Consider the following 142,404-nt stretch of genomic DNA (forward strand, 5'->3'; position numbering starts at 1 on the left):
TCATTGAGAACCATGAGGACACGGAGGATGTTGCCAACGAAAGATATCATGTTCTCATTGATAAGCTTAATAGCTTTAAGCAACTTGATGATGAGAATGCCGAATCTATGTACTCACGTTTGAACACTCTTTTGAATGAGATTAATTCCTTAGGTGTGAAGCAAATTGAAGATTTGGAACTCATTCGCAAGATCCTTCACTCACTCCGAAGGCCGGACTATGATTTGGTGACCACAATTCTATATGAGAAAGAGCTCGACACAATGACACCAAATCAAGTCCTCAACAAGGTGATCGCCCATGAGCTAGGTAATGATATCAAGACAAAAGCGCCACCTTCTTCACCAACACATAGTGCACTTGCATGCAAGCAACTCAAGAAGTTGAAGAAGATGGCCATCAAAGGTAGCTCAAGTGATGAGGAAGAAGAGGATGCAAGAAACTCCTCAAGTGATGACAAAGAGCCAATGCACCCCAACCTCTACAAGCAAGTAAAGAAGATGAACAAATGCTTGAAGGAAATCAACTCAATGGGGTATATAGTCTTCCTCAAAGATGGGCCTCACCATCAACTTATGAAGGTTGAGAAGAAGTTCAAGAAGAACAAGCAAAAGAAGGAAAAGAAGCCCAAGCAAGAATTATTTGCCATATTTGGTGAATGGGTAAGCGGTGGTGAAGAGTCATGTGCAAGTTCAAGTGATGAATCAAACAAGAAATTCACCACTCGCATGGGATCACCATCCAACACTTGCTTCATGGCCAAAGGCATGGATAGTGATGTAAGTGATGATGACTCCGACTCTCCTTCAATTGATGAACTTCTTGATCTTGTTCATGAGCACCAAAAAGTCATTAAGAAGTAATCAAAAGAAATTAAAAACCTTAATGCTCTCAATGATCTAAATGCTTCTCTTGCTTCAAAGTTTGAAGATTTGATGTGCAAATTTAATTTGCTTAGCAAGGAGCATGAAGAGCTCAAATTAAAATTTGAGAGTATTAATGATACTAATGACTTTTTGGAAATGAAGCAAACTATCCCTTGTGCAATTCCAATCTCTAGGGTAGATGCTTCAACTTCTTGCATTGATTTAATTGATGAATCTTACTCTAACCCTTGCAATGAGAATGTTGTTGTAGAATCATGTGATGATCTCATTGCCAAGGAAAATGATGAGCTCAAGCAATAAGTAGAAAGGCTCATGAAGGACTTGTATATATTGAAGGGCAAAAGCATAGAGAGCAATGTCCAACATTCTCAAGATAACCATGAAGACATGGTGAAGAAGCTTGAGAAGGGGTCCACCGTGACTTGCTCAAAGTGCTACAAAGAAGGCCACAAGTCCAACAAGTGTCCTCAACCAAGGAAGAAGCTTCCGGATGAGAAGAACAAGAGGAAACTCACAATCAAGAGTTCTCTCATCTACACCAAACCCAACCGGAGGAACAAAAGCAATAGCACCTCCTATGTGATCAAAAAGAAGACCAATGGCAAGGTGGTTGCTCACAAGGTTGGGAAGAAGGAAAGGAGTTGGAACCGCCCCATTTGAGTGTCCAAGGAAATCATCACTAACATGAAGGGGCCTCAAATGGTGTGGGTTCCAAAGGAGACTTGAAGCCCAAGAATGGCTTCGGGGATTTGGAGGCTTAGCTTATAAGTTAAAGTGAAGGTTCAAGCCAAAACAAGGTAAGCTCACAACTTGGACATTCGATGCCCAAGTCCCCCATAAGGTAATGGTAGCTAGAATTCAATGCAAGCATCATATAGCTCCATTGTTTTTGCTAGGTTGTTTGTATGTTTTGCATCTCCTAGTGTTATATATGGTGGGTTGCTTGTGTCATGATTCTAAACCATGAGCAACCTACATGGTTTGATAAGTGTGTAGAAAGCTACACAAAGTCACTCTTCATGGTAACGAACTTCATGAGGTATGTATTTCATATGTACCATGAACACAAGCTATAGGGTAAACTTTCTAATTGTGTCAAAATCAATGTGCATATATATGCTTAGTGATTCAAACACTAAATGCACACATTTAGGGGGAGTTCATCCTATGGTTTGTGATTTTGAGACTAATATGTTTCTAAGTTTATCTTTTGTAGTCTCACGATGGAGTTAACACTCTAAGAGAATGTTATTCATGATTAATGTGAACAAACAACTCTATAAGAGTGATTAGATAAATTATGCTTTCATGCATATTGAGTCATGCTCTATTGAACTTAAATGCTCATATATAAGTTCATAGGCTATGTGCTCATATATTTGCTTAATCTTGGTGTACCAAGTGCTCATCTTCTAAAGACTTTCAATTGATTGCAAGTCACCTTCAATTGGTACAAAGTGTTCCCCTGGAGGTATGCAAGGTTCTAAATTCATTCAATTGATATCTTTGTCATTCCTTATTATTTTAGAGCTACCTCCGTGCATGATATGATCTAAGCTTTCTAGTTATAATATCTAGTTGTGCACTTGATTTTCACATTATCTTTTTGTGCACATACTTATGGAAAGCTTAGCTCATGTCATGCTAGTTTCGTGATTTTGTAATCCACCGTAGTAAATTTTCAATTGGTATCTTAATTGATATCATACAATTGGATCATGAGTCATGAAACAAACTCTCGAGGCTACTAATCTTCTCTTGAGCTATATTGTTTTGCAAGACCTTTTAGGTACAAGACCTTTTAGGTGATTTGGTTCCAAAGAGGGAGAGATGTGGATTAAAGCAAGGCATGTTCCCAACAAAGGGGGAGAAATATTCCCAAGAAGGAAAAGTATATTCTAAAGGAGGCGAAATGCCAAGTGAATCAAGTCATGAGGGAGAAGTAGCGAGATAGGGGGAGGAACAAAAAGGGGAATCATGGTTTTAGGGGGAGGCCAAACTAGCAAGTGTAAGTGTTCAATTTGTAAATTCTTGCAAATTTTATGCTTGCTTTGATTGTGTTGTCATCAATCACCAAAATGGGGGAGATTGTAACGAACATGGTACCATTCATGCCATTTCGAGTGATTTTAGTGATTGAATGACAACGCAATCAATGGGACTAATGGTTTTGTTAAGTGAACATTTCTAGATCCTAGGGATGAAGTAAAAAGGCCATGCAAAGCAAAACACGAAGAAAGAACTCAAAGAAATGCTGAATTGGACGAGTTCTACTGAAATCAGTAGCACCGGAAGAACTGATGCCTACAGCATCGGTGCATCCGATGGTTGTCGGATTTTCTGACGTCCTGACTTTGGCACAAGCCTGTGCGCCTCTAGAGATCAAGTGAAGAAAGAATGAAGCACCAGATGAACCGACGGTGTCAAGAGAAGCGTCGGTGCAATCAACGTACTATGTTCTAGAGACGATGTCAAGCGCAAGGGAGCCATGCTTTCAGCACCGGTTGAACCGGTGGAGTGTCGGAGCAAGGCGTCGGTGCAATGACGTCAGCAAGGGCGACGGCTACATGGAGATCAAGAGGCACCGGTTGAACCGACACTAAGTCATCGGTTAAACCGGTGGTTGCCAACTCAATTGCAGAAGCATCAGAGAAGCCAACAGCTAGTTTCAGCTTGTGAGTGACCAGAAGAACCGATGCAGAAGCACCGGAAGTTCCGATGCCCATGCAGAAAAGCTACTAACGGCTACAAACGGCTAGTTCGACTTGGAGGCCTATATATATGAGCTCCCCCAGCCATTTGAAGTTTGCTGGAGTCCCAAGACATCTCATACACACCCAAGAACACCTCCAAGCCATACAAGAGCTCATTGATCATATCCTTAGGTTTTAGCACTAGCTTTGTAAAGTGTGAGTGCTAGGTTAGCTCTTGAGTGAGTGAACAAGCAAGGTTGAGATCCTTGTGGCTGGTTCTAGAGTGAACCACACTTGTATTATGGTGCTCCGACCCCTTGGAGCAATTGGTGGCTCACCGGCAAGTCAACGACCCTCCGGCTTGGTGTGGAACAGCATCGACGACATTGTGCGGGGGACGGAGACCCCTCCTTCGTGGGCAATCTCACTTAGTGAAGATCGGGATCAAGGTGACCGTGATTGTGTTTACGGAAGAGACTTGATTGCCGGGAAGCGATACTCTTCGTAAGTGCTTCAACAACGTGGACGTAGGGGCGCCTTTGTTGCAATCCAAACCACGGGATAAATTCTCGTGTCGAGAGTTCGCTTTCTCTCATCCCTCTCTTTTAGCTTCCGCATTTCATATTGCAACTTGTGTGCCTTTACTTCCTTAGCGTAGTATCTTTCTAGGAATGGCTATAGGTTGCAAAACTCTTTTGGGATGAGGGTTTCACACTAAGGTGAACCGTAGTTGCACATCTAGATAGCTTGATTTAGTTTAAGTTTTGTGCAAAACTAGTTGGAGCCATAGGTTAAGGTTTTTAGAGTGCCTAATTCACCCCCTCCCCCTCTTAGGCTAGAGCAGCCGATCGCTTTCATTCAGCCATCTCTACACATGTATGTAAAATTGGAGGAAATGTGGGTTGCCTATCTTGGCTAACACCATACTGCTTGTTTATATATCGCCAAAGGCGGGTTATTGCAGCTCGTGATCATGTAGGACTCGGCTTATTCTAGTTTGTGTACAATGTGACAAGTAACCTACTATCTATCTCTAGCTAAACCGAGTCTTGATCTACAAGTATAAGTAACGTAACAATACAAGAAATGTAGATATATTCTAACAGCCTCCCTCAATATAAACTTCTCTTGCACTTGAGATTTAGATTGCTCTTGAATTCTTCTAGCTTTGCCAACCGGCAGTGCTTTTGTAAATCCATCTGCAATCTGATCTTTGGATGGAACCAGTTTGACTTGCAACTGTTTCTTAATCACTCGTTCTCTGACAAAATGAAAATCAATTTCTATATGCTTTTCCCGAGCATGAAAAATAGGATTGGCCGAGAGATAAGTAGCTCCCAAATTGTCACACCATAAAGTAGGCGACTACTCCAATTTAACTCCAAGTTCCAACAATAGAGACTCGAGCCAAATCAATTATGCTGTACCATTGTCCATAGACTTGTACTCTACTTGTGTGCTTGATCTTGAAACTATAGCTTGCTTTCTAGCACTCCAGGATATTAAGTTTAACCAAAAGAAAACAGCAAAACCCATAGATCTTCTATCATCTACACTGCCAGCCCAATCGGCATCTGAAAAGGCACTCAGACCTATAGCATTAGATTTCTCAATACTGAACCCAACATCAATAGTGTGTTGTATGTATCTGAGAATTCTCTTAACTGCAATCCAATGAACCATATGGTCAGCGCATGTAAAAAATTGACAAACTTTGTTCACCAAAAATGCCAAATCTGGTCTAGTCAAAGTAAGGTATTGTAGTGCTCCAAGTACAATCCTGTACCATGTACCATCTTGAGCATTGAGCGCTTCCCCTTCGTGACGAGACAGTTTTTTAGAGGTGGACAATGTTGTAGGAGAAGCCTTACAGTTGTTCATGCCTACCCGGTTAAGATCTCTTGAGCATACTTCTGTTGAGATAGCAACAACCCATGATCCTTTCTTTGAATTTCAATGAAGAGAAAATAATGTAGGTCTCCAAGGTCCTTGAGCGCAAAGTCTGCTCTTATGTCAGACAATAGAGGCTTTACTGCACCACTAGACCAGCTTGTCACGATAATATCATCAACATAAATAGAAACTCCTAATTTCTGAAATAAATAGGGAATTATCTGATCCAGATGCTTTGAATCCCAACGTAACAAGCTTTGGACTTAACCTTGCATAGCACGCCCTCGGAGCTTGTTTCAAGCCATAGATTGCTTTATCAAATCGACACAAGATGTGGAGCTTTATCATTCTCGAACCCTGGTGGCTGCTTCGTATAAACCTCCTCATCTAGAACACCATGAACAAACACATTTTGAACATCCAATTGTTTGAGACACCAACCTCTTGACACAGCAACTGAGAGTACAAATATGCACTATAGCAATTTTAACGACTGGACTGAAAGTATCTTCATAATCAATACCAGCCATGCCAAAATAATTAGAGTTGAGCTCCTCGATCTGATGGAAGAAACTGTGTTCCATAGCAAGTAGTTGTCCTGAGTCAGCTTCTGGGCGACAGACCCAAGTTGCACCAGCGTGGATGAAGAAGATGACATCATAATCATGCATGGAACACTCGACGAGATCGAGGTTGTGGATATATTGTGTGGAAGAGGTTGCTCTGATTTTTACCATGTAAATTTGGAGGAAACGTGGGTTGCCTCTGCCTGTCTCGGCTAACCCCGTACAGCTTGTTTATATATCCCCAAAGGCAGGTTATTACAGCTCGTGATCATGTAGGACTCGGCTTATTCTAGTTCGTACAATAATCTGACAGCGAAAGGCCGGGCGGTTGAGATGGCTAGCCCAGCCCGGTAGCGTCGCGCTCCCAGCAGGTTCTGAGTTTGAATCTCATCAGAAGCGAATTTCAGACTTCTGGGAAAAAAAAACCCCTCGCTGTGCTCGCCACAAGGCTTAGCCCTCTCGGGCATGGGCCAGGATTCGGAGGGTTTCTCTACCCGGTTAGCCGGTTAGGCTTCCTCTTAATGAAAAAACGGTGGGGTCCGTTTCACACCCCGGGTAGAGTTTTTTTTACAATAATCTGACAAGTAACCTGCTCTATCTCTAGCTAATCCAAGTCCTTGATCTACAAGTAACTAACGTAACAATACAAGAGATATCGATATATTCTAGAATGTACACACAGAGTGTGTGACTGACCCAAAACACTTGTTTTGCCGTAGTAAAACACTCAATGCAGCCATCTCTGCAAATGTACACACAGAGGGTGTGATCGTCTGGAGACCATGATTTCCCGGAGTAAAACTCTCGATCATGCCATCTCTCTCTCTATATATACAGAGCTAGCTAGCAGCTCGAGCGGCTGCACACCAGAAGTCCACCATGCATCATCATATGCACGCATTTCTGCTTCCTGCACTGGCAGCACTGTCCCTGGCTGCCCAGAGCGCCGGCGGCCAAGCCCAAGCCGTGCGTATAAGACATGTGTACTTCAACCTGGCCACACTACTACAGAAATGCTAATTTGTCCCGGTTGAGAAATCTTTGTTGTCTCGATTTTCCAACTAGGAACGCCAGGCCGGGACAAAAGGGGGTCCTTTTGTCCCGGGTTTGTCAACCGGGACAAAAGGCTATTTTTTGTCCCGGTTGGTAACACCAACCGGGACAAAAGGTGCTGCCAGCGCCACGTGGCTGGCGCACCCTTTTGTCTCGGTTGGTGTTACCAACCGAGACAAAAGGTCCTTTTTTTCCTGTTTTTCTTTTCTCAATTCTTTTTCTATTTCAATTATACTTTTGCATTTCAATTAAACTTATGTATTGGAATTCAGTGTGTATGATCTCCACTAATATATACATATATATATATATAGTTACTTATATAATATTTGTCATAGATAGTTTTCATATATAAATTAATTCACTTATATATATATGTATACACATATCTATACATGTGAATTCCTTTACATATGAAAATGTCTAGGACCAATATTATATATATATATACACACACATATATATTATTGGAGTGCTTATATATATAATACATACATACTCATAAATAGAAATTTAATACATACACACATATATATTTACATAGGTATATTCGTTCTTAATTATATATATACGCGTATATTATCATATTTGCTGCGATTGTCAATATTAGATAGTCCATCATATTAGAATTCGCCTTTTGGATCGAGGACTTGCTCAACAATAAATCCGGACAATTGTTCTTGAATCACCATAATCTTTTCCTCCGGTATGAGTTTATCGCGCATCTCCTCGACCTATGGAAAAAGGGGATAATTACTTTCGACTAATTAAAATACGAGTTCAAATATTAACAAGTTTTTTACTTACTTCCTCCTCCCAACCTGTCCAGCCATTTGGAGGACCTACCAGACCATGGATGTTCTCGTATACATAGTATGCGCATAATACAGTGCCTTGTTTCTGCCTCATACACTTTAAGTGAGAAGAAATTATCAGGTATTTACATGAATATATAATAAAACTAATGAATCGTGCAACGAATCATTCAAGTGCGTACCGCAAAATCTGTCTTGATCTTCAATTCCTTGTCAAATTTGCCTGGATGATTTTTAGCAATTTCTTTCCAAATCCTGTGCATGATTAGAACAATTATAGTCAAGTAACAAAGTGATTCAAATTATCGGTCATCGACGGAGTAGTGGTAGAATTACTTTTTCATCATGTTAAGAAGATTTCCGTATTGTTCTGGAGGTCTCCTCAATGAGTCCATAACCACGAGTAGGCTCTTCTCGGGAATTATGACAATTAGGACCCAGTGTTCACTGCAAGATTATACGAAGGTAGTTATTGGTAGTTAAGGTTTAAACAATTCGATTACAGAATAGAAAGAGTTAGATGAAAGGAATCACTCACGCAAAGTTGTAAGGAAACAATATCATTTGCTTGTTGTGATGAACGCTTATGTACTTGAACAAGTTTTGGTATAGCTCATCGGCAGTGTCGCGTAGAATCCTCCAATTACAAGTAATTGGGTCGATGAAGCCGAGGTGAGAGTATCCCTTTCTCCTGAAAGTTTGTATCTCCATTCTACATGGTACCGAATAAATCAAGGGATCAGTATGTTGAGATCATGCAAAACAATACGTAAGAAGAGTAAAATACTTACAGAACCCACAAGCCGACCATAGAGATGTCGAGGGCCTCCTGATGGAATAGTTGGTAAATTTCTTCCCAGTTTATCCATATAATGGCCTCCCCCCCTAAGAAATCGTCATCTTTAATCTTTGCGCCCTGCATGAAGATGCAATCGTCCATCGCACGCATGTAGTGCTGGTGCAGCTTATACATTTGCGTTGGAAGCACGGACACTACTTCGGGGGGTACAAGAGTTTTGCCGATCTCATACGTCCATTTGACGACCACATCAGCCTTTGGAATATCTTCTCCCCCTGCAATCTGAGCCGCCGTCAGGTTTGATTCTTTCAAAAATGTACCAAAGTCTTATTCTTGCGTCGTCTGTCCCACTACGAGAGGCTCTATTGATTGTTTCTTTTGGGCTCCGAGCTATGGAATGTCGGACGACGACGACTTTGATTGTCTCTTCTTTTTCTCAGTAGTTTTGATTGGAAGCTTTCCAGAGCCTGAAGCTGATCGGGATGTGGTCCCTGACAATACATCCGGATTGTCTTATGAATTTTTTGGCGGCAGCTTCTGTAGCGATCGGTTCACCATCTGGACCAACTTCTGTTATAATGAACCGCCCTTCCAGTTTTTTGTTGGGCCTCGCTTTGTCTTTTTCTGCTGCGACAATGATCCAGACGGCTATAAAAAACATTCATAGTATTCATATAGATTCAGATGAAAATATGATTGTCACTACAAATAAGTATAGTTGTGATATGTACATTAGCACTTTGTTCAGCAGCAGCGTCATCCTGAATAGATGGTGGCTCAATTCCATCACCGGACATATTCAAATATATGTCGGTATTGCTGCCATCATCAGCTTGTTCAGGGACATCTCCTTGACCTTCGCCAATCATATTCAACAGGAACTGTTCGTCTTCCGCGTCTGTGTCGCGGGTCCACATATTTAGATCGGTAACGATCGGAAACTATCGGAAACGATTCGGTCGGTATCGGTAACAATCGGAAACTATCTGAAACGATTCGGTCAGTATCGGTAACGATCGGAAACTATCTGAAACGATTCGGTCGGGATCGGTAACGATCGGAAACTATGGAAAACGATTCGGTCGGGATCGGTAACGATCGGAAACTATCGGAAACGATTCGGTCGAGAAGTAATATAAATGACATAATTAAATAATAAATACATGATAAATTAAAGGCTTCGAATGATATAATTAAACAATAAAAACATGATAAATTAAAGGCTTCGAAGGACATAATTAAATAATAAATACAAGATAAATTAAAGTCTTTGAATGACATAATTAAATAATGAATATATGATAATTAAAGTCTTTGAATGACATAATTAAATAATAAATACATGATAAATTAAAGTCTATGAATGACATATGTAAATAATGAATACAAGATAATTAATGTCTTTGAATGACATAATTAAATAATAAATACATTATACACTCTCTATTTAAATAATTAAAAGCATTTCCTTCTCTATTTCTCTCTAAATTCTCCATAATTCTCACTATATCTAATAACTAAATTCTAGATAATATCAAATAATGGAAACCTTATACCTTAATTAAATTCAACAAAAAATATCTCTATAATTAAATTGTAGTTAATATTTACTAATAGAAACAAATAATATATATATAATTCTATAGTAAAAGAAAAAAAGAAATGGCCGGCGGCCGGCCCATACCACGTCGGGGACAAGGACGACGGCGCGGCGTCGGCGTCGAGGCGTGCCGGCGGGTGGAGTAGCGGCGAGGCGGCGGCGCGGCGACGTCGGGGCGTAGCCGCCGGCGCGCAGGGGCGGGGGCGGCGGCGTCGAGGCACACGACGGCCGGCGCGACGGAGGCGGGGCCGGAGCGGGTCAGGGGAGGCACGCACAGGGTGGAGGACACGGCGGCGAACCTCACCGGCGACTCCTAATGGGCGGAACGGCGGCGTGGAGGCGGCCCGACGGCACTCGGGCGGCGGATCGAGATTGGGCGCGCGGCGCTCATGGGGGACAATGGGGACGTCGACGGCACTCGTGGACGGCGGAGCTCGGCACCGACGGTGCGATGGGGCGGCAGAGCTCGAGCGGCGGAGGTCAGCGGCGCTCGGGGACGGCGGCGGCGGCGAGCAGGAGGAGCGCTGGGAGCAGGGGACGACGGCGGCGCGACGCATATCAAGAAAACCACCAAGTGTTGGGGAAGGGGGAGGAAGAAGGGGGATATAGGGGTGGGGGCCTTTTGTCTCGGGTGGAGCCACGACCCGCGGTAGCTCGTTGGCAATGCGCACACCGCCCGACAGCGAGTGACCCAGCTCTTGTGTTAGCTTAGCCTCCCGAGGGAGCTCGACCGCCGCCTTGCTCACCCGCGGGAGCTCGCCCGCCGCCGATAGAGCCGCTGCTGACCTCTCCTTGAACCCCGACCGGCTGCGCACTGCTCCGCCCTCCCTCGCTCCAGCTGCCGCCCGAGCCCTGCTCGCCCGCGGGAGCTCGCCCGTCGCCGATGGAGCCGCACACCCGCCACTGCCTCCTCTGCCGGCGCGATCGCGGCAAGCGGTAAGCAGGAGAAGAGGACAGGGGAAGGGGAATCGAGCCGTCGTCACCCAAGGGCTGCGAGCGAGCTCTGTCAAAAAACGTGAGCCAGCCTCTTGCAGGGAGCAGCGCGCGAGCCATCTGGGAGCGAGGCGTTGGATTGCTGCTGGACGGTGGATCACGGCGACTGTAGAGGAAAGTCAGCATCCATCGACTGCAGAGGATCTCATTCCGATTTTTGCTGTGGTCGCAGCCTTCCGCGTCTGGCAGGCCGACCTGTTTGAACAGTCCCCGGGCCCACCATGCCTCCTCCCCAGCGCCGGCGAGCGCCGCGGCGGCGGAGGTGGCTGGGATGCTGGAGGCGTGTCCCGACGAGAATGGACGAATCGTCGAGAAACCTCACGCGCCGGTGCTGCGCAAGAGGCAGCGGCAGCGCCACCACCCGACGGGCTTCGCAGCCGCTTGCAGTCCCGCGCCAGGTGCCGGAAACCATGGCAGCGGAGACAGCGCCGCGGCAGGCGACAGGTCACCACCCGGTGGCCGGTGGACTGGCAGTTGAGGCACTTGCCCCACAGCTCTGGCAAAAAATGCCCCGGAGCACGGTCAGGCACCGCACCACCCAACGGCGGCGAAGGCCGGCGCAACTGGCGCAAGCTGGCCTTGGAGACGACCTCCTGGAAATCATCAGCATCAACCCGCGGCACCCTGAAGGTGTGGGTGTGGCCGCGTCCCTGCTGCCCGGCGGTGCTAGCCAAGCGTTGTCGAGGCAGCGTACCTGACGCCTGCTCCAGGCGCGGACCTAGGCGGGCCCGAAGCTGGTTGGAGATATGCTCCCGGTGTGGAGCCCGGCGCGCCGCCGAAGGTGGCGACCGGCGGAAGGGAGGCCAGTCACCAGATCCGGGGCACGGCGGTGGCGGGAGCGCCAGGCGGGGCGGCGTCGCACGAGTTGGGGAGGAGCGGTCGGGGTAGGAGCCAGCGGAGGCGATTGCAACGGCACCTGAGACGAGTTCGCTGCAGGCGGCGGCACGGCCGCTGCAGGGGTAGGTGAAGCCGCCGGCTCGAAGACGACATCCCGGTAGGAAAGGGGGCGGCGCTCGTCCTCCTCACCCTCCGAGGAGAGGAACAGCAAGTCGTCGTCTTCCAAGTCCGGCTCCATCCAACGCAAGGCCTTGGGGCGCCCTCCCCTCCCGAGGTCGGGTAGAAGGGGCTCGCGAGGGGAGAGAGGGTGGACGCCGGTGCCGGAGCGGCGGCCGGCGTGGGGGCTTGGAGGTTGGGGTGGCCGCCGGCGCTGGAGCGGACACCGGCGTGGGGGCGCGTTCCCCCATCTCCTTCGACTAGTCAGTATTGTTTGCCAGCGACGGTCGTCGTCGTCTGCTGCGATGCATTTGCTCTCCTCTGAATTTTCTCAATGTGATCCTCTGAATTCTTTTTTTTTGCGAAGGGAAAGTATATTAAAAAATTGCACAGTACATTCCCGAATTCTTATAAAGGACCCCCTGGAAACAAAGCAAATTACATCAATGACCCCCAACCTTCCAGAGAGGCTCCTGCAAAGCCGAACATCCCAAATGCCGGCGAAGGCCGCCGTCGCCGAGCAGGAGCCACCTCCCATCTCCTTGCTTGACTCCAACGCATGGATCTGCCGCAAGAGTCGTCGCCCAGAGCTCCCTCCAGCACGAATCGCAGTCGATGAATGCCCATCGACCACCAAGACAAGAAGAAAAGGAGGAGCAGAGAGATTGGCCCAAGGACCGGCGATCGGAACAAGCATCCGCCGTCGCCAACAAGATCGGCAACCTGGACAGACGCGCCATCACCAGGGATGACGAGAGATCCCACCCCTCCGCAAAAGGATAGGAACACGCACCTCACGGGAACCACGCCGGATTTGATGGTCACACCACCGCCGCCGCCTCCCCGGAGTAGCAAAAGCTTCGCACCTCCAACGGAACAGCTGACGCCGCCACCGGAGTGGAAGAAGACCGACCTCACGAGACAACCGGAGAAGACATCGCCGGATCCGCCTCGGAGGAACCAAAACTCGTCCCCATCAGCGCCGCTAGAAGCCACGCCGACAAGGAGGAGAAGCAAGATCCCCTGAGGCAAACGCCGGAGAAAGCGCCGTCGAGCCGCCGCCAGGGAGACCTAACCCTAGACGGGGACCACCTTCGCCGCCGGGAACTACAGCTAGACAACCTAGATCGACAGCTATACACAGTCCACACGCCGAGGAGCCGGGCACCCCTCTCGACTCCGGCACCCTGAGGGTCGCCGGAGGAGAGGGGGCCGGCGGATCGACCGAGGAAGGGGATTCGCCCTCGAAATCGTCCGGCCTACTTTAGCGTGGGGAAAGAGGTCGAGGGGGAATGCAGCAGCCTTGATGGATGGATGGATGCGATCCTCTGAATTCTGTTTATGCTTCCGCACAATATCATACGGATTCCCAAAAATAGGTCGTCTTTTATGAGTAGATTTCCTCTTCATGAAATGTTTCATTCAAAAAAAATTAAATTCATGAAATGCATGTGGCTTAGTGCAAAGATAGCCAAAACATGTGGTTTATTAATATTATATATATGCTCAAGTACTAGTAATTACTTGAAATATACTCTAGTTGTTTTCCTTTATTTGATAACATAAATGGACTATACATTCGCAGTTCCACAGCTTGGATACAAACTTCCCCACATTCATACAAGCAGCTCCTGACTGATAAGTGATAAGTTAGCACTTCGAGCTATCCATGAATTCTCCCAACAAACCTCAGGTACCTTTGCATGATTCTGCAACAACTCCATCTACACACCTCAATTTCAAACGCAATCACTAGCTTTTAGCTCTTAATTGCTCCCAATTTCAACAGGATTATTGGAACTTGCCCCGTCTCCAGGCCCAGCCACCGGCAGAGATCACATCGCATTTTGTCTCATCAGCCAGCAAGCTGATTGGGGTCACGGCGAGCGCTTTGATGGGGGTGCTCGAACCCCTCATTGGCAACCTCTCTTCTGTGTTGTTGCTCGAGTCGTTTGACAAGATAAAAAATGTGCATAGTCAGATTGAGTTTCTGCGAGATGAGCTTAGCAGCATGAGAACCACCCTCGAAACCATGTCTCAGTCTGACGAACAAAGCCCTCAAACACAAGTTTGGATGAACCAGTTGAGAGAGTTATGTTATGACATCGAGGATCGTATGGAGGAGAACTTCATGCACCTCGGCCAAGATAGCACCAGTGAAGATGGGTTCATTCAATAAATTGTTAAATATGGTCACCGGCCTGAAAAAGCGCTATGACATCGGTAATCAGCTTAAAGAAATCAAACAACGCGCACTGGAGGTCAGCGATCGGCGAAAACGGTATAAGATGGATACCTCCTCTGCAAAGTCTGTTGTAATTGATCCCAGGTTGCCTGGGCTGTTTCAAGAGGCTGAGAAACTCGTGGGCATCAACACCCAAAGAGACAAGATTGTTAAGCTGCTCACTAGCGGCACCAACTTGTACCAGCAGAAGGTTCTGTCCATTGTTGGCTCTGGAGGATTAGGCAAGACTACGCTTGCTAAGCAGGTTTTTGACAAGATCAAAAATCAATTTCAGTGCACAGCCTTTGTTTATGCCTCCCAAAATTATATTGTCGAGAAGATTCCACCGATGTACTCTTGCAATTTTCTGAAAGTGATAGCTTCTTTGAACAAGATCAGAATGAAAAGACTGCAAGGATGCAGAAGGCTTCTCATAACAGAAAATTAGAGTATATGCAACTTGTGCAAATAACAAGAGATCATCTTGAAAATAAAAGGTACGCAATGATGTTACTAAGATTGACCTTTTGTTGAAGGTCTGGCACAAACTTTTGCCCAAACTTAGAACTTCCTGATGATCATTTTGAACAAGTGGGAACGTGGTTCTTGAGATGTGCAATCGAAAGTTTGCAGCCAGTCCATAGGTGCAAGTTTCAATTAAGTTGATTAGATCTTAGTAAATATCAAATCCATAAACAAACAATGGATCAAGACTATGTCACTTTATCTCATCTTTCCCTATGATCCGATCTTAATTGCGAAGGCATAAGTTCACAAAAGAGGTGTGGCATGCACTAAAAATCATGAGAACTGCATCGATGCACACCGAAGAAAGGTCTAAATTAGCTACTCTGGGTATATTTCATCAATTAAACATTGAGATATCACATTGCATTGTTTAGATCATACTATCGAATTTTCGTATTGCACTGAAAAATAATTGAGATATCACAATTGTAAGATCAGATTCACTTAACCCCACCTAGAACTAATTAATATTTTAATTCTATGGACTAATCCTCCTTGCCTGCCATTATAAGTGACACCCCAACCAGGGAATCAAAACTATTGATCTTTATCAAATGTCATTTGAATATCTCCTCACTAATTCAATTTTTCCTGTTGTCTATACAGATACCTTGTCATAATTGATGACATATGGTCCAAACAAGCATGGAGAGAGAGATACAATGTGCATTTCCCCGAAACAGATTAGCAAGCAGAGTGATCACCACTACTAGAAAAGAAGATGTCGCTGCATCATGTAGCTTTCCAGACGATGACTTTGTTTATTCTATGAAGCCACTTGATGCTAATGACTTGCAAGATTTGTTCTTGTCAAGGATTTTTAAGGATGAAGTTGATTTTCCCCAAGAGTTGAAGCAAGTTACCACCGACATACTGAGAAAATGTGATGGTTTGCCACTGGCAATAGTAAGCATAGCCAGCATGTTAGCAACCAAGCCAGCATCAAGGCAGGAGTGGGAAAGAGTGAGAGATTCTATTTGTTCTGCCAGTCAACCAAATCATGAACACGAAATTATTGAACAAATATTATTCATGAGCTACTATGATCTACCACACCAATTAAAGACATGTTTCTTGTACCTAAGTCAATTTCCAGAAGATTGCGAGATCAATCGATTGCTGCTGATAAGGAGATGGGTGGCTGAAGGGTTTATTACTGAACAACGAGGACAGTCGTTGGAAGACACTGCACATAGCTATTTTACGGAGCTCGTCAATAGAAATATGATCCAACCAGTGCACATTGACTATTATGGTATGCCAGGAGCCTGCCGGGCACACGATATCATGCTCGATCTCATCAAATCATTAGCAGCAAAAGAAAATTTCTCTATTGTAATGAATGATGTCAAGGCGGTATTTTTGCCCAACAAAATCAGGCGTCTCTCTGTTCAAGGGAACTTCTGGCAGGGGACCAACATTTCAAATACTCGATCACTAAGCTGTTTTGGTCCTGTCAAGAATTTGCCCCCTCTATTTCAGTTTAAAATTTTACGTGTCCTTGATATTGAGGGTTGTTCTTCTGCTCAGAACAGTGGTTACCCTGAGAGTATTTGTACCTTAGTTCACCTGAGGTATTTAAGACTCGTTGATAGCAGCATTAAAAGGTTAGAAGGAGATATTGGAAGGATGAAGTCATTGAAAACTTTGGACCTCAGCTTAACCCTAATAGAACAGTTGCCAGCTGGAGTTACTAAACTAAAACAATTGGTGCACCTATTTGTCCCTTTTACTGTCACATTGCCAAAAGGCATTGGTAAGATGGAAGCTCTTGAGGAGCTATCAGTATTGAATGCAATCAAAACCTCTCCAGAAGCTCTGGAAGAACTTGAGAAGTTGGAAAAATTGAAGGTTCTTAATATCATGTGGAATCCTGCTGACGGAATCAGTGACCAAGAAACCATGAAGCGATCTTTGATCAAGTCGTTCTGCAGATTGGGAGAAAACAACCTCAGATCTATATATATTGAGGGTAGTGATCGCTGTTGTATGAACTTTATGGCTGAATCTTGGTGCCCCCCTCCAAAACATGTCCGCAGATTTTGCATGGAAGGATTGGTTCCCTTATTCTCTAAGTTCCCAAGCTGAATTTCCAGCATGTCAGAACTTGTCTCATTAACAATTCAGGTGGAGACATTAAAAGTTGAAGACGTGCACTTGCTTGAGCGACTCCCATCATTAATTTACCTTAACCTTGACACAGAAGAGCCAATTTCAGAAACTGTGAGCATAAGTTGCAATGGATTCCAGCGTCTAAAGATCCTCTTATTTTGTCTGTGGCACTCGTGTGGTAGCCTAGGCATGAAATTTGAAGCAGGATCAGCACCAAGGATTGAGGAAATCTATTTCTCATTAAGCTGTCATGACACCATATGTGCACATGGCGTTGGCTTCAACACTGGCATCAGCCACCTTGCCACACTCAAGCACCTCTCAATATACATTTATTGTCAGAATGCCACTAGTTGGGAGTTGGAGGTTGCTGAGTCCACCATCAGAAGTGCAGCAGAACTCCTTCCCAACCATCCAAGACTTAATATCTATAGACGGAGGGAAGATGAGATGGTAAATGCGGATGGGCAAAGGGAGGGGCCGTTGACCGTTGTCTAGTAAGAGTGACTAGAGGACACATGTGCCTTATTGACTGGTATATTCTTAAGGTACTAGTTCTTCTTTTAAGCTGTGATTTCCTCTTTAAGAAGAAACGCTTGCTGATCTTGGCTTTTCTTATGTCTATACCCCAATTGTTACAACTAAAGCATATATATCCACAACAAATAAGTGAAAACAATTAGTCCTGACCCAAACTGCACAGATACACGATGTAACTGCATACATACATACATACATACATACATACATACATACATACATACATACATACATACATACATACATACATACATACTAATTCACGTGATGATGGAAAATGTGCAGTGTGTAGACACTAACAAGAAACACTGGAGATTCACTTTTGACTCAGTAACTGCCAGCTGCACTCTACTGGTGCCATGCGGTGTGTGCGCTCATTTTAGAATCTGGTTCTGAACAATGAAGCACAAATTCAAAAGGATTGCATGATTTATAAATTGAGAGCTGCAGCTAAATTTTTCCCATCTGGTGCATTAAGATGTCTATATACCTTATTCAGTTCAATCTCTGTCGATGCATGCATACAGATGCTGTCCATGTAATTCTCTTATTTCTTCTTTGTGCTGTTAACTTGAAATTTTGTTGTTGAAATTTCAGTTTGAGGACGTGTGGCATCTTTCTGGATCAGAAGAGCTTTGAATTGCCTTCAATGTCTACAAAATGTTGATTGCTACAAGTAATTGGGAGTTATAGGACTAGATGCTACACGCACTTTCCCTCACTACCCTATTGATGAATTACAAGGTTATACATTATTTATCGTGTCAAATAGTATATATGCCGCAGTACCCCCCGTTTCAGTTAAGAGAAAACAACTTCTGGATGCAATATAGGCTCTTCGGAGTGTATTTTTGTCAGATGCTATGTTGTTACTATTTTAAAATTACTTATATATAAAATTTTATCACTTATCCTCATAGTCCTTCCGTCCAAATTGTGCTTAACCTTTGCAGCTGATAGCCCTTGCATTCCTGCTATTCTGCAAAACATAGTTGTTGTAACACACACTACTACAGAAATTGTAACCGAGGTGGACAAAAATGATTAACCGAGGAGTTTTTAACAACCGCCTCGGAGCGAAGGTCACAATAAATAACTTATTTTCCGAGGCGGTTTTAGTGCCCGCCTCGATTAATCAAATAAAAAAGAAAAAATTCCCTATCTAGCATAAAAAAACTTGCTCTTCTTTATATAACACTCAAACTTCGAAACTTCCCTATCTGTGCACAACTGAAAATTTTGTTCCCTATCTACCTTCAACGTGGTTCCACGATAGAAAGACCAAATACCCCTTCGGCCAGTCGAAAAAAATCCCGAGCGCCTCTTTCTTTCCCTCACTCGGGAAGCCATGGCCGGTACTAGTGGCGCGGGCAAGCAGAGCCCCTGCCGCGCGCGGTCAGCGAGGCCAACGGTGACCGCGCTGACACACACTCCCTGCACCGCGCGGGTGGCCAGGCACCCGGCGGTGAGGGCGAGCAGCCCCTGGCCGGCGAGGGCGGCGATGCCCCTGAGAGCCGCGCGGATGGGCACGCCAGCAGCGTGGGCGCGCACCCTCCACCCGGCACGGGCGGGCAGTGGCCGGCGCGGGCGGCCAGGACCCTGGCGGCACGGGCGGGCAGGCCTGCCTGGAGGCGCCCAGAGGAAGGTCGCCGGCATGGCTGTGTCGGTAATGCACAAATAGGGAAATTTTGAAATTTGAGTGCTATAGGGAAGAGCAAATTTTTTTAATGCTATATAGAGAATTTTCTCAATAGAAAAATAGAAAAGAAAAAACCTATCGATGAGTACGCTAAGCCATCCATGGGCCCACCAAGCCCATCGATGGGCTAGCTGCTGCGCCGGCAGCCCGCCCCGGCTGCACGTCGGGCTGGCCTCCTGCCGCCGCCCCCACACGCGCCATGAGGGCTGCCGCTACCGCTCGCACACGGCCGCCCCCGCACGCGCACCGCCACCACATGTTGCCACGCAAGCCCTGCCGCACGCACGCGGCCGCCCTCGCATGCGCGCCGCGCCGCCCCGAGGGCCACCGCTGGACATATACCGCGAGGACTGCCACCGTACTCCGCCACGAGGTCTGCCTGCCCTGAACACGTGCAAATGGAACATGGCTGCCCCTGCACGCGTGCCACGAGGGCCGCCGCTGCTCCCAGGCGGCCACCCCCGCACGCGGGCCACGCCACTGCGAGGGCCGCCCGCCGCCACCGACGTCGTAAGGAAGGGGACGAGCGACGGGATTTGAGGGTGCGGTGTTGGGAGATAGAAGGGAGAGAGAGGAGAGTGATGGGGTGAGAAACCCTAACTCAGTTATATATATGGAAGCCTGTAAACGGGCCTTCTGGATGAGTTTTGACCTTATATTTTCCGAGGCGGACCCTATAGGATGCCCACCTTAGTTAATAGATTAACCAAAGCGTTAGATTTAGAACAACCACCTTAATCTATATTAACCGACTGAGGCGGTCATTCTAAGGGTGCTCGCTTCGGTTAATTGACCGCCTCAGCTAATAAGAAATGGCCACCTCGATTAATGCCATGACAGGCATTAACTGAGGTGATTGAAACACCTCAGAGTGTTTTTCAAAAGGTCGCAATTAATGCTTTTTTATAGTAGTGACATTTATCATTGTGTTACAAAGATCTACCCCTAAAGCACCTATTAATCTTTGTTATGTCCACCCAACAAAACGCCCCCCTAGAAGCCAAACTGTTGTGCATCTAGAAAAGTGTACCCACGATTACAACTTCATCAAAATCTACGTCTAGTATTCATCCCTTGGAGCTTCAACGCACAACAAGGGCCAGAATCGGTCAGGTCATGCGCTTCAACATGGACGCCCGCTCCCAGGGGCAAGCCCAGGATTTGAGATTTGGGTATTCGAAATTTTCAATGGGCGAAAAAAATTTTAGCAGTCTAAAGTATATATACGTATCAAATAATCAAGTATCAAAATCATAGCATTTATCATAGCATATTTGAAATTGTTTGACAAATATGTAAAATAAATAGAGGATAAAACAACAAATGATAAGAAAACTTACAAATTTCAGCCTACAGTTTAACTTTTCGATCCTTAATGGCTTGAAAATAAGAGATGATGTCCTGAACGCAAATTAGTAACAGCACTACTACCCTTCTTTCTCTGCATGTTTGAACCTAAAAATTGCAGTCAGTAGAGTCACTACATTGCTCTACAATTGTCACAAATTAACAAGTAAATGGTAATCATCACTCATCGGTGCTCACCTTTTTTCAGAACTTGTGCTGCTCGCCTGCTCCAGTTCTCCATCCTGCCTTAGTGCCTCTGCCCGCAGCCGCAGCTAGGCCCAGGCGCCCATCCCACCACGCCAAACGCTGCCGCTGCCTGCTGGGCGCTGGCCCCTGCCTGCCCGTCATGCCCAGGGCCTAGCCGTCAGGCCTGCTAGCCATGCCCGGCCGCCGCCGCTGGCCCCTGCCCTACCCGGCCGCCCGGCCACCGTGCCCGTGCGCGCAGCGCGCTAGGCCACCGCCGCCGCCCCTGCCGGTGCCACGCCGCCGGCGGCCTAGACGGGGGTCGGGGGCTCTGCTAGGGTTACGAGGGAATGGAGGATTGGAAGTGGATGAGGAAGCAGGTCGGGTCGGGCTGGGTTGAGGCCTGAGGTGAGGGGAGGTGGGAGTGGGAGGAGTTTGGGCCGGCTCAGAAGGGTTGGACAGTGGCTAATTGAGCCCAAGTTGTTAAGTAGAGCCGAAAAGCCTATTTTAAGTTTTTTTTATTTTATGATACATATACATAGTATATACTATATGTATAAAAAAGTTTGCCAAAAATTTTGGATATTCAACTGAATACACGTGAGGCCCGCCCCTGCCTGTTCCCCCGCCTCCCTCTCCCGCGCAGCCGCTCTCCAGCTTCCCTCTCCCATCGCCCGCGGTTTGAACCCAAACACGATTTCTTTTTGCTTTTTTCCTCCCATCACTTCTCTTTTTTTAAGCCCACAATATCGCGCACGGGCGCTAGGGCTGCCCCTTCGCCTTCCTGCCGATCACCGGACGACAACACCCGCTGCCACCGCCACCCTCTCTCCCTGAAACCGTGGAACCAACGCTCGCTGCTGCCGCCGTCTCCCCTTGCAACTGCGTCCCCAACACCAGCCGTTGCCGTCTCCCCAAGCACCCACGGCCCTTGTCAAAGCTGTTCCTATTGCTTAACATACAACATCATGATTAATGCTTAGTAAAATACCTTTGCCACCACCATCTTTTGGGAAAAATATAAATAACGATACCCTTACTCTCCGGGTGAAATGCTACAACGGTATATCCTATCCGTGCGCTTGCTGATCCTTTCTGCAATAGTAAAGTTATACCATGAGAGTGGCATTTCCTAGCGCCGCTGCTGGGGGTATTAACACGCCCCTGGTGATGACGTTAAGAAATGTCAACATTGACGCTTGTTATAGACCAATTTCGATCGTCAAATCCTGCATAAAGTGAAATATTAGCAATGGCCAACACTAGTATAGGGTGTTTATCTAACGAATTCCACAAGTGCTGGTCTAAATTTGTATTTTGAACCTAAGGGAATACATCATTTACACAAACCTGGCAAGTGTTGACGCTTGCTAGAGACCGTTTTTAGGCATCAAGTGTTGGAAATTGAGCTGAAATGCAGGCTCCCATGGATCTAAGGTAAAAACACGTCGACCAATCAAAACACAAAATTTAGGCTCCCGTGGATTAAAAGGCTCACCTATATGTCAACTGACGTAGGACAGAGGCCGACTCACCTGTATTTGGCACGAGGGCCACAGGGCAGCCTCCCAGCCAAAGCTGGGGCGGTTGGTGCCGAGTTGTGCTCGGCTGACAGGCCCAAGACGTCACCGTATTACAGCTTCAATGGAGCGCCGCCCCATTGGTCCTCCATGGCGGTTCCCAGTGAATCCATAGCTGCAACTCGCCCTGCATTCCCCTAGCTCCCTAATATAAATATGAGAGGGGGTGTCAAATGGAGATACACCACAAGTTGCTCAAAGCTCATTCCTCTCTTGCTTAGTCCATAGGCGGATCATGAATAAAACTATGTTCTTGCTTTTCTATCATACGTTCGACACAATTCATTTTATTTGGTTCACAAAGTATTACTTCATACATGCAACAAAAAGGTATACAAAGATCCAATTTAGGCTTGATCACCTTGTGTTGTGTATCCATGCCTGTATTAAATAACTTGTAGACAGACTCACAGACACTCCGCTGTATAGGTTATCTTTTTTGTTGTCCGTATGCGATGTTCTAGACATTTACAGACGGCAGCCGTCTACACCATTGTGCATGCCCTTATACCATATGAATCCTTTTTTATGAACCAAATGTAATCCATGGAAATTCGGCGTATCCTATTCATAATATCCCTAGGGAGAAGTGTTTAATATATGGCATCCATAGCATGAGGCAAGATATAGGAATCCAAAGGAGAGATGCATTGTATTTTGGATACGGTCATAAATGGAGGAAGTCCTACAAAAGCTAGGCGTTCTTTCGTTGTGCTGTGCAAAAATTCAGTAAAAAAAACTGCGAACAAACATGAATAGTAGAGCGACGATGATGCTTGCCCTTGTGTCGATCCTGGCAGCTGCCTTGCTCTTCACCGTCGGCGATGCGTGCGAGGGTGTTCCATCGATGTCCATCGACGGCATGCCACTCAGCGGCGAGCATGGATGAAGCCATGCACAACCTCTGCTTGAGGACGCTGCACTCTAGCTCGCCGCCCGATAACAAGATCTCAACCTAGGCCCATGCTGCAGCTGGAGCTGCTGCGCTATCATGCGATGATACTGCAGGCTCGATCCAGGTGATGCTAAACGATGGATTAATTGAAAGGCGTCATAGGATAATGTGGTCCGGCTGTGTGGGTGACCTTCGCCGGGCACAACGGGCCTTGGTTACCGTGCAAGACCAGCTTCACCGCTGCTTGTTCACGCACATTAGGCAGTCGTACGAGGATGCTAATGTCGCGATCCGGCACTGCACTGATAAGTTGGCCTTTGTAGGCGGGACACCAGTGCTGTTGCACCACTATGTCATAAACTCCAGGGACAGGACGGTGCTTGCTTTCCGGTTGGCAGCATCTTTGTTGGCCTGACTCTATCCATATTTTTATATAATAATGTGTATCTTGGCTATAATTTTTGTTACTTACGAGTAATTCTTACACGTCGTCCCTTCACTGAGGATGAGGATCTGACCTGTTGGTTTCCCTATTAAAACTTTTTCCTATATACTATTTGGGAATCGTGATGACCGAAGACTAACCTCGAAATCGAAGCCGAACTGTCCAAAACCAAAAATTTTGATCCTCAAATTTTGTTCGTGGTTCTTATTAACTGAATTAAACTTGTTTTTTCGGTTCTTAGCCGCGGGTAACCAATTTAACCGTGAGAAACCGAATTAGTCCCAATAACTCATACAGCCCAGTGGGTCCAATAACCAATCCTATGTATACATAGGATTTTCATCTTCCAGCACAGTTCATTCCCCACCCAAACCAATATTCACATGTCGACCCCTTGTACCTTACCCACAAGATCTAGCACCGGCGCCTCCTCTGCTCCCTCAAACACTCAGCTGCGTCATTACCTCCTCTACCTCCATGGTCACGTTGAGCGTGGGACATTCTTGGCCACTCTGTTGACTCTCGTTATAGACCAATTTCGATCCTCAAACCCTGCATAAAAGTGGAAAATTAGCAATGGCCAACACTAGTATAGGGTGTTTATCTAACGAATTCCACAAGTGCTGGTCTAATGTATTTTGAACCTCAGGGAATACATCATTTACGCAAACCTGGCAAGTGTTGATGCTTGCTAGAGACCATTTTCAGGTATCAATTTGATCAGAAAATCATGAAAATTTCTATTTCTTACATGCACACTTATCCAAAATAATGCCAAAATCCAATATGCCTTTTGAAAATATGCAAGAGTGGAAATTGAGCTGAAATGGAGACTACAAGCACCTATTGATCCAAGATAAAAACACGTCGACCAAAGGGCCCACCTATCGGTCAACTTACATAGAACAGAGCCCGACTCACTTGTATTTGGCACGAGGGCCCATAGGGCAACCTCCCAGCCATATCTGGGGCGGTTGGTGCCGAATTGTGCTATGCTGACGGGCCCAAGATGCCACTGTCTTACAGCTTCAATGGGGCACCTCCCCATTGGTCCTCCATGGCGGTTCCAAGTGAATCCACAGCTGCAACTTGCCCTGCACTCCCCTAGCTCCCTATTATAAATATGAGAGGGGGTGTCAAATGGAGATACACCACAAGTTGCTCAAAGCTCATTCCTCTCTTGCTTAGTCCATAGGCTAGTGGAGTTTATACTAAATTAGCTAGTCTTCAGGTCCGCGAGGTGGCTTAGTAGTTTCGGTGTTGGTCCAGCTCCTACTTTTCCTCTGTAAATCTCGGATATCTTTAATAGACATATCTTATAGTTATTTATATTGGCATGACTTATATTATGCAATGTCAAATATATATTACATGATTAGTTTGTATCCTTGCTTTATGCTTTGCATGATTAGACAATTGGCTTTAGTACACCGGTGCCCATTCCAGTATTCAAATGTCTGCCCTAGTATGATGTCAGTCCACGTTGACGATCTATTTTGACCCATTTTGACCGTCAACTATCATGCAAAAGTTGAGCATCGAAAGGAATAAATGTTAGCATAGGATGAATTATTAATGAATTCCACAGATGCTGGTATGAAGATGTGTGCAGGTGAATTTGGGCAAAAATGCAAGAGATTAGCAAGAACGATCCAAGGTACAAATGCTCAACTACTCATAAGCAAACACAAGGATCAAACGGCCCACCTGATAGCCTCACATGTGAAGGAATGCGGCCCATGAGCAAGGTGACACATCATCAATCCAAGTGAACTCCCTCTCAGCGAATCAGACGAGAGCGCGAGGATCCATGGGCCCACTAGAGTGGTGAAACCGACTTATCAGAAGCTATGCCACATGCCAAAGTGATAAGGACCCACATGGAAGTCTCCTGGCCAAAGGGGAGCCACCGCCCTACCCCTTCCACGTGGAGGCTCTCCATTGGTCATAGATGTCGGTTCCGCCAAGCTTCAGCTCATCCTCGCAGCATAAGACCCATGGCTCCCTCCTATATAAATAGTAGAGGACGGGGTAAGAATAGGACATCCTCACACTTCACTCTTCCCTCACTTTTAGAGTTGAGAGTTGCCTTGCAAAGGTTAGGGGTAAAGGTACTCAGGAGGGGCGCCAGTCTACGGCGCTCTTTTCCAAATTGTACCTTTACAAGAGTGAAGGAGAGTTGGAGAAGTGTCGGGTCTGGCGGCACTCTTCTTCGCTTGTACCTCGACGGATGCTTATCAATCATAGTAAGTATTCGTGTCTTCCTTATGTTTCTCAGAAATAGAGTTTAAGTTCAAGTACTAGTCTATCATTTACGGGATCGAGCGTCCACTTAAGGGTAGCGGATGACTTTAGAGTAGGACTCCTGATAGAGACGGATAATCCTGATTGTCTCTAGAATTAGTACGAGGTAGCGTAGACATAGTGTCTAGGCTAGCTTTTACTGTTTGGTTGTTTTATACCCCATGGTTTGTAGAGGTAGCTGGCAGGTGGTGACAGCCTTGTCCGTTGCCTAGTAATCCTCCACGTTTGGGTACATAACAGTGCGCAGTTTTTGAAATGTCTAGCTTTTAGCCAGGGGAAATCGTTAGCCCAAAGTAAATGATGACTCTAGATCTTGTCTTATCCGAAGTTCTGAGCCTTAGAAAAACTTCTCAACCCCTTACCTCTTCAGTAGTGTGGTGTCCTTGACGAGTTAGAGCCTTAGATAGTATACTGTTGGCAGTTGTTTTCACTGGAATTTACCGCCAACATTCCTTCGGATTTCATACTTTCAGAACTGTAATCGTACTAAATTCACTAACATTGACAAGTTTCACAAGTTTCGGTGAATATTTGAATTCAGGGACAACATATCCAAAAATGAGTCAAATTGGGAGAATTCCCAGGCTGGACGGCCTAGGCTAGGTCGGCCGGCCTCCCTCCCATGGAATTTCGTTGGGCAACTTCGTATCTATGGTCCTGAGCTCAAGATCAAGCCATTCCAAGGGTGTCACGAACACGAATCACAAGTTGAGACTGGAAGGCTTGAACCAAGTCAAGTTGGGTCCATTTGCAGCGAGACAAACCAATGAACCAAGACCCAAACCGACTTGAGCAGCAACACACAACCATTGATCAACATGACAGAGCAACAGAGGATCGAGATGTGCAGAGCTAGGCTGGCCTATCAACCATGTGGAAAATTCCTGAGCAACTATCAACCGTCTCCAAGAAAGAATCCAAGCCATCCAGAGGATGGTCGGTGCCAGATGGCACGATCCCTAGGCCGGGCTTCGCGTGATGGTTAAGCACACCAACTACATTTGCTTCCAAGTGATGCCAACTGGATTACCGGCCAAATACCGACCTTGGGAGCACTATAAATAGATCACTACCCCTCACTTGTAACACACACCATCCACTTGAGAGAAGTGTTCCTTTTTTACTATCTTTGTATTGGAATAGGGAGAGTGTGAGGTGAGAGCTTTGGTGAAAACCAAGCTAAAGGAGCGGAATCGAGTTCTCTCGGTCTTACTCCATGTTTTGTATCCACCTCGGACCAATATATCTTTAAGTAAGTTCCTCGTCTCAACTTCAATTTCTTGCTAGCTTTACTTTCTGCTTTAGTTACTTGTTTAGTTACTTCCTTTGATATGCGGGATCTTGAGTCTGTGTAAGTAGCAAGTTCTACTTATTTGAGGTTGCTTTCTATCTAAGTACATGGTAGGAGCAAGTAGCTCGATAGCTGTGGGCGAGATGCCCAGGCTTGGTTAGCTATCTCAGATTGTGTTCCACCCCACGACACCATTGTGGTAGGTGGCAGGTGGTGACAGCCCTATCTGTCCTTTGTAGTCTACCACGTTCGGGTGTTTTTATAGTAGTAGTTGCCGACTGCCATTGGACTCCCTTCTCACCACAGTCTGAATCCTTCCGTGAGGCCGCCGAAGTAGATCAAGTTAGTGATTGGCTCGTAGCTAGGTAGAGTAGTAGGTTATCTGGAGTTAGACCCTCTACCCTTCTTACCTTTTCTCTCTTAGTGTGTCCAGTTGAATAGTTCTAGGTGTGGTCGAAGCTTTACCATTCCATTCGATATCCCAGGTATACTCCCTGTGCAAGATAGTGAGTGGGTAAGCCTAGTTCAAGTGGCCCCGAAGAAGGGAGGCATGATAGTTGTCTGAAATGAGAGAAATGAGCTCATACCTCAATGGACAGTTACCGAATGGATGATGTGTGTCGACTACCGGATGCTGAACAAGGCTACCCAGAAAGATCACTTCCCTCTCCCCTTCATTGATGAGATGCTTGAATGGTTGACAAAACACTCATTCTTTTTCTACCTCGATGGATACTCTGGTTATCATCAAATTCCGATTCATCCATATGACTAGAGTAAGACTACCTTCACCTGCCCCTATGGTACATTTGCCTATCAGCGAATGTCGTTTGGTCTATGCAATGCACTAGTTTCATTTCAAAGGTGCATGATGGCGATCTTCTCGGGCCTGATTGAGAACATCATGGAAGTATTCATGGATGACTTCTCAGTCTACGGCAAGGATTTCGATCAATGCCTTGAGAATTTGGAAAACTTCAAGAGGTGTCAAGAGACACACTTAGTCCTTAATTGGGAGAAGTGTCATTTCATGGTCATAGAAGGAATTGTCCTCGGACATAGAGTGTCCGAAAGAGGGATACAAGTAGATCAGGCAAAGATCAATTTTATCGAACAATTGCCACCCTCGACAAATGTTAAGGGAGTCAGAAGTTTCTTGGGCCATGCTGGCTTCTACAGGAGGTTCATCAAGGACTTCTCTCATATAGCCTGGCCCTTGACAAACTTACTCGCACAAGATGCCCCATTCAACTTCGACGAGGAATGCCTCGCGGCCTTCTATACCCTTAAGAAGGCACTTGTTACCTCACCCATCATTCAGCCTCCCAATTGGAAACTTCCTTTTGAGATCATGTGCGATGCAAGCGACTATGCTGTCGGTGCAATGCTGGGTCAGTGCAGAGATAAGCAGCATTATGCCATATCTTATGCTAGTAAGACGCTGACCGGACCACAACTCAACAACGCCACAACGAAGAAGGAACTTTAGACGGTAGTATTCGCCATGGATAAGTTCAGATCCTACTTGGTTGGTGCTAAAGTGATTATGTACATAGATCACGCGGCACTAAAGTACCTCCTAACCAAGAAGGACGCTAAGTCACGACTCATCCGTTGGATTCTGCTCCTCCAAGAATTTGACTTGGAAATAAGAGATAAGAAAGAAGCAGATAATTGTGTGGCAGATTATCTCTCAAGAATGCAAGTACAAGGATTGGACTTGCCGATCAACGATTATTTGAGAGATGACACTCTTCTGAAGGTCACTACATCTAGTCCATGGTATGCAAACTTAGTAAACTTCATGGTGACTAGATATATACCTCTAGGAGAAGACAAGAAAAAGTTGATACACCTCAGCCGATTTCACCTTTGGGATGACCCATACTTATTTAAAATCCGTGCTGATGGTTTACTCTGTCGTTGTATCCCGATATGTGAGACCCGCAAGATTCTGGAGCGTTGTCACTCCTCACCCTATAGAGGACATTATGGATCTTTCCGGACCCATGCAAAAGTTTGGCAAAGTGGATTCTTCTGGCCAAACATTGTGCAGGGGAGGTTCAGTGCTGGGGTGGTACTAGCCTCGACATACCTCGAATGGTAATTGAGGGGGCCTCAAAACCCGGGGCAGCCTCTTGCGGGAGGAAGCATCCCAGACCGAGGGAACATGATGGTGCCATAGCTGTTAGTTTCATGATAGTAAACCGGTGCCTCGGGGTCATTCGGAGTTGTTGTCGGCTGGCGTTGGGACGAGTGGGTACAGGTATACAATCCCTGTAGGGTGAAACTATACGTATAGCCGCGTACTCATTCATGTACAACTCTTGATCCGGCTTCACTTTCATAGAGTGGTGTTACCTAATTTCTGCCTCCCTCTAGTCTACTCTCCAGCTTGGATAGCAGCTGAGGTGCGGAAGAGGGAGTTCTCGCACCGACCCGAGGGTATCACTTTCTTTTAGGGAAGTTAGTTGGCCGGGAGTCTGGGATGCCGGAATAGCCCGTGTCAAGGTGATTTGGATGATATACTTGCTTGCTGCTTGCATAGGAAGCCCCAGCCTATCCATTGGCTAGTTTCATACCTTTTTGCATCCACTTAAAGCTTGCATATGGATGGTGACGTGAACCTATCCCATCCTTGAGGATAGTTTGGCAAGATGTAGGATCCGATCAGGAGTTTGACGCCAACAACGATGGATGGTATAACTGAAGCTTAGAAGGTCGTGCTACGCTCGAGTTCTGCCTGTGGAGAGAAAGTTCAAGATGAAGGATGGCCTGAAGACTTGCTACCGCTACCGCTTTCTGTCTGTTACGATTCAGCCCAATGGGCTTGTAAAAAAAGTTCCGTTCTACAAATCCTTTGGATATTCTAATAATTAAACCCGTGTGTTTACTCTGTTAAGTAAGTATCAACTGATCTGCTGCCTGAAATGAGTCCAAGTGCCTACTGTTGACGGTGCTTAAGTGCCAAATTCGACCGTCAACTATACTCAATAATAAAGGAAAACCATATGCCTTATCCACATATTTGTATCACTAACCTTTCTCCACAGTTGTTTTCGAGTTTTGTACATTTCAGATGAGCAAGAGCGGAATAAGACAAAAACACGCAGCAGACGCCACATAACTACGCAGAAGATCGCATCCGGCGTCACCCACTTACAAAGACGGCCCATCTGGCAGAGCAAACGGGCGCGCCACGCATAATGCATACAAGGAAAGATACAAGGGCCCACTTGTCAGCCTGCCAGAGGAGGATAGGGACGAGGGCCTGCCAGGTGGGGTCGGCCGACCCCTGGGGTTGGCCGAACCTGGCCTGGCTCCCGTCCAGGTGCACTTCGAGGAGGAGTAGCTACCAAGGCACCTGATCACTTTCCATATGTGCATTTGGCGGGAACCGACCTCTAGAGCTATAAATAGGGCCTCCCTCCCCCTCAACACACACACACACACTCATTCCATCATTCCAAGAAGGCTCACCTCTCTCTTGCTCTCTTAGCTAGGTAGTGGAGCTAGGCTAGTTCTCTTTAGCGAAGCAAGTCATCCTCGGGGTCGTTGAGCAATCCTCAGCTCCCGGTATGGCTTTGTATTCATCTTGTCAGACTTCTATTCATAATATAGAGATATGTCATGGTTGCTTTACTATCTTGATAGTTTATCAATCTATGCTTAGTTCGTTCATGAGTTATGCAAAGGTCTTGGTTAGGCCAGATGATCCAGGTACGGATAGAGGTTCGTTGTGCACTCGGGCTTGCTCTAGTGTTTTACTTGTCCATCCGAATGGTGGGAGACCTGGGGACACTAGAGTAGTGACTTCATACACGAGCGTGGTGCTCGGGTATGCGGGATCCTTCGGATATGACCGTGCTCCACGGTGTGACTGGGGTAGACAGCAGGTGGTGACAGCCCTGTCCGTCCGGCGTAACAGCGGTGTTGCATTTAGCGTACTCCCCGACGTTCAGGTTCGGTGTAGGAGTTCATGCAAAGAGGTAACAGGACTGGATGTACTCCGGTGCGGGACCTTCTCCCTGCTATCCCATTTTCCTGGCACCTGTAGTCCTAACCATGTCCTAGCATAACCCCAGCTTTGGATAGAAGCACTAGGACACCTAACCTAGCCTAAGCTCCAGCTGACTTAACGTAGGATAGAGTAGTCTTTTTCTTTTGTCGATTCTCTCTTTTATTCCTTCCTCTTGGAGTGTGGTTGTGTGCTGTGTCATATTACCCTTGCTTACCTAGACTTAGCCCTGTTAGAGTTCTGCCTATTGCTTGAGGCACAATGTCATGGTTAATGTTAAGTACAATACCTTTGCCGCTGCTGTCCTTTGGGACACAAAAAAATGGTGATACCCTTACTCTCCGGGTGAAATGCTACAACGGTATATCCGTGCGCTTGCGGATGCATCTGTAATCGTATTGATTATACCACGAGAGTGGCACCCCTTGGGTGCAGTTGCTAGGATGGGTTCGGCGCCCTCATTTCTAGTGATTGCACTAAAGACCGCCAACAGGCAATTCTGAGGTTGTTACTAAGGTCATCGTAAACCTGGCATCGACTTAAGAAATGCCAACACCTACCCTGAGTTCAGGCACCTACCCTGCTCGACTACCCTGCTCAAACTACCCGGCAAATAGGCACTCGGCTGGATGACGGAAGGGTCCTCCGCGGATCAGGATGAAGGCTTGACATAGATGCATGGATATCTAGGGATCTTAACCGACCAGCTTCCTTGTAAACAATCCGAGTAGATCTTTTCCCTTGTAACCCACGGCTCCTAGACTATAAAGGGGACGTGGGGGATCCAGAGAAAACACACGGCAGCACAATCTAGCTCATTCATTCATCCCGCAAACCCAATTATAGTAACCAACAGGACGTAAGGTATTACGCTACTCTAGCGGCCTAAACATGTCTAACCTTTTGCGTCATCATGTAACCATCGACCTCTTGGCTCTGAAATCCTTCAACTGAAATCTACCGCCGAGCATACCCTTGGAGGACTTACTGGATAAGCAATCCGACATCCTGGGACGATCTAATGGTAGAGACTTTTGAAGGTGACTTGGGCCAATATTTGCTTGAGTTTTTGTCCAGGATTCGTCTTAAGAAGATATTTTGTGCAGACCGGCTGCAAACCTCTCCCGGTGCAGCCCCACCCCGGATGGCCGACGTGTGGCATCTTTGTTGGATTGCTCATGACGAGGAGGGGCATCCGAGGTTCACGCGCTCGCTCAGGCTCGGAGCCATCACGAGGAGTCAGTCCAGCCATCAAATCACATGGGCTCGTCCGCTTGATCAAGCACTACCACTGAATTTTTTTTCTGGTCGGTGTCTCTGTGCGGCCGAGGTTGGCAGATCTGAGGGGGGCGAGGCGCGAGGGAGAGAAACATAAGTGGAGAGATGGACGCGAACCAATACCAAAGGATTGATAGCACCGGCACACGACAAGAAAGAAATGCACTATTCAACACGTCGCCATGGATCGTGCAATATTCGTAAGTTATATTTGTGAGTTTGCATCTATATATATATATATATATACTATAAGGATCCATGATAATTGAAACAATCCTCACCAAAGCTAACCCCCATACCCACCTCACATACCCCCAATTTTGGACCCACCTAGAAGCACCAAATGTTTGACAGGGGAGGATAACAGACTGAAATGGTCGCGCATCTCCGTGGAGCCGCGATACCGCGCCCCTACGCCGGTTTTTTTCACCAATGGGTTTTCTACCCTCCTCTCGTACCCGCCCACTCATCACGCCCCAATCACCATCGAGATCGCGTGGGGGTCGCGGCGCCCTCGTGACACTGCTGCCTCGCGGCGCCCTCGCGGCGCCGTGAATCATGCTCTCTCCCCATTTTCTTCCTTCTCTGCCGCACCCATCCCCGCCCCTTCCACGCGCCTCTATCGCCCTCTTTTTCCCATCGCTGTCACCGTCACCCTCCCCCGCGCTCGACTCCTCTGCCCCCACCACCCACCCCCGTGATACACCGCCGCCGCCACCGCCACCGCACCCCTGACCCCTGCCCCATGACCCAAGCCCGACCCCGGCATCGAGCCCGCCCTCGCTGCGGTGCCCTGCCGCCGCCGCTCTCGCCTCCCCCTCTAGCCTCACCAGAAGCAGGCGGCCGCGGCGTTGGTCGCGCTCTCCGTGGCGGCCGCGGGTCACGCTCTGGCTGGGCGCGGGGCCACCGGCACGCGCCGCCTGTGGTCGCCGCCGCCGTGCGCGCTCCAGCGCTGCAGCCCCAGCCGCGGCTACGCATCACTCCCTGGTGCGGAGGCGGCGACGTGGGACGGGGAGGAGGAGGTGACACCGGCGGAGGCGCGGTGGCTGATGCGGCTAGCCAACGTCGACGCGCTCAAGCGGCAACTCGGGGATGGGGAGGTGATCCCGTATGCGGACCTGCTGCGCGTGTGCCAGGAGGCCGGCGCGGCCAGGACGCGCGCCGAGGCCGCCGCGCTCACGGGCACGCTCGACGAGGTCGGTGTCATGCTGCTCTTCTGCGACAGGGTCTACCTCCAGCCCGATAAGGTCAGCTCGCATCGCATTGCCGCCCTATCCTACCCCTCCCCTCCCTCCTCGCCGCCTCGGTTCACTGGGTCCCCTCCTTCGCGGCTTGGCTTACCCGTGCTCCTTGCCGCCAGTTATCCTTGTTTGTTTTGTTCGCTGTTTGAATAGTCGTATGACCCACCAGCCAATCCCATGCGGCACAGGCCTCCCAGTCAGGTCGGGGGAGTCGACGGGCCGAGACGCTGCGGGTCTTCGCTCACGGATCTCCGAACTCTCTCTGCCCCGGCCGGCCCCCCGTGGAACCGTCGCCCTCCAATCACGCAGAGCCGACGGCGGCAGGAAGAAACCGCACCATGCCCGGTTAGTGCTGACCCCCTCCCATGTCGTCATTGCCGCATAGCTGTCGTCCATCTTTGTGCCCCCACTATAGAAATACATGTGCTTGCCTGCTGGCGAGGGCAACTCTGCATGTGTGAATTGCATTGCTTGTTTTCTTTGGTGCATTTTTTAAGAATCTGATTGGTGTACATGTGCATTCTTCACGACATGAGTTCTTAACTTGTTGTGCAGGTGCTAAGCGAAGATATTATTATGTGTTTTTTGCAGGGAAGGATCGTGATTTACCCAAGATATTTTGGAGGTGAAAGATGAACCAATTTTCTTATTCTACATGGAAGCATAGCACATAAGTGGAATAAGCAATATTTTCTTTCTTGTTGTTTAGGGCAATCACTGTGTCCTGGGTAGCAACCATTTTGTTTAAACATTGGTCTAGGTTCAGTGCTAAAAGGTAATGTGCCACGGAGCTATTCAGTTCAAATTGAAGCGTAATCACTTTGTCTGCTATCTTCGCATGCTTTATATGGTTTATGATTTAACAAGGGCTCAATTATCTAACCATTTTGATTGCCTACAGACTCATATATTGTGCCGTCCAAGGATGCCTTTACTCATTTGTTGCATTGATTAATTTGGATTTAGACACATAATAGTTAGCTTCATTTGTTCTATGCTTCCTGTTTGATGAATTGTTAGTGTCATCGGTGTATTCAGTGATACTTGCTAAAGGCCGGCCTAATATGGTGGTGGTCAGATTGATTCATTGACTTGCAGTTAACTCCGTGCTTGCTGATAGTCAAGGAGTTGCTCAAGCATAGTGTAGTATGGGTGTAAATTTTAATGGTATGTAATTTTTAAAGTGAGCCTCACTCTCTTTAACTCTGAAGTATTCTTGCAGGACCATGCAGACTGCAGTGGGTGTTTTTGGTGGTAAAAATTATACTAATGGAACATTTCATTACGTGCACCTTCACTAACTGTGGGCTCAGGTGAGTAGAAGCATGAGTGAGTAGCCTTTACTATAGAAAAAGGCCTGGCTGAAGTCAGTTAAAAAAGAACAGTACAAGAGAAAAGAAAAGGTTACACAAAATTATTTGCATTCTATATTGGTTCAGCTATAATCGAGTAGCACTTATGAAAAAGAACTAGCTGAAAGGTTCAGCTATAAAATAACAGTACAATAGAAAAGAATCAGACAAATCTATTTGCATTCTATATTGGTGAGTTTCTAATTGTTTTTCATGTAGATGCATTATCATTTTCTTAAGAATATTTCAAGTAATATTGAGAGCTGTTCATCGCATCTTAATTTCTAATCATTTATTTTGGGCTTCCTTTAAGTTCTATTCTATCTAGGATTAGTATTGGATCATATTTTGCACCAATAAATCCCCACTCTTATTTACTTACATCCTTTCTTGTTCCTTGCAGGGTGTACAATCTGAACCATCAATTTGCTATTTTTCCTCCATAAACTGAATTTCAAAATATTTTATTATGGATATATTTAATTGGGATAATACAAGCATGTCTGAAATCTGAGCAACTGAATCTCTAGCTCTTCTGAAAAGCTGCTGCTATTCAGTAAGTATAAGCTATAACCCTTACATTGTACTGGCAAATTTACTACATTTGGAGGGTTAACATCTTGACTTATCATTCTTTTTAATGAATGGTTGCCTATTCGTGCTCATAACCTTTATTCAATGTATGGCATTTGCAGCTCTTTGGGATGGTTTGACAAGGCACATCACAAGCAAATATTGGAGGAGCTACTACTGTAAGTCATTCCCTGGTTCTTTTGGATAAATTTTTTTATGTCTTGACTTCAACACCTTCACTTGAGCATGCCAGCATCAGTCTGTATGGATCCAGTTTAAACAAATTAATTTAACTGTGCACTCTCATGGTTATTTGCAGCCAAATGTATGAAACCAACATGCTCAGTTTTTCTTAAATGCTTTCATTTTATTCATGCAGAAAATTTTGAAGTCAGATTCGTAGTGCAGAATTTTGGAAATCAGAACAACTAAACTACCCAAGGTAGTAGGAGCTGACACCAAACAGTAATCTCAGTAGATGAGCTCAATCATGCCTTGTCAGCAGTTTTTGGCTATTAAAAGTGCAAGATTGGTTTTCAATTTTTAATTCTATAGATGCACTATCTTGATTGTAGATACAATAGGCCGCGCAATGGTTATCTCCAATCCTTTGTATATACAAAAGACAGCACAATCAATATTGACAACAGCTAGACCTCCTACATTTTCAGTGCTTTCTTGACGCCTCAACACCTACAGTTACACCTTGTGCTCTTGGTTCAGTTTTGGTGGAATTTACAACGAACTGTCCAAAACATAGTTTAAAAATGGTAACGGTTATATCTCATAGCCGCGCTACATTCTTTCTGGTGGTAGATTATACTCTTAGATGCTCTGCAATTTAAGTATTTTAGTTGCCTCCATTAGTTATGAGTGTAGTGTATCATGTGTATGTATGCATCCATATCTTAGGTACTATGCAACTGCGCTAAAGGTGTTTGTTTGGTGCTCGAATCGGGTTCATATGATTGTGGTGAGTTTTTGTTGATAGGGTAAGGATGTTTGGCTCGTGCGTTGGAGATTGGGTCCAGATGGAAGTAGGCAGGGAGCGCTGCCCGTGGGGGTAGGGAAAGGCACGGCTCATGCATGGATGGAAGGAGGCAGGGAGCGCCCGGCCACCATTGCCGGTGAGCCATCGTATGGCTACTTTCGCGCCGTGCCGACCCCTTCGAGAAGATCGACAAGGTACTTAGGTTGTGTCCTCCCTGCTCTCCCTATTCATGCATCTTCATAGTGTAACAGTTTACCATTGATTGAATAATTTATTGTGACTTAGATTGCTTCATTGATTAAAGTTGGACTGCTCGTTTGCAGGATGTTGCCAACTGCGTCCGCCCTCTCCGGTTCCACCACAAGTGTGTATCTATAGCAACATGTGTTCTATTTAATTCTTTGGCACTGATCATCTTGGTGTTAAACTGGTAATTCAGGATCCCTACCTGAATTCTGGGGCATGAGATGCGGAACACAGGCAGATCGAGGAAGCTTTTGAATTGCATGCTCATGAATAGGCCAATAATTATTTGGCTTTGTTGTAGGACAAGTGCCTGATTGTCCTGCTGTACAGGCATACAGCTTGATGGTCTGGTCTTTGAAAGCCCTATGTATTCTTCTTGTGTGCTAAACTCTTAGAATAAGCTTTGTGTCCCATTTTGCTTTTAGAGAATGCTGGAGAGAGGCAAAGCTCTGCAATCTTATCCCTATTACTTTGGGTTTTAGGTATTTTCCTTCATGATTATGAATGTGATGGCTTATTACGTATTTTTCATGCATTCATGTCTTGCGGATCAGAAATGGGGATTATGAATGCGATGGCTTATTACGAATTTTTCATGCATTCATGTCTTGCAGATCAGAAATGGGGGATGCATGTTTCTCTACATAGCTCATTGACGGTGATGGGGTTTTCAATGTCTCTGAATTGGAGAACTTCATGAAGGAAGCTAGATTGGGTGAATGCAGGCTCTCATATGCTGTTGTATCAATAATGGGCCCGCAAAGTAGTGGTATGTGGCCCTTTTTTCCATTGTTTCGATCTGTTTACTTGGTATTTCCGTTTGTTTAATTTCACCATCTTCCTCTTTTTCTTGCAGGGAAAAGTACACTTCTGAATCATCTTTTTGGCACCAATTTTAGAATGACGGATGCTTTCAAAGGAAGGTGAAGGAAGGTGTGCTACTATTTCTTTATATTTGTCACTAAACTTACACGGGGCCCGATGTGGGGGCCGATGGCCGGCCTCGCCACCGTCGACGCGCGGCCCCACGGAGGCTCCCCTCACACTCCTTACGCGGTCACGGGAATTGCCATTGGAGTCTTGCCTCTGGGAGTGGGGCTCCTGTTCTAGGTGCACAGTAGATGTATGAGGTAATGCCCCATTCGACACTCTTCTTTCTTTTTTTCTTCAATTCGTGTGCCACTTTATTCAGTACCACTGCATTTTTGGGTTAGATATTTACAATCATTTGCTTACCATATGACTTGATGCATACAGCAATTTGGTAAACCTGAGCTCCTGAAGGTTGTGAGATGTAGGTTTAAGAAAAAAAATATAAAGATTAGGCACATGCAGTGGGAAATTGGAGCACGGCTCCATACTTTTGATGTATATGTTATTCTTTAAACCAATCTATTATGTTTGCGGTTTTGCAGTAAGCCTCGAGGATTCAGAAGACACGGTTATCACTTTAATAGAACCTGGTACATACCCCTCTATTTGCACCACTTGAAGGTGCATACCACAACATGTGCCCTACTGTATTCTGAAGACTAGTAGAATTGTAATCGTAACGCTATCATGCGCAATTTAGTTTGGATTAGACGCCGTTCCCAGCGAACATGGTGAGGCCCCAGCCATTTGAGAATTGTCTTCATTTTTTGTATGCAATATTTAGTTTAATCAGTGGATGTTGGGATGTCGTGGGGATGTTATTTGGGCTATTTTGTGCTGTAAATTCTGTGCCTGGCTGCAGTGGAACCCGGTGAGATTGGGTTTGAGTTGGCAATGCAAGCAGGGTTTAAGCGATTTATTTTTGTCGAGTTGGGAACTTGGGATTCTAAGCACATGTTCAGTCTTCTCGGATAATTTCATTGACTGGCTCCTACTGAACAATATATTTGCCCTATTTTAGTGTTCCTTTTTCCGGTTTGGGTTAATATAGTTCATATATAGTTTCTTAAATGTGTTTTCTGGGTGTTTATATCAGAAAAAGAGTTCACAGAAGGATGGAGGTGTGACAGTTCCAGAGAGAGAGTCTGCTTTGGAGGAGGCTGGTGCAATGGATGCGGTCTTGGTGAATACACATCAGGTTTTCATTCTTCTGTTCCTTAACCTTTTGCTTCATGGTTGTAGTGCTACTTGTAACTATCACTGAAAATGCAATGTTCAAATTATAATTTTCTTTCATGTAGTTCTACAGGTGGTTTGCAAAACTAGAGTCGGCTGTGAAATCTGAGTTTTGTTTAATGTCACTATTTCTCTTGGCGACAGAAAGATTATGATAACATTGTTTGCTCACTCTGGAGACATTGTTTATTGACAGACAGAGGAGAAGTATCGCCTCTATGAGAATACATTAGAGGAGCGTGTCAACACATGTGACAGCATCTTGAAGCAATTAAGGCTGCAATTTTTTTTTGTTTCTTTATGTTTAAAAAAATCTGTACAGACGTATACACCTTTGCCCTTTCAGTTTTAACCTTTTAAAGTGCATCTCTACAGGTTGATGATACATTGAACTTGTTTGAAGAACTACAGTCCTTGCACTCAAGTGTTGCCACGAAGACTAAAACTTTGCATGATGCTTGCGGCCAACTGGTATGTCCATTTTGCACCACTTGTGTTAATACTATCCTTATAGTTGTGTTTGTGCACTTTGACTCTTAATAGTGAAATATCCATCTACCAGAGAGAACCATCAGTTCTACACAACTTGTGCACATAAGACATCTTGAAGCATTAAAAAAAGAGAGCAGCACTATGCATCTAACTTTGCTCACAATTTTCCACTTCCAACCAATAATGGTGCTCTGTTTCTCATCAAAGTCAGCCCAAGAAAGTACATAAACTGAAAAAAAAACTCACATCTCTTTTAGTGTGTAGCAAGTGCATTCTGATCCATGATTCTGTTTAAGTTGTTTTTTTATCAACTACCAATGGGTGAAATGAGCAAATCAAATTCCATTGAGATTTGAGAGTGTTTTTCTCATGTGCAACTTGTGGAATCTATTATTAAATTATGTTGCTTTGATACAAATGGGGAGTGCCCACCTTCGATACAAATGGCTACAAACTTTCATGGTTAATAAAAGGTTTTCACTATTTCCATTAGGTTTCTTGGAATCTGTTTGCTGCAAAATTAATCAAGAAAATATGTGTGCTGCCAAGTTAATTTGTTTTGTTTAGTCACTTCTTCTGATATGAACTATTTATATTGCAGGGAGCATGTTTATGTAGCCATTCTGATCATTTCATTATGTTTGTGGAGAAATAGGGGGCTACTTTTGTGCAAAGCTGAGCAAATTCGTAGGAGAATCTGATGGAGCTGATGATCTTGGTCCCGTTGCAAATATTATGGGATCCTCAATGAAGCGAACTAATATCAAAATTTAATTTGGAGGCATTTATGGAATCAGAGTTTTAGTTTGGTATTATCTGATTTAATCTCGGCGCATTCGATGATGCTACCAATATTGTTTGCATATCACTATGACAGTATCGAGTTTGCACCATATCCTGATTTGGCATCATAAGGATGCTGTTAGAAGTGAGGTATATGTTAATATTTTCTGGATGTGCTACATTATTAGCAATGGTCTGCAAGTTAATCATGTGTGAGTTTAAACATCCGCTCTGAAGGAATCTTTTTTTTTCGAAAAACACGTGCTTGCAGCGCTCTTTAGATGGCCGTTTCATGACAAGATGCTGGTGTCATTTTGCTTTATATTAAACAATTATGTTAATTCCTCATAGATATTGAATGGAATATTTGGTGGCAAAAATAATTGAGGTGTGGCGACCTGCTCACCCTTCCGGCCCAGTTCCGCGCTGCGGTACCGAATGGACAACGCCATTTGGTGAAGATGACCCTTGGTATGGAACCTCTCATATTTAACGGTCATGTATGTTAACTCACATGCGGTGCTAATTTTTATTTACTGGCGAAGTGGCTAATTTGTAAAATTATGATTGTGATTTCACTATTTCACAACTGTTCATGTTGGACTCATGGTATCTTGAAAAAGTAGCATAGCTGCTGGCGAAAATCAAGTTTTAATTGTGATTTTGGTTGTCTCATTAACTGAATGGAATATTTCATTTTCATATTTTGGTACGTTACATTTTAATAGTACTAGATTTCTATCTCAAACTTTAAAAAGATGACGAAAATTGCCTTTACATCAGTGTTACAAACAAAAAGAGGTATTATCAGCCTCAAGGGTATAATGGTCATTTTATACACAGGACAAATAATCTATCAGTAATAATCAAAACAGCCCTAGTTTATTTTGGACAGCAGATTCTCCAGACCGCGGCTTATCAGATATAAGCCTGCTCAGCTTATAAGCGAGTTTCATAAAAGCTCTCTGAAACATAGCTTAAACATATAGATGGATTGGCATTGGCGAAACATATAGATGGAGGGAAACATATATATGGATTGGCATTGGCGAAACATATAGATGGATTGGCATTGGACTCCCTAGAGATTCGAACAACATATTTTTAAGACTACATGCTCATGCGTGAAATGATGTTGGCTAATCATGGGTATGGTGACAAGTAGATGAACCAACTGATTGCTCAATTCACACCATTAATAAAGATGTAATTTCCATAGTGTTCAGCTTGGTATTTTTGATATTTGGAATAATATATTTTGTTTATTTATTTTTTTGCAGCATTGGTCTTCAAAACACGTGCGTGCCGCACGTGCACCCTACTAGTTATTTTAAAAATCCATAAAATTTGATTTGAAACCTGTGAATGATTTCCTTAGAAAAGAATATGCCGTATAATAATTCATAAGGGTTGCTGAAAATTTACATAATTTTAAATGTGTTCCTCTCCGTCGGCCTTATCCTTTTGCTACAGTCGCCGGCGAAACCAAGGCGACACCGAGGTGGAGCCTTCTTCCCGCGGTAATTCCGCTGGCCCCTTTCCTCTCCAGCGGCTGGTCCAGCGCCAGAGAGGAAGGAGGGCCAGGAATCGCTGCGCAGACCTGTATAGGGTAGTTAGGTTTCTTTCTACGCGTAGGTTTTCCTTGTCGGCGGCGGTGGCGGCGGAGGTAGTCTTTCCCGGAGTGGCGGCGGCGTTGCTGAGGCTTCTCCGGCGAATTAAGTTCTTCTCCAGTTTGGAAGATGGACCATCTTCTCCTGTGAAGTTTGGAGGAGGTTTGTTTGCCCTTTCCTTGGGTTGGCCTCGATTTGGTTGGAGTTTCCTCAGCTTCATTTTGGTCGGGGGACCATGGTGAATTTGGGGCGGCTCTTCCTGTTATCCCCGAGGTGGGGTGGGGTTTCCGGCCGCCGGTCGTCTTCCCGGTGGCGGTGGATGCTACTGGTGGCCCTCGGCAAAGATGTCGATGTTCTTCCAACATTTTAGATGCGGCTTGGCGGGTTCCGGGTCATTGGCTCTTGCGTCTTCACATGCGTGTGGTTCTTCTTCGTTGAGGTCTGCTAGAGAAGGGACACGGATCCGGTGCAGTACTGCACGTGCAGTTACTGCCGCTGACACGTGGGCCCCACGGCGCATGGGCCCACACGTCAGCGGCAGTAACTGCACGTGCAGTACGTCACTGAATCTCAATCCCTAGAGAAGACGGTGTTGAGGTCTGCTAGAGAAGACGGTGGCCGGCGACAAGCAGCAGCAGTGACGAGCCATCAGTCAGGGAGAAGAACCTGGAAGAAGAGTAGTTTTGCAAAGAAGTACTTGGTTGTAATTTGCTTTTCTTTCCAGGTTTCGTTTGAGTTCAGAATGTACTGTTACAGCTTAATGTAATATAGTCCTTCGCAAAAAAAAAGAAAAAATCATAAGGGTTGCTACCAAAGCAAAAAAAGAAAAAATCAAGGGTTGCTACCAAAGCAGCAGAGTGTTGATGCATCGAAGACGCAATATGATGTGATGTCCTAGAAGAAATTCATCAACAATAACAAACAAACAAACAAAGGGTTGTGCAGGAGAGGGGTTCTCTATTTCAGCAGGTTTGGCAGCAGAACACAGGTAGATCAAGCATCACTGCCTACAACTGCAATGCATCTTCCTTCGTTTTCAGTACTTGGTTCTGGAAGAAACTGGCAACACACCAGCAAAGTTCTTCCAGTATCCATACTTGAGGTGCAAACCTCCCTCACCTTGCATTATTCATTTATCCCTTGATTTTCCTTTTTGTTCCCTTTTAATCCAACAGTATACTTTACTCAGCTAACAAATCACAACAGCAAAGAGTACCCTTGCAAGTTCACTTATCAGCCATCATCCCCTATCAAACAGAACAAGATAGACAGAATCATTTCAAGCTTACCATATCCAACCCAAAGGACCAAGATAACCAAGTTTGTGCAAGCCAACACAGCACAGCACGAATATGCTAGGTTGCATTGAACAAGTCTGTGCTCCAGTTCCACATGACAGTTTTCACTTCAGTTCAACACAAATTAACTGATATCGCAACAGTGTCCTTATTAGGTAATTAGGGAACACGATCTTCCTTCACTGGAGCGGTGGAGCCACACCCATGGACCTCGAATCTAGAAGGTGGAGCCATTCCAACCAAAGTCTGAGCGCTGCATCATCACATAATACTCACAATTACCATGGTGCTAAGACATCGCTAGAATAAAGACACAAACACCATCTACATTAGCAAGCAGAAAAGGAAACATATGCAGAGCTAGGGATATGGCATGAAAGGTAAAACAACAGATGTTTATTTACATGTTCTATTCTTGATGCAAAGCATGCAAACATCGAGCATGTTCTTGTGCAGGATGAGCCTAGAAATAACAAAATTGAAATGAGAACTAGGTGATGTAAGGGACCCATGAATGGTAAGTCGAATCAACAAGAAATAGTGTCCGCTTGCCTTTGAGTCGTGGAACTTGAGGTAGAAGCGGGACTTGGGAATGGACAGCTTTGACTCCAGAATAGAAGCAATGCCAGCACTCAGCTTCTTGTTGACATCAGGGTTCAGCCCTCCAATGGAAACCAGCTCACCATAAGCTGCAGGCTCCTGGGTACCTCCAAATGCCATAGGCACTGAACCCTTGAGAACAACCATCACGTACTGTGGGAGGATAAGCATTCCAGTTAATTCCTCAAGATTTTAGTAACCAAGAGAAATGGCTTTGATTAAACAAATCAAGCACAGAGAAACAATAAAAGCTAAATTTCAGCAATTTGAGACTAGCACCACAGGTCACCACCAGAAATCCAAAGTGTGACAGTATGAGAATAACCCTAGCTTGGTAAGGTTTTGGAAACAAAATATTTAGACAGGTCATTTTTGTCCATTATAGTTAGCAAAGCAGCTGCCCGACTAACACTAACTAGACCATATGGCTAACATATGGTAACCTCTAGTATGGTCAGGTCACTGGAACATAAAAATTTGGGTAACACTAACATCAATGACTGATAAACAGTAACATTCAACATTAATCTATATAAGATTGATGGCTGCTGTGTTAGGGATAACGTTAAGGAAAATCACATGCAGCCCATGTTCTACAAATTTAACAGTACTTGTGATTAGTGCTGGAGAATGGTACACTACGGGTTGCCGGTTGCTAGAAATCTGGTCCAAAAAACTGTGAGCATAGACTTTCATTAGCCATCTGTTCTTGGCAGCCTGATGCCAAATTTATATTCAGTAGTCAGATTGATAGTGAAATTGCTAGACCAATGGCTTGACATTTCTTGACTGAGTGATCACAATGGTCATTAAATCAATCCTTGATAGACATTAGAGATGCCGCCTCAGTTTATTTAGTTATCTGGTTTTATCCCACAATGCTAGAACGGTCAAAATCACAGGTTCAATTATATAAGCAAGAGATTGCGGCCCCTTTCTTGAAGTTTTAGGTTGTGTCATGTGAATATCATCAAAGATTTCGAGTGAGCTCAGTGAGTATCAACATCGGGGTATCCATGCTAAACCTAGAGAGTATTCCCCCAAAATAAAAGCCTAGAGCTCAAAATCCCCATTGTGTCAAGGGGGAATATTGGGAGATTTGCTGATTGACACGAAATCTCTTTAAACTACCATCAGTATACACGATTAATTGATTGATAGCCTACAGAAAAGTGCCATGCGGTGATGCACATCCTGCTCAAAACCCTAACAGGATGCAGGAGGCAATTACATAATGGAAGCACAACCTCCACCAACCAAATAGATGCAGTAGGAGAGACATCCTACACAGGCAATGAATCGCGAGGGGAAGAGAGAGGAAGGGGCAAAGGGAGAGGGAGAGGCGAGAAAGGCTTACGGCCTCCGGCTTGCCGATGATGTTGGCGACGGCCGTGGAGGCTTCGCCGAGGATGGCAGAGGTGTCCACCCCCTCCAGGTTGACGTTCGTCGACACGTTCAGGCACGGCATCCTCGGAGGCTCCGACCCTCGCTTCGCCTTCCTCTTCCTCCTCCTGGCTGGGTGCTCTGCTCTCTGCTCCTCCCGTCCTCCGTCCGGCCAGCCGCCTTTATCCGCCCTCTGCTCCGCTGCCTCTGCTAATGACTGGTGGAAAGAATCTCCACCCGACTGGACCAAAATTGGGGGTCTGGGGCCTCTGGGCTCTCGAGTCTTTTCTGCACCATGGGCCTAGCCCAGTGGCTTTCTTGCATCCTCTAAAAAAAAACAAGAAAAAAATATCAAACCCTTGGCTGCAACTGGGTTCAACTTCAATCAAATCTTAGCAAATTTGCGATGTCCGAAGATGCTGCACTTGCAAAGCACAGAACTGGAAAAGGCAACTCAGATTATTCTATTTCAGAGGATAGCCGAGTATGCCAAAAATGTTTACCAGATCCATATCCCAGAATGTTAGGCAATTCATTTACATGGAGGATTTCCAGAAAAAGAAATTTACAGGAAGGGCTGGCCTTCTATTGGAACACAGTTTTGTTGTACATGGTAAACACGTGAATGGCTGTTAAGGCCTTCTACATTCACCATGCATAACACGAGTGCCCAGCAAGCCAACACCAAATACATGTCTACTGTGTACATGCTTCGACAGAGCTACATCAGCTACCTTGCTAAATGTTACAAAAGGTCTTCTATTACCCAGGCGCCAGGGCTATATGGCCTGCCGGCTATAGCCAGCTTCAGTTCCCCTTTGACTTGACAGTATGAGATCAATTGAATATACATGGTCAAATCTGTGCTTTACTCACTCTCTGACCAGATTATTTCCCAAGGTCCACCTTTGCTCCCTAACCTGAAAATCAGAAAATCGCCCACAAGCCACAATTCATTCATGCTGCTACTGCTACTGTTCCAGTAAGAAGACTATTTCCTTTTCCCCAAGTCTGAAACTTGATCCTTGAAAAAGAAAGTCCTAATTGAAAGATTTCTACAAATGAATAATCCATTACTACCTCCAGAAACCAGCAATTGCTCGCAAACTCATAAATAGAGTAAGACCAGCCCAGATACCACCAAGACCAAAATTAGAAGCAGCGATAATTAGGAATACTGATGAGAAGGCCCCCGCAAAAATCTGAAACAACCAAGAGTCTATAGGTTAGAATGACAAAGCTGTGCTAAGTGATAACTGATAACTAATGACATGATAACGTGGTAGTATTAGATAAAATAATGAGATAGAGTAGGAGTATAAATCAGGACCGTGGAGTATGCAGCATAGGCAAAGTCAGAAACACCATAGTAGAGTCCATCGGCCACAAATGCAATAGCATTTACTGGCTGACAAATAGTGACAAACTGCAACAATCCAATCTTCACAACGTGAACAAAAGAATCATGGTGCACACCACTTGAGAAACTAAGAATCAATGTCTCAAAATTATCAGTACCCAAACTCCAGATCGGGCAACGTCCAAAACTGCAGGATCATCTGTAAACAGCAAGGACAAAGATTCAAACCCCACTAATAAGGTAGCAGCAAGCACAACACCAGTCACACCTCCAACCTACACAAACAAGGAACATTATCAGCTCCTTCAGGAAAAGAAGAAACTTGGTGTCATTTCTGAGCTTTCACAAGAAATGACTTCTTAACCTGCAGGATTCTGTATACAACCATGCGGGCTTGCTTGTAGTTCCCTTTCGCATATTCGCTTGCAAGTAGAGCCTGCGCAAATTAGGGATACCTCACAAGCAAATACATAGATAAGAGATTCGATGAAAGAACTACTACAGTAATTTCACATACCTGACCAGCAAGGGCTAGGGCATCATTCAGCAGAGAAATTGTTAACCACACTTGCAAGCATATCTCATAGCCAGCCATTGGAACAGGCCCTTCCCTTGTAGCTAGGGACGTAGATAGTGTCAATGTCAGGAATACTGCAATTGTTCTGCCAATTAGCAGTCCACCTGAAAAACGTTCAAGTTCAAGTGGTTGTCATAAAGGTCTCTTGCACTAAGATGTAACAGAGGATGCTAAATGCAACAGCTATCAAACAGAAATGAATCATGGATAGTTTTCTGTCTGTTTGAACCAGTGCTTGCTCCAACTAAAGCAAAATCATGAAATGTAACATCCTGGGATATGAGCATGAGGGATATTGACCAACCAGATTTCAGGTAACGAATTACTCCATCTCCAATGATATTCCATGAAGACAGGTCTACTTCATTATTCAGCTTCCAAAGGAGGATGAATGCAGTCAAGTACCTGAATACATGTAGGAGTTGTAGACAATTGGTCCAAATAGTTTATGGGCTTATAATTGTATTAGTATAGATGATAATAATAGTAAGAAAACTTTATGCTAAAAGTATCATGATGGCACCAACATACTCAGAGGACACTGTGGCCAAGGCAGCGCCGCTTACTCCTAGACCAAGTGGGAAAATAAGTACAGCATCCAGTATTGCATTTAATAGGTTGCCAGCACCTGTATGCATCATGACATTAGTTCCTTGCTTAAGCATTTTAGACATAGAGCATCTTAATGAAGAAAAAGAAGCTGTCACAACAAAAGTCACGCATTTAAATGCCAAGGTCCTAGAAATTCCATATGGACAAAAATTACGAGTTACATAATTTGTGATAATGAGCTGGCATACACGTACCCACAGCATACAATGGTGTCTTTGTATCCAGGAATCCACGAAATGCACCCTGAGCTGCAAGTGCCACTATAATTGGTGGAGCACCATATGCCCTCAACGTAAGAAATTGTTCTGCTGGTGCTCGCATTGGTGAATCCTGTGTAGACAGTAAACAAAAGAACTTAATTTCAGCAACAGTGTTTTAACAGCAAACTGCATTGGGAATTAGTCAAAGCAGCGACCATCAAGTATAAATTAAAAGCAGTTGCAACCATTACGGAACCTTAAGGTCGGAAAAATTCAAGTAAATAGACCACACAACTACCAGGATGAACATATGTCCTAGTGGCATAATTTGCTTGACATTGTAAAATGTCCACTGTTTCCTGGATGACGAAAAGGAAATTTTCTTAGTGCCGCAACTACCAGCAAGCATGTGATTGGACAGCCCAAAAATGTACTTTCAGGGATTCAAGTATAAATTAGGAATAGTGGGTTCAAAATGAAGCATCAAAAGTGGCACCATAGACTCTGGAGTTGCATAGACATTATATTATTCAGACCAAGAGAAGACACATGAAACATCATAAAGAACACCCAGAGCTGACATCAAGTTACAGAGAAGAAATAGATCCTAGAAATGTGAGTATGCGAATAAATTAGTCTCACGTACGACGGGTATACCAATGATGTTCATCAGTGTCCCAGATCCAACAATCAGTGCCAGCATCTCCAATAATCCAATGCCAGCAGCTAGAGCCAAGGATGTTGAAACCGCCGGAAGAACCTTCCTTTGTTGGCTTCCCTTCTTTTGTGGCGTCAAAGGTTCATCTCCTAGGCGAGAATTAAAAACTAATCAACGTAATGCGAACGACAGAGATGGTTTTTGGACAGCAAAAGGAACTCTTGTTTTGCTTACTTTGTCCTGTTGTATTAGAACTATTGGCATCGACTGCCTGCTGCTCAGCAACAAAAGATGTGGTGACATTAAGCAATGGCACATTGAACAGCTTGGATACCAAATTGAATATGGAAGCAGATGCACCAACAGCCGCAAGTTCAGCCGAGCCTGACAGATACATGCACATCAAGTGATTGATCCCCTCTCAGAGCAGACGTAAATTTGAATGGCATGATTCTAGTTGTCAAATGAAGGAGCGCACTGGACGACATGGTGAACCTTAGCAACGTTACCATTACGACTTACCAATATGGCCGACAAAGGCGGTGTCGACGAGCGCCGTGATTGGGTCGGCGGCGAGCGCGAGCACGGCGGGCGCGGCGATGCTGATGATGTCCGCCGCAACCCCGTCAAGCCTGAGCCACCCCAGCGCCCCACGCAGCGAGCCGGCCTCCGCCTCTTGGTCATCCTCCCTCCGAGTCCCGGGGCCCCTTGGTGCCTCCTCCTCGACGACGTCCGTGACGACCGGCTTCCCTTTACGGCTGCACCGCGGGCGAGTCCACCAAGGGGTTGCGCGGCGGGGGCGGGGGCGGCTATGGCAGCATGGTGAGGAGACGCGATTCATCCCTGGATGCGGGACTCGTATGAGTGCGGCGGCTACCGGCCTCGCGGCCGTCGGCGAGGTCGCCGCCATGGGCGGCGCGCGAGCGTGTGGTCGCAGTGGTGTGGCAGTGGAGATGCCAGAGAGAGGATTGGATCCGAAGCGGGCCTGCTTTTCAAGCTGGGTGGGCCGGGCCCCCATTTTGTTGGAACGGGGGGGAAGCGGCGTCCATTATTGGGCTTGAGCGGACACGATTCGTCGTCCGTGCCCTGTGGGCGTCGAGCCGTCGACCCGCCACCTGTCTGCTCGCCGCCACCGTCGCCGCCGCCGGCACCTCAGCTCGCTCCGGTCACCCCTTCCCTCGAGGATTCACTGGGGGTGGATCATAGCATGAGGTTCGCTGGCTGGTACCTGAAGATCGCGGCGGTCGGGGCCTCCATAGGCGCCGCCATGGAGCTCTTCATGATCCACACCGGCTTCTGTACGCTTCTCGCACCCCCTCTGCCCAGCATTCAACCCTTCCCTCTTGTAGTTTCTTTGAAGCTTTTAATTCAGTATCAGACTATCGGGAACGAATTATCTACAGTCCAGCCACAGTCCCCGGTTTTGGCTGTTGGTAGCTTTTCGGCAGATTGAAAGACTTCCAAGTGCAGCTTTGCTACTCTCCAGATCCTACCGCCACTCGAATTTTGCTTTCGTCCAAAATCAGACTAGCAGGTGGTTTACCACGAAACCAACGGGCTTGTTTAAATCACCGGGAAGTTGCCAAGGTTCACCAAAATACCACAAATAACTAACAGCTATCTAAACTGGACGGTTCAGTGCATCCTCCTACCAGCAACAATCTTAACTCGATATTTTGGTGGCCGCATAACTGGTTCAGAACCTAGCACCATTCATTCTGTCAAGTTCATTGGGTTTCTCTGTTGTACACTGCTACATGGGAATGCCTCTTATACTCCCTTTTTTCTGCATGGTTATATGCTACAGATGAGAAGGTAACTGTCTTGGAGTCAGAAAAACGAGCTTGGGAAAGCAGTCCAGAGGCCCAAGCTATGAGAGAAGCCCTGAATCCGTGGCGCAAGCATGATGAGCAACAGAAGAAATAGTCACACGTTATGTGTCCTGTCAAGTGTTTGCATCCTCCATTTGTAGACCCCTTGAATAAGGTAAAATGTGTGTAAATGATTTGCATTTGGTGAATAATTTGTCCTAGATCTCTGAAATTTCTGGATGCCTGGATATGATACCTTCCAGCAAAGTTTAAGGGGCTGTAGGCAGTTACGATAAACTTATTCCAAGGAGCAAAAAAAGTTTGAGGGAACAACTGAGCTAAGCTGTACTGTACATGTTCAGACTGGATTGCACTTGTTATATTTTTTTTAATAGTGTATCAGTGAAGTTATAGGTTTAGAAAAAGGTGAAAGTTTGTTTCTTGGTATGATAATTGAATGCTCTGTGAATTGCTCACTGAAGTATATTTCCTTTTAGTTATTATCGCTGGAATAGTCCATCTAGACCATTCTTGCAAAATTTAAAGACTTTGCATTGCATGTGATTTTGTGTATTTGAAGAACTCATAAAACCCCTTGTTTGCTGTATAAGTAGCACCTTGACAAATATTGAAAGACAAGTCATTTGGTTATCATTTTTGGCAGAAAGCTGGCATGGTAGTTAGATTCAATCTCAAGAGTCCTGCATACTTTTGAGTCACTATGTTTTACATAAGAACAGTAAATATGTAGGATTTGGACACAGCTCCATTTGACTGTGCAGACTGATTTCATGCTATGTTGAGCCAACTTTCTAATATGAATGCCTGTAAATGGAATGCTGGTTCTGTACTTTACAAATCAGATGCTAAGCTGTTAATTTCCGACCATGTTGGTCCCTTTCAAGTATTTGTTCTGTCAAGTGTTTGCATTCACATCCTCCAGTTGCAACCCCCTTGAATGAAGTAATATTAACATGATTTTAAGCATTGGTGAATAATTTCGCCTACTTCTCTGGAAAGTTTAAAGGTTTATGGTCAAGCTAAATATAGGTTCAGAAAGGCAACATAGCACCATTTCTTTGCAGTTTGCACGATAATTGAATGCTCCGTGGATTGCTTACTGAAGTTGTTCTTTTAATACTACAGCTCACTGGACTGATCCATCTAGGTCATTCCTCCAAAATTTAATAACTCCGTGTCATTTTCCCGCTGTTTAGAGAACCCATTGTTCTCCTTATTTAATGCAAACAGTATCACCCTGACAAAGATTGAAAGATAAGTTGTTTGCTCTAAACTCTAGTTTTGTGATGAGTCGTTAAGTAGATAAATGTTAATAGATTCACCATGAGAAGTACTTATCAAATATTCAATTACCTTACTTTGAAATGTCATATTTCCACTGGCCAAAGTTTCACCTTGTAGATCATGTAATCCTAAAAGGCATGTGTTTTGCATAGAAGGGAGAACACTAGATATGGAGGATTTTGCACATATCTCAATTCAACCAGCAACAAACATTCCAAACTGATTTCATGCAACCTTTAGGTTGACTTGTTAGTATTAATGCCCACTTGCCCAGTAAATGCAATGTCAGTTCTGTACTTTCCATGCCAGCTGCTAAGCTGATAATTTCTTATCCCCTTGATGTCTCCTATGATGGTATTCATTTCATGTATCTATATCTAACCCATCTCAGCTAAAACTAAACCAAAATTTTGTACAAGCTAACAGTGATTTCTCTGTTAACTGTAAACTTGGTGAAGGTGCTTAAAACTTTATCAACATGCAGTGCTGGCATTTGTTCTTATGAATAGAACTATGCTCGATGCTAATCCCACACGAAGAACCTGGTTGAGTAGCACTTCACCCCCATGCAAACAATCATGGTATCAATCATGCCAGTGCGATATCCACTACTCTCATCCTTTGGCCATTTGCGTCATATACCAGGGCAGCAATCTGGCCTTAGAGCAGTGAGCCCAGCGGGATATTGGTGATTGGGATGTTGTGATTCACACCAATGCTATTTGGTCCAAAGAGCTCGGAGGTCACTGACACTGCATAGGCCAATTAGTGCTGTTCCTACTGCCAGAGTGCTTCCATCCTGCTGTTTCCGCATAAGGAAAAAGGCCATTGGCATGGGCACCAATGCGGCAGCAAGCCACCCTGTCCGAGCAAGTGACACCTTCCTGTATACAGATTGTATATACATTTAGTTACTAGGAAGCCATCTGATGATAATTGATATACTAGAGTAAGACAGATACCTGTGAAGGAAGTCAGGGAGTGCAGAGAGAAGACAACCAAAGGAGAAGGATGAGTAGACAGCAAGTAGCATGGTGAGCTGTGATTGCTGGTGCAATGACTGTGCAATCTGCCCCAAGTTGTTGCTGTATACCAGAACAACAGTTGCTCCACAGAAGTAAGCTGTGTAGTAGAGCCAGAAGTCTACACACCCAATGAGCTTCTTTGCACTATGTTCTTCACCGAGTACCACCAGGTGGCCCTTATCCAGTATTGTTCTGCCACTACTTCCCTGCAAGTGCTGCTCCATTGCTTTTTCCATGACGGCATTGGATTCATTCTGAAGATTGTTACCGACTAGGAGGGGCTTATGTGGGTCATCATGGTGAGATGCAGAATCAATGATGTGTGTATCTACATATGAGCAGCTGGAGCAGGCAGGGATGATGAAAGGAAGGGCGAGGAGGACCATGGCGCCTGTGACGATGACCCACGCTGAAGATCTGGTTGTGTTTGAAGATCCAAAGACCACGAGATATATGCCAGTGATGAATGCAAGGATGTAGGGGCCGAGGAAGGCGCGCCTGTCATACTTGGGCACGCTTTGGAGGTGGCTGTCGTGTGTGGCAGAGGAGTATGGCTGGGAGCGCAAGAATAGAGGCGGCAATAGGGAGGATGGCATTGAGGAGGAGGTAGACAGATGGGGAGGTTGGGGGTGGGGGTGGGGTGGGGGGGGAGAGGGGGCACTGAGCCCATTGAAGCTTATTGAGAGGGAGAGGGCCAGGGGGCGGTTGCTTGCAGAGAACAAAGCAGACTGTGTTGAACCAGCAGATGCTGCACCCTGCTACCAAGCAGACCAAGAACACCTGCAGTGCAACATATGAATCAGAATTTGGTAGATTAATTAAAAAATTCGCTATAAATCGCATGTTGTGGCATGTTGACAATTTAGCCTATGTTGTGTCTACATCTTGGCGGTGGCGGAGGGTGAATCATAATCAAGGAGGGGCCAATTTTAGAAGGTGTTACTGTAGCTATGACAGTGGCAGTGGCAGGCATGCACGGCTTCCATTGCCAGCCTTTTCCTACTTCTCTGCGGTCAGTCAAGTTGTAGTATGCGGCTAGTATGTACTAGTACTGCTATGCCAGTCCTGTCTTCTCTGCTTTCCATTGCAAATACGAGGCTTAATACTCGGCTTTTGTCAGAAGCAAGGGGGGCCAACGTCCAGTTTCGCCTCTACGAGGCTCCGCCACTGCATCTTGGGTTCATAATCTGTGGAATGTGTTTGCAATCACTGTTCCTCTTAAGACAATTTGCGGGGTAGCATAGGTTATCTACTGAAAACTGCGGGAGTGATTTGTATACTGGGAGATGCTCTTTTTTTTTTTTGCTCTTGGAGATATCATTGATAAATGGTTAAAGAATGTGTTTGGAAGGGGACATGTTATATCAATAGCAACAACAATTCCCAGTAGCCAGAAATATGGTTAGCAGGGAAAATGGGAAATGAGCACCAACTTTGTTTGATTGCGCATCAGTGGCTTGGGACTGTGGAAGTTTGTGGTTCCATTTGTGTGCATGGCACTGCTTTTTTTTTTGTGGTGCTCATGAATATAAAATATCGAAGGAAGGAAGTTGTGCAGCAGGTGGATGAGAATGGTGTGCCGCAGGTGTGAGTGATATGCTGCGGGTATCTAGGTGATGCGCGATTGCGATGTTTTATGCATAAGAACCTGTTGTGTTCCAGGTTCAGTTCTATAGCTTCTTACAGCTTCTCACTCTATTTGCTGCAACCAGACAATAGTGTTTTTCTCTCACACCAAATCAGCACCAGCCACCAGCCAGTCAGCAGTACTTTTCTCTCACAATAAATCAGCACCAGCCACTAGCCACAGTGTTGATTAGACTTGTCTGACTGTGGTTGAGAACCTACATACCTGCCCACCTATCAGTCATCAAGATTTACCAGAAAGCTAGGTTTGGAGTGTGGCATACTGTATGGTTTTGAGTCTTGAGGAGGTTAGTTATGAAGCAGGAGAGGGGTGTGTGTGTGTCTTTCCTGCAAAAACTAGGGGCTTGTTCGTAAGACTTAAACTTTGTAATGTGGTTTGAATATGTGAACTTGTAAAATCCATATAAAATATTGAAAAATTAAAAAAATACAAACTGAAATTTGTTGGGTTCCTTGTTCTAAAATCTACAACTTTCATTGCAGGTTCATCTTGAGTTTCTAAATAATTTTTGCTCTAATTTAAATATTAGTTTAAATAGCTACAAATTTTGAAATTTCATAGTAAATCCTAGAAAAATCATAAAAAGGAAAGCAAAGATGTTTTGGAACCCTTGTGAGTAGATCTATGGAGTAGATATATAATCTTGTATCTTTCCTAGGAAATATTACTCTAGATGTTTACCTAGGCTTTTTAGGGATAAATTCATATCTGTAGTTATGTTGCTCCTTTTGCTATGAAATTTTTATGGTAGGCTATTCATGAGATGCATTTGCTTTGATCAAGGTTTCAAATTTATTGGTGTATGTATGGCTGAATTAATGATCGAACTTATTTATTGCTTAGTAAATAATTTATAAATAAATAGGATTGTGCGCTCCCCATTGCTGACCTCGGGATCCCCCGCATTCGCCGAGTAATTCTCTGTATTTTTATTTATTTTATTTATATGCATATCTTAAATCTATGCACGCCTTATGTTTCTTTAAATCTAAGGTTATTAATTTTTGCATATTTTAAGAGTAAAAAAGGATTTTTTACTATATTAAAATTTTAGTTATTATATTATATAAAAATAGCATGCGTGCCGCATGGACGTTGTTACTAGTGTTAGTAATGGTAATTCACGTTGTGCAATTTTATAGAGACAAATTACAAAAGCAATAAACTGGCCCACTTCATGCAGGACGCAGCAAGGCCGCGCCGAGTTTCAAGTCTAAGACACGAAAGAACTTTTTTCTTTTTTATATTTAAAAAAAATTAAAATTTCAAAAATATATTTCCGTTTTCAAAAATTTTAAAAATATACCCCGGTCGCCCTCCCATAGGGCGACAGGCCCAATGTGTAATTTTTTTTTTTCAAATTTGCAACGAAGTCCCTGGAGAAAAAAAAAACAAGCCCTGTCGCCCATTGGGGGGCGACAGGGGCCTGTCGCCCGGCCCACGGGCGACCGCCGCTGGACCCGGCCCACAGTCGCGGCAGGGGGCCTGTTGCCCCCCCCCCCCCCCGCGGGCGACCGGGGGGCCTGTCGCCCCCCCCCCCCCCCCCGGGCGACCGGGGTCTCCCCCCTTATAAAAGCCCCAGCCCTCCCCTTCCCTCCTCATTTGAGCCTGAAAATTCCACCAAAAATTCAGAAAAAAAAGAGAGGAGTGAGGAGAAGGAAAGCGGCGAAACCCTGCCGGATTCAGTACTTGTGATCTGCAGGTTAGTACATTTAGTTTAAATATTGTTATATTTAAGTACTACGTATTTAAATATGAGTAATTTAATTTAATTAGTGCTATAGTAGATCCATTTAAGTAGGAGTTCAATGATACTTTAGTTTGTAGTTACGTAGTAGTAAATTAGTTTAGAAAATTAGTTCTACGCATTTATTATTACAATTGCAGTGCTATTAGAGACATGTTTATAAATTAATTATGATTTAGAATAGAATTTGGCATATGCAGTATAGAATTCGAGAGTCATCACGTAGTTATGAATACTTATACGTTATAGTTGAATTCCATACTTAGTTTTTACGGATTATTGAATAAGGTAGTGAAGTAAAGAGTATAACTCGATAAGTATTATGTGATATACAGATATGTCGAGCAAAATGCAGTTTCAAGTATTTTATGGTGAATACAATGTTATGTATGGGCCAAATGGAGTAGATCTTTCTGTCTTTAAGCGCACATCTAGCGGCATAGATAAACCTCTGGAAAGGAGTTTTGGTTCCATATGTAAGTGGCTGCAGCGTGGGTTCCATGTTGATCCGTTGACACATGTGATCACTGTCCAGTCTCTTGTTAATTGGGAGGTAGAAAGTGAATTATGGGAATTAATGATGATACACAGCACTCATGACTGGCAGAAGTACATGCAAGCAGCTCTAGATCGTGGGTGGCCTCTGGCCATTCTTGTTCAAATCCGGGATAAGACACAAAATGAAATCCAACATTGTGCAGATCAAGGAACTCCGAGTATTCGAAGAGAGACCAATTATGTTGAGCAAGATGAGTCAGAAGAGACAGAGAACCAAAACATGGGACCACAGGGCCTTGCTGATGAGGGAGAGAGGATACATAGCATTGTGGACGAGATGGAGGCAGAAGACCAAACCGCAATAGAGATGGAAGAATATGAGGACTCATCTGATGACGAGCAGTACTCATTGCCAAAAGAGTGGAAAGAGCATGGTTTTGGCAGTCATATCGCAGAAGATGTACGAAATCAGGAGTGGGAGTACAGAGGGAATGAGGTAGTGCAAGGTGCAACATATCCAAACATTGAAGCCGTAAAAGATGCTGTGAGACTATGTGCAATCTCATTGAAATGAGAATTCAGAGTCGTGAAGTCTGGCAGTAAAGAATATGAGGTGAAGTGTGTGAATGCTGGATGTCCATGGCGAGTACATGCATTCAAGGGAAAATGGAAGTCAAACTGGAAATGTTCCATTGTCACAGAGCACACTTGTTTGCTGTCAGAATTTATTCCCTCGCATCGCAATATATCATGCGACTTTGTTGCAAAGCAAATGTATGGGTTTATTATGGACAACCTAAATTATGAGCCAAAAATAATTATTCGACACATTGAGCAGACTTACCAGTACACCATCAGTTATTTGAAGGCATGGCGGGCTAAACAAAGGGTGTTCGAGATGCGGTTCGGCACCTACGAGGCATCATATGATAACCTACCTCGTATGTTATCCCAGGTTGCAGCTAGAAATTCTGGAAGCTTTTATGACACATACCTTTTATCAGCCGTGACTAGGGGACAAAGAATTATGCAACGAGCCTTCTTTTGCATAGGTGCTTCTGTTAGAGCATTTCAGTTTTGTCTTCCGGTGATCTGCATTGATGGCACATTTTTTACTGGAAGGTATAAAGGTAAGATACTCACCGCAATCGGTGTAGATTGTAACAACCAAATTGTTCCGCTCGCATTTGCATTTGTTGAGAATGAGAATATAGACAGTTGGTATTGGTTCCTTGAACGAGTGAAGAATCATGTTGTTGCTGCACGTCCAGATGTGTGCCTTATTAGTGATAGGCATGCAGGTATCCTGCAATCAATACTGAAATTGCAATGTGGAACTGCGACAACGCCTCTATTATGGCCTGATGTCCAAAACAGGTGGTGCATTAGGCATATGGGTGCAAACTTCTATGAACACTTCAAGAACAAGGATTAAGAACCTGTTTAAGAGGTTGTGCACCCAAAATCAACAGAGAAAATTCAATGCATTATGGCAGATGCTTGATCAGTTGACTGCAGAGCTAGTGAAGGTAAGGGCATCAGGAGCAGGCACGAGTCAGGCTGCAGAGGCTAGGGATTCAATTGAGAAGCCATTTTCACACTGGATTCGAGGTGCACCTAAGGAGAAATGGTCATTCCTTTATGATACCAACGGAATACGGTATGGTATTCAGACAACGAACCATGCAGAGTGTTTCAATATGGTTATGCGTTCTTGTCGTGCCTTTCCACTTGTGGGAATTGTTGAGTTCATCATGTATGGGTGCATGAAGTATTTCAGAGAGCGTTACACGGCTGCAAGCATAAACATCAGCAACCCCCAAATTCAGTTTTGCAAAAGAGTGACACAATATATGCAAGAGAAGATTGAAAAGGCAAAACTGCACCGCGTCATATCCACAGGTACAATGGAGCATAGATTTGAGGTTCTATGTAAGGATAGAAGTGGTCGTGGTATCCGTAGAGATAGAGTGGTACAGGAGAGTTTGATTACAGTTGATGGCAAAGCATTCTGCTCCTGCATGAAGCCTAAGTTATTGCATATGCCATGCTCCCATCTCATTGCGGCATGTGCAGAGTCTGCGTTACAGCCAGGATTATTTGTTTCACCGTACTTCAGCAAGGAAGTAGTTGTATCCACATGGGGACATGAGGTATACGGAATTGGAATTGTGGGGCCTTTCACTCAGGATAATGAGAATAAGATGTTTATTCCTGATCCAGCCACTAAGAAAGGCAAAGGCCGCCGTCAGACACGTCGTATTCGGAATGGTATGGACGAGTCGGAAGCAAGCAAGGCACAAAAACATTGCAGCCAATGTGGATCATTGAGTCACAACTACAAGAAGTGTCCTCAGAATGCACTTCACGATGCTGCTGACGTCGGTCCTTCCGGAAATCCCAGAGATGGAGCACCTCCTACATTCAGACGAGCATCGGCGAGAATTGCTCGTGGAAGGCATTCGGTGTCATGATCCACAATTGTATTTCATTATTTGTAATATGTAGTAATGAAATATGGCAGGTATGTAATGAAGTATTATTGTATTTATGTGTCTAGTTTGTATGAAATATATATTTAGCTATGTGTTCTCATATATTTTTGAATGCAGGTATGGAGATGGACTCCTTGCTAGACCCAGTGATCGACTCGAGCCACAGGTCTTACTTTGCAGCTGTTGAGCACCGAGCCCTAGAGGTGCTACGTCCTCGTCCACCCGGCGAGGCGATCTCTATACACAACGATTGGTGTGACCGGTATGTAATGAAATATTATTGTTTATGACTTATGTATTCGCCGGTATTCCTTTGTTTCGACATTTTTTGTTTTTTTCCAGGTTACGTGAGGCCGGCCAACTGACTCTGAGTCGTCTTGTCGAGGTTGGGCCTATTCAGCTCGACCGATCCCTCCTGACGGCGCTCGTTGACAGATGGAGGCCGGAGACACACACGTTCCACCTCCCGTGTGGGGAGATGACTCCTACGCTGCAGGACGTGGCCTACCTCCTCGGCCTCCCTATCGTCGGGGAGGCTGTAGGTCCGCGTGTGGTGGCGGCCTCATGGAAGGATGAGCTGGAGGCCCGTTTTGCCCTGGTTGACCGCGTGGATGAAGCAGGTCCGATCAACCCGCACCCGCGAGCAGCAGGTCCTTCGAAGACCTGGTTCCTACAGTTTACAGTACGTATTCATTCCAAATATAAATTTAATTGTTACAATTCACATGTTCCATTGATAGTTGAAACTATTTATCTTAATTGTTTATGCAGCCTGCCCTTTTGGCTGCGGATGCCGACGAGTACAGTGTGACCAGATCGCTGGAGGCGTACCTACTTTGGTTGTTTGGTTACATCATGTTCAACAACACTCATGGCAACTCGGTCGATAGGATTCTCCTTCCGTATGCACGGGAGATTGCGGATGGGGACGAGGACGTACCGCCCTACAGCTGGGGTGAGGCGGTACTTGCAGCCACTTACCGTGGACTCTGCGATGGGTGCATGAAGACACATGGGAACGCTATCCTGTCAGGGTGCCCACTACTGCTACAGCTTTGGTCGTACGAGAGGCTAGCCGTTGGTCGCCCCTTGGTCAGCCACGAGCCTTACCACGGGGGCATGTACGGCGACGAGGAGGACGAGAGGCCCACTATGGGAACTATCTGGATCTGGCGTCAGGTATGTTCGCAACAAACCTAATTTTGTTATTCATTGTTACATGATGTATTAGCGCACTTTTAATTTTACTTATTCGGAATGCAGAGGTCCTGGGCACATGCGCGGGTTAAACGCGCATATCCTGAGTTTGTTTCGGAGCTCGACATGCTGACGCCCGAGGACGTTGTCTGGGAGCCTTACAGCCCAGAGGCTGTGGCTACCCGTGCACCAGCAGGCCTGTCTTCGCACTGCTCCGCGAATGCGAGCCTGTGGCTTACTTCCGCCGTCCTGGTTTATGACATCGCGGTTGAGGCATACTGCTCCGCGAATGCGAGGGTACGTGCCGGATCCCCAATGACCCAGTTTGAGCAGATAGAGGCATGGTCGAGGCAGCGTGATCAGTTGCGTCAGGTAACGCACAACTTCGGAAGCCGTGTGCAGTACGAAGACAGCCACGGGTCGTCTCAGGCATCGTCGTCGTTCCCGTGTCCGTCGACCATACACGGGCCGACGTCGCAGTTCTTCCCAAGTACAGGTAACGTACATATCTCTTTAAAATTACATCAAGTGTTCCTACATATTTACTAATATCACATACAGGATACGATCCAGCTACTGCGTTCGGCCATACTGGAATGTTTAGAGGGACAGCACCAGTTGGCGGACCGTATCCAGGGATGGTACCGGGGCCACAGATACCGGCGTGCACAGGTTAATTTATGTTTCGTATTTCGGTTTCTACATGTCATTACGAAATATACGAGCGTACGCTAACATCCATATTTTTTGCATAGGATTCTACTCCGATGCGGGCGCCGGACCTTCTTCTTCCTCCTTTCGACCAGATAACGAGACATTCACCTTAGACGACTTCGACAGCTTGAGTCCAGAAGAGCCTGCCGCGCAAGGTGACCCCGATGTCTTGGGGTATTCATAGCTAGGAGGAGTACCACTTGGGATCTCTCAGCAGCAGACACCGCAGCCCCTTGCGCGTCCTGAGCGACAGGTGAGGTCTCCGGATGTTCTCACCTACTCCGAGGGACATGTCCGTGCCCAGCAGAGGGCTAAGAGGGTCCGACGCCCTAGGGGTGGTTAGATGTATATGATGTTTATTTGTAATGAGATAGCTGTGGACCGCTTATTTGTATCCAATGTTTATGATTGTGGTAGGTTACTTGTCATCTGTTTTTATAGATATTATTTATGTGAACTTATTATGTTTGTGGGTTCCATAATGTTCGTGAAATAAGGGAAGTTCTTGCGATTTTTTTCCGTGATTTAATGAAGGACAAGTAACGTGCGGTAGGAGTTAGCGGCCGAGATCTTGCCGACGATGATGACGAATACACGCTCGAATAGCTCAAAATAGGTCCCTGTAAAAATAAAAGTCCGAGAAAAAAAAGGGGGGCCTGTCGCCCCCCAATGGGCGACAGGGGCCTGTCGCCCGAGGGGAGGGCGACAGGCCCCTGTCGCCCGTTGGGGGGGGGGGGGCGACAGGTCCCCCGCCTTTTTTTTTCTCTCCAGGGACTTCGTTGCAAATTTGAAAAAAAAATTACACATTGGGCCTGTCGCCCTATGGGAGGGCGACCGGGATATATTTTTGAAATATTTAAAAACGGACATATATTTTTGAAATTTTAATTTTTAAAAAATATAAAAAAGAAAAAACTGCGACACGAAAGCTACTGATTAAAAAAAACTAGACATTAGAGATAGAAGAAGGCCTCATAACGTTCAATAGAGAATGGGCCCAGTTGCAGCGACACACCTTGTAGAAAGACGCCGCAGTCTGTCATGTTGGCGAGGAAAGTGTCTGTCGAATTTATTCCTTACCTAGGCAGAGGAGAGAGACGCCAGGCATTATTATTATTAACACTCTGTTCGCTGTGCTGTAACTGGTGGGTGCTGATTTATTATAAGAGAAAAATACTGCTAGCTAGCTGGTGATTGCTGGCTCGTACTGATTTGAGATGAGAGAAAAATAATATTGACTGGATGTAGCGAAGAGAGTGAAGTCCATGCAAACAACAAAACAAACTGTACTCTCTGTCTCTCTCTCACGCCCGTCTGATTCCTCTTTTACCCCTACCTTTCCTCTTCCATGAGCAGCAGACGCTCCCTCCCCTAAACCCCTGTGCATAAGCTGTAAATCGTTGCGAAATTTTGACAGCAAGAAAATTAGCTGCTTCCGTTACTCGAGCAGTCGAGCCCCCAGAGGCCTATAAATCCAGCCCTGTCCAGGGTTGCTTCGAATGATTCGTGGATCTGAGAGCATTTCCCAGCATTCAGTAGCATTCTCAAAGGTTGCTGCTTGTGCGGATTTCCTCAGGGCATTCTGCAGCATTTCTTAACGGGATTCGGTGAGCATTTTGTGCGGTTCTTTTCTCGGTTCCTTGGTTGGTTTTTGTGTTGCTAAAGTTCCTCACCGTGGAGGGTTTGATGCCTGTTCTGTTTTGTTTAGTCTCAATAAGTTTTTGATCGTTCGTCAAAACATGTTTTTTGCAGTTTTGGTTACATGTTTACAGAGGGATTAGGATTGTTGTTGTACATCTGAAAGGTCGCGCAGCTTTGTGGAAAAAGAATGGGCCTTTATTTTTCTGGGGAATGAATTCCTGTGGCATCTGATGCTCCAAAGCCCATAAAGCTCACTAAAGCTTGCAACTTTACTGCTGTCCTACCTCACTAAACTGCCCTATGGAATAAATCCCGAAGCTGTTTCCCTTTCGTCGTCTTGAGCAAAGCAGGGGAAGAGACTCCCATGGAGATGACTGACATGAAGCCAGAGGAGATGAGCCACCCTCCCATGGACCAGCTGATAGGAATGGAGTACTGCATAGACTCCAATCCATCCTGGGGTAAGACTTGTACGATTCGTTCCCCTAGCTGTGTTGTGTATTTCTGGCACTGAATCCGTGTGTTTCTTGTATGGAGCAGGAGGGGCTATTGTGCTGGGCTTCCAACATTTCATCCTTTGCCTGGGGACGGCAGTGATGATCCCCACCATGCTGGTTCCGCTCATGGGAGGAAATGCCGTAAGAATCCTTTCACTTTTTAATTTCCTTGTTTCCTATAATAATGTATGCCTGATTGTGTTATGTCATTTGGTGTTTATCTTGAAATAAAATGTTAGAATTCAATATTCAGATCTGATTCTAGATTGGCCATGTCAATTATGAGCACAGACACAGAGAGCTATTATTTGAAGTCAGCATGTCCAATCTAATAAGGTTACTGACCCATGTTATTTTTTTATTTGTTATGTAGTTTAGTGCTTCCCTGGTGGAATTTAATGTTACAGAACTAAGACCCCTGTTTTTCCCTGTTGTTTGAATCTAACGAACAATTTGTCTCTTGTTCCATTTAGCATCTTTGATGTTTAAAGATATATCAATCCCGTGCCATGCTCACACTATTGCATCACTTGTGTGTATCCAGGATTCATCGTTTTAGATTGTGATCCTTTTGTATCTACTGTTTCTATCACTGATTGGTACATGTTTGTTTGTTTGCTTGCAGCATGACAAGGCAAAGGTGGTACAGACAGTGTTGTTTGTCACGGGGATAAATACAATTCTCCAAACTCTGTTTGGAACTCGTCTACCCACCGTCATCGGTGGGTCATATGCATTCGTAATCCCAGTCATATCAGTAATCAGTGACCCCTCATTGGTGCGAATTGCTGATGACCATACAGTAAGCATTCATCTAACAGCTAATCAGTATATTACAAGTCATCTCAACACCACAAACTAATATGTTTTCTCTTATTGCAGAGGTTTAAAATGACAATGAGAGCCATACAGGGGGCCCTGATAATATCCTCCTGCATTCAAATAATAATTGGCTACAGCCAGTTGTGGGGTGTATGCTCCAGGTACAGACAAGTCCATCCAGTTCAAATTGATGTTTCATGCAATCCAATTATTTGAATACTTCCTTGCCCGTGGCATTTAGTGTTTCTGTTAGAGTATATTAGGGATATCTCTATATTAGATAGATTAAGATTTTATCCGTATCCTACCATATCTGTAGGAGAGGCTTCTTGCCCTCCAAGTCATGTACCCCTATATATTCAGCCCCAAGGCTCAGGCTAATACATACACAACATTACACCAATTCTACTCTCCTACATGGTATTTGATCAATTAAGGGAGCTTTCTAACAGCATCCTTATTTTTTTTTTGTATTTGCAACTTTTAGCATGACATGGGTTGACAATAGGGGCACATGATCAATCAGTAGGTTATATCATGTTTGTTCTTTATACTACTCTGGGTCCTTCGGTGATCCACTATGCTTTCTTTGTTTGAGAAGTGGGCATCACTTTCAGAAAAAGGCAATATGGCAAAAATAGTAATGGCCAAATGGCTGAAACCTTCAGATTGACGATAAGGATCTTAAGATGCTGTTTTAATGTCCATGTTGCAGGTTCTTCAGTCCACTTGGGATGGTTCCAGTGATTGCACTGGCAGGTTTTGGCCTTTTTGAGAGAGGATTCCCAGTGGTAAATGCTCTAACAAGTCTTATCTCTTTGTTGAGTTGTTATTTTGTTATTCCTGATAAGTTTCTTTGCTCATTATCATAAATATGCTGCTTGTACTGTCAGATGCTTCCTATACGGGAAGCTTTCAAGAACTTCATTAGAACCATTTGAATTCCATTAATGTCTAGCATACTTGAGCATTTAAAATGTATTCTTTTTATACTGTATCATCAGTTTCTCATCCCTGAAGCTAATCAATCGAGTTGATGTTCTTAGATTGGAAAGTGCGTAGAGATTGGTCTTCCGATGCTCGTCCTATTTGTGGCACTTTCCCAATATCTGAAGCATGTACAAGTGCGCCATTTTCCGATATTGGAGAGGTTCTCGGTGCTCATCTCCATCGCACTTCTCTGGGTATATGCCCACATCCTCACTGTGAGCGGGGCATACAAACACAGCTCGCTGCTCACCCAGGTTAATTGCTGCACTGACCGTGCCAATCTCATCACAACTGCATCATGGTATGTAAATTATTGATGCATTGACCGGTGCTTTATTTTCCTCTCATTATTTCACACTTCAAATAACTTGATCGGAAATTTTCTTCAGGATAAGTATTCCATACCCACTGCAATGGGGTGCACCGACTTTCAGTGCAGATCATTCTTTCGGTATGATGTCTGCTGTGCTGGTGTCCTTAATAGAGGTAAGGTTCCATTACAACAATGTGATTTCTAGTAGCATTCACAATCCAGTTAGTTAACATTGTGATGATCTGATTTACCTGAGAATATTTTGAACGTTGCAGTCTACTGGGGCATTTATGGCTGCTGCCCGGTTGGCAAGTGCCACGCCACCACCACCATTTGTCCTGAGCAGGGGCATTGGATGGCAGGTCAGTTCTTGTCATAGACTATGAAACAATGAGAAAATTTTGTTATTCCTCTATTGAGAAGATGATTATTGATTCTCCTCTTTCTGCTGATATATGTGAAAAATCAGGGAATTGGTCTGCTATTTGACGGTCTATTTGGTACAGTGAGTGGCTCTACAGTCTCTGTGTAAGTGTGTTAGCTTATTTGTCGCACCAAATTTGTATTCAGATCCTTTTCAAGTTTCATGCCAGGATTGGAATGTTGGTAATGTACATTAATTGGCCCAAAACAGGGAGAATGTTGGTCTCCTGGGATCCACGAGGATTGGAAGCAGAAGAGTGATCCAGATCTCTGCTGGTTTCATGATCTTCTTCTCCATCCTAGGTAGAATTACACTCTTTCAGTACAGTTCATTATACTACACCAATCTTCTCTCTAGTTCTGAAAACATTTCATAATTTCAGGACGATTTGGAGCACTCTTTGCATCGATTCCATTCACACTGTTTGCCGCCATATACTGCGTGTTGTTTGGCTATGTCGGTATGAACTTTCAGATGTCAGAAGAAAATATCCCTCTTCTGACAATATTCTGTTATTGGGTTTGCTGCTTCACCAGATTTTTGCTCTCTAAGGCTCTGAGGTTTTGTCTGGTCTTTTCAGGAGCTGTGGGGCTCTCTTTTATGCAGTTCACCAACATGAACTCGATGCGCAACCTCTTCATCATCGGCATCTCACTCTTCCTTGGCATCTCCATCCCAGAGTACTTCTTCCAGTTTACAATAAGTGCTCAGCATAGCCCAGCACACACCAGGGCCGGATGGGTATGCAGCCTTTCTCCGCTCGCTGTAACTACCTTTGAGTCGGCTAAAAATGATTGAACACTGAATACATTTCTGAACTGAACTAACCTGTTCTGTGCAATGTGCAGTTCAATGACCTCATCAACACCATTTTCTCCTCACCCCCGACCGTCGGATTCATAATCTCAGTGGTCCTGGACAACACGCTGGAGGTGAGAAACAGGGCAAAGGACCGTGGGATGCCTTGGTGGGCGAGGTTCAGGACGTTCCGTGGTGACAGCCGGAACGAGGAGTTCTACAACCTGCCATTCAACCTCAACCGGTTCTTCCCACCATCATGAGCTGGGTGACTGGGTCAGCCGTAGGACCTTAGTGGAATTGAAGCCGACCGTTGAGTGATTTTTGCCAACAACATCATTGTAATTACGGTTTCATTTCCATAGAGATTAGAGAGAGTTAGGACTAGTTGTAGAACTAGAGCAAAGAAATTCTAAGCATGATAATAAAAACTGCCGTCTTACCAGCATGAAAGCAAGGATCTGTTGGTTGTGCTGGGATGTTCCCTGGGTGGCTGTACATGCTTCAGTTGTTGGTTGAAGGTGAGCAATGAGAATGAATTACTTTGAGTTCACTTTCGTCCTTTTGTGTGAACTTTGCTGTATTTGGTTATGAAAATTTCTATAAAAAAACATTGGTTACATGAAGAAAACAAACATTTAATAAGTCCTTTTTTAGATAAAGCAAATGAATAACTCAGATGGGCTCATACAGCAGCTCAATGACATGGGAACCAAAAGTTAGAATAACTAGATGATACCCCGCGTGTTGTTGCGGGATTTCTTAAATAAAATTTTAAGGTAAGAATTGAAAGTAGAAATATTAAGATGATTGCATGGCAACATTCATAGAAAATCGGTGGAAGACAAATAGATGGTCCAGTAGATGGTGATGTAGCATATGATATAATGGGCTTCTATATGATGTGGATAGCTAGCATGTTGAGAGAAATAGAGTTGTTGACTTTAGTGGGTGCCATCTATATAGGATATATAGATGATATAAATTTTACTTGCATGTTTTTTTAATCAAATCTGGTAAAAATCGATAAGCTAGTAGAAGAAACACCAATAGAATATTTTTATCACATTATATAAGAATAGATGGTGAAAAGAATAGTGTACGTAAAGAGTATGTATTTGACTTTACGTTAATAGATTAAAGATTAAAAGTATTGCACATAATCGAGATGACATAGAATTTTTTTGTAATTAATAACGGAATATGAATAGATTGCATAAAAGGACTGCAAGTTAGTGGGACACTTAGTGGGTAATGATGTGGACACATTGCATGAAGAGAGGAATAGTTAGTGGCTGCCATCTATATAGGATATATAGATTTGGACGAGTATTAGTGTAGAAATTCCAATATGCATAGAACAACATGTACTCCCTCCGCTTCAAATTATTAATCATTTGGCGTTTCTAGATGTATAAATTTTGCTAAGCATTTTAATATATATTATGTTTAGGTGCATAGAAAAACTATAAATCTAGAAAAGTCAAAACGGCTAATAACGAATGGAGCGAGTAACAGGTTAAAAAACATTAGAGGACAGTACAAAGTGAATGGAGTGCCCCAGCCTTTTTAAATGTTCGAAGGTTATTAAATTCGTTACTTAGCACTTACTCCCTTTTACAAATACAACTATAACTTTTGATTGCTGATTTTTGTCCACAAATAAATGATGATACACTAAATCCATAATACTATAGCGAATCTGATGTCAACTTTAGTGCCTTATTACTAAACTCTGATTGAAATAAAAAATATGTTGTCAAAGATTGCATTGTTAAAAGTCAAAATTCACAGCTATTGGTAAAACCGAGATACACTTGTTACCTATGCTATATTACAGTGAACCATTTTTTTCAATAGTTGGTCATATTCATCTTTGTTTTCTTTATTTTTTTTCACCCGACTGTCCTGTTGCAAATATGCATGAACATTTGCTAATGGATTACATTCATTCATGTTACGAAATTTGTGTTTGCAAAGATTTTTAAAACTATCTCATCCCACACCAAAGTCTGGACAGCGTCCAACTAGAGAACGAGTAAGGTTGGAGATATTATTTATATACAAACAAAAAATGCTTAGAGATGTATATCAAGAAGACAAAAATCAGAAAAGGAAAAGAAAAAAAAAACTTCCGACCTGCCGGATTCGAACCAGCGACCTAAGGATTTTATCTGCAAACACTACAGTCCTCCGCTCTACCAACTGAGCTAAGGTCGGTTCATGCCTAATTGTCAACCTGCCCATATACATAAATGCACTAGCCTCTCGTAAGGGTTACTTGCCATTCCATCGTTGATTTTCCTGAAATTATCTCTTTTTTATGCAAATTTTCTGTACTTTCCCACAGAACTCGAAATTCCATTGCCGCGGTGTAACATTTGGCTGACAGTTCAGTAACTTTGCTGGTTAAGCTTTTCGGGAACAGCAGTAAATACGCTTCAGTTTGCTGTCCAGGCGTTGGGCAACCAGCCATGTGCGTATCCTGCTGTAGGCGCACACGGAAAGACCAACAGATCATCATGGAGGGTACAAAGTGAAACGCTGGTACAACTTTTACACCTATACGGGAGAAATGGCCAGACAAAAAGTTCCGGTTCCCAAACTACCCTTCTCACCTGCACTCGAATACAGGAAAAAGACCAGATAAAGCCATAAAGGAATTAGGCATCCGCTCTTGTCACGAAGGCTTCCGGATTTTACAATTGTCCCCACAAGAGAATTCTACCCGGGGTTCTTACTTCTTAGTGTTATCGATGTTCCATGGATTATGGGTAGGGCAACCAGGCAATATGATTACAGTGGCTTCAGATCCAGAGAACAGATCCACGCATGACTATGCATATTTACATTACAGAGGCAGAGCTCAATAATGTACCTGACTAAGAAACGATGTTGCTAGCATCTACCATGCTGCTAGGAATCCTTTAGCGCGTATCAGATTCTTCTGAAACGAGCGCTATTTGTACAGATCAGATTCATGGATCGAATTCTGCTAGAAAAAATGGTACTCTCGGGTTAATACTTGGTCGCCGCCTATTGAAGCTATTTCTCAGTCAGGAAATGTAATGCTTGGTCGACCGTGCTGTTCAATTTTGGGACCTTTCCAAGACATATACATAGAATGGAAAGTCAAGCTCATTGATACTTGCAGAAGAATGGAGGGATCGTCGATTCATTCATTGGAAGTTTGTTGGTGGCGCTTGGTCTCCTGCTGAAAGAAAAGGCTTTTATCTCCACAATATTTGCCATAATAAATACCAAAGAATGAAAATATAGAAGAGAATGCATAATGCTTTCAGCAGCGTATATGTGCGCATTTACAGAATTTAATGAGCCACACAGCAAGACTCACCTTGCACTCCGCCACAGTATGCAGGCTTACAGAGATAGTCATGGAAATTTGTCAGTACACACTTCTCTTGCTCTGAAAATGTCTGGCAAGTTCTGCATCGTGGTTGAGTGAATTGCATCTTCAGCTCTAGACAACTGGGAAACAGTGTCCAGCTCATTACACAACAGTACCTGGGATCCAGGAGACACGGGCTTTTTGGTATCGTGCCGTTCATAAGAACTGCTTTCTGGTAAACATGCATGTATATCTGGTTCTTTCTGAACTGCTTCTCTGTCATTGTTTGTGGAGGACAGGCAACTCTCTGCTCGGTCCAACTTTTCTGTGCTGGTGTTCTCCATAATACCTGAATCTGAAAAATTAGAGTTTCAAAGAAAATATATCATGATGAGATGTGTACAAGGTATATTATAATTTGCACTCATAGAAAAACTACCAACCAAATGCACTTATCAAAAATTAGCACCAAAGTTCAATATCTGCAGATGCTCGTCTCAAGAACAAGCACTTAGACTTTTATCAGAAAAGAAGACTAAAGTTCAGATGATTAATGAAAGGTGAGTATCTTAACTTGTAAAATGATGGTCGCAATTACTCGGAAGTCAATAAACTGAGAGTCCTCATGTAACACTTGGAACTAAGAATAAGCCCAGCTGCGTTAGTTGGACTTAGTATTAATTGTCATGAGCACATGGAATGAATACAGTTGCAGTTAGTGTATGACAAAATAAATCTGAAAGGTACAGCAACTGACTGACATGTAAGATGTATTCGCAGCATGATAAAGAGAAAATGAAAACAGATAAACGCAATCTCCCAATAAAAAAATATATGAATTGGTAGATGTCAATGTCACATATGTAGTTCTAACTACGGAGGTGGCAAACACAATTTAAATACCCAATTTGATTAATATTTCACAGAAAAAAAAGAAACATACAGGGCATACAGAAAAAATGGCTTTGGATCTCTCTTTTTTTTTTAAGAAATAGGATCCAATTGGTAGACCCTATGCCTCCTAATAGCTAACCAACCTGTTCTGGCCCCTTGGATTGATTGGTCTAATACAGGAGACAGTAGAAAAAGATTGAGACACTGATTAAACACTGCATGGAGCCTTATCCTGATTTTCCTTTCCTAAGTCCTAAACTGAAGGAGGACCAGGTTACTTTTTTGAGCTTGATTTCGACCAATAGGTGTCTGACTAGTACAGCTTTACCCCTGCTATCAAATTTTGATTTCTAATTTAATGTAAGTGCAGAATTTTAGCAGGTGGAGCAACAAAGCATTCCCTCCAAAAAATTGGCAATCGGCAAGTCATCTAAACCAAAACTAAAAGTCCCTATCAACATGTAGCGAACATGATATGAGTTGGTAGTATTTTATCTTATAAATCACATCTCAAGTAGTAGTTCAGTAGTCTAGAGAAAACAATACCCAGAAATGCTTCGGCAGCTTGTCTTGATGCTAGAATCAAAAGTTTACAGAGTTCATTTACATCCTCCACCTGGACAATGTCCGCCAAAACTGCCCTTCAGGAGTATAAGAAACACTTATTAGACAACAAAAAATAAATAACCACAGAAGTGCAATCAACAATAAGCATGAGCTGAATGTCACCTGTAAGTAACTTCATGAGGTCCTAATTCAGAGTGGCCATGAGTATTTCTTTCTGAAACAAGACCCTTATCATCATCTACAGAAGAGGGGAAAGACAAAAGTGTCTACAATGGGCCAAAAACAAGGAGATATATTAGCAACCAGAGTTTCATTTATCTTTGACATTTTTTTTATAAATTTAATAAGTATGATTTCACAATTGAATTACTAATCAGTAATCAACAACCCTCATATCCAAAGGGCACCATAACACCCCAAATCATGGGTATCCTTAAATTGTTTCAGAAGTCATATCATGAAGCAAAAAACATGAAAACTTACAAAATAGATAAGTATGATTAAAAAGAATTACTTGTGAGGATCCGTTGTTCCTAATGGGGTGAAGTATCCTTGATACAGCCATTGAGATAAAAGAGTCAATTTTTGTTGTGTGAGGAAGGACTGAAGATGGGCCAGGAATTCCGCTTAAAGCATAATTCTACTTATTCTGCACAAAGACAGCATGCTTCGGGGCAATGCAGCAAATTGCTTTTTTATCTTCAGTACTTTCATAATTCTTGCAATCCATGCATGTGCAGTTATCCGAACAGAGAACATTGGATTGAAAGCACCCACAGTATTTCTTCAGACATTCTGATTTCCTGCAAGTGCAGCCCCTTGTTTGCTTACCCAAATGTGGATTATCTGCCTCTTTTCCCTGGGTTGTAAAACGAGAAAATTTCATACTTGACATGATGGTATATAGTTCGTATGCAACTCAGTATCTGGTTTGCTTCTTTGATAACTTTCTTTGACATAGGAACATGCCCATTTTTTCATTCAATGAAAGTATACCATAAGGAAGGTAAAAAAATTATGACCATTATAAGATATTGTTATGCAACTCAGCATCTAGTTTGTGAGCACCCACTTAGATAACTTCTACCTGACTCAGCATCCAATTAGATAACTGCGACCTGACTTATTATCAACTATTATTTCATTGCCACAAAGGATCATGTTCAATTCTGTCTATATTATGAAAGCGTTGAATATGTATCGAAACTAGAAAGTCAGACAATGAAATCATGACCATAAAAAGTTCAGGATAGAAAATTTCAGATCACCAGACAATGATGGCCTTTATGCTACTATTTCTGCCTGAACAGAGGCCTTCTTAAAAGATAATGAAAAGTGAAAGAAGGATCCAATAAATCAGCATCAAGGTGTACTCGTACCCATCACATGTGACACTTTCTCTAATGATATTAAACTCTCAACCCAAGAGATTATCTGAGTTTTATGTACAATTCTACTTCATGTCTTTCCTTTATTGTACTTCATTTAGAAACAGAAAATAACAAACAACTATTGTTTTTAAATGATACAGATAGTTGAATGACTAAGGTACCCTGAAATAACCGTAAGCAGCCTAGTAAAACTATACACCATGCCATACCTCAGAACTTTGCATTGCACATGACCTGCTCCCAGCTTTTGGCATAAAGGCCGCAGTTCTACATTCCAGTACAGCATTGATTGCATCCTGTCTTGCTCTTGCATTCTCATGACTACCATTGTTAGAACAGTTTGTGCAGTTGCAATCTTTGCAGTATCTTCCGGTTGCAAAACAGCCACAATACCTAGAAATGATTCAGTCAAAAGATCAATCAGTAGGATTATGACTATCAAAAAACCAAGTAGACGTAATGGAATTGAAAACTAAGGAATGTTAATTTCAAGATTCATTAATAGAATCAACAGATTCAAAAGCAGCAGCCCATCATTGTAAAAAAGGATACACTATGACTACATGTGCAAACTTCAAAACAATTGAGGGAGTTCATCATTAATATAAGCAAAAACAGAGTAGCAGATAGTCCTAGATCAAGTAAAAATCTGTCACATACATGCCTCTTTAGAAAGGAGTATGCAATTATTTCCCTGCATTTCCTAAAGAAACTCCTTATCATATTTGTTATTTTAACTTTCAACTTTATTCAGTCACCACTACCAAGGTGAATTTACATCCTGGTGGAAGGTGGAACTAAAGAAATAAGGGAAGTGGAGACACAACATATGATGCAGGTACAACCATAGTGAGATTTTAGCATGCAAACAGTTTGGAGTAAGCTTACATGTTATATCCAAATAAATAGAAGAAACTTAAGAAGAGAAAAAACACAAAATTCAACTGCAATGGCAAGACATTCTTTTGCTGCAATCTTTTTTGATGAAAAAATGTTAGGACCTTTAACGACATACAAGAAAATTATTAGGAACGTACAGCTTCAGACATTTTGAGTTCCTGCACTTGCAGTTTTTTATACTTGCTGGTGTCTTATCTTTTGATCCAGACAATGTTTCAGTCCATCGATTTTGCGAATTCAGCATCCTGAAGAGAACAAAAATAATTCACCAGTAAAAAAATATTGTCAAAAGATAGTGATGTGTTATTAAGCCTTTTGACGCAAGTATTTCAAGCTTCTAGGAAACTCTATACTACTCCGACAAAAGAAGAGGAGATACAGGTACAATACATGTGGTTTTATTTAAATTATATCTTAATCACTTAATGTGTCTAGGTTTTCTCACTAAATTAAGATTTAGAGATTCACATACACATTGGGGCAAATATCTCCAAGAACATCGAGTGGCACAAATAGGTGAACTCCTATCTGAAATCATATCAATTCTTTGGAGAAATTCCATCTCACTATATCCAAAAGCCTTAATGTTTTATACCTTTTTTCATAAGCCTTAAAGCTTAATAGTTATATGATATGGTGCAAAGAGATAAAACTCACATGTTGATGGAGGTTGCAGATGTTAGCAGCATTACCAGCATCTCCTGTTTCAGTGACTCTTGCTCCAGCACTAAGGATGTCTGTTGCAACGGTTTACGCATCTCCAGCTTTGGTAACGGCCGATGCACCTGCAACTTTGGCAATGAGCGATGCACTGGCAGCTTTGGCAGTGGCAACTTTACAACTGGCAAAGCCTCCATATCTGGCAAAGCTGGTGTCAGTACAGATGAAATTTGCAGCACCTGCAGCTTCTTAGCTGGAGGGAGAGGAGGTGGTGGCATAGGGTGCTTCACAGCAGCTGGTGTAGGCCATATCACCGGAGGCCACAGCATCAGCAGAGACTGCAGGCTCTGCGATGAGGGCTTAATGCGGGGAAGCGTTTGTGCTGGCCCAAGTGCCTGGGAGAGTGCTGCTGCTGTGGTAGCAATCTCTGGGTTGCCAGCATAGAAAGCAGAGGCAATATCAAGATGAACAGAGCCCGGAGACAGCTCTGGTGGCTTGTCCATTCCCCTTAATCCTAATCCAGTTTTCTGCTAGATTTGCACTATCATCTCCAGAATCACCTACGGCATCACAAAATAATATTCAATTTAACTGCAAACAAAGCGTATTTCTATGTTACTTGCTCATTTAGGCTGTGCAAACTTCGATGGACTCTGAGGTCAATCAGTATAACGAGGTCCAACAAATTACAGAGAAAAAACTGAAGCTAGAAGCCCAACCCAGAAATCAAACGATTTCAACCGAGAACACATCATGACTCCCTGATCACGGCGATCCATGAACCCACAATGGACAAATCCAACGAAATTTCTACTTAACAATACCGTAACCTCAGAAAATACGAATCGCCACTGAAATAACCCACCAAAAAAAAATCCCCCAAACCCCAAGCTAATCCGAAGCCAGAGGATCACCACAGTCCCACCAAAACATTTGCTCCAACCGCCGATATACAACAACTCTCGAAAACCTAGTATGCTATAGTCCCACAAACGCCAGCACTCCACTAGGCACTAGAGTTCCCCCAAATTCACCATGGGCAGCCAAACCCCCGTACCGAAATGTTCCCAGAACCTCACCAAAGGGAAAGAGGGAAACATGATCCTAAGAGCCAGGAACACGCAGCATCTACCACCCCCTCCGATCCCGAAGCCTATACAACGGGTCGCCCGAGGTCCAAACTCCAAACCAAGCGCGCGCTCGTGAATTAAACCTCCCGCAAACGCTACCCACCAGATCAAAAAAGAAAAATGAAAATTATCCGCGCAAGTAAAAGCTCGCGGTGGCAGAGAATAACCTCATCTGCGGAGCGCGCGGGTCCGCGGGTCGGACGGACCGATCGCTCGATCTGGACTCGCTGGACGCCGGCGGAGGCGACGATGTGGAGGTCGTGGGAGTGCGGGAGAGCGACTGGGGTTTTCGTCTCGCTTCCGGGGGTTTGCCTTCGGCTCCCGGTTTCGAAGCAAATTTAAATATTTGCCATCCTTACGGATGCCACTAATCCGTTTGTTACTTTTAAAATACAGCTAATATATTTGACACTCGAAAAATATCTCATACTTCATTTTTGCCACTTTTGATAACGTGACATACCAACTCACTCTATCAACACAAAAAAGTGTGAAAAATGACCATCTTGCCCATGTCTCCTCCCTCTCCAGCTTTCTCGGTCATGTGGTCCCTGCCCGCCTCTCTCTCAGCCGCTGACTGATGGATCCCACCTGTCAGATCTGATGTGAACCCGTTGAGTTAATTCCCGACCTTTCGATGAGAGAAGGTAGATAACTCGATTGAAGATGGAGACGACGTTCACGGCCCGACTACAACGATCCAAGATCGCTGCGCCTTAGCAACCGATACACCCCCTCAAATGGCCGCCGCGATCTTGTGGTGCGCGACGCCCAGCTACTAGGGCACCCGTCCTGCAAGCAATCGAAGAACTAGCAAGAACAAGTATAACAAGTACTGAATTACGAGATTTAGATGAAGGTCTCAAACTGAATCTTCGAATGGTGGGGTTCCGAAAACAAGAAGTCGGGCGACTGGATCAGCACGTGCGCTTACAAGGAAGTAGCAAAGGCTAACTTGCATCTAACAAAACCCGCGTGTTCTTGGCGGCGGCCAAGGAACTTAAGTACATGGAAGGACGCCCCAAAGGGTGCTGGTGTCGACCTCCAACCCTAGGACGCGTCCTTAATGGACTCAACTTGATACACAGCCCATTGGGCCAAAATAAGGTGTCGCAGCACCAGAATTAGATTTGGACTCGGTAATATTTCGACGATTGCGTCTGACTCCGAACAGATATGGAGGTGAGGCCGGATCCATTTGAAAGTAGAAGCTTTCCATGATGTACTTGAACGCCCAAAACGGAATCCGTATGAAGTCGTGGCGGCCCTCACAAGTCGCTGCTGTCCCGCAGTCCGAATCCAACTCGCGAGTTGCCTCTCCCCTTTTGATCCACTCCATTATTCCTGAGTAAAACAAGAGTGCACGTGTCTCCATTGTCTAAATCTGGTGAACAAGAGGTTAAGAATGAACTTACTTGATGATTGAGTTGGCGAGCACGAGCGCGAGTAATAGGACCAAGTGGGGCTGGTGTAGGAGTGGATGTATCGTTGGTATTGATGTCCTCATCATCCTCCCCTTCTTGTATTTGAGTCGCCCTTGACTCAAGCTCGTCATCCTCTCCCAAATATGGCTTCAAATATGCAATGTTAAATGTGGAACCAACCCCAAAATCTGCAGGCAAGTCGAGCTTATATGCATTCTCATTAATTTGCTCTAGCACTTTAAATGGTCCATCAGCCCTAGGCATCAACTTAGACTTTCTCAAATCAGGAAACCTATCCTTTCTCAAATGTAACCAAACCAAATCTCCAGGTTTAAAAATTAATTGCCTTCTACCTTTATCACCAGCCAGCTTATACTTAGCATTCATGCGCTCTATATTTTCTTTAGTTGTTTCATGCAGTTTTAACATAAATTCAGCACGTTGCGTAGCATCAAAGTTCAATTTTTCAGAAGTTGGCAAAGACATTAAATCAATAGGAGCACGAGGTAGAAAACCATACACAATCTCAAAAAGGGCACATCTTTGTAGTAGAATGCAGTGAACGATTATAAGCAAATTCAATATGAGGCAAACATTCTTCCCACATCTTAATATTTTTTTTAAAACAGCCCTTAACATAGTAGACAAAGTTCGATTCACAACTTCAGTTTGACAATCAATTTGGGGATGACAAGTTGTAGAAAACAAAAGCTTAGTCCCCAATTTTGCCCATAAAGTTCTCCAAAAGTGACTAAAAAATTTAGCATCACGATCAGAAACAATTGTATTTGGCACACCATGCAAACGAACAATCTCTCGAAAGAACAAATCAGCAATGTTTGCCGCATTATTAGTTTTGTGACAAGGTATAAAGTGTGCCATCTTAGAAAATCGATCAACAACCACAAAAACACTATCACGTCCCTTCCTTGTTCTAGACAATCCCAACACGAAATCCATAGAAATATCCTCCCAAGGAGCACTAGGAACAGGTAAAGGCATATACAATCCATGTGGGTATAATCGTGACTTAGCTTTTTGACATGTAGTGCAGCGAGCAACAAATCTCTCCACATCTCGTCTCATCTTTGGCCAAAAGAAATGACCAGCAAGTACATCCTCCGTCTTCTTGGCACCAAAATGACCCATCAAGCCACCTCCATGTGCTTCTTGTAGCAACAACAAACGAATGGAGCTAGCTGGAATGCATAGCTTGTTAGCTCGAAACACAAACCCATCATTGACGAAGAATTTGTTCCATGCTTTGCCATCTTTACAATGCGGCAACACCTCTTTAAAATCATCATCATTAGCATATTGTGCTTTGATTGTGTCCAAACCAAAAATCTTATAGTCAAGTTGTGTCAACAAGGTATATCGCCTAAACAACGCATCAGCAATGACATTCTCTTTCCCTTTCTTGTGTTTGATGACATAAGGAAAAAATTCAATAAATTCAACCCACTTAGCATGTCTACGGTTCAGTTTTCCTTGACTATGAATATGTTTCAAAGATTCATGATCAGAATGAATAACAAATTCTTTGGGCCACAAGTAATGCTGCCATGTTTCTAATGTGCGCACAAGAGCATACAATTCTTTATCATAAGTAGAATAATTCAGCATAGGTCCACTCAATTTCTCACTAAAATATGCAATAGGTTTACCAGCTTGTAACAAAACACCACCTAATCCAATTCCACTAGCATCACATTCAAGCTCAAAAGTCTTATTAAAATCAGGAAGTTGGAGGAGAGGTGCATGTGTCAACTTATCTTTCAACATAGCGAAGGCATCCTCTTGTGTAGTGCCCCAAGAGAAGAGCACTCCCTTCTTCATAAGCGCATTCAATGGTGCCGCAATGGTGCTGAAATCTATCACAAAGCGACGATAGAACCCGGCAAGACCGAGAAAACTCCACACCTGGGTGATGGTCGTTAGCACAGGCCATCCTTGAATCGCTTCCACCTTGGCTTGATCAACTTCAATTCCCTGTGGAGTGACAACATAGCCAAGAAAAGATACTCGAGCCGTACAAAAGGTGCACTTCTCAAGGTTACCAAATAAACATGCATCACGTAAAGCATTAAAAACAGCACGTAAATGAGCAACATGTTCATCCATGGATTTGCTGTAAATTAAGATATCATCAAAGTAGACAACAACCAATTTTCCATTGAAGGCACGCAAAACCTCGTTCATTAATCTCATGAAAGTACTAGGTGCATTAGTTAACCCAAAAGGCATGACTAACCACTCATATAACCCAAACTTAGTTTTAAACACAGTTTTCCATTCATCTCCCAATTTCATACGAATCTGGTGGTACCCACTACGCAAATCAACTTTGGAAAACACAACAGCACCACTCAATTCATCAAGCATATCATCTAAGTGTGGAATAGGGTGACGATATCAAATGGTGATATTATTTATAGCTCGACAATCAACACACATACGCCATGTTCCATCTTTCTTAGGCACTAAAATAACTAGAACAGCACAAGGACTAAGGGACTCCCGTACATAACCTTTGTCGAGTAGTTCTTGCACTTGGCGCTGAATCTCTTTTGTTTCATCCGGATTTGTTCTGTACGGCACACAGGTTGGCAAAGATGCACCCAGAATTAGATCAATTTGGTGCTCAATCCCTCGAATTGGTGGCAGCCCCGTTGGTATTTCACTTGGAAACACATTAGAATACTCCTGCAAAATGTTAGCAATAGCAGGAGGCAAAGAATGCTGCATATCATGAATGGAAATCAGGGCATCTTTGCATACCAAAGCATAGGCTACAGAAGGGGCAGCAAGCAATTCATTAACATCAGATTTTGTAGCAAGCAAGCAAGTGCCTTTCAATCTTATCTCATCTTTCTTATCAGCAACAGATTTAACATTTATAGTGGGTGCGCATTTAGCTTTCCTAGCTCTAGCAAGATCACCACGCACAATAACCTCAGGTGACATAGGTAGCAACACAATTTTCTTATCATGGTGCAAGAGCGAAATCTGATTTGATCTACCATGATGCATACAATCCGTATCAAATTGCTAAGGTCTACCTAGCAGAATATGACAAGCTTGCATAGGCACAACATCACATTCGACAACATCATGATATGATCCAATGGCAAAATAAATGCGCACTAGCCGAGTTACCTTAACCTTACCACTGTTGTTTAGCCACTGAATGTGATATGGATGTGGATGTGGTTTGGTGCTGAGTGCAAGCTTCTCCACTAGATCGCTGCTAGCCAAATTGTTGCAGCTGCCTCCATCAATGATCATACGACACGAACGCTCTTTAATGACACACTTGGTTTGAAACAGCGTGTGCCACTGATTTTGCTCCGCATTCTCCATTTGTGCACTCAGTACACGCTGCACAATGAGACTCGTAGTGTGTAGCGTCACCTGCATCAATGTGCTCCTCTGGTGGTTCCTTGTTACCTGCATCGTCAGGAGCAAACAAAGCAAGTGTATCTTCATCGAATTCACTAGCGGAGGAATACTCACCATCCTCTTTGACCACCAAAATGTGCTTGCTAGGATAGTCACGCTGCACATGCCCATAGCCCTTGCAACGATGGCACTGGACATCTCTTGTTCTACCTGTGGATGCAACCGATGAAGCACTATCGGCTGGCTTCTGGACTGACTTGTTTGCTGAATTTGAAGGAGAAGCACGGGCCTTGTCCCTGGACGGAGAAGGTGGTGCTGCACGATTGGATGAAGACGATGGCACAGGTGCTCGACCGGACATCGAAGTAGTCGTGCGCGGCTGCCAAGATGTCGCTTTCCCTGCAGAAATATTAGTTCGCGAAACAGCACGTCGTCCCTGCACTTCCCTTTCAGCTTTACAAGCAAGATGAAACAAACGGGTTACGTTAGCATACTCTTTATAAGCAAGGATGTCCTGAATTTCACGGTTTAACCCACCCAAAAATCGAGCCATAGCAGGTTCTTCATCCTCTACTAAATTACAACATAGCATACCCATTTGCAATTCCTGATAATATTCTTCTACACTTTTAGTTCCTTGTCTTAATTGTTGCAACTTATGTAACAAATCATTTGTATAGTAAGAAGGAACAAATCTAGCCTGCATGACCCATTTCAAAGCGTCCCAAGTTGTTGGCATTCTGGTAGGATGTTTCTTGCCGTGTTCAATCCACCAAACAGAAGCAAAATCAGTGAACTCACTAGTAGCAGCTCTAACACGTGTATTCTCAGGAAATTCATGGCATGCAAATTTTTGATCAACATCGATTTCCCGAGTGATGTATGCATCAGGATCATATTTACCATCAAACGGAGGTATCTTAAACTTAATCTTGCTGAAAGCATCATCGTTATTACCTCGGCGAGAACCAACCATACCTCATCGATTAGTGCGTAGCCATCAGCGATTGCGAGTGTCATGATCATCTTGTTCAGTATCAGCAATGTAATCATCATCCCAATTATCCTCGCCAGCCTCACTCGTTTTGTTATCTTCATCCTTATTGGTCTTCGCGTGGAACTCATCAAGACGCCGTAAAAGAGAAGCAAGGCTCTTGTCAACATTAGCCACCTGCGTCTCCAACCCTGTAATCTTGGTATTGGTGGCTAGCTGCACAGCCTCCAATTGTCCAAGCTTCTCATTCGTGACCTGCAAATCATTGTCAATACCTTCATTGTGCAGCTTCACCTTTCATACAAAATGTTGTATGATGCCCTTGGTGCGAGGGGAGTGTTGCTTGCCGTCACTATCAACATCGGAGTCGGCCATGGTCAAGAGACAAACAGAACTAAGCAAATGGTGAAGTGACAAAAAGCCCTACAACTAATAGGATGTAGCTACCACAAGGCGCTCACTCTCAACCTGTTGCACAAGCTCTTACCAATTCTTACCTTGCTGAACAGGAGGGGACGGCAACCAACAAGTCCGCAGCCATGGAAAGAAGTGTATCGGTGCTGTAGCAACAAGACATGTATAGCTGTAGTCGAATATGTGGAGCTGTAGGTGGGCTGAAAACAAGAGGTACTAGCACCACGTTAGTCAGAAAAGCAAGCTGAATAATCGTTCAACAGTGGCACCGTGCTGGTCCTAGCCTAGACTATGCTAGAGACGCGAGCCTGGACACAAAGGACGTCACAAAGCACCACCCGGAACAGCAGGAAAACAAAAAAAACGAAGAATCAGCCCCTTTCTTTCTTTTCTTTCTTGCTTCTTTCTTTCTTTGTTTTTTTTTCTTTTTTTTCTTTTTTTTAGGGGAACCTCAAAAATTGATTATATGAACAGAGGAATACAAATGAGCAAGTCACCACACACACACACTCTCTCTCTGAAGTAGGCCGAACAGCTATAGATGTATAGATATGAAATGTGTTTGCTGTTCGTTCTTGTACTGTTCGGACTCAAACTCAGCGAGCCCGACTCGGATTGGAACACACCTACTCAGATTCAGCTGAAACACACAGCCCTGTTCAGATTCGGCAAAGATGTGTGACTGGAATGTGACAAGAACTTGAAACTCTAAAGGACTAGAACTAAGACCAGCAACTCGACACAACCGCTGCAACCGAAAACTCAACAAGCCCTAACTAAGCAATGCTAGCAAAGGCCGAAAAGAGTCTATAGGGCTGCGGTGGTGGGAAAAATGTACTATTTTTTGGCTTTTTGTGGACTATAGGAGATTAAAACAGTGAAGAAGTGGAAATCTCTCACCGATAAACCTTGCTCTGATTACCAACTGATGTGAACCCGTTGGGTTAATTCCCGACCTTTCGATGAGAGAAGGTAGATAACTCGATTGAAGATGGAGACGACGTTCACGGCCCGACTACAACGATCCAAGATTGCTGCGCCTTAGCAACCGATACACCCCCTCCAATGGCCGCCGCGATCTTGTGGTGCGCGACGCCTAGCCACTAGGGCACCCGTCCTGCAAGCAATCGAAGAACTAGCAAGAACAAGTATAACAAGTACTGAATTATGAGATTTAGATGAAGGTCTCAAACTGAATCTTCGAATGGTGGGGTTCCGAAAACAAGAAGTCGGGCGGCTAGATCAGCACGAGCGCTTACAAGGAAGTAGCAAAGGCTAACTTGCATCTAACAAAACCCGCGTGTTCTTGGCGGCGGCCAAGGGACTTAAGTACATAGAAGGACACCCCAAAGGGTGCTGGAGTCGACCTCCAACCCTAGGATGCGTCCTTAGTTGACTCAACCTGATACACGGCCCATTGGGCCAAAATAAGGTGTCGCAGCACCAGAATCAGATTCGGACTCGGTAATATTTCGACGATTGCGGTTGACTCCGAACAGATATGGAGGTGACGCCGGATCCATTTGAAAGTAGACTTGATAAGCTCTCCATGATGTACTTGAACACCCAAAACGGAGTCCGTATGAAGTCGTGGCGGCCCTCACAAGTCGCTGCTGTCCCGCAGTCCGAATCCAACTCGCAAGTTGCCTCTCCCGTTTAGATCCACTCCATTATTCCTGAGTAAAACAAGAGTGCACGTGTCTCCATTGTCTAAATCTGGTGAACAAGAGGTTGAGAATGAACTTACTTGATGATTGAGTTGGCGAGCACGAGCGCGAGTAATAGGACCAAGTGGGGCTGGTGTAGGAGTGGATGTATCGTTGGTATTGATGTCCTTATCAAGATCCATTCTCAACTTCCAGCCACCCCACTAGGCGTGGCAGCACAGGGTGGGAGAGAAAGCTCGGAATCATGTCGCAAGCGGTCTGGACGACGACACATGACCCCGTCGGTTGGGGTGGAGCACGGCCGCCCGCTGCGCTAGTGCGAGCGGCAGCCTACCCAAAGCTTAGCTTCGTGCAGCTTGGAGTGAAATGAATGGCCATCTCCGCCTCATCTCCCTCCTCGCTTCCTCATGCCCACCTCTCACCCCCGCTGCCCCCTTCCCTTCTCTCCTCCTTCCCGCCCCCGCCGCCTTCCCCGTCGCCCACCCATGGCCTCCCCTCAGCGTGGCCGCCGACCCCTGCGCCACGCACGCGGTGGCGGTCAAGTCCAAAGCGCTGGCCCCCTCCGTCTCCCCCTCTCGTACGGACGCCCGTGCCGCGAACGCCGCCATGTGCGCCTACCTCCTTGTGGGGCGCCTGTCCGATGCGCGCGAGGTGTTCGACCGGATGCCCGCACGCGACGTGGAGTGCTACAGTGTGCTCATCTCAGGCCATGCGCAACTCAGCTCCCCGGCCGCCGCCGCTGCTCGCCAGCATGCGCCTCTGCGACGCACTCTCTTTTTTTGGCTGGAGGTTGGGGATGGATCTGACAGGTGGGTTCTATCAGTCAGCGGGTAAGAGAGAGAGAGGCAGGTGGGCACCACCTGACAGAGAGGGCCAGAGAGGGAGGAGGCAGGTTGGTTATTTACCACACCTTCTCCATGCTGGTTGGGTGAGTTGGCGTGCCACATCGCCAATAGTGGTAAAAATGGAGCACTGGATATTGTTCGAGTGGCAAATATATTAGCTCCATCCTAAAAGTGGTAAATAGACGAGTGTCATCTATAAAGATAGCAAATATTTAAATTTCCCCTATTTTAGAGAAGAGAGGGCGGGAGTGCGTATTTATATCTCCTGATCGGTGGGACTCAATACTTTTCTTTTTTTCAAATCGCAATTATTGTGGACGGTTAGGCCTCATTTCGTTTTCCCTAGCACATCTAGCGCTACAAGAGAATGTCACATGCACAAAATACTAAACGAAGTTTATTGGCAAAATCTTTTCAAAGATAAGTGTAACTTTGCGCGATGAATCTAATAAGCCTACTTAATCTATGATTGGCTACAGTAACTACAGTACAGATTGGTTGGGGTTGTGGGGTAGTTTTGTAAACTGCCTTATTTAATATATCTAAATAATGGTTAAAGTTGGCTACCGTACCCGCTGGCGGGTAAGTTGTGTTGGTGCTTGTCGGGCGCAGGCTAAGGCCATCCCCAACCCATAGTGACCATAGGTGATGTCTAAAGGAAACGTGAGCAAGAAACTACCTATAGATACTACCTTTCCAATGTATAGTTGTCAGCGTATAGGGAACGGGGGCACCCTTAGCAGACGACTCATGGAGAGGCTCAACTGACGAGGTGCACGAAGAAGTAACCTGCAAGATGGGCCCACCAGACCCCACGTCCCGGGGTGCAGCTCGGAGGATCCCGGGGTACTACTCACCACCCCGTGATGGCACTGTAGAGGACCCCGGGACGCTGGCGAGCTTCCTTCGGTCAGAAGGAAGCGCAGCAGATCACTAACTACACCCTAGACTCTCTCTAGAGACAGGACATGACCTAACTTAAAGAGAGGGACGCACCATGTACTCTCTCTCTCTCTCACACACACACACACACACTCTCTCTCCCTTTTTTTCGCGACCGCTCTCTCTCTCCCTCTTACCGTGGGAAGGTGCATGCATGCATGCCCACAATAGAGGAGAGATGGGCACCCCGGAGTGCATATGCCAGGCACCCCGGGATGCATGCGATGAGCATGCCCATCTACATGCCCATTAAAGTAGGAGTACGCCCATTAAAGGTTTTTCTCTTTCTATCTCACCCACTTGCTGCATGGGCTTCAAGGTGATAATAAGTCCCTGCCGCACTCAAGTAAATGTGGAGGACGGTGCATGCACCTGTAAGCATTAAAGGAAGAAACCCATGCATGAAGGACACGTCGCCTGAGGAGGACACCACATATATTTTTTGTATGCAGCCTGATGTGGGATCCCTCTTGAGCTATAAAAGAGGAGACCTGGGGCAGGAAAAGAGGACGACTTCTTCTCTCCCAAAATAGACTAGAGAGCTGATGCATGAGCTCGGCCCTTGTACTCTCTAATTCACACTCCACTGAGAGATATACAAGCAAGCAGGACGTAGGGCTGTTATCCTCCAGGAGGCCTGAACCTGGGTAAAAATCCTTTGTGTGTTCTTTGTTCTCTCACAAGCTATTGCAGAAGGTTGCAACATGTTTATCCCCTAGCTGAATCTCTAAACGGGGTTCCTCGAATCACTGCTTGCGGTACTCACCTGCCGTCAATAGTTTTTACGGTGAATGAAGAAAATAAATCTCATCCAATCCTCTCTCTTCTCTTTTATTGCCTCACCTTATCAGTCTTGCCCATTTCTTGGTTCTTGTGTAGACACGGTGTCTTATATGAGAAACTCTGTCTATCTTTTTCCTCATTAACTCTCTTACCATGTCACTAAATTACTTATATGGCAATCTTTATGGACACTATTCTACTAGGAGGGTTGGGGATGGTCTAAGGGCGTGCTTGCGTGTGTGAAATAGAAATGCATTGACGGGGAGGCTTAGTTTTTTGCGAGCCGAAGAAGAAATAGAGGCACACGTACCTTCGGAAGTGAGAATAATAAAAAGATTCCCACATACATGGAAAGTTGGCCCAGATTCTTGGAACGAAGCACATGATGATACAAAAAAACAACCAGTACTGATTCTACAGAGCCTCTCCCTTTCTCTCGGCGACTGCGAAGGCGGCGAGAGAATCTTGTGCTCCAGCCGGCGAGACCTCCATTCTTCCTCGCCTCTGGTGGCATGGTTGGCCTCGGATGCAAGGGGAACGGGTGGTTCTCTGCCCGGCTGTGTAGATTAGGTCCCTTTAGGTGTAGGGTTTGGTGTCCCGGCGGCGCTTGTAAGGTGGAGGCGGCGCGGCTTCAGTGGAATAAGGTCCTCCAGGCTCTTCTCCACCTCGTCGTCTCTTACTCCGGTGGCGGCGGCGGCGGGCCTATGGGGTCGGTGGGCGGCATATCTGAAGACCTAGTTGGAGCTTCAGTTCGTGGCGGCCCCTGTACAGGAGTTTTCCGCCGGCCAGTGATGGCGGCAACCAGTTCGGCCTCGGGTCTTCTTCGCTTCTGGCAAGCGGCGGAGGTACGAGGCTCTTGGTTCCAGGATGTGGAGAAAGCTGCGGGTGTTGTGGCAGCCAGGCGGTTGGATCGGGCTCGTCTTCCCCGCGGCGGTGGTCGTCGTCGTCGGAGAGCCTGTGTGGCAGAACCACCTGAATTATCCCGGCTCAAGTGCGTTGGCCATCATTATAAGGCAATACCGGCTCAAACGCACTTCAAACGGAACAATTCTTGGTCTGTCGGGTAACGTCCCGATACAACCACCGGTTCTCGGATCGAACAAGCATACCCCGCACGAAGGCGAGTCCAGAGGTATTACAACCACAAATTTTACATCACATGCATAAAAGTTATTACAAACCAGTTCTAAAGCATTATTACAAGTACAAACTTTAAAAAGCAGTTCAGGGTTTATACAGCGGAAGATAAAACACGTTAGCTACAACACGTTGCAAAAGCATACCAAGCTAGCCCAAGCAAGGTATCACTTGTCAGGTTCATTGCCGGCCGAAGACAGAACCCACTCTACGGACCAGCCAGGAGTCAAAGAGCATGGATAGGTCAAGCTAGCGATCTGCTCTTTGAAACTCATATCTGAAAAAGGTTTCAACAGCAAGGCTGAGTATACTAATACTCAGCAATACTTAACCGTCAACGGGTATACTTAATCCACTTTAACTAGACTATGCAGGGTTTGTGAGGCTCTGGTTTCCTTCTTGCTAAAAAGCAATAAAGAGTAGGTCCTTACTTTCAAATTTTAGCCTTCCAGATTCTAGTTGATTAACCATTCTATGTAAGCAACTACTAATCAACCATGGTAGATCTTTAAGCAAACATCAAAATTGAATATCATAATGTTGCTTTTATTACTCTGTGTGGCAAAGAGATCAAGTAGTCCCAAACTGTGGGAAGCAGACGATTCGAATCGAATTTCTTAACCTGGCCAGGCAAACCTAACACACACGTTTGGAACACCGTCAGGTCGTTTCCAAACAACCGTTTGACTTTCTTTCCGGCTTGTGGATAGGAACACTCTCCCCGACTACAGGGCACAAACTTCCTCCCTGCAGCCGCGGTGCTGCGCAACATAAACATAAATAAAACCTATCTCTAAGAGAGAGTGTCAGGTATATCCACTCCCCGGTCCAATCGGTTACTAGGCTTACCGCGTACCATATTTACGACATGTGGCTAGTACGTTCAAAAACTTAACCAGCACTACCACACACCGCGACCTTAGCAAGTTCATCAACACAGACGGGGTCTCACCAAAGGTCATGATATCGAACACGACCCCGTCCGGCGTCCTTATATTGATAACAGAAAGTAAACAAACAATACCTATAAAGCTCGCGAGTGACAGGCAATCACTCGACTTTTACCGGTCCTATAAGCTTAGCAATTAATCGAACTCAGGTCTAGTGTTCAGTACATAGGTTCATAAGATCATGCATCTAGGGTTTCAATTCAAATCCTAAGAATTGTAAATGCACAAGTAAATAATAATAATTTGAAATATAGGTTATGTCCGGGGCTTGCTTTCTCGGTAGTTGCTAACTATTTCAGCCCTAGACTCTTCCGAACTTTTGTTCGGGGCTTCAGTTAGTACGGCGGTGTTCGCTTGAGCTTCGAGATCATCTCCGTCAGACTCCGGGATCAGCTCGTACGTCCCGTCAGATAACACCGAAGTATCTATATGTGATGCATGAACAGTATTATAAACACATATGGGCAATCGTTTATAGAGTAGTTAAATAACAATTCTAACTACACAAGACATTATGATCAACAACACAAGAAGGTTAAACTAACTTCATAAAGTGAGTGGTTTCCTATAGCAAGTAATTCAGGGTTTGCTAATAAATTAGTCACTCAGTGCACATTCAGTAATAAAATCAGCAAAAATTTATTTGATCAAATATTCAAGAGTTATTTTTGAAAACGTAGGAGGGATTTTGAATTCTAAGGAATTTTATCTTTTTCAAGGTAATTTCATTATAAATTTAGACTTAAAAGCAAAATTTGCTGCCATGTAATAAATGCACTGAATTTTGCAAAAACACCCTCCACAAAAGCAACATATACACATTCAATTCAAATAAAACTCTAAGAATGACCCTACATTAATTCAAAATTACACAAAGGCCCTTATAAATTTAAATTAAGCCCTTATTCAAACAATTCACACCTGAAGCATATCAAACAAATGCAGTTTTTATTGTGCAGACACCTAGGGTGTCACAGTCTGCATCCAAGGTCGACTAAGTTTGGGGCGCGGCCCCGACCGATGGGCGTTTAGCGACAGCTTCTGCTCGTCTACGAGGACGGACATCTATTGCGGTCCACTTCAAAGACGGCGTGCGCGATGGAGCTTCTTTCGGCCTCAAGATGGGCGGCGGCGGCAGGAGCCGGTGCTCGTCGGCGACGACGACGACGACTTCTGAAGTCTTCCGCCTCAGCTGGGTCCAAGGACTAGTTTGCTATTTCGTTTTTCTTTGAGGTCCTTTGTGTTAGTTGGGCGGGACAGCTGTCCTCCGTATCCTTCTACATCGTATCTGTATCTGTACAGTCTTTGTACGCTTTCCTTATCTCATAATACAGGTATGTTTTATAAAAAAAAATACAGCCATCCGCTCCCAAGCAGTCTCATGGTCGATTTTTCCGGTCCGCAAGGCCCTGCCTCGAGAGTGGCAGGCTCTATTCTTTCCTCTCCTCTTTCGGTGCAGCACCTAGGCGGGGTGGCGGCGTCGGGGGCGGCGCAGCTGGGCGGGGCGGGGCGTGCCTAGGTGGAGTGCAGGGGCGGGCTCACAATTTCGAATATGGGTCAAAATATTAAAGAGCAATTTTTTTGACAGCTTAAATCTAATTTTTGGCATGTCTAATTAATTGTAGCATCAATTAATACTAATTGTACACTAATTATATTTAAATTTTTCTTATGACTTATGCAACTAACATTTTTACACCGTCATACAAGTGAAGAAGCATAACTAAATTTTGGTACGGACGGAGGGGTTGTGGTGGGCTATTTCATTTTCGAACCTCTTCCATGCTGCTGTGGTGTTTATTTTTCATTTTTTTCTTTATATACTTGAGAAATACTACATATATAAATTTTTGTCAAAAACAATGGGTATTCAAGTGAATACCCTTGCACTCACTTGAGCCCGCCCCTAGCGGAGTGGCAGCATCGGGGTGGGGTGGCGCGGCAAGGTGGAGCTTCGCGGCTGTGTGGAGGCGGCGCGGCCCGGCGGCGGGCTTCCCCAGGGGCGAGCTCCGCGTGCGGCACAACAGCGCGCTCCCCAGCCTCGGCGGCAGCGAGCTCCCCCGTGCGTCACCCTGGCGGCGGCAAGCTCCCCAAGGTGCTTTTTTCTTTTTTCTTCTTTTTGTTCAAAAGTTTTTCTATAAAATCCCCCCCCCAACTTTTTCCCGATATTTGATGGAAAAGTTTTTTGTAAAACTTTTTCACCCGAATCTTTTTTTGGTTTTTAATGGAAAAGTTTTTTCTTCAATTTTTTCTCGAAATTTTTCTCATCAAAAAATTTTCAGACTCTCCAATTTTTATCCTTGAAAAATTTCTCTGAAAAAATTATCAAAAAAATGACAAAAATGTTTCTAGAAAAGAATAAAAACAGAATGGTCGGAAGATTGACCTCCCTAAGGTCGACCGTAAATTAGCATGACCCAAAAAACGGAGTCTGTATTAGCAGTTTTACAGTGACAACCATGATCTGTATGCAGTTCTGCTGGCTGATCCGTGCCCAAGATTATGGATGAGGATCCTCCGACGTACTATCGCGTCAGTGACACGTGGACCTGGAGCCATGAGCAGTGACCCAAGCAGTGACCCAAGATTGGACGAGGATCACTCGGAAGGGACAAGGACAGCACGGTGACTCGGTGAGGCCGAATTGGTCCTCTTTGCACGGATGCGTCTGCTAAGCCAGGTTGACCGCCAGGTCCGCCGTGGTCGCGGTTACCACTACCTTGTCTCAGCAACTTGCTGCGCCATTGACGAATGGAAGAAATTACTTGGCGTCCCCCCTGCCGAAGTTGCTAAGATCATGCCACAATCACTGAACCTTGATCATGACCGCCACCACCTCTGCTCATCCGGTCCGGTTAGCGCTTTGCGCAAATCGTGCATCTTGTATGCATCATCAACAGCACTAGTGCAATCTAGGAGTGGATCTATGGCCCGGGCTTGCGATCACCTGATCGAGAAACGGATGATCGCTGCTACTCTTTCTCTCCTATTTTTTAGGAACTTTTTTGTGAGGCAATTGAGTGGGACAGAGTTAAAAATCATGTAGCAGGGAAAAGGAAAGGAAGAGGCATGCTGCAAGTAATGATCACCTCAACGTTTCACTATGGGATGCTCATAATGACCACAGCACCCGTGCTGGTTCAGAAACTAAAGTCATCTTTATGTGACAAAGATATTATAAACAACACTAAACGATATTGATCAACTACATGTGTCATTCCAAAACAGAGTATAGCAGTGTTTTCTGAGTTTTTCTGTTCATCATAGTCTGAAAAAATTTGAAATCAACGAAGACAGTGAAACACACACACAAAAACGAATGACATGGTTTACAGCAGCATCTATCCTACCATGGAATCGTCAAGAAGCCAAGCACCGCCAGTCCGACGACTTCCGGCGCCGAGACCCCGGCAGTGTGTGCCGCCCCTGAGATCGGCCTGCTTAACGGCGACCCGTCGCCGTTACGGCCACCGGAGCTGGACGGGCCGCCGGCGGGCGCTGGAGCGCTCGCCGCGGCCCCGTCGGAGAGGACGAGCTTGCCCATGGCAGCGAGGTTGTCGGCGTCCATGGCGTGCATGTCGGGCGCTCCCCTGGTCACGGAGGACCCGACCTGCCACACGTGGTTCACCACCTTCTTCACCCCCTTGCCCAGCCGCAGCGTCGCGTACAGCCGGACCTTCCCGCCGCCGCCCACGTCGGCGGCGAGGCCGGTAGCCGGGAACGCGATGGGCGTCGAGGCGTCGCCGAGCGGCGAGTAGCCGGTGATGTTGTAGGTCCTGACGACGGCCGGCGCGGATGAATTGGCGGCGCCGCCCGCGAGCGCCACGAGCGCCTGCGCGCCCACCATGCCCCTGCCGGTGGGGTTGATGCCCCACGCCACCCACCCACCGGGCGCCGCCGGCGCGGCCACGAACGCCAGCGACAGCGAGGGCCCGGACGCGTCGTAGGTCCAGTGCAGCGCCGCGCCGAGGTGGGGAAGGTCCTCGCACGTCACGTAGCTCCTCCCTGACGGGAAGTCCTCGCCGGCGCACGAGGACATGGCCGCCGGCAGGGCCGCGACGAGCAGGAGCAGCAAGAGCTGGTGCAGCGCCGTTGAAGCCATGTACATTGGAGACGAACCTTTACTCCTCCGTCTGCTGCCGCTGATGCTCTGTTTTGGTGTGGAGGGCTTAAGATAGGGAGTGGACTAAGCTCAATTATTTTCCAGGAGGTGGATGAATAATTTGATTGACTTAGGGGTAACGAAGGTGTGGCGACAAAAATTGGAACACGACTACACGAGTGATGACTCGATGGCAGCAGGTGCACCTTGTAAAATCCTATCAACAATTAATGGTTTGATTCATGGTAAATTTCCATGGGAAACCAGACGGGACATTGACACAAAGCTCAAAAAGAACAGATGATGCTAGTTGCTTCTAGTGGCGAATCTAGGATTTGATGTTAGGGTGGTCCAATAAGGCAAAAAAAAATTAGATACCACAGTAGCTTAGTAAAATGTCTTACAAACGTCTTCAAACTTAGAATTAAGTATGAAACTTGCATCAAATGAAACCTACAAGCTTATAATAATAATTCAAATAAGGTTACAATACTATTTCTTGTCGGGTCTACGCTTTCTTATGGCCATAAAAGTCTCCAATATATCATCTGCATTCACTTTCAAGAAAACTTCTCGCTCAATATAGGTGCATAGGATAGCATCCAAAACACTATCACTCAGTCTATTTCTTGACTTGTTCTTCACTGAGTTCATTGCTGAAAATGCTCTTTCAACACTTGCCGTTGCCATCGGTAGAATCAATACCAACTTGAGAAGCAAATATACCAAATCATAAACTTTGTCCCTTTGTGTTTCTACAAGCTTAACCGAGAGGTCAACAAGATTATTTAGGTCTTTGAAGCTATCATCTTTTCTCAAGTCATCAATATAGTTATTAAGTTGCATTTCAAGTCTTTGAAATGCATTGCTTGGAATATCATCAGGGTAAAATTCAGCAAGCCTAAGTAGCTTGTAGGAATAACAAGATTAATAAGTTGACATTTCAAGTCATGAGCAGGGATTGAAAAGAAGCAAATGAGTGGGCATTGTCTACATACCTTATTGGAATCAAATGAAGCAAATAAGTTGGAAGGATTCAATGCTGCCATACAAGAAAGCAACTCCATATTAACCTCATCAAATTGAGTATCAAGCTCTTGACTAATTTGATCAATCTATACTATATCTAAAAGCTCCAAGAATTGGAGCTCCCTCATGAATTGAGGCCCCACGTGGGACCCATGTGCTGTTTAGGTGGGACCCATATGGGACCCGTGTGCTATTCACGTGGGACCCACGTGGGACCCGCGCAATGTTAGGTGGGACCCACACTTTGGGGGCCCACTTAGTGGGGGCCCACACCATTTTGGACCCAAGCACATTTAATGTGGCCCACTTAATGGACCCACGGTACTATTAGGTGCCTCTATCATTTGAAAAAAATCATCGATGGTGATTTCGTATAGAAAATATAAAATAAATTTATCTTTTCCTATATATGAAAATAATAACTTTGTACACCACGTTTATCTATGATAGCTCTAATACTTTTTATAGTTTGTTTCCCCTACATAAATTCAAAAAATAGGATCAATTATTCTTTCATCACTAATTTTAGACGTTAGTCTGTCAGCTATTTTTACTCAAACCTAAAAGTCAACGGATTTCTAAGAAAAAAAGTTATACTGTGCTTAGATGACCATTATGATAGCATAAAATATCTAAATTTAATATTGGACTGAGTACAACAAAATATAAATTTATGTTTCATCATTTTTTTCAAGTTAATATCTTTCGAATAGACGCGCATCGCGCGTCAACCAGCCTAGTAACACCAATATATACTTCTCTTCTAAAATGGTCATCATTTGTTTGGTTTGGAACAAACCGTCTTGATCTTCCATAAGGAACATATACATCCTCCATTGCAGGAATATGGATGCCAAATTTATTGCAAAACAAAGTGACTTTTTGAAGGAATGCAGTCCACCCATCAGCCCTCAATTGCTGCATTCTATTCTTTGCCACAGTAACAAGTGAAATTGTATTGAGAATATCTTGGTCTCTTCTTTGCAAACACTCTGACAACTCATTTGTGTATCCAAGAATTGTAAACATCAAGTGTGCACTAAAGACAAAGTCAAATGACTCCAACACCCCAACCATAGTGTGTATTTTCGGCCAATCACCCCTCTGTGAATTATCTTCCCCAAGACTTATGAGTACATCACGGATTGTTGGATACATACAAATAATATTGAGAACCGTTTTGTAATGAGAGCCCCATCGAGTCTCACCAGGCCTAGCCAAACCTTTCTCTTGATTTAACCCCTTTCTAGTTTGTAGTTCACCACATTCAATTGCTTTCAAGATATTTTGGAGATTAATATTTCGAATCATGTCATGACGCTTACTAGAAACCCCAACTATATTAAGCAATAGAGATACTTGATCAAAAAACTACACACAATCATTGTTTCCCTTGGCAACAGCAACAAGAACTAACTGAAGTTGATGTGCAAAACAATGAATATAATAAGCTGATGGTGACTCTTTCATGATCAATGTTTTCAACCCTTTAATCTCTCCTTTCATGTTACTAGCCCCATCATAGCCTTGACCACGGATTTGAGATAGAGTCAAATGATGTCTAGTAAGTAAAGACTGAATTGCTTCCTTAAGTGATAAAGAAGTAGTATCAGGCACATGCACAACTCCAAGAAAGTGTTCACAAGGTCTTGCCGATTTATCAATAAAACGCAAGCAAACAGCTAGTTGTTCTTTGTGTGATACATCACTTGACTCATCAGCTAGAATTGCATAGTGGTCATCACCAAGTTCTTTAATAATTTTATTTCTAGTTTCTATGGCACAGCATTGAATAATTTGCTTCTGTATATCTGGGCAAGTCAAGGTACAATTACCTGGAGCATTCTTTAAAACATACTTATCCACCTCTTCATTGTTTGATGCAAGCCATTTCAAAAGTTCAAGAAAATTCCCTCTGTTGCTAGACTCTTCAGTTTCATCATGCCCACGAAATGCCAATCTTTGATGCAAAAGAAACTTCAAGCATCTAATTGAATAAGTTAATCTGATCTTGTAAAGCCTTAATTCCTCACTAGTCACCGTCTCCATTACGTTATCAATTTTTGCATTAGGAGTGATGTATAAGTTGTATCTTTCTTGGGCTGCATTGTGTATGCTGTCTACACCACCCACATGTTTAACAAGTGCATCCTCTCTGTTCCAATTTCTCCATCCACCTATAGTAAATGTTTCAGTCCCCTTCCCCTTGCCTTTTTTGTTCTTGAACAGGTAGCATACAAAGCAAAATGCAGCATCATTCTTGATACTATATTCAAGCCAGTGATAGTGATGTAACCATATAGGATTGAAAGACCTATCTCTGGTTCCAATTTTCCTTTTCTTGAATTGATGGGCAAAAGGTTTGAATGGACCTTTAATAATATATGCTCTTCGAACTGCATCTTGATCATTGGTGGGATAACTTAAAATCGGAAGGCTGTCTGCTGGATCTTGTGGAAGGCAATCAGGATCATAAATCGGTGGGGGTGGTGCTAGTCGAGGCGGTGATGGTGGCAGCACTGGTGAGACATCTTCAGGGGCTGGTGGTGGTTGAGGCGGTGATGGTGGCAACACTGGTGGGACTGCAGCTGCAGGTGAGGAAGGTATTCCATTGTCTTCTTGTTCTTGAGCCAAAATTGAGACAACTGCAGTATTTGGTGAAGCTGCATCATTTTTCTTTGCATCATGTTTCCGGAAAAGAGACGCAATGTCTCCCTGTTTCATCTTTTTCATGTTTACACTCTTAACAATCCTGCAATAAAATGATGCAAGAAGTTACAAAGTGCAATAAGTAATTCTTAATTTTACCATGATTAATTGGTCTACCAATCTAGAACTTGCACTTGCACTTGCAGGGTATCTGTACAAGAAGCAATCTAATTACCTTGCCTTTGCCTCCGTCGAATTGCAGAATCGCAGTCACAGGCCGCAGCACTCGCTCCCGCCGCAGAGACGTCACCGGCTGCCGGCTGCTGCCCACACCCGCACGCTCCTGGTCCTAGGCTCGCCGTGCTGCCAGCCGCCGCCTCGCCGGCCGCCGCCCGTCGCCCATCCGCGGTCCGCCCCCACTGCAAACCTAGGTTGTGACTCGCGAGGCGGCGTTCGTGAGAGAGCAGCCAATGGAGGAAGCGAATCGATCGATTTGGGCCATTGGGGAGCAGTGCTAGCATTGAGATGAAAAAAATATACATCTTGGGCCATTTCTTAGGGTGGGCCGCGGCCCACCCGGCCCACCGTCTAGATCCGCCCCTGGTTGCTTCGTTGCAGCGGATATAGAAATCGGCGTGTTCTCACAACCACAACATGAGATTAAGGGCATGCTTGCGAGCACTCTGTCCAGCTACACTCCACCAACTCTACCATGGAGCAGCTTCACCTAAGTGCTCCACTCCACCAATCTTGTTCGGGAGATCTCCATTCCACACATCCATACAGACCACTGTCAGATGTTTTCCCCTCTCTTCCCTAGGCAAGCATGGAGACTCCACGGCGGCGCATGGGACCCATGGTGGCGTCGGGGCGGGGGTTCCACGGCGGAAGTTCATGGCGGAGGCGCAGGGGCTCCATGACGGGGGCTCCAAGGCGGGGAATGAAGGGGTGCCGGTGGGGCAGGGGCTCCATGGCGGCGGGGGCCCTACACGGCGGCGCAGCGGACCTTCACAGAGGTGCCGGACCTCCATGGCCATAGAGAATGGTGAGGCACTAGCGGCGCAGGGGCTCGACGGTGGCGGGGGCCCTCCACCACGGCACGGTGGACCTCCATGGCTGTGGGGAAGGAAGGCGGCGGGGGACCTCCATGGCAGCGTGGGGGCTCCAAGGCGGCAATTGGGAAGGAGCAAGCGGCAGGAGGAAGGCATTGCGGGGAGAGAAAAGAAGGCAGCGAACCATTTTGTTCAACTAATCAATGGCATGGTGGGGAATTTTCACTAACTCCATGTTTTGGTGGAGCTGGTGGAGCAGAAAAAAGATGGAGTGGAGCTGGTTTTATGGGAATGGAGTGGAGTTGGTGAATCTGTTTGGACAACAAAGAGATAGAGTGGAGAAAAAAAAGTGTAGTGAAGCTCTTCCAAACAGGCCCTAAGAGAAGACGAATTGTCTACTTTGCTTCGATATAGATACTACTTGCTTTCTTTTAAATTATAGGTTATTTTTACTTTTGTAATATATAGTTTTTGTTATGTATTTAGATATATGCTATGTCTAGATATATAGATACCAACTTAATGTAATTTAGAGCAACTCCAAGAATCTTCCAAAAAAATCTTCCCTAAAAGTATTTATTGGGAGCTCTATTAAAAATTTCTTTCCCCAAAATCATATCATCCCACAGAAGATGCCTAATAATAAACTCTCCAATATTTCAAAATTCACCACGTCATCACGTGGACCCCTTGTTGGGCCCCACTAGCCCACAGAGGGTCCACTGATCATCAGATTTCTGCCTTTTTTCTTGTCTTGATTTCTTCTTCTGTTGTCTTGATTTCTTCTTCTGTTGTTGATACTTCTTCACCTGGCGGCTCAACTCCGCCCTCCGCAAGCAAGCCGTCAATCTCATCCCCTTCCCGTCCGCTCCACTTCATGGTGGGCTTCGCACCGCTCACCTCCCGCGACTCCCAGCAGTACCGCGCCCTGACGGCTCCCGTCCTGCAGCAGCCAGCGGAGCCAGCCCGGACACCAGCCGCCGCAGCAGCATACGCGTCCCGGGATGATGACCCGTTTGCCACGGCCGGCGGGAGCGTGGACATCGCCGACGGCTCCATCTCGGCCTCCACGGCATCATCTGCTGGAGTACGAAGCAGGCGGACCGACAGCGTGCTCATCAGGCGGAGAGCACCATGCCACCATATGCAGTCGTGCCTTGCATTGCGCGGAAATGGCGCTGGTGAAGAGGCCGATTGGGGGAAGAGCAGGCACACACAAATATACGCGGCAGCGGAGGACGGATACGGGAGCACGGTTTTTTCGGCAACGATAGGGGTGTTGTTGGAGGTTAACTTTTGCTATTTTCCCCTCTAAATAAGGTAAGGTTTTGGGGTAATTTTAAGGGAGCTTTTGAAGTTGCTCTTAGAAATTAGAATAGAGGGAGCATGTGCCGACACGTTGTTCAAAACATGAGTATTAATATCAAAGCCAATTTTGACATGTACTTTCCAAATTTATCTTCGTTGTCTATACTATAAAAATTCAAAATAATTGAAAATCTTTTTACCAAATTAATATGACAATACCCTCATGGTGACCCCATATGGCAGGCATGAATCCGGACGGAGCTGGGCCCAAGCAAATTTGCTATATGCAAAATGAATCTGCCAAAAGAAAAAAAAATTAGTCACCGTGCCATCACTTAGAGCATCTCCAACAGTCTAGGTATAATCCTAGTCAAATTTGGAGTTTTAGAGCACTGTAAAAAAATAGAAAACTTGTTTTTTTATAGAGTAAACCAACAGCCTCTCTGTTTTACGGTCACTAACGACCTATTTTGACCATCAACTCCTGCACAAAATTGAACCATAATATGGAATAAATGCTAAGATAGATTCATTTACTAACGAATTCCACATATGATGTTTGAGAATGCGTGCAGGTGATTTTAAGCTAATTTTGCAGCATAGTGGTGTGGCATGATCCAAGACACAACATTCCGACGAATCAGAGCGCGACATATGTCATAGCATGAATTAGAGGGCCCACCAGAGCAAGAAACCGACATGACAAAAGCCAAATCACATGCCAATGAAAAGTGGGCCCAAAGCTTAGCCCACCAGAACAAGGAGCAAGGTCGGTGGCCCCACTGGGTGGCCGGCTGACCACCCTAGTTGGGCAACGGCCCAGTGGGTCCCACCGCCTTCAGGTTCCACGTGGCATTCCTTGGTTGGCTCCTTAGGTCGGTTCAACAAGGAATAGCTGCAGATGAAGCTCTCCTCGGCCGTGGTTCCCTCCAAAAAATACAAAGGGGGTGAAGAAATGAAACACACACCACACACCTCACCTTCTTCCTCTCTTTCTTTGGAGCTTGAAGATCTTCATCCTAGATGCTTTAGGCAGCCTAGGGGTGTAGAAGATTAGGAGAAGAGTAAGGAGGAGTCGGGGGAAGTGTCGGGTTTGTCGGCACTCTTTTTCACTTTGTACCTCGTTGGATGCTTATTCGGTTGTAAGTGTTCGAGACTTTCTTATTTAGAATTAAATTTTAGTTGCATGTTATTTCTTCTGCCCTTTATTTAATTAAGTGTATGATTAGAGTAGCATTTGATCCTAGCTTAAAACTCCTGATAGAGAAGGATAATCTTGGTAAGGGTTAGGATTAGTACGGAATAGTGTAGATGTGGTGTCTAGGCTAGACTTTACCACTCAATTGTCTTATACTCCCACAGTTTGTAGAGGTAGCCGGTAGGTGGTGACAGTCTTGTTCGAGCCCTAGTAACCCTCCATGTTTGGATATCAGATAGAGCATTATTACCGGAACAACTGGTTTGTTTAAGCCAGGGGAAACCAGTAGCTCGAAGTACAAGGTGAAGTATCTCTTCTTCTAAGTATAGATTCTAAATCTTAGGATGTCCTCTCTGCCTTATCCCTCCTACACCAGTGTGTGTCCTTAGATGAGCCTGAACCCGTAGACAGTGTACTCACGTTTCTCAGTGGATATGATACCCTAGAATACTCCTGGGGAAAGCTACAGCAGTATCCGTGCGCTTGAAGATTTTATTCATAATGTTACAAAGTACCAGCACTCTCTAAATCTTAACTACGTATATTCAAAACAGTCCACCTCATCCGTTCCATCTTCCTCTCGGCCCGCATCGCCGCCCCCCTGCCTGCACCGTTACTTCCTCAAGCTCTGACCACCTCCACACCACGACACCGCCTCGTGCGCCATGGACACCCCACCGCCGCCACTTGTCTACTCGTGAAGCCCACCACCACCCCTCGTCTGCTCGTGGAGCTCGCGCATGGTGGGCGCCGCCCCCCGCTCAGCCTGCTCTGCCACTTCCTCTCGCCGGCTGTCCCCCATGCCGCGGCACCGCCTCTTCCTCCCACTTGTGTGCCATGGATGCCCCCCCCCCGCACTGAATTAGCCTTGGGCCTTCATGACTTGGACACGCTTGCTGGACTCCTTTTCCAAGCCATACACCAATTATGGTCATATGCATGGGTGTCATGTCTTCATCATCCCCCCTTATTGACGAAAAGCCGTCCTCGGTATCGATTGTGCTTGAAACCGATCCTGCACAAAACAAAGAAGAGAGGGGTTGTGAAAATAAATGGACCCAATATTATTATGAGAAGGAATGTGACCATATTTCCGATGGTAAAATGGATCACCGCGCATAGAAATTTGAGCAAACATGTAAGCTCCTTGATCGGAAGACACACGATGTTTGGCAACGCCATCCTGCAAAAGATTAATACCAATAAAAGACAAAACATGAATAGATGGTTATATATATATATATATATATATATATATATATATATATATATATATATATATATATATAGACACGGCGAGACTAAAATGCAACAAGGTGCAATTGCTATAGCAAATGCACAGACCCTTTGTCGGCCTAGTATAACTGCTGGTCCAGCCTCATGCATGCAAAATTAGATGAGACAAGCAATCACAGCTCCTCCTCCGCAACCCACCAGAAAGCATGCATGCAGAGAATCTTTTCTTGATTCGGATCGAAAAAATGCAATATCTCTTAAACCGTAGCTCTGATTTCAGATCCGTTTGCAGCAGGTTGTTGAAAAAATTGTGCTTAACAAACCGAGATCCATGAAGAATATATTTGATGAACTTATTTTTTCAAGTATGTAATTGCAACATCACTGTACTATGAGTTGCCATCACAGCTACATCACAATTGCAACTTGGCTACTACTGGATGCAATCAGTTACTAGTTAGTTGCAACCAGGTAGTACTAGTTGCAACTTCTAATTAGTACTAATTGCAATCTAGTTATCATTCTAGTTGCAACCTAATTACTACTAGTTGCAATCAAGTTACTTGCAATCAGTTACCACACAGTTGCAAGTCAAGTGCTACTCTAGTTGCATCCAGAATTATAGATGAATCTAATTATAGAGATCAGAAGCAACTGCTACTCTGGTTGCATCCAGAATTATAGATGAATCTAATTATAGAGATCAGAAGCAAATAGTACATATAGTTGCAACACGATAATATATAGAGTTGCAATCGGTGGTACACAAAGATGCAATTTGCATAAAAAAGTAAAAATGTATTAATATTGGAGCTTGTTTTTTTAAACACATTTTTTTGAGTAAGATGCAACAAACAGTTTGTCAATCGGAGTTATGGTTTAGGAGAAATTTTATTTTAAAGAATTGAACCAACAAAAGATTTCATCCATGCATGCATGCAGTCTGGTTGACCTTTGTGCTAGACGACATAAATTAGTATAGGAAGCATACACAAATATTTGATCGGGGCATGCGTGTGGTGCGGCGGCCAGTTGGTCAGGCTCGGGAGCGTGGTCGGACCATGCGCGCCTATTGGCCTAGGTGCATTATACCATAACACTATATATATATATATATATATATCCGTTAGAATATGTTCATTGCAAACAAAAGCAGCACCAACAGGTGTATGTGTCAACCAGCAATGCTCCCCTTCTTGAGAGTAAACTTGTTTAATGAAAACATAACTAGAGGAATGTGGAATAAAATTTATAGTATGGCTGCCTTCTAGTAGATCACAATCTTGCGCAACAAATAGTTGTAAGTGGACAACAATTGTTGAACCTCTGGAATCTGATGTTGGTCAACTGCACGCACAACTGAATGTACTTCAGGCTCCTAGTCTTCAGTTGCACCTTGTTGGCAGCTATTTAAGTTGGATGCAGTGAGAAATTACGCCGGTTTTGAGTAGCCCTTTCAGCTTCCTAGCATTGTTTGCTGGACATTTTGTGATTTCCTGCTTGAGACCATGTAAGGTGACCCTTTGCCCTTATAATTATAAGTGAACTTCATGATTTTCTTCGTCCAATGGACCCACATAGGGCAACAATCTTCTAACCAATCAACACCCACTATCATATCATAGCATTGAAGAGATAGCACCACAGCCTCAACAGTGAACACCTGCGCCCTTGGGCCATCCATTGCAATTCTCGAATCTTCCTAGAACAAGTCATAGGACTACTACCAGTTGTTAGGAATTTTGCTACTGCACAAGGTTCAGATGCAAAATGCAGTTTGTCTGCCAAGCTCTCACTAACGAAGGTGGCCACACTGCCAGAGTCACCGAAGATCAGACATCTTGGTTACCCACTTTGCCTTTCGCTTAAATTGTTATGTGTTTAACTGCAAGTTGCACCAATTGGTCACCCACTGCCATTACCACATCACTAGCTACAGAATCAACCACATCTGTCTGCTCAAGAGCATTGAAGAGTTCCTCAATTACATGTAGGGACACATGAGGGGGACATTTGTGATTGTACCCCCACTTCTCACCACATTTAAAGCAGAGACCATTGTTTTTTTCTATAAGCTAGCAGGCTCTTTAGTTTGTCTTCTGCCTTAGTTTTATGAGCCTTGGTCTTAACAGCAACACTCTTGTCAGAATTCACTAGTTTGGATTTATCAGCAACATGGTTCCGCTAGGCGCTAGGCGGATTCTAGGCGCCGACCCTCAGCCTAGCGCCTAGTCGGGATTAATTGCGCCTAGGCGTTGCTAGGTGTTTTCCTAGGCGATGAATAATACATGTATAAATACTTAAAACAAAAGAAAAAATAGAAGATCAGTGCTCATGAAATGAGAAGAATGGAGAAAAGGCCCATTTGAGACAAGTGGATCTATAGTTGGCAAGAAGGCCCAGCCTAATCCATCGATGCCTCTCTGCTCCTCCTCCACCTGCTGCCTCCTCTGCTCCTCCACCCGCCGCCGCCGCCTCTGCTCCTCCTCCACCCGCTGCCTCCTCTGCTCTAGCTCCACCTGCCGCCGCCTCCTCTGCTCCTCCTCCATCCGCCGCCGCCAACCCGCTCGCCTCTGCCACCATCTCCGCTAACCAGGCCGCCGCCCGGACCCGCCCATGCTTCCTCCTCCGCAGCCGTCGCCCTCACCAGCGCGGATCCGAGCCTGCGCCCACCGCCGCCCTCACAAGCCCGTGTGAGCGCCCGCCGCTGCCCGCAGCTGCTCCTCCCCTACTAGTGACCTCCGCAGGATGCTCCTCCACCCCGTCGGCGCCACCGACGAGCTGCTGACGCATATGGGTCCGCCTATCCCCATAGGCGAGGCGCTGACCCTTCGACTCGTGATTAGGCGCGCGGAATCGTGCCTAGGCGAGCGCCTAGCGGAACAGGGATCAGCAAGAAAACCTGAGCGATGGCTGAATTTGTGAAATTCCTTCGAGGCTGATTGTTTCTTGGTACTGTGAAAGGATCGTGGCCCAAGAAGGGGGGGTTGAATTGGGACTTTTTCAAATTTCTACTTAGTCCTTAACCTACACTAGTATTGCCCAATCTACAAATTTGAAACCTAGTCACTAGAGCACGCTAGCAAAAGGTCCTTAGGTAGGTAAACACACTATCATGATCATTTTGTCTAGATGTTTGCACACTAGCAAGATCAAAACCTAAGCAAGAGTTCACACTACCATGCAAGTTGTCCTAGTCAATCTACAAGCAATCAAAAGCAAGAATAACAACAAAAGGATTTAATTGCTTGAAATAAAGGGACACGAAACAACCGGATTTTTTCCCGTGGTATCGAGGAGTTGACGCTCCCCCCTAATCTACGTTGGAGCACCCACACAAGGGTATAGCTCCCTTGCTTCACCAAGGAGTAAGTGATCACTAAGAATGCTCCTTATCCATCTCCGGAACGGCGAGCTTCACACCGTGTACAATCTTCTTGTCTTGGGGCTCCCACAAACTCCAAGTGCTCACCAAGAACCTCCCGATCACCAAGACCGGCTAGGTGCCGTCAAACACCAAGAGTAACAAGCTCCTAAGCCTTCACTTGACCTACACTCAGTTGGCCCTAGCTCAAGCACTCTTGCTACACTTACAAAGGATGAATTCTTCAAGGTTGAAGCACAAACAATGTACTAGATCTTCTCTCTTTTGCTCAAAGCACTTGCTCTTTTTCTCAAGGGTGGACTCAGGTATTCAGGGTGTCAAAGGCACTTCAAATGAGCCAGGCGGTGCCCTTATATAGAGTGGAAAGAGTTACATAGCCGTTGGAAGTCCACTGCAGAAAAATCGAGACCACCGGAAGAACCAACGGGTTAGAAAGTGAAAGCATCGGTTCAATCGGTCTCTCTGTGTCCAATTAGTAGCCGTTGGGGTTCTGACACAGTATCCAGACTTGCGTCATTGCACCGGTGCATGCTCCGTAGGGGCATCGGTTCAACCGGTGCTGAAGAGGTTCACTGATCAACTCAAACAAGCTCTTTGGAACATAGTATATCCAATGCACCGGTGCTTGATTCTGAAGCGTCGGTTCAACCGGTGCTGAAGGAGAGTTGAGGTCCACCAAAATATGCTCTCTGAAACATAGTACATCTAATGCACCAGTGCTTATCTTTTTGATCATCGGTTCAACCGGTGCTATAGAGATTGTTGATTTGATTTCTGCTTGCATCCAGAGAGATAGACTGACAGGGTGTCGGAACTGCCGCCAAGCATCGGATGCTCCGATGCCAGGGCATCGGTTAAACCAGTGCTGCTGTTTTTCTTTGTTTTCAACTGAATTGACTTGGATTTGAACGTAACTTCGATTGTTTCTTCTTCCAAGCGTTGTGTTAACTTCTATTTACCATCTTGGGCTGTTTTTGAGCGAGTGTGCAAGATTTCTAAGGCCAACTCAATTTTAGTCAAGCTACTAACTCATGAACCCCTCTTAATAGTACGGTCAAGAACTAAAAACTATAAACCCTAACTAAATCAAGTGTCCTTCATCTCCTTGTGACACTTGAGACTAGAAAGGTCCTTAATCTTTAAAATTGAGTCCTTGGCACGCATGGTTGTTCCGAATTGAGGGGTCTCTTTTCACATTTCATATGAGACTAATCTAATCATTAATTTTTCCTTCAAAACACACGTTAGTCGCATACGGTTGTCATTAATCACCGAAACTTACTATTAGCATCTATCGGCCTAGATGCACTTAAATCTCCCCATTTTTGGTGATTGATGGCAACACATAGTAGAGATACAAAGATATGAAATTGAAAAGATCAACAAGCATGCATTACTCGAAATAAGGCACATGTAGGGACATGTTAACACAGAGCATACACAATATCCAAATAACATGTCCAAACACAAAATCCATGAAGATCCAATCACGCCACAAACCACCAAGCTCCTCCTATCTCTACTCCCCCTGTCTATCTCCCCCTTTGGCAACAAAGCACCAAAAAGAAAGGCAATCTAGTCCTGAGCTGGAGAAGGCGGGGTCTTCAAGCTGGGTCCGGTGGAGAACTGAGCGGCGGAGTCGTTGGCGTCGTCGTCCATCCAGTCGTCGTCGACCGAAGAGGACTTCTGCTCGACCGGAGTCGTCGGAGCAGCAGAAGTAGCTGGAGTAGTGGTAGCAACTGGCTCAACGATGACCGTGGAGTCCGTCGGAGGAGTAGACGTGACGAGAGTCAGGTCTGGCTGAGTGGGGCGCACAACGGACGGACGGAGCACCTCAGGCTGTGAGGGTGACTCAAACGTGAGTGATTGAGCTGAGGGGTGCTGTAGCTGATGCAAAACCTGCTGCTGCCTGAGGAACTCTGCACGCTGCTCGGCTGTCCAGACACTAGGCTGTGGAGCATGAGCCGGAGCAGTAGTGGAAGTAGGAGCAGAGCTGGCAAACAACCCGGTCTGAAGAAGAGGTGACATCGGGAAGGACGCCAGGGGTGTCTGCACAAAACCGCCAACAGGTGGAGCAGGAGCGGTGGGGTCGAACTGAAGCTGTTGAGGTGTAGGGAGCTGAGGCTCAGGCAGTCCAGTGTGACGGTACAGCTGACCGAAGCATCCCGAGAAGAAAGTGAACATCTGCTGCTGAATCTGGGACTGCTGCTGAAGCTGTAACCTCATGGCCTCCTGCTGCTACCGGATCCCCTCAAGTACAAGTGTCTGGACCTCCTGCTGGCGAGCCTGCTCGGCTTGCATGCTCAACTGAGCTGTAGCAAACCTATCCTACTGGTCAGAGAGCCTCTGAAGAATGGCAGCGAGTGCATCGGGCTGTGTGTCCTGTGCAGTGGTAACCGGAGGAGCAGGGGTGCGGGCTGCACCAGAGGATCCTGCCTCATCATCATGAGCACCTCGAGGGACGGTAACAGTGGGTATGAAATCCTCGTCATCCTCCGAGTCCTCTGAGTCTGTGACCAGGTAGTGTGGGAGCTAGGCCTCTGCTGCTGCAAGTGAAGCGTCCTCAGCTGCAGTGGGATCATCCACAACTCTACCCTTAGCCAAAACACGCTCATCCAGAATCCGTTGTGCCCTGTGCTGGCCTCTCGGGCCACGACGACCGTCTCGAGGAGTAGTAGGCGAGTAAAAACTAAAGTGCGTCCTCGACTGCTCCAGCTCATCCATATGCTCATTCTGACTGAGCTGAGCGAGTATCCAGCAGATCCAATGAGCAAAAGGATGGCAACGGTGAGCTGTCATCCCATCTAAGATCATGTCCTCTAGCTCGCAGATAAAGAAGTCGACGAGGTCAAAGTCTCGTCCTGTCATGATATACAGTAGAAGCCACTGCTGCAGAGCTGTGATCCCCTCGTTGTATCCAATCCGGAACAACAGACTCTTCCTCAAAGCTAGGTGTACGGAGTGACCTACGGGAGTCAGTCTGTCCGGTGTCCTCGGTGTGCCAGGCAGGAAAGACTGCTGAAAGAGAACGCCGACCTCCTCGTCAGATGATGCGTGAGTTTCATGAGGACGACGTGGAGGCACTGTGTTGCCATAAGCATGATAGTGCAAGAAGTGAGGCTCCTCGGCAATCTGAACTCCTAGCAGGGTAGCCAAACGTGCTCGAGTCAGTCTGTAATGCCTCTGCTGGAACATAAAGTCAATGAACTGCCGGTCCTCCTCAACAAATAGGGTGGCGTAGAAAACACGAATCCACTCTCTGATGTACCGAGACCTCTCATTCAGCAGAGCTGGTAGACCCTCATATCTCTCAAACAAAGGGAGGATAGGAATGCCTCCTGCTGCCACGCGTATAGCCACCCAGTGAAGCATTTTGTGCTCACTGATCTTGATGTCCATCTGAGAATACGCGTGGTAGAAAGACTCCTGGAGCAGAGTGTGAAAGCGACAGTCAACTCCAATGTCCCTCTGCTCGGGAAACCACTGCTCCGGGGTGACATATCTCAATCTCTTGACCCTAGGTCCTGGAATGCCCCGAAGATCAAGCAGCTCAACCTGTGGAGGCTCCTCCTCTGCATCACTGTCCTGACAGCTGCCTCTCTCTCACTGTCACGGCCTGCTGCCCTGTGAGTACCACCACCTCGAGTCCGTGGACGTGAGCGGGACTCAAGTGTGGTCTGAGCTGTCTGAGTACGTCCTGAGGATCTCTGATCCTGAGTGAACCCTGTCTGTCTGCTACATCTGCAACTGCCTATGCTCTCTCTCTCTCTCTCTCTCTCTCTCTCTCTCTCTCTCTCTCGGTCCTCACGAGTGCGCTTCTTCTTCTGGACAACCTGCTTGCCCTTGCCCTTCTTGTCTCCTGCCATCTGTCATAGAGAATTGATAGAAGATAATGGATTGAGGACAGGGAATTAAGCATATACGAGTTATCCACTAAAGGAAAGAATGTCCTTAAGCAAAGCAAGGAATGATATGAGCCTATCATGGTGAGATCTGGTGGATAACAATTCACTAACACCCTAAAAGGACTATTGAAGTGACGAGATTCAATGTGAGTGAGCAAGGCAAGGATATAAGTAAACATGTGTGTAAAGGATAAGTAAACTAAGATACATCACATGCTAGGAGGGGCAGCACCATACCCTTGCTAATCCGAGAATTGGTCGAGAAGAAAACGAAGAAAAAACCTAAGAGGCAATTCCTCGAACACCTTGTGGGCACTCGAACCAAGGGTGGAGAGAACTCAAATCGGGCTTGAATGCTCGCGTGAGGGTGAAGGAGTGGAGCAGAAGAGGCTGCGCGCGTGGAGAGAGTGTGTCGGCGGCGGTGCGCGGTCGGCGGCTCGCGCGGAGTGTGGCGCAGGCGGGGCGCGGGCGCGGTGTGGTGACGTAGGAGCAGCGCGCGAGTGGGAGTGGCGGCGGAGCGGCGCTCGAGCGGGAGTGGCAGGACGGGCGTGACGGCTGCGGCGAACGGGCGGTGGAGAAGGAGCATGAGCGTGGCGGTTCGCATGGAGAAGAGAAAGACGTGAGGCTGACACACGGGGCCCGCGGGCGGGATAAGTGAAACAGGACGAGCGGGCCCGCCAACCCTAAAGCACCGGATGTTCTGATGGTTCGGAGATAAAGGCATCGGTGTATCCATCAGTGTGAGGTTGACCAATCTGGATGAGTTTGAATGCGGTCAACTGAGGGCATCAGAAGAACCGCTACTGAGCCATCGGAACATCCGACGGGCGTCGGTGCAAATTCAGGAGGAAGGTCCAGAGACGCTGCACGGGCCAAAACTCCACGCAGTAGCACCGGTTGAACCGATGCAAAGGCGTCGGTTCATCCGCCAACCATCGGATGCACCGGTGGCCATCGGTGTAACGGTCGGAGTGTATTCCAGAGACGATGCAGAGACTGCGCCAAGAAGACTTAAGCACCGGTTGAACCGATGCAAGCTAGACCAGGGCGTCGGTTTAACCGGTGAATAAGGAAAATTTCTGCTGAACTACAGACTCTACTTCTGATCCAAATTTCAAAACCAAAGCCATAAACATTCAATTTGGACCATTTTCGAGAGACAACCTCACCCCTCAAACACTCATACTTATAATGCTCGCAAGCTTTTACATAAACATAGGCAAATTAAGATCCAAGCGAGGTTTTAAACACAAAAACCAAATGTATGAGCTACTTTGCCTATGAACTTAGAGATTGAAACTTTAAGTTCGATAGGACGTGGCTCAATAGGCATGAAAGCGCAACATTGATCTTATCACTCTTGTAGAGATGATATATCATATTTAGCATGGATATCTTTCTCGAAGTGTGATTTGCTCCCTTGTGATGCTACTAACGTGATGCAATGCCAATGCAAAGCTAGAAATTAAACATGGATGCATTCTATATGACAAGCAAATGCATTGCAAAAATAAATCTATCTTGTCAAGTTTGAACCCTTGGCAAGCTTCTTCATGATGAACCATTCTTCATGCCATGAGTGAAACCAAGACCACCGGCTCATGCAAGACCCATGTTCATCACTATCTTGACAAGGTTAGACAAGCCCCTAGCATTTGTACATATGAAATGCATCTATATGACAAGGCAATTAGATGACGTTAGAAGCATCTAGAACGTTAAGCTCACTTCGCAACCTACAAAAGGTGCTCTCATCTAGAGGTTTGGTGAAGATATCGGCCAATTGATCTTCGGAACGAACACCACAAAGTAGTATATCATTCCTTGCCACATGATCTCTTAGAAAGTGATGGCGAATATCTATGTGCTTGGTGCGAGAGTGTTGAACCGGGTTATTAGCAATTTTAACGGCACTCTCGTTATCACAAAGGAGCGGGATCCTATCTAATACTACACCATAGTCCAAGAGGCTTTGCTTCATGTAGAGGATTTGAGCACAACAAGCCCCGGCGGCAATATATTCCGCCTCGTGGTTGACAAGGCCACGGAATTTTGTTTCTTTGACGACCAAGATACTAAGGAACGCCCTAGCAAGTGGCACCCACCCGATGTGCTCTTGCGATCCACACAGCATCCGGCAAAGTCCGAATCCGAGTATCCCAAGAGTGTAAAACTAGCGCCTTTGGGGTACCACAAGCCTATGCTAGGCATATGCTTGAGATATCTAAGGATCCTCTTAACGGCACTAATGTGTGATTCCTTAGGATTAGCTTGAAAGCGGGCACACATGCATACACTAAACATGATATCGGGCCTAGATGCGGTTAGGTAAAGAAGCGACCCAATCATGGAACGATAGAGAGTTTGGTCAAGCGATTTACCTCCCTCATCCAAGTCAAGATGTCCATTAGTTGTCATTGGTGTCTTGATCGGCTTGCAATCATCCATCTTGAATTTCTTGAGAATATCCTTTGTATACTTTTCTTGATGGATGAAAGTCCCTTCCTTCAATTGCTTGATTTGAAACCCAAGGAAGAAATTGAGCTCACCGATCATGGACATCACGAATTCCCTAGCCATCATTTCTCCAAATTCTTTGCAAAGAGTGGGGTTAGTTGAACCAAAAATGATATCATCAACATAAATTTGACATACGAATAGCTCTTCATTGATGATTCTTGTGAATAGAGTTGTATCCACCCTCCCGATCTTGAAGCCCTTGTTGAGAAGTAAGTCACGAAGGCGTTCATACCAAGCCCTTGGCGCTTGCTTGAGCCCGTAGAGCACCTTGTGCAACCTATAAACATGATTAGAATATCTAGGGTCCTCAAACCCGGGAGGTAGTTCAATAAACACCAACTCATTAATAAAGCCATTTAAGAACGCACTCTTCACATCCATTTGAAAGAGTTTCATGTTATGATGTGAAGCGTACGCTAAAAGGATACTGATGACTTCAAGTCTTGCAACGGGGGCAAATGTTTCACCAAAATCCAACCCTTCAACTTGTGCAAAGCCCTTTGCCACAAGTCTTGGCTTGTTGCGAATCACTACACCATGCTCATCTTGTTTGTTGCGGAAGACCCACTTAGTACCAATAATATTCTTGTCTTGAGGACGTTCTTCAAGAACCCAAACTTCATTGCGGGTGAACTTGTTGAGCTCTTCTTGCATGGCCATCATCCAGTCTGGGTCCTCAAGAGCGTCATCTATATTTGTGGGTTCCAAGTAAGAAACAAACGAGTAATGTTCACAAAAAGAGGCATATTGTCACAGAACAGTCCAAATAATACTGATCAAGTGCACTAATTAACCATTTAACTTAATCCTCCGCTACTGCACTTCACCAGTACACTCAGACTGCCTGCTTTAACCAGGATCGATTGCACAGGAACTCTCGCCAAAAGACGAGCACAGGTGATTACAAGCAACAAAAGTTTTCAAACAAACTTACAACCAGAGTTAAACAAAAGTCTCCAAATTAGCTTACAATAAAGCTTACAAGCCAGAGTTACATTTCGAATACAGAGTTCAAATGCAGCGGAAAATACAAACAGGTTTGGAACAAGTTTCAAAATACAGTACGATAAATAACGTCGATGACCAAAAGACGAACTTCACATCTTGCCCACTGATGTGAGGCTCACTTGCCTTCACTTCACGGAGAAGACAGAACCCACTCGACCGTCCAACCTAGAGGAAGAGGCTGACCACTCCAGGACGCACTAATTTCCTCGAAGTCTTCCGGAATACAACCTGCTCAGAAAGGTTACAACCAAACCCTGAGTATTCTAATACTCAGCAAGGCTTACCCGTCTATGGGTATACTTAGCCCATTATCTAGACATGCACAGCTCTTTGGCTCTGGGTTATTTTGCTGGAAAGCTACTAAAACTGGATCCTTACTTTCAATATTTTAGCTCCAATTGTGTTGATAGCTAGAAACTAGGTTTACCTAATTCTCTAGAGCACACATGGTTAATCATATTATCTTTTCAAGAACATCAACATAAAACCATCCTTTCTCTTTCTATACTTCCAATCCTTACTACGATGTGACGCATTGACCAAGGCTCTCATATCCGCGAGTCACGGCGAATCGATCCGATTTAACCTTGCAAGGTGGACCTAACTCACACGACACATGTAAACCACGCCGGGCCACGCGCGTCAACTGTTTCCACATTACCACGGCATCTGAACTACGCCTGCTAAAACCCAGGTGATGGGCCCCTCGCGGTGAACTCCCGGAGAACCCGGAGGCGGCATCCTATCCAACACCCGCCAACTCCCACACCCAGCGTAGCATGACGGAATTCAAATCGCCGCTGTAAAGTGGTACACAGCTTACCGGTTTCGACTACCTCCTACTTCTGGTATGTGGTTAGTACTGTTCAATCCTTAGTCAAAGGGCCAACAATGGAACGGTCCTCAATCGACACAGGCGGAGACTCAACTTTCTTTACGCAAATATCATGTCCAACTTTCCCTCCGCCCGGTCCCCAATTTTCTTCTCATTGCATTATTTCTCACAACACTGCCTGAAGTAACAACCCTATATCTCGAGGGGTGACAGGAAATCACCCGTCTTCTACCGAGTTTACTTAAGCCTAGCAGTGCTAGCGATACCTACACTAGTAAGGACACTGGGTATTCAAGATTATGCATCTATGGTTCCAATCAATTTCTTGAACGTAAATGCACAATACTTTAAATATAACATGGAGTAATTACAATAAGGGATATGCTCCGGGGCTTGCCTTGCAGGTCAGCGGGGTTAGTGGCTTCTTCGGGAGCGTGCTTGACTGCGTCCTCCTGCTGTTCTCCTGCTTGCAGCTCCTGGACCGGCTCAGCAACCAGCTCGTAAACCGCTTCGTTCGTGACGTCTACACGTATGAAAAGATGCCATGCAGGAGTTACAACGGTGCAAGGTACTCAGGAGGCAATGCAATGCGAGTAAAAGAAGATATGACAGCAATCATTCAACGAACAACCCTGAAAACTAGCGATAAAGGAAACGACTTGGTGCTGCTTGGCAGGTTTAATTTCCGACGGAGCTTAGCCTGAAGTGTTTCCTTTCAACAACACTACTTAAACTTGCATTAAGAAGGCTAGGTGCACCACAAACAAAGAGAAGCAATAAGGCATTGCTTAGCCATGGTGAAAATAAAGAAAGACTAAAGCTAGGAACTAGCTAAACACAAAAACTTAACAAACCGCAACGATCTAGCAGCACAACTTTTCTATCATGAAAAACTACTGATAAAGAGTGCATAAATTAAATTACCAAAAATTAATGATATTTAAAAGTATTTACTTTAACTCAGGAAAAGGAAATCAAACAACAATAGATCCACAACATGCACACAGGCTAAGCAACTGAAACTTTTTCAGTGGACTACACATCCAAAGAATAATCTACAGAATAAATTTCATAATTTTTAGAGCAACGGAACATTCGGTACTAAATAAACTAGTTTAAACACAAAACACAATTTAAGCAGGGGCAAAAGTGACATTTCACCTGCACAAAACTTAGTTTGATTTTAGAAGACCTAACAAAACTTAACAAAACTTAGTTTGAATTTTTAGGATTTTTCAGCATTTTTCTAGCAATTATCAAACTTTCAGCCGAAATAACAAAAATAAATACAAACACTACCCTAACTCTCCTGACCCCCGGGGCCCACTTGACAGGGACAGAGAGAGAGAGAGGGGGCGCTCCCCCTTTTTTTGCCCCGGCCGCGCACGCCGGCAGCTCGCCGGGCGCGAGCGCGGTGGCCGGCCGGCCAGCCAGCAGGGCCGCGCGGCGGCGCGCACAGTGAGGCCCGCACGCTCGCGGCCGAGCAGTGGCGCGCGTAGGGGCGGCCCAGGGCGGAGCCAGGCGATGGCGTTAGCACGGCGGCGGCTGCTCGTGGTGGCGCGCGGTGGCGGCGGCGTTCCAGCCGTGGCGGGCAAGGCGGCCGCAGGGAGGGGCGGCGCAGCACTTCGGGAGACCAAGCGGCCCCGGGGAGCACGGCGGCGCTGCGGGAGCCCGCGCGGAGGCGGCCCGCAACGGCACGGCGGCAGCGCTCGGGCGGCCACGGCGGCGCGGCAGTGAACCGGCGGCAGCGGCACCTAACTCGCGCGGGGAAATGGCCGGGAAGGAAGAGGGGCGCGCGGAGAAGCTCACCGGCGACTCGATTTGGACGGAGGACGGCCGGAGAGGGAAGCTCGACGAGCGCGGCGGAGCTCCGTGAGCGGCAATGCCGGCCGACGATGGCGGGGGTGCCGATTCGGGTGGGGTACTGCACGGCCAAGCTCAGGGAGGGGCGGAACTGGTGCGGAGCGAGGCGAGGGAGGTCGGGGTGCACCGAATCGAGGTGAGGCAGCGAGAGGTGGCCAGAATCGGCACCGGCGCGGCGAGCGGCGTGCAGCTCGGGTTGCTCGGGTGCTCTGCTCGCTCGAGAAAGAAGGGGACGGGACGAAATAGATAGGGCTCAGGAAAGGATAAGAACGTGTCCACGCGGAAGCCGAGGATCGCCGACGTCCGACGCGTGGCGACGCAAATGTCGAGAATGAACGGCGGCGGCGGTGCCGTCACGGCGAGGAACAGAGATAGGAGATGGAGTGAGGGCATTTTCGTAATTAAAACGAAGTTTCAAAATTCCAGTTTATAAACTCAATTTTTCTCCCTATTCTTGGCCTCAAATGAAAAACTTTTGAATACGAAAGTTGTTCAAAATTTTGAGATCTTCAACTTTTGTTTCAGGCACTTTTTCATTTGAACAATGGTTTGAAAGATAAAATTTCAAAACTCGGGTGCATTTGAAAATGTCCTATTCAAAGCAAAATTAAAGATTTCTTTAAATTTCGTGTTGAAACTTGAATTTTGGCTAAAAATAAAGTTGCAGAGGAAGAAAAGTTCTACAACATTGATGTTGGGCAAAAATTGATTTAGAGCTCGGATTAGGGAGAAAAACAAGATCGAACGTACCTTAATCGAAGTTACTTTGCGAACTCAATTAGCGCTAATGATGATGATTAGCCTCGATTAGAGATTAAGCACAATGTTAGCATCAAAATTAACACCGGGGTGTTACACATATTGACGTCTACGAGTTCTTACTCCACCGGAGGGGTTACCCATGACCAAGTCAATGTGATGATTTCTTGAAGTTCTTATAAGCCTCTCTTGTGCTTGAGACCTTGATTCTTCTAGTGGTTCGCCATCTTGATCTAGAGATTGGGCTTGTTCACTTGTGATGTGCGTGTCATCAAATGGAAGTTGTTCTTCAACCACTTGTTCATCTTAGGCATCATGGAAAGGAGGTGAGGCATCATCTTCTTCATCGGATGACTCATCATGGTGATGCGATGGTGTAGACTTATCTTCATCCTTTGGGTCATCCTTGGAAGTGACTTCAACTTGAATGGATGAGGCTTGTAGCTCTTCTACCTCCTCCTTTGGCTTGACTTGCCCAATAGTGATGTTCTTCATGACTTCTCGAAGTGGTTCATCACCTACATTATCACAAGAGAAAACTTTCCCTTGGGAGCCATTAGTCTCATCAAACTCCACATCACAAGTTTCTTCAATCTTGCTAGTAGCACTATTGAATACTCGATATGCTTTGGAGTTTGATGAATAACCAACAAGAAAACCAATATCACATCTACTTTCAAACTTGTCTAGGTGCTTCCTTTTCTTGAATATGTAGCATTTGCAACCAAACACCCAGAAGTAGGAGATGTTGGGCTTCCTCCCAACGAGAAGCTCATAGGGTGTCTTTCCCAAGAAGCGGTGGAGATAAACTCGGTTGGATGCATGGCATGCGGTGTTGATGGCTTCCGCCCAAAATCTTTGTGAGATGCCATAGTCATCCAACATTGCTCTTGCAAGAGTGATTAAAGTCTTGTTCTTCATTTCCACCACTCCATTTTGTTGGGGTGTGTATGTTGATGAAAACTCATGCTTGATCCCCATGTCGTTGCAAAGCTCTTCTACTTGAGTGTTCCTAAACTCCGTGCCATTGTCACTCCAGACCTTCACAACACTTGACTCAAATTCATTTTGAGCTTGCTTGACAAAAATCTTGAAGATCCCCATAGTCTTGCTCTTGTCCTCTAAAAAGAAAGTCCAAGTATATCTAGAGTAATCATCAACAATTACAAGACAATAGATATTACTGCCAAGACTTTTGTAGGTGGTTGGCCCAAAGAGATTCATGTGTAGTAGTTCCAAGATTCTTGATGTTGACAAATAAGCCATCATGGGATGTGATGATGCAAATTGCTTCCCGGCTTGACAAGCACTACACAATTTATTTTTGTCAAAAGTAACATCTTTGACACCAACCACCATACCTCGTTTGAAGGCCTTCTTGAGTTGGCTCATGCCAATATGAGCGATGCGGCGATGCCAAAGCCAACCCATGGAGTTCTTGGAGAAGAGACATGTCGCCAAGCTTGCATCATTAGATGAGAAATCAACAAGGTAAATGTTACCATGTCGAAATCCTTTGAATATTAATCTCTTGTCATCCTTGCTTGTCACTACAACCTCACTATCACTAAAGGTGCATATTAGTCCTAAATCACAAAGTTGAGAAATAGATAACAAATTGAAACTAACCGACTCAACAAGCAACACATTAGAGATAGAAAGATCCTTGGTAAAGGCTATCTTACCCAAACCTACCACTTTTCCTTTTGAGTTGTCACCAAAGGTGACATGTTCATAATCGCCCACATCTTCATCTAGTGAGGTGAACATCTTTACATAGCCGGTCATGTGTTGTGTACATCCGCTATCAAGCACCCAATGCTTGCCACCGGCTTTGTAGTTCACCTACACACAAATGAATCACTTTTGAGGTTTGGGAACCCAAGCAAGTTTGGGTCCTTTGACATGAGTTACTAAAGCTTTAGGAACCCATAGTTGGCGTGGTAGCTTTCCTTTCATGTGAGTGCTAATAAACTTTGCCTTAACCTTGCCGCTTTTAAGCTTGCTTAATAAGAAATGATGTTCATTGAATTGAGACTTGTAATTGGGAGGCAAGGTAGGAGGTGGACGAGTAGGAATTGGACACTCCCTTGTGTGATGCCCGGTGATTTGACAATGTTGACAATATGAGCCAACTTCCTTGTTGAAGCATGCCTTGAGCTCTGGCGACTTGGGACAATTTTCCGGAGGCTTGGGAAATGATCCAAGTCCATTTGTCCCAAAGTGCCTTGCATTGTGGAAGAGAATCTCCTTATGCAAGTATTCTCCCCTTGTCACATTGAACATGCATTTGGTCATGCTTTCAAGTTCCTCCTCAAGTTATTTCTCCCTATCATGGTTAGTCTTTGAACAAGAAGGAGAAGTATGATAGCAAGTAGTAGGGTGAGGCAACTCCACAAGATCATCACAAGAAGTAGCTATATTGACTTTGATGACTTTCTTTTGAGTTTCTTTTAGTTCTACATCCAAAGCATCAAAGGCACGGTCAAGTTCTTGATACTTCATACTTAAGTTAGCATAATCAAGCTTAAGCTTCTTGTTGGATGAAGTAAGCGACTTGTTATGCACACCTACTTCCTCATATTTAACATTCAATTCATCATGCTTAACAAGTAGCTTGTCATGCTCCTCTCTAAGTTGCTTGCTAGGAACAATGCTTGTATCATGAGTTTCTACTACCTCATTGTGCCTAACAATCAACTCATTATTTGAGGCCTTAAGCTTGGCATAATCAATTTCAAGAACTTTACATTTTGATTTGTACTTCTTAATCTCTTGTTGGTACTCATCTAGGATGTTTTGCACATCATTAGGAGATAAATAATGTTCACTTTCATCACTAGAGGAGTCATCATTATCACTCACCTTGGAGTTACCTCTTGCCATGAAGCACATGGGCGGTGGAGGTAGAGGTGCCTCATCACAATCATCATCATCATGCATGGCAATCCCCACAATCTTTTTCTTGGATTCTTCATCACTTGAGTCATCATTTGAGGATTCACCATCCGTGATTCATTCTCCAAGGAAAGCCTTGACCTTCTATTTTCTTGTGAAAGACCCTTTCTTCTTGTGGTCCTTCTTCTCATGACTTTTCTTTGATGTCTTGTATTGATTGTCATCATCTTCTTGTTTCTTGTTGAGCTTTGAAGGCTCCGGACAATCATATGAGAGGTGGCCATATTTGCCGCAATTGTAACACATTTTCTTGACATTTTCCTTGCTTTTCCGGGTACAAAACTTATTTTTCTTGGGGTCATAGTTGTACCCTCTCTTGTTCAACCTTGACATCATCTTGGAGGTCTTCCTCATGAGAAGTGCTAGCTCAACATCACCATCTTCATCACTTGAATCTTCGTTAGCTTCATCTTCGCTTGAGCTTGGTGTTAGAACTTTACACTTATTCTTTTTCTTGGACTTATGATCACTCTTAGCTTTGAGTGCAAGATCTCTCTTGTCTTGCGGTGGATCAACTTCTCCCAAGAGGAACATCTCATGAGACCGAATCTTCCCCACAACATCACTCACTTCAAGTGTTTCAAGATCCTTCTCATAGAGCAATGAGGTGGCGATGTTGTACTTGGGCTTGTGTAGACAATGAAGGATCTTCCGGATGATATCACTAGTAGACAAAGGAGAAATTTCAAGAGCGTTAATGTCCTCAATAAGCACATTCAATCGAGCATACATTTGTTCAACCAATTCATTTGGAAGCATTTTGAATTCATTAAGTTTTTCCTTAAACACTTGATATTTTTCTTCACGAAGCTTTTTAGAACCAACATAGATAGCTTCAAGTGCTTCCCAAATTTCATGAGAGGTCTTTTTGCTGTGAACACGAGCAAAGATCTCCTCACTAAGAGCATCAAACAAAGCATTCTTAGCTCTAGCACCATATTTGACTTGATCTTCATTCCAAGGACCAACAATAGGTTTTTCCGTGACCGCCCAAGCGATGGGATTAATAGCTTCAAGGTAACCCGCCATGCGAGCTTTCCAATAAGCATAGTTTCTCCCATCGAGCTTGGGTGGACCACCACTTCCCCCGGCCATTCTCTAGGATTTTAAGCCTAAAAAGAGAGCCCTCGCTCTGATACCAATTGAAAGGATCGTGGCCCAAGAAGGGGGGGTTGAATTGGGACTTTTTCAAATTTCTACTTAATCCTTAACCTAGACTAGTATTGCCCAATCTGCAAATTTGAAATCTAGTCACTAGAGCACGCTAGCAAAAGTTCCTTAGGTAGGTAAACACACTATCATGATCATTTTGTCTAGATGTTTGCACACTAGCAAGATCAAAACCTAAGCAAGAGTTCACACTACCATGCAAGTTGTCTTAGTCAATCTACAAGCAATCAAAAGCAAGAATAACAACAAAAGGATTTAATTGCTTGAAATAAAAGTAAGGGACACGAAACAACCGGATTTTTTCCCGTGGTATCGAGGAGTTGACGCTCCCCCCTAATCCACGTTGGAGCACCCACACAAGGGTATAGCTCCCTTGCTTCACCAAGGAGTAAGTGATCACTAAGAATGCTCCTTATTCATCTCCGGAACGGCGAGCTTCACACCGTGTACAATCTTCTTGTCTTGGGGCTCCCACAAACTCCAAGAGCTCACCAAGAACCTCCCGATCACCAAGACCGGCTAGGTGCCGTCAAACACCAAGAGTAACAAGCTCCTAAACCTTCACTTGACCTACACTCAGTTGGCCCTAGCTCAAGCACTCTTGCTACACTTACAAAGAATGAATTCTTCAAGGTTGAAGCACAAACAATGTACTAGATATTCTCTCTTTTGCTCAAAGCACTTGCTCTTTTTCTCAAGGGTGGACTCAGGTATTCAGGGTGTCAAAGGCACTTCAAATGAGCCAGGCGGTGCCCTTATATAGAGTGGAAAGAGTTACATAGCCGTTGGAAGTCCACTGCAGAAAAATCGAGACCACCGGAAGAACCAACGGGTTAGAAAGTGAAAGCATCGGTTCAATCGGTCTCTCTGTGTCCAATTAGTAGCCGTTGGGGTTCGGACACAGTATCCAGGCTTGAGTCATTGCACCGGTGCATGCTCCGTAGGGGCATTGGTTCAACCGGTGCTGAAGAGGTTCACTGATCAACTCAAACAAGCTCTCTGGAACATAGTATATCCAATGCACCGGTGCTTGATTCTGAAGCGTCGGTTCAACCGGTGCTGAGGCGAGTTGAGGTCCACCAAAACATGCTCTCTGGAACATAGTACATCTAATGCACCGGTGCTTATCTTTTTGACCATCGGTTCAACCAGTGCTATAGAGATTGTTGATTTGATTTCTGCTTGCATCCAGAGAGATAGACCGACAGGGCATCGGAACTTCCGCCAAGCATCGGATGCTCCGATGCCAGGGCATCGGTTAAACCGGTGCTGCTGTTTTTCTTTGTTTTCAACTGAATTGACTTGGATTTGAACGTAACTTCGATTGTTTCTTCTTCCAAGCGTTGTGTTAACTTCTATTTACCATCTTGGGCTGTTTTTGAGCGAGTGTGCAAGATTTCTAAGGCCAACTCAATTTTGGTCAAGCTACTAACTCATGAACCCTTTTAATAGTATGGTCAAGAACTAAAAACTATAAACCCTAGCTAAATCAAGTGTCCTTCATCTCCTTGTGACACTTGAGACTAGAAAGGTCCTTAATCTTTAAAATTGAGTCATTGGCACGCATGGTTGTTCCGAATTGAGGGGTCTCTTTTCACATTTCATATGAGACTAATCTAATCATTAATTTTTCCTTCAAAACACACGTTAGTCGCATACAGTTGTCATTAATCACCGAAACTTACCATTAGCATCTATCGGCCTAGATGCACTTCATACTGGCAAGTTCCTCATCAGCAGCAGAGCTAAAGTACTCGCTTCTTGAACATCAGTAGGGCGATGTAGAGCAATGGCTGATCGAATCTCCTAATTCAAACAGCAAAGAAATTGTATGACAATGTAAGTATCATAATAGTGAGCATTGAACAACAAGACCCCATGCGAAAACTCCTCCAAGCGCTGCAAATGCTCTATAACTGACCCTGTGTGGCACAAAGAATCAAACTGCCTCAACTGAATCTTGCACTGATCCTTGTCAAACCGTGCAAACACTGCATCTCTAAATGCATGCTAATCCTCAATCCACCCACGGCACTCCAAAGTCTGCAGCGAGGATTCCGCTGCACCCTTAAAGTTGAGGGCCGCGAAACTAGTCTTCAAGCTTGGACTCACAGAGTGCACCTCGAAATACATAGTACAAAGATCACACCAAAGATGCGGATTATCACCATTGAACTTTGGAAACTCATGTTTAAGCATTGAGGCTGATGGAAACTCCAAGGATCCCACCGACAACGTCTCGGTGATGGAAGTCATGGCGGTGCCCGCTGGGCCGCTCCGTACCAGGCGCAAGTGGACGTGTCTAATGTGGTGGATCTAGGTTGAGGTCGAACAAGTCCACCCACCCACGTGGCAGTGGCGGGGGCTGCGGTGGTGGATGCAGCAGTGGCAGACCGGTCTACAACCAGTGTAGTCACACAGTCTCGTCGTCGACTTTTGTGAGGAGGGAGGACATGGAGTCGTCGGTCGAAGTCTATCGTGCCTTGATGCCACTCACCTTATCTAGGGTTTGCTTCATCATGAGCTCAAAATCGGCAAAAATCTGCGCCAATTCGTCCAGGGACGCCGCCATCTGACCTTGAAACTTTGTTGGTTTATTTGGTGCCGCCAATGAGGCGATTTAGAGAAAAATGTTTGGGTGGGGGGGAGTGGAAATAGGCTCTGGATACCAATTATTATGGACCTGCTCGGATAAATCAGACAGGGTCCGTGAATTGTGGAGAATTTAGAATGGGAACGGGTAGCAAGAAGAACAGAGGAGGTCGGGAAGAAGAACAGGGCAAAACATGTCTCTATTATGTTCATACCCCAGACGGTTACATCAGTGGCCTTTATACACCAGGCTACCAGAGTTACAATGAGTCAAGCCCAGATATAAGACTTCAGCCCACAATGGCCCATACTACACTACCAACTCATACTGGGCCTATGTCCAGTTACAGACATAACACCTATCTCCTTCAGCTGGACTGCATATAGCGGGACAACATATGCCAGGGCATGTGTACAATGGTACGGTGTTGTCTAGTGCAACCTTGTTTAGTTCCCTGCCAAAAACTTTACACATCATTCACATCAATGTTTGGACACATGCATGGTGTATTAAACGTAGATGAAAAAAATCGATTTTCACATATTGCCTGTAAATTGCGAGACGAATCTTTTGAGCCTAATTAGTCCGTAATTAGACAATAAATTGCTACAGTAAACATATGCTAATGATAGACTAATTAGTCTTAATAAATTCTTTTCGTAGTTTACAAATGAGTTCTATAATTAGTTTTATAATTAGTCTATGTTTAATATTTCAAATGTGAAAAGATTCCACCTGCAGCCTGACCCGTTTGCTCCAGCTCCAATAAAAGCAGAGCCATTCTAATCCGACCTGCTCTCTGGCTGCAAATTGTTGCGAACAACCGTTGTAAAGAATGAGCCCAAGTCCATCTTTCCTAGTTTCTATCTCTTCCGGTCACCATCTACATGAAAAATTCTTGCGTTAGGTGCACGCTGCAAGCAGTGTACCATGCCACGGGGGTCAAGATATAGAGCCGTTACGTCCGTCCTATCCAATCTGCAGCGACCATTGGTATAGGAATTAGGTGAAGCTGATGGATGCAGGATGCTGGATGCGCGTTGGTCGGCATCCACCGGAGGCCTTGTACGATAGGTAGAGAGGTCTCTTGCGTCGTCAGTGACTGGTTTGGATTTGGTGTGGGGGGCATGGAATCGATTCAGAGATATTCCTCGGTAAGTTCCAAGGAATTATTCCGTATATATGTTAGGATGGGGTAGATGTAGATCTTGACTTGGCGGGAAGGCGAGTCGACGGATTGACTCGGTGTACATGTGTGCCGTACTGCCGTTCCGGCCCTAGAACATCGGCACTTGAATAAAGAATTCTGCAAGTGTTAGGCGGCGGCAGCAGCAGCAGCAGTAGGTAAGTGAACACTCAATGGCCATTGCCTCAGCAGCTGTAGCGCTCGTCTTAGCGATGGCGGCGGCGGTGGCCGCGGCGGAGGCTCCACCAGCGCCGATGATAGGGCTGGCCGGCTGCGCCACCGCCTGCGGGAACGTGAGCGTGCCGTACCCCTTCGGCATCGGGCCACCTCGCTGCTACTGGCCGGGGCTCAACCTCACCTGCGACGCCAGCGGCCCGGAGCCGCCGCGGCTGCTCCTCGGCGACGGCACGCTCCGCGTCGCCGAGATCTCCCTCCGCAACGGCACCGTGCGCGTGGTGCGCAGCGGCTCCGTCGTCGGCAGCGGCAGCGCCCTCGCCTCCGACCGGAACGTCTCCTTCGGCAGCGGCGTCGTCGGCCACGGCTACATGCTGTCCAACGGCAACGAGCTCGTGCTCTCCGGCTGCAACCTGGTGGCGACGCTGGTCGAGGACGAGGTCGCCCTCGGCCCCGGGAGGTCCGGCGTCATCAGCGGCTGCGCCTCCTTCTGCTCCTTCCGCAACAAGAAGGTGGACAGCGTCGGGCAGGCCGCCGGCAAGTACTGCTCCGGCATGGCGTGCTGCCAGGCGCCCATCAACTACCACAGCTCCCCCACGGGGGTCCACCTCCGGTGGCTCGACGCCGGGAACCACACCGAGGCGCTGACGTTCCTGCCGACCTACGTGTTCGTGGCGGAGGAGGGGTGGTTCGACCGGAGGCCGCTGGCCGACGAGCTGCTGAGCGTGAAGCGGAGCCCGTCGAGGGCGGCGCTCGAGGTCCCCCTCGTGCTCCTGTGGGCGGTCAAGCCGGGGAAGGGCCTGCCACCGGTGCCGATGTTGCCGGCCAACGCGACCGCCGCGTGCCCCGGCGACGCGAGCCGCGTGCTCTGCAAGAGCGAGCACAGCGTGTGCGCCGTCGGAAACCTGGGATATACGTGCCAGTGCCAGGACGGCTACGACGGCAACCCTTACCTCCCCAATGGGTGCCAAGGTCAGTAGCTCCGGCTCCTCTACTGTGTCTGTGTATAGCTAGTTGAAATTCACGTATGCTTTCTGAAATTTTTGGATTTGATTGAGGTCCATAATTATCTCCAAATTAATCACTGGAATTCGAACTAATACTAATAAGGACAGCTCACCAACCATCATCAGCAATTCAGCACTATATTCTTTTGACCTTGCTCTTCTATCTCTAGTATATAGTAGTTATCTCAAATGGGATTTTACTGAAATTCATGTTTAATAGAGAAGAAAGGATCGACGAATTCAACCTTGCCCTCCCTGCAACCACCTACATCGATGCCTACACGATCGATGAATTTCTTACCCGCATGCCCATCACACCGCATCCCTTGTACCCTTTTTGCTTCTTCAAAACCACTGTGCATAGGTAATGCCAAGTTAGACTTCTACCTTCGCAAGGGGGCAACAATGATGATGGGATCCTTTGATGAGCACTAGTCAATGTCAAGTCCACCAAGACGTGGTGAAGCAGTGTGTGGTGATGCCCCAAAGCCTGAAGCCCCTGATAACGAAGGTGGTCCTCACCGTGACAACTAAACACAATTGACGCCATATTTGACCCTCCCAAGTTCGGCATCAACAAAGTCGGCATAGCATTGCTTTCACACAGTGACTCACCTCCACCCACTAGCACCGTGCTTCCGACTCCGTTGTACTCCTCCCGTCCCATGAAAAGCGCAATTCTGCATTTGAAAAAAAAAATTCCCATGAGAGTGCAATTTTAGAGATTATTGGATCTCAACAACTGCCTGCCTAATCAAGTGGTCTAATTTGAATTGCATGCCAAAAAAACTATAAGGTGCCAAAATATCTGCCTAGTCATAACTATGTAGCGTGAGATGTCAAAGTACAATGACTTATATTTGGGAATAGAGGGAGTTGTATTTGTTATCATTAATATTAGTGAACTATAAGGTGTATTGAAATAACTAAAATCCTTTGATAGATATCAATGAGTGTGAGCAGCCACAAGACCATGGATGCTTCGGCCAATGTATCAACACTATTGGAGGGTATAAATGCCAGTGTCCACGAGGAACCCATGGCAACTATACTATCAGAGATGGCTGCATCAAGTCTTCATCTACAGGTGAGTACAATTCATCTACTTCAACTTCAATTCATGGAGCCTTTGGTGGATTAGTGTTCCATGTTCTTAGTTTCATCTGATTTAGACATCTACATGGTCTTCAGTGCTCACTATTTATTTCTTCCGACCATTAGTCCTTTAGATACTTTCTATTTAGAGAAATACTGTAGAGTGTAGAGGAGTGCAGTATATGTTGGCACCGTATCCTATGGAAACCAAGGTTCTTGTGCAAATTTTGGAAACTCCCATGTAGATCACAGGATCCCCATCCGAGGGCAGCGGACAGATCTGAGAAATTTTTGCATTTAGGCGCCCCCACCTCCCCCACCGTTCCCTGCTGTTTTTGCACATCCCCCCTCCGTCCGTCCGTTACCCCTCCATCACATGGATCCACGCGACGGGAGTCGGACTCCCAGGCGTCGTTCCGAGATCCTCCCTTCGGTCGCCGCCGCCGGACTCGAACTGGGTCGCCGCAGCCTCCCTTGAGGCGCCGCAGCCCTCAGGTCGCCGCCACCGGATTCGATTGCGCCGCCGCCCTCCGCTGCACTGCCTGCCTTCGTCGCCGCCCTGGGGTCGCACGTCCTCGAGTTCTTGCGGTACCTCGACCAGTTCGGCAAGACCAAGGTCCACGCGCCAGGCTGCCCCTTCTTCGGCCACTCCTCACCGCCCGCGCCGTGCCCGTGCCCGTGACGGAGGTGCCTAGGGCATGCACTCGTACGTGGATGGAGGCGGCAGTGCTGGCGACCCCAGGGCAGCGGCGACGAAGGCAGGCAGTGCAGTGGAGGGCGGCGGCGTTGTCGAGTATGGCGGCGGCGACCCAATGGCGGGATCTCGGAACGGCGCCTGGAGACCGATCGTCGCGTTGCGTGGAACTCGGAACGGCGTCAGGGGTAACGGACGGAGGGGCCTGAATGCAAAAACAACAGGGGACGGTGGGGGGAGGGGCGGGCGGGTAAATGAAAAAAAATCCCCACCTCTGTTCAGTGCCCTAGGATCAAGATCTTGTGGTCTACATGGGAGTTTCCAAAGTTTGCACAAGGACCTTGATTTCCATAGAATACGGTGCCGTATATGTTAGGAAGTTAGATACTTAAATAGGGTATAAGAGTTTATTTACTTGATGAGGGTCTATTTTTCGATGATGACATAAAACATATCCCAACAACCCAGCCACTATATCTAAGGATGCTTGTGCTCATTCATTATTATAATAGCTGCCCCTGCAGCAAAAGAAACCGGGATAGTTTTTTCTGAACACAAGGACTAAATAATGCTAAACCTCCAGTCATGCCGAGCAAAAATTTTCATAGTAGTTGTCTACAATTAATGCACAGCACGCCTGACGGACAAGATCCCAATCTTGCTCCTTTTGCAAAATTTCGCAAACCTTGTAGTAGCCTTCAATAATACCTGCATATATATCAATGAAGTTTTCACTTATCAAACGAATGTTGTTTTGGTTTAGAAAATATACACAAAGTTTATAGACTAGAACTCTTAGAGTTGCCAAAACTCTACTACGTACTACGTACACAGATTGTGCCCCTTCAAAACCATGGCTATGTATGTACTCGTGGCTTGAATTCCATTTAATTTCCTTTGAACTATATTAAGGGCTTTCGTAAGAATATTTGTTTCCATTGACTTCAATTTCTAGTTATTGAGCGAGAAAAATCCGTATTACCTACACACTTTTACAGGAATAAGCATCGGTATAGGAGTTGGAAGTGCAGCAGGATTTATGATTCTGGTTTTCGCTGTAATCTTTGTGGCCCAAAGGTTTAAACATAAGAGGCAGATAATGTTGAAACAGAAGTTTTTCAAGCAAAATCGTGGACAACTATTACAACAATTGGTATCCCCAAGGGCAGATATTGCAGAAAGGATGATCATACCAATAGATGAGCTTGCAAAGGCAACAAACAACTTTGACAAAGCTCGTGAACTTGGAGGTGGTGGGCATGGTACTGTGTACAAAGGAATTTTATCAGACCTACACGTTGTAGCCATCAAGAAGTCCAAGATAACAGTCCAGAAAGAAATCGATGAGTTCATAAATGAAGTAGCCATTCTCTCACAAATCAATCATAGAAATGTAGTGAACCTTCTTGGATGTTGCCTAGAGACAGAAGTTCCACTGTTGGTTTATGAGTTTATTTCTAATGGAACCCTTTACGATCATCTCCATGTTGAAGGTCCCATGTCACTACCATTGATAACTAGGATAAGGGTTGCAACAGAAATTGCTAGTGCTCTTGCCTATCTTCACTCGTCAGTTTCAATTCCAATAATACACAGAGATATCAAGTCTAGTAACATACTTCTTGATGATACTATGACATCCAAGGTGTCGGACTTTGGAGCTTCAAGGTACATACCAATGGATAAAACAGGATTAACAACAATGGTTCAAGGAACAATAGGCTACTTGGATCCTATGTACTTTTACACAGGTCGCCTCACTGAGAAAAGTGATGTGTATAGCTTTGGTGTCATTCTTGTAGAATTGTTAACCAGGAAGAAACCTTTTTCATATTTCTTCGCCGATGGAGATGGCCTTGTTTCCCATTTTGTCAAGTTGCTTGCTGAGCAGAATCTGGTACAAGTACTAGATCCACAAGTCATAGAGGAGGGAGGCAAAGAAGTCCAGGAAATCTGCTTACTTGCAGCATCATGTGTAAAATTAAATGCAGAGGACCGGCCTACAATGCGAGAGGTGGAACATGCACTTGAAGGCATTCTCGTATTCAAGAAGTACGTGAAAAACAATGTGGTGGTAGAGAAAATAGAAGAGAATGGACATGCAGTTAAGGCCCATGATGTGGAGGAAGGAACACCATCGAACCTCCTTAGGGCTAGCACACTGTTCAAGTCGATGAGTTTTTCATCGAAAAAAGAAGGGCAAAGCACGCAGGAATGGAGCAGAAGATATAGCATGGAAGAAGAAATCTTGATGTCTGCAAGGTACCCTCGGTAGAATGGCAGCTTTGTGTTAAAGTTAGATCAGGTAAGTTGTATATATGTGTGCTTATTTTGACTAGAACTTCAGTTACACTCAGCTTCCTTCTGTTATGAGCTACAGAAATAAAACTCCAAATAGGTCGACCACAAACTTTTCCAGTTTGCTCCCGTAACTAACTATATCAGTCATTGAAACACATAACTGTAAGTGCATATATTTATTTAGATACACTTTTATTTGTACTGTGTAATCTTAAAAAATAAGAATGTTGTAATGAGAAGCCTATGCTATGAGGCTATCACACCAAAGCCTATGCTATGAAGTTTTCACTTATCAATAATACCTGCATGTATGAATGAAGTTTTCACTTATCAAACAAATGTGAAAACTTATTATCTAGCAGCGCCTTTGGCTTTGGTAGGAATAGGTCACACACCTACTCCGCGGTTGCAAAAGATGCGCTGGTTACTCGTTATGTGGTTGTAAGTCACTATCTTAGTTTGTTTACATTTATTGACTTTTCTTGCCATGAATATCCCGACAAATCATTAGATGAGTTTTGGCTCGAGCCAATGAATACAAAAACTTGCACCACAACCAAACCTTTTGTTTGGGATGATTAGGGTGCAAATTAGTGACACTTAAGTGCACCTCAAACCCTCTCCCTCTCTCTCGCGCGCCGCCGGGATGAGCCGCCACAGCGCTGTGCGGCAAGGACGACGCTCGGGCACCATAGAAGCTTCCCTCGCTTGCCTTGTTCCCTCTCATTTCGCTCGCCCCCGCCTGAACACCTCGCACTCCTCTGTTGCCGCGGTCGATGCCCGTTTCCTCCCCGACGACGTTGTCAAGCATCCAAGCTCTGCCACCTCTTCCTCCACCTCGCGCTTCCACTCGCCCACATGGGCCGCCACCGAATTGCACCCTTCTACCCTGACTTTGTCTGCACCGTCAGTGCCGTCCACTTCTGCTTCGTTGACAGCTCAGCAAGTGATGCCGCATCATCATGCACCTCCTCGTCCGTCGACCTCTCTCGCATCTATTTTCTGCATTCCATGTGCATGGAAGCGCCGCTGCCCACGCCGTACACGAGCCATGCCGAACCGCGCTGCCATCACGCACAACCGTGCCACATTACTATGCTGACACTCACGCCGCCGCCTCCCTCTCCCACCACAAGCGTCGATGTCCCCCCACTCCCTCTTCTGCCTCCCATCCCTTTTTTCAGTGCAGTTCTCGCCTTCTCCCTCCCCAATCGCCGGCACCTCCACACCCTCCCCAATCTTCGGCACCCCACCTTCCTCCCCAATCACCGGCATCCCCACTCCCACGACGCTGCAGCAACGATAGGGAGGAGATGATTAATGATTGGGCGACTGGGGACCACTTATCACTGGGAGAGAAGAAAGGTAAGACACTGTTAAATGGCTCCTACATGATCAGCAAAAAAATGCTTTCAAAACTACTTTGCACTATTGCAGGGAGGTCATTTAAATGGTTTTGAGGAGATGAGAGTGCATAATGTCCGGCTTTAGAGTTAGGGGGAGGAGGGTTTAAACTTGGTGACAAGTTCTGAGGGCAAAATGGACATTTCTCAATCATAAACCCCATACGCATGCCGAGCCCCTCAATGCATCCACAACGAATCCATGCCCCAAGTGGCTAGGTGCCCACTCCAATAGGTTACATTGCATGTTAGAATTTAGAATACAGACATCGGCGCCAGGATGAAGAGTTTGACCAAGGTGGCTATTGGGGTCCAAGACGTGCCATCATGCATGAATACAGGAAGCTATACTTAGTAGGCACATAAGGCACTATCGATTCTTGATCCATTACTACTAGAAAAAGTGCTTACAGTAATGGTTATCAAACCAGTACTATGCAACCGAGACTAAATGTCTTGATCTTTAGTGCCGGGTAAAACGACCGATACTAAAAAAGCATCCTTTAGTACCGGTGGGAAAGAAAGGGATCACTACAAGAGAACGACTCATGTCAAATTACTATCTTAATAGTACCTTGTACAAGAACCAAACGGATGAACATCAGAAGTCGTCACAATCATGGGTGTACTTAGGAATTGGAGGACCCAGTGCGAAAAGCAAAATAAGACCCAAAAATTTGAAGTTGTAGCATAACTAAAGCATACTTCCACTTAGTTGTGAAACTTCAATAATATATGTTACTTCTTGCATTACTTTGGAAGATATCAATTACTAATGCTAGAATAGTAAAGGTAGTACCCAAGCAATAAATTGGCCTCATCTACTCACGACCACCAGGATCATACTTCCTATTTGTCCAAGGCATGATATGATGATTGATGAGGATTGAATAAATAAAAATCTTCTTATTTGATAAGCTAATGTACAAAACAAAAAATATTTAAATTAAACAGTACAATAATTCGAGGCTTAACGAAACAAGGTATGGAAAATTGAAGAATAAATCAAAACTCAAAAGATGGAACTTCTTTTTAGATTATCAAAAGATGGAACTGTACGACTCCCCCCGGGGGCTCCTATCTGTTTTGTGGTAGACAGTTACCGGATACATCTTTGATTTACTAACAGCCCAGCACATAGATTTAGGAGGCCCAAGACGGCCCAAAAGCAACAAAGCAGCCAATGCGTTTTTTTCATTTCTATATAAAAAAATAAAAAAAATTTAAAAATATATGTTGTTTTTGTAAAATTTCAAATATGGGGGCCTGGGTAGGGGGCGACAGGCCACCTGTCGCCCGTGTAGTAGGCGACAGAACCTATCTGTAAATTTTTTTTACAGATATGTCCCTGTGCAGAAACATTGCGCTGTGGGGGGACAGGTCGCCCCCCCGGGGGACAGGAGGGGGGCCGGTCGCCCCCCCACCGGGCGACCGCCTCCCCCTCCTCTATATAAGCCGTGAGGCCCCCTTCTCCCCTCATTTGAGCCCAAAAAATCCACCAAAAATCCAAAAAAAACAGAGGGGTGAGAAGTGAAGCGGCGAAGCCCTGTCGGATTGCGGCCTTTTCATCTTCCAGTGAGTAAATTTGAGTTATGTTTTGTTCGATTTAGCTTATGTATTGTTCCATTGCTATTGTAGAGTAATATGATTTAATTAGTGCTATACTAGAACCATTTAATTACGAAATATAATTTAAAAACTATTAGAGATGAATTAGATTTGGAATCTAATTGCACATGTTTATTATTAAAATTTAAGTACTATTAGGGAAGTATTTCTAAAGTAGTTATGAATTAGAGTAGAAATATTTTTAGATCGCATACCTCGTATATTTTTCTATACGGAGCGGTCGATAAATTGAATCTTAGTTTCGACGAATTAGATTTTGATTCTAATTGCACACATTTATTATTATTATAATTTAAGTACTATTCGAGACGTACTTGTAAAGTAGTTATGAATTAGAATAGAAGTATTTTAGGATCACATACCTCGTATATTTTTCTATACGAAGCGGTGCATAAATTAAATCTTGGTTTCGACAAATTTGAGTGTCATCACTTAGTTATGAATATTTATATATTGTAGCTAAAATCTGTACTTAGTTTGTATAGATTAGTATACAATGTAGTGAAATAAAGAATATGACTCGATAAGTATTCGGTGATGTACAGATATGTCAAGCAAGATGCAGTTTCAAGTGTTTTTTGGTGACTACAATGTTTTGTATGGACGAAATGGAGTAGATCTTTCTGCCTCTAAGTCCACATCTAGCGGCATAGATAAACCTCTAGAGAGGAGTTTTGGTTCTATATATAAGTGGCTGCAGCGTGGTTTCCGTGTTGATCCAGAGTCACATGTGATGACCGTCCAGGCTCCTGTGAACTGGGAGGTCGAAGGTGAATTATGGGAATTGATGATGATAAACAGCACACATGACTGGCGGAAGTATATGGAAGCAGTGGGTGGCCTCTGACCCTTTTGGTTCAGACTCGAGAGAAAGCACAACATCAAACCCAACATGGTGAAGATGAAGCAACTCCGAGTACACAACGAGAGGCAGTTTATGTTGACGAACATACGTTAGAAGACTTAGTGAACCATAACATCAGACCACATGGCCTCACTGATGAGGGAGAGCGGATACATAGCATCGCTGATGAGATGGAGGCAGAAGACCAGGCCGCAATGGAGATGGAAGAATATGATTGCTCATCTGATGACGAGCAGTACTTACTGCCAAAACAGTGGAAGGAGCATGGTTTTGGCGTGGCTGTTGTAGAAGATGTACGACATCAGGAGTGGGAGTACAGAAACAATGAGATAGTGCAGGGTGCTACCTATCCTAACATTGAAGCTGTTAAAGATGCTGTGAAACTATGGGCCGTATCTTTGAATAGAGAATTTAGAGTCGTGAAGTCAGGCCGTAAAGAATATGAGGTCAAGTGTGTCAACGATGGCTGCCCATGGTGAGTACATGCATTCAAGGGGAAATGGAAGTCGAACTGGAAATGTTCTATTGTGACAGAGCAAGACTTATGTTCCTAACCCAGACGCTAAGAAAGGTAAAGGCCGCCGCTAGACACGTCGTATTCGGAATGGCATGGACGAGTCGGAGGCAAGCAAGGCTCAAAAGCGTTGCAGCCAATGCGGAGCTTTAGGTCACTACAAGAAGTGTCCTCAGAATGCACTTCACGATGATGGTGAAGCGGGTCCTTCCAAAAATCCCACAGATGGAGCACCTCCTACGTTCAGACCACCATCGGCGAGAATTGCTCGTGGAAGGCACTCGGTGTCATGATCCAACATTGTTTATCCATCCTTCTGTAGCTATGTATTCCTGTATTGATGATATGTGTACCTAAGTAATAAGAGAACAGAGCTTTGATGTATTGGTGATATGTGTACCTATGTAGTAATCATGCGTTGGCTTTTGTACGAAACCTTTGTCTTATCTTGTATCGAACTTTTTTTCCATTTATTAATGTAGGTATGGAGTCGTTGCTAGATCCAGTTATCGACTCGAGCCACCGGTCTTTCTTCGCAGCAGTTGAGCACAGAGCACTCCAAGTGCTACGTCCTCATCCACCGGCGGAGATTGTCTCTATACACCCGGATTGGGTTGACAGGTATGTACTGAAATATTATAGTTTGTTTCATTTCTTTACTCCTATTTCCATACTAACTTTTCTTTTTTTTTGGTAAAATATTTTAGGTCACACGAGGCAGGTCTACTGACTCTGGGCCGTCTTGTGGAGGGTGGGCTTTTTAAACTCGACCGATCCCTCCTGACGGCGCTCGTCGACAGATGGAGGCCGAAGACACACATGTTCCACCTTCCGTGCGGAGAGATGGCTCTGACGCTGCAGGAGGTGGCCTTCTTCGTGGAAGAATGATCTGGAGGACCGTTTTGCCCTGGTACAGCACGTGGAAGAAGCGGGGCCGATCATGCCGCACCCGCGAGCAGCAGGCCCTTCCAAGACCTGGTTGCTACAGTTCGCGGTACGTATTCTATTCATATTTACGTTTATTTTTTTTAATTTATATGATTCTTTGTCAGCTGGAACCCTCCATCTTATTTGTTTATGCAGCCCACCCAGTTGGATCCGGATGCCGACGAGAACAGTGTGACCAGATCCTTGGAGGCCTACCTGCTTTGGTTGTTCGGTTACATCATGTTCAACAACACACATGGCAACTCGGTGGACAGGATTCTCATCCCGTATGCACGGGATATTGCGGATGCGGACGAGGATGTACCGTCGTACAGCTGGGGTTCGGCGGTACTTGCCGCCACGTACCGTGGACTCTGCGACAGCTGTACTAAGACACGTGGGGAAGCTATCCTGACGGGGTGCCCACCACTGCTTCAGGTTTGGTCCTACGGGAGGCTAGCGGTTGGTCGCCCCATCGTCATCCGCGCGCCTTATCACGAGGCTCTGTACGGCGATCTCGAGGACGACAGACCCATGATGGGGACTCTCTGGCTCTGGCGTTAGGTACGTTCGTCAAAATTCTTCTTTTCTTATGCATTGGTACACCATACATTAAGCATACCTTACTGTTACCTTTTGGTTGTGTAGAGGTCATGGGCGCATGCGCAGGTTAGACGCGCATATCCTGAGTTTGTTCAGGAGCTCGACGTGCTGACGCCAGAGGACGTTGTCTGGGAGCCGTACAGCCCAGACACTGTGGTCACCCGTACACCAGGAGGCCTGTCTTCACACTGCTCCGCAAATGCGGGCATGTGCCTTACTACAACCGTCCTAGTATACGACATCGCGGTTGAGGTGCATTGCCCCCAGAGAGTCATGAGACAGTTTGGGCAGCGCCAGGAGTTTCCGGTGCCCACCGCGTTGGAGCGTGTTAGTCGCCATGACCACAGGTATTTCTGAACGTACTTGGATCATACACTCGTATCGAATCTAACATTTCTTCATCAACAACATTTGCAGGTTGTCAAGAAGTTGCATGCCGTGCTCAGCCATTTGGCTCACCATGATGGAGTCGTGGGTGGACGAATGGGCGCATGCAGATGAGCACTTGGTCGATCCGACAGGACCACACACAAACAGCTCCTTTAGGGCATACCTGACTTGGTACTTACCGCGAACTCGGGCTCGTATGGTTTATGTTGACACTAACCCGCAGGCACACGAGGCGAGTCCTCGGGATGGCTATGCCCATCACCATGCGGAGGCACTAGCAGGTGCGGTGAGTTTATTCGTCATGTTTCCTTATACATAATTCATAAGATAATTCATGTGGCACTAAATGTCCCTTTACTATATCGTTCGCAGTTTCGTCGTTGCAACATTATGGAGACGGACTGCACGAGTTACCTGACGAGGGTACGTTACGGATCCGCTATGACCCAGACTGAGCAGGCAGATGCATGGTTGAGGACTCGAGACCATCTGCGTTCAGTACTGCACAACTTGGGGAGCCGTGTGTAGTATGAAGATAGTCACGGATCGTTCCAGGCCTCGTCGTCATTCCAGTGTCCAGCTTCCACGCACGAGACGACCTTTCAGCCAGATCTGCCACACCAGTACTTCAGTACTGGAGGTAACGTATATACCTCTTTTCAATCAAATGAATTGATGCTATTCATTTACTAATATCACAAACAGGATATGGTCCCTCTTCTGCGTTCGGCCATACTGGCCATTTGGGCCAGCATGGATCCCAGTTCGTTCCAAAGCAGGGGATGGGAATGTTTGGAGGGCTACCACCAGTTGGGGGACCGTACTCAGGGATGGGACCACCGACACACACACACCACCCTACACAGGTTAGTTTATATTTCATATTTTACTTTCTACATATTATGACGAGTGACAGGAGTATACGCTAATATCCTAATTTCAATCGTAGGATTCTATCCAGATGCAGGCGTCGGACCTTCCTCCTCCTTACGACCTGGTACAAAACAATCTCTCAATACACTCACTATATTTTTAACAAAACATATGTTGGTTTACTTTTATATGTTACGCAGGGTTCGTCTCGGACACGTTCATTCCAGATAACGCTGGCGCGACCTTAGAGGAACTCAACAACTTGGGGCCTTCACAGCTAGGATCAGCACCACTTGGGTACTCCCAGCACCAGACACCACAGCCCTCTTTGCGTCCGGAGCTACACGTGAGGTCTCCAAATCGTCACACCTACTCTCAGGACCATGTCCATGCCCAGCAAAGGGCGAACAGGGTCCGACAGCGTAGGGGTGGTTAGATGTATCCGATATTTGTATTTCTAATATTTATTTGTACCGAGATTGCACCTATGTTGACTTTTTATTGTTATCAATTACTTTTCATGCTTACACATCTATTCTCTTTTGTATTTTCTATTACGTACGAATTACCGACATTGAATGCCCGAATTTACAGTTAGTTATACAAACAAATAGTATAACATTAACAATACTAAATGCAAATACATCTTAGATAACCTTCTATGGACAATACAGAGAATCTTCTAGTGACAATCTAGACAATATGCTATAGATCATGGCATGAAATCATCTAGGTCGTCATCCTAGTCGACAGATGCTGGTGCAGTAGGTGGTGTAGTATGCCTTGAAGAACCTCGCGACTTTCCCTTCCTCTCTTTTTGGGTTCTAGGTTCATGTATAGAGGGAGGTACATCAAATGTTGGCGGCCATGGTTTGGGGGGCATGAAATCATCTAGGTCGTCATCCCAGTTAACAGAAGTAGGTGCTGGAGGTGGTGCTGAATGACTCGACGAACCATCGGTTCTCTGTTCATGCGGACGCCAAGTACTATAACACGAAGATCTTCTCGACCTCCATCATCTAGTTTACGGCATAACTCCACCGAAGATACATACCAATTTACGGAAATTTGGTATTGATTTGTTAATCACTTCCGTATCGTCGGGTAATCCTTGCATATAATTACACAACAATTTGAGAGTTTGCTATATATATTTTCCAAATAACTATAAAGATTAGACATGAATGAGAGTTACCTTGATGTGCATATCATACACCTCGGACTGCATCCATATCTTCGAATCACTTTGTATGAACCCGATAACATTAGGATGATTCGCAAGTTCACATACCCTCATGTATATCTTACGGCGTTCTAGCAGGTGTTACTTCACATCTTGCGTTGTTATACCTCGAAACAATGTCAAATCTTTAAAATCTAGTACTTTGGACACTACTAAATCTATCGTACCATCCGCTAATGGATCAAACTTCTTCTTCAGTACAAGATGTGTCATAATTTCAAGTATTATACTAGATTTTTCTTCGGTCCATAAAAATCCTCCAGAATTGGAGGCATCCATTGGCTTATGCTGCAATATCAATAAAGGAGTGAAATTCAAAATTTACAATTCTATATTTAACTACTCAAAAAATTATACTTACCTGCAGGGCTTCACCGCTTCACTTCTTCTCACTCCTCTCTTTTTTTTCTGGATTTTTGGTGGATTTTTTGGGCTCAAATGAGGGGAGAAGGGGGCCTCACGGCTTATATAGAGGAGGGGGAGACGGTCGCGGGAGGGGGGGGGGGGGGGGGCGACCGGCCTCCCTGTCGCCCGCGAGGAGGGCGACCAGCCCCTGTCGCCCGGGGGGGGGTCCCCCACAGCGCAACGTTTCTGCACAGGGGACTATCTGTAAAAAAAAATTTATAGATAGGTCCTGTCGCCTACTACACGGGCGACAGGGGGCCTGTTGCCCCCGGGGCGACAGGCCCCCATATTTGAAATTTTACAAAAACAACATATATTTTTGATTTTTTTTATTTTTTAATATAGAAATGAAAAAAACGCGCAGCCAACAACAACAAAGCAATCCCTTCTCTTTTTTTTGCTGCGCTAGCAGTGCTTGGGCCACAGCGCAGGAATTCAGCAACAGATATCAGCACGAAACCTGTCAACGGCCGCCCTAGCTGATAAAATAATACGAGTGTCAATCTGTTTAACACGTTTGCATGGTAGTATCTCTGGGAACGACTCCCTAACAATCGAGTAAAAAAAAAACCATGATGCCATCAGTCAGTTTTTGAGCCAATGAGGACACAGAGCATTAGTAGATTTGAGTGACCAGGAGATAAAAATCATTCGATTCTTGCTTGCTGACACGCATGTGGAATCGACTGAAAACAGAGCTCAAATCACTCGAAAAAATGACCTGATTGATAACCTGACAACAAACCTATCATCTACCAGCTAGAAGTTTTCTACCGAAAAATACGAAAGGCCATAACATGGATAGGACAATAATTTAAAAACACACATAAACTGAACCGACAATATAAACATATACTTGGGCCATGACACGATGATTAAATTTATTGTGGTCGAATTTGTAACCCGGGTTCACAGTTGAGTCCTTGACTTAGCATGTGTGCTCGTGTTTTTCTGAATTTACTCAAAGTATCACTGAAGCTACTCTTCTAGTGTACAACACGAGTACTTTGCATGTATAAATATAGCATAAATGCGACAGCTGGAAATGTTAATAGGCATATGGTGCAGCACAATTATTTGTTCACACAGAATACATAATTACATGTTAATACAGAAGTGCTACTGAATATCATGTTTTCTGGAACAGGCGGTGGTAATTGTGAAGTCCTTGGGATGCTTGTGCTGCTTCTGACCTGCAATCCGTTGCAATTTAATTCCAATTAGTGATAAATCGGTTTCAGCTTCCAAGGTACGGAGGTAGGTGCAGATGATCCATTGTATAATATGCATGGCATAAATAATTGCAGCAGAAAAGAGTATTGGGCTCTTAAGGTGAAGGGACCTCTTAAATTTGGCACACATATCCAAAGTAAGATTGTCCATATTGGTGTTGGTGAGATGAGGGTGGCTAGAAGTCTATATGAAATATTTTGCAGAAGCAGCTCCATCTTTTTTTTGAATGGTCTTGCTTGGTTAGTTAGATGGCTAGAAAATAATTGAGGTTGAATTGGTATAGGTGGGAGCTTGGCAGATATGTAGGTTATCAATTGTTTGGGAAATAGGTGCCATATGAAAGGTGCGGTTGTGCAGGGTTGTGATTGTACGGCCGAAATCTCTGCGTACCTCTTTAATTGTGAATGCAGCTAGAATATTGATAGAAGGGGCAAGGAATGGAGCTGCTACCTCAAATAAAGGTGAAAAGGATGAATCTATGTTGGGAAAATGAATTCCAGTTTCTGCATCCATGGTTTGGTTACACAGTTCTGCGAAGGTTTTGTCAGCAGTGTTCTGTACAGCTGCATTCATCTGGGTGGCAGCCATTGTTGGTGCACTTGAAGCGGTGCCATTTATGGTGGAACCGTGGAAGGCTGCTCTGTTATGTTGATATGATGACTTGGTTGTTCCTGCAAGGATGAGAGGTATAGGTAAGGAAAGAGTTAGTGGGAAAGTATGCTTCTTTTTTGTCTATGTACACAATTAGTATTTGTATAATCCTTACCATTTAGCCATGGCATAGCTTCAAATTGGTGTTGGTTATCTTTCCATGTAGTAGCAGGACCACCTCGGAAGCTATGACATTCTTGCCTTATAATATGATATATGGTCAGAAGTAGTATTGCAATCGTTTTACACAAAAAAAATTAACTTAGGCAGTATGCAAAATAATCTTATGCTAAACAGGCAAATCTTCTTTGGCTATCCTATTGGAGAACATGTCAGGTAATAGGAATCTCACAAATAACATGAAAATATGATACCAGCAAAAAAAAAGTATAATTTAGATCTGCTAAGGCTTCCAAGTAGTTCAGTTCAGTAACTAACCTGTTGGGATTGCAAAATAAGAAAAACAAATTGGGAAGTGTGTGGTTAATAATTCTGTTAGCTTCAGTATGAAAGAAAAAAGGACCAACTGCCAAGCAGTGATATGGTCTCCATGTATGAAAGAATTCAAGATAGTTATAATCTTTGTAAAAAGTATGTATAACTTGCATCCAGATTACATTGATTTGGATTCTAAGCTATAGGCAATGATGTAGCATGCAGAAAGTAGCAAAGAGCATATCAAAAAAATTATAAGGGTTAAGGATCCTATATTGACATTTAGCTTCAGGTAGCATGAACTCACATCGTCCCTTTCATAATTTGGTCAAGCGGAACCAATAGGTACCGTGGCTCTTGCTGAATCTCAAAATTCTAAATAAACATAAAACAATTCACCTCTGAGATGCATGAGGCTACAGCCTGAAGCTCTAAAGCAAGCAAGGCATGATTGAAATGAGACTCACCCAAGGTCTGCTCGTTTATTTGTGATGCTTTAGAATTCACTCGATTGACAAAAAATTCTTCTTCCGTCTTAAGCCAGTGATCTCAAATTAAAAAAAACTAAAGGGCGAAGACCCTTGTGTTCTTGTTCCAGGAAGACAGAAGCTGAACCAGAGGGCACCTTTTTTGTAGCTAAAGTGTATATGCACATTAAAACTAACATCAATTTCAATATGCCCTGCCAAGTATTAAGTAAACAAATTTCATCAGTAAATCAAATTAAACGCCAGGACAAACACCATGACATTCACGGTCACATTAAAATTAATTGTAATGACCACGGTCTGTAAATGCTGTTTATGCATGAATTAATCTGCAATCTAGAACATTAAGCAACCCCAGTAGGCATTTTTAATTTACAATGTCTATCCGCTACTGCTTAGGGAAACATATACTGAAAGGTAAATTAAGAATAGGTTGAGGTAGAAGTAGTAACATACCAAACAGGCGGTAGTTGTTCTGGAAGAGATCAGCAATTCGAGAAGACTTCTTGCTAAGTAAATAATTTGTACGAATATCCTCCATGTGAAAAAAGGGTGGCAAGACACAAAGTGAATAAATAAGCCACAAAGGTATATAAACCCTCATATTGCCCTTGCATAGCTCAAAATCAAACTACAGGTACAATCAAAGAACTTAAACAGTAGCATAGCTAGTATCAGAAGGTATGTCTTAGGTAAAACAAATAGTGTATTATCTTGTCAGTTTCTAGGAAAAAAGCACATGTCTACAATGTCGCAGTGGGTTCAGTACTAGCACAAAACTTGTACCATAGAACTAAGATCGATAAGATCTGGGGAAGAGAGAAATAGGTGATTCTGAAATTAGCTACTATCAGGGGCTACGTCTTAGGTGAAACAAAAAGTGCATTACCTTGCCAGTTTCTACTTTCTAAGAAAACAGCACAGGTCTACATGGCCGCACTGGGTTTAAAGGATGTTACACTGTACTGGCAGCACAAGAGCTGCAGCATAGAACTAAGATCCATAAAATTTGGGCAAGAGAAAAATAGATGGTTCTGAACATAGAGATGTTGTGGCATGTTCCGTCAATAAAATTGACAAAAGATTATCACCTCAGAACATTCTTGCAAGACTGATCCCTCCTCTGCAACCTCTGATACCAGAACTTTAGATTCAAAGCAACGTGACACCTCTACATAAGAAACATGGATAGGTTCTTATTATACCCCCATGACCCGTAGCAATCCACGCAGAAATGAAAGCAAAAGAAGAGACTAATTCATCTTCACAGTAAGCAAAGTAATAGGAAATGCACTTTTTTATGTAGTCACCAAACTAAAATAAGAAGAAATATGACAAAACGGAAGCACCATAAGTTCAATAAGGATAATTCAGTTTATGGTAACCAAAGTAAAAGGAGGGCACTTTACATTCCACTATTCCAGCTGCCCAAATTAAACAACAATTGGAAGCAATAATCGCAGTCACAGCTGAACTAAGCAGTACTACTTAAGTAAACAACCGATTTAAGAAATGCATTAATCTACCACACTTTGTTAAGAGTAGCTGTACACATGGAATCGTAGGACTGATAGCAGAGCTGGAATACTAATAATCGCAACAGATAAATCTGCGGGTACAGGAGGGCACAATGTAGTATGGAGTAAACAACCAGATATTAGATCTGCAAAAAATAGTGTTGGAACCTAAGAGCAAAAGCAGGGAACAATATAGATCTATCGATGGTTAAATTACCAGCGCTGGAAGGTGAAGCAGCAGTGACAGTAGCGGCCAACCCAACTGCAGTAACCAACAATGAATCACTGCAGGAAACATAAAAATGCCGTAGGTTAAAGATATTTAAAGACGAAATAAAACCCTAGAAGAGCAGAAAGATTCCTAGTATAGTATATAGAGAGCCAAGTATAGGAGTTGGCTAGAGGTAGACGATAACATGGCATCGCAGCAGCACCAGCCGCAGCAGCCAATGGTGGCGGGGTCGACGCGCTGGTGCCCGATGCCGGAGCAGCTCATGATGTTGGAGGAGATGTACCGGGGCGGCGCGTTGCACATCCAACAGATCACGGCGCACCTAGCCTGCTATGGTCGCATGGAGGGCAAGAACATCTTCTACTGGTTCCAGAAGCACAAGGGCCGCACCTCCAAAAGCTCTGCCGCAGGATCTGCATGAGGCAGCAACACCTCTCCTGCGCGCAGTAGCTGGGGAGAGAGGGGGGGAGGGGCGCACCATGGCCACGGCCATGGCTTCCTCGCCGCGCCGCCGGCCGCGCCCTACGGCTGCAGCGGCTTCGACCAGGCCGCCGCGGGCAGCTGCGTTAACGCACCCCGTGGCCGGAGCCGCACTGCCGCGTGCCGACCCCATCGGGCGGGCGGGCCTACGCGGCCGGCGAGGCTCGTGGCCGTTGGCGACACAGGAGGAGAAGGGACTGGGGAAGGGAGCTCGGGGAGGCGAGGGGCTGAGGGACGTGCGACCAGCCGTCTTTGGGGACGCATGAGAAGAGGGGAAGGGAGGTCGAGGAGGGG

General features: G+C 45.1%; 8 protein-coding genes, 3 long non-coding RNA genes, 1 other non-coding gene and 1 pseudogene across 21 annotated transcripts; 7 read left to right on the top strand and 6 right to left on the bottom strand.

The window, feature by feature from the left end:
• The first annotated feature begins 14,454 nt into the window (after positions 1-14,454).
• Positions 14,455-18,335, top strand: LOC120713382. The gene is made up of 4 exons (XM_039999361.1): positions 14,455-14,781; positions 15,819-16,007; positions 16,527-16,895; positions 18,294-18,335. Exons 1-4 carry the CDS (start codon positions 14,455-14,457, stop codon positions 18,333-18,335), a joined length of 927 nt encoding a protein of 308 aa, XP_039855295.1.
• A 16,061-nt stretch (positions 18,336-34,396) lies between these two features.
• On the top strand, positions 34,397-41,184 carry LOC120713608. Its single transcript, XR_005691216.1, has 10 exons — positions 34,397-34,602; positions 34,687-34,752; positions 35,200-35,290; positions 35,733-35,885; positions 36,025-36,081; positions 38,555-38,602; positions 39,109-39,210; positions 39,314-39,719; positions 40,342-40,673; positions 40,875-41,184. It is a non-coding gene; the product is annotated as an uncharacterized LOC120713608 (long non-coding RNA).
• On the top strand, positions 36,107-37,279 carry LOC120713610. Its single transcript, XR_005691218.1, has 3 exons — positions 36,107-36,344; positions 36,894-37,087; positions 37,217-37,279. It is a non-coding gene; the product is annotated as an uncharacterized LOC120713610 (long non-coding RNA).
• On the top strand, positions 37,338-38,069 carry LOC120713609. Its single transcript, XR_005691217.1, has 3 exons — positions 37,338-37,506; positions 37,754-37,908; positions 37,996-38,069. It is a non-coding gene; the product is annotated as an uncharacterized LOC120713609 (long non-coding RNA).
• A 2,214-nt stretch (positions 41,185-43,398) lies between the features above and the next one.
• On the bottom strand, positions 43,399-45,658 carry LOC120713612 (macrophage migration inhibitory factor homolog). 2 transcript variants are annotated; one of them, XM_039999536.1, is made up of 4 exons: positions 45,389-45,658; positions 43,984-44,184; positions 43,836-43,894; positions 43,439-43,684 (listed from the first exon to the last, which is right to left on the bottom strand). In XM_039999536.1, the coding sequence occupies exons 1-3, from the start codon at positions 45,497-45,499 to the stop codon at positions 43,841-43,843; spliced, it is 366 nt and encodes a 121-aa protein (XP_039855470.1). In that variant the 5' UTR covers positions 45,500-45,658; the 3' UTR covers positions 43,439-43,684; positions 43,836-43,840. The 2 variants fall into 2 exon arrangements, with proteins under 2 accessions (XP_039855471.1, XP_039855470.1); XM_039999537.1 differs by lacking the exon at positions 43,836-43,894 and having other exon boundaries at positions 43,399-43,684.
• On the bottom strand, positions 43,399-49,816 carry LOC120713611 (protein DETOXIFICATION 44, chloroplastic). Its single transcript, XM_039999535.1, has 14 exons — positions 49,344-49,816; positions 49,056-49,205; positions 48,810-48,970; positions 48,158-48,293; positions 47,883-47,979; positions 47,656-47,756; positions 47,292-47,455; positions 47,139-47,210; positions 46,933-47,049; positions 46,745-46,840; positions 46,495-46,616; positions 45,389-46,334; positions 43,984-44,184; positions 43,399-43,684 (listed from the first exon to the last, which is right to left on the bottom strand). The coding sequence occupies exons 1-12, from the start codon at positions 49,729-49,731 to the stop codon at positions 46,283-46,285; spliced, it is 1,656 nt and encodes a 551-aa protein (XP_039855469.1). The 5' UTR covers positions 49,732-49,816; the 3' UTR covers positions 43,399-43,684; positions 43,984-44,184; positions 45,389-46,282.
• Positions 49,817-50,974: 1,158 nt separating this feature from the next.
• On the bottom strand, positions 50,975-53,805 carry LOC120713383 (annotated as a pseudogene).
• Positions 53,806-62,567: 8,762 nt separating this feature from the next.
• On the top strand, positions 62,568-67,303 carry LOC120713613 (nucleobase-ascorbate transporter 2-like). Its single transcript, XM_039999538.1, has 14 exons — positions 62,568-62,868; positions 63,014-63,363; positions 63,443-63,540; positions 64,025-64,201; positions 64,282-64,382; positions 64,937-65,012; positions 65,268-65,512; positions 65,601-65,697; positions 65,800-65,886; positions 65,994-66,052; positions 66,159-66,250; positions 66,331-66,408; positions 66,529-66,689; positions 66,797-67,303. The coding sequence occupies exons 2-14, from the start codon at positions 63,267-63,269 to the stop codon at positions 67,007-67,009; spliced, it is 1,581 nt and encodes a 526-aa protein (XP_039855472.1). The 5' UTR covers positions 62,568-62,868; positions 63,014-63,266; the 3' UTR covers positions 67,010-67,303.
• A 1,576-nt stretch (positions 67,304-68,879) lies between these two features.
• On the bottom strand, positions 68,880-68,966 carry TRNAY-GUA. Its single transcript is given in 2 exon segments — positions 68,880-68,915; positions 68,930-68,966. It is a non-coding gene; the product is annotated as a tRNA-Tyr (tRNA).
• A 477-nt stretch (positions 68,967-69,443) lies between these two features.
• On the bottom strand, positions 69,444-75,966 carry LOC120713614 (protein tesmin/TSO1-like CXC 5). 9 transcript variants are annotated; one of them, XR_005691220.1, is made up of 10 exons: positions 75,805-75,966; positions 74,505-75,067; positions 73,985-74,092; positions 73,157-73,340; positions 71,719-71,822; positions 71,536-71,630; positions 70,670-70,765; positions 70,272-70,450; positions 70,102-70,193; positions 69,452-69,957 (listed from the first exon to the last, which is right to left on the bottom strand). XR_005691220.1 is itself a non-coding variant. In XM_039999541.1 (9 exons), the coding sequence occupies exons 2-8, from the start codon at positions 75,008-75,010 to the stop codon at positions 70,140-70,142; spliced, it is 1,230 nt and encodes a 409-aa protein (XP_039855475.1). In that variant the 5' UTR covers positions 75,011-75,067; positions 75,805-75,964; the 3' UTR covers positions 69,452-69,957; positions 70,102-70,139. The 9 variants fall into 9 exon arrangements, 5 of the variants coding, with proteins under 5 accessions (XP_039855473.1, XP_039855475.1, XP_039855476.1 ...); XR_005691219.1 differs by having other exon boundaries at positions 70,670-70,751; positions 75,805-75,965; XM_039999541.1 differs by lacking the exon at positions 70,670-70,765 and having other exon boundaries at positions 75,805-75,964.
• Positions 75,967-91,392: 15,426 nt separating this feature from the next.
• On the bottom strand, positions 91,393-92,496 carry LOC120713616 (auxin-induced in root cultures protein 12-like). Its single transcript, XM_039999545.1, has one exon. The coding sequence runs from the start codon at positions 92,301-92,303 to the stop codon at positions 91,542-91,544; it is 762 nt and encodes a 253-aa protein (XP_039855479.1). The 5' UTR covers positions 92,304-92,496; the 3' UTR covers positions 91,393-91,541.
• A 30,260-nt stretch (positions 92,497-122,756) lies between these two features.
• LOC120713617 (wall-associated receptor kinase 2-like) lies at positions 122,757-128,521 on the top strand. The gene is made up of 3 exons (XM_039999546.1): positions 122,757-124,097; positions 125,076-125,219; positions 126,920-128,521. Exons 1-3 carry the CDS (start codon positions 123,125-123,127, stop codon positions 128,194-128,196), a joined length of 2,394 nt encoding a protein of 797 aa, XP_039855480.1. The 5' UTR covers positions 122,757-123,124; the 3' UTR covers positions 128,197-128,521.
• A 4,465-nt stretch (positions 128,522-132,986) lies between these two features.
• LOC120713619 (protein MAIN-LIKE 2-like) lies at positions 132,987-134,496 on the top strand. Its single transcript, XM_039999548.1, has 2 exons — positions 132,987-133,627; positions 133,717-134,496. Exons 1-2 carry the CDS (start codon positions 133,574-133,576, stop codon positions 134,122-134,124), a joined length of 462 nt encoding a protein of 153 aa, XP_039855482.1. The 5' UTR covers positions 132,987-133,573; the 3' UTR covers positions 134,125-134,496.
• The last annotated feature ends 7,908 nt before the right edge of the window (positions 134,497-142,404 follow it).

Source organism: Panicum virgatum, chromosome 6K (genome assembly GCF_016808335.1).
Source record: "Panicum virgatum strain AP13 chromosome 6K, P.virgatum_v5, whole genome shotgun sequence".
Lineage (NCBI taxonomy): Eukaryota > Viridiplantae > Streptophyta > Magnoliopsida > Poales > Poaceae > Panicum > Panicum virgatum.

Excerpts from the sequence above, each read along its gene's own strand:
- LOC120713382 (XM_039999361.1), top strand. The coding sequence starts at position 14,455 with ATGGGTTCATTCAATAAATTGTTAAATATGGTCACCGGCCTGAAAAAG. Across the intron at positions 14,782-15,818 it reads AGACTACGCTTGCTAAGCAG|CCACTTGATGCTAATGACTT; the intron begins GTTTTTGACAAG and ends TATTCTATGAAG. Across the intron at positions 16,008-16,526 it reads CAAGGCAGGAGTGGGAAAGA|TTTAAAATTTTACGTGTCCT; the intron begins GTGAGAGATTCT and ends CCTCTATTTCAG.
- LOC120713612 (XM_039999536.1), bottom strand. The coding sequence starts at position 45,499 with ATGCCGTGCCTGAACGTGTCGACGAACGTCAACCTGGAGGGGGTGGAC. Across the intron at positions 44,185-45,388 it reads TCATCGGCAAGCCGGAGGCC|TACGTGATGGTTGTTCTCAA; the intron begins GTAAGCCTTTCT and ends ATCCTCCCACAG. Across the intron at positions 43,895-43,983 it reads TCAAGTTCCACGACTCAAAG|GCTCATCCTGCACAAGAACA; the intron begins GCAAGCGGACAC and ends TGTTATTTCTAG.
- LOC120713611 (XM_039999535.1), bottom strand. The coding sequence starts at position 49,731 with ATGGCGGCGACCTCGCCGACGGCCGCGAGGCCGGTAGCCGCCGCACTC. Across the intron at positions 49,206-49,343 it reads CGCCTTTGTCGGCCATATTG|GCTCGGCTGAACTTGCGGCT; the intron begins GTAAGTCGTAAT and ends TGTATCTGTCAG. Across the intron at positions 47,757-47,882 it reads TTGGCCACAGTGTCCTCTGA|GTACTTGACTGCATTCATCC; the intron begins GTATGTTGGTGC and ends ACATGTATTCAG.
- LOC120713613 (XM_039999538.1), top strand. The coding sequence starts at position 63,267 with ATGGAGATGACTGACATGAAGCCAGAGGAGATGAGCCACCCTCCCATG. Across the intron at positions 65,013-65,267 it reads TTGAGAGAGGATTCCCAGTG|ATTGGAAAGTGCGTAGAGAT; the intron begins GTAAATGCTCTA and ends TGATGTTCTTAG. Across the intron at positions 65,887-65,993 it reads GCAGGGGCATTGGATGGCAG|GGAATTGGTCTGCTATTTGA; the intron begins GTCAGTTCTTGT and ends GTGAAAAATCAG.
- LOC120713614 (XM_039999539.1), bottom strand. The coding sequence starts at position 75,010 with ATGGACAAGCCACCAGAGCTGTCTCCGGGCTCTGTTCATCTTGATATT. Across the intron at positions 74,093-74,504 it reads TCTGCAACCTCCATCAACAT|GATGCTGAATTCGCAAAATC; the intron begins GTGAGTTTTATC and ends TGTTCTCTTCAG. Across the intron at positions 71,631-71,718 it reads CCTCATGAAGTTACTTACAG|GGCAGTTTTGGCGGACATTG; the intron begins GTGACATTCAGC and ends ATACTCCTGAAG.
- LOC120713616 (XM_039999545.1), bottom strand. The coding sequence starts at position 92,303 with ATGTACATGGCTTCAACGGCGCTGCACCAGCTCTTGCTGCTCCTGCTC.
- LOC120713617 (XM_039999546.1), top strand. The coding sequence starts at position 123,125 with ATGGCCATTGCCTCAGCAGCTGTAGCGCTCGTCTTAGCGATGGCGGCG. Across the intron at positions 124,098-125,075 it reads CCTCCCCAATGGGTGCCAAG|ATATCAATGAGTGTGAGCAG; the intron begins GTCAGTAGCTCC and ends ATCCTTTGATAG. Across the intron at positions 125,220-126,919 it reads CATCAAGTCTTCATCTACAG|GAATAAGCATCGGTATAGGA; the intron begins GTGAGTACAATT and ends ACACTTTTACAG.
- LOC120713619 (XM_039999548.1), top strand. The coding sequence starts at position 133,574 with ATGCCGCACCCGCGAGCAGCAGGCCCTTCCAAGACCTGGTTGCTACAG. Across the intron at positions 133,628-133,716 it reads CCTGGTTGCTACAGTTCGCG|CCCACCCAGTTGGATCCGGA; the intron begins GTACGTATTCTA and ends TTGTTTATGCAG.